The sequence below is a fragment of the Falco cherrug genome, chromosome 10 (assembly GCF_023634085.1).
Source record: "Falco cherrug isolate bFalChe1 chromosome 10, bFalChe1.pri, whole genome shotgun sequence".
In the NCBI taxonomy this organism is placed as follows: Eukaryota; Metazoa; Chordata; class Aves; order Falconiformes; family Falconidae; genus Falco; species Falco cherrug.
In genome coordinates this window covers 5,728,331-5,850,757 of record NC_073706.1, presented here as the reverse complement: position 1 = coordinate 5,850,757, position 122,427 = coordinate 5,728,331, and the positions used below count along the sequence as shown (strand labels likewise).

Below are 122,427 nucleotides of genomic sequence, written 5' to 3'. Positions count from 1 at the left end.
CCCTTTCCAGAGGGAAAGAGCTAAATTAGGGCAGGCGCAAAAGCCTGCTCTCGTGTTTCTCGGGTGGGGGGGGGGGGGCAAAGACTTAATGCTCGGGCTTTCCTTAACACTCTTCCTGGTGGTTTCTGTGCTCGCTGGTGTGTTTGTCCCCCCCAGCCTCCCAACCAGCCCCCCTGGAGGGGGTTGCTGTGGCTGGAGGGGTTTGGGCTTCTCCTTCCATGCCATCGGCTGTTCCTGTGCCGGTGCCATTGGCTGTCCCCATTCCCATGCCATCAGCTTGTCCCCATGCCCATGCCGTTGGCTGTCCCCACGCAGCCTTGCCTCCCCTTGGAGCCAGCTCACGGGGTGGCGGGGTGGGGAAAGCCAAGCCATCAGGGCAGCATCCTCCAAGCAGGAGGAGGGGAGCGGGGACCACCAACCCTGGGATTCCCATCCCTGCAACCCCTGGCTTCCTCCCAGAGCCTCAGGATGTCTGTAGGCACTGCTGATGGGGCCATATCAGCCTGCTGCATACTGGAAATTATTTAATCAACCTCCTTCAGACTCTGGAGCCCTTGGATGCACCCACGGCATCCAGCCTGCTGCAGTAAGGTGACTGCATTGCTGTCCACCTGCGGCAGCAACAGGACAGGCTCTTGGTGTATTATTGCCTGGCCCATGGCTCTGACAGCCTGAAACTTTTCTGGCTTGAAGTTTTACTGAGCCCACTGGGTGCCTAAGCCAGGAAAGATTAATGAACATTTGCTGAACTTGCTGGAGACCTTGGCTTGTGGTTGGACTCTGAAGCTGTATCCAGAAACATGAGAAAATTTGGAGAGTTGTAACACAGTGGTGGCTATTTTTTATGTAGATGGGGCACCTCTGGAGAGGGAGCAGGGAGGTACTGCAACGTAAGGTCAGGCATTTCAGGGCAATGATTTACTATCTGGAGGGCTTCCACGTGCCCAGAAGACATACATTGCTTCCAGCTTGCAGTAACTTGCAGTCTCCCATGTGCTGCATCCCTTCCCCCCACTCTGTCTCTGCCCCAGTTGTTTCACTGTCCTCCAACACACAGGACAAATCCCCAAAATCGAATTCAACAAAGCTAAAGGCCATTGCCAAGCTCATCATTAACCTGCTGGAGCATTTGGGGCCAGGCAGCCCTCTCTGGACCATCCCCAGCAGGGCTAGGAGCCACTGTGGGCAGGGATGCTGTCAGAAGGGCAGGCAACATGGTGTTAGAGGAGAGGTTAATAGCAAGGACTTGTTCGGTTCCCTGCCACCTGGCTTTGGTGCCAGTCAGCCCAGGCACATTTCATTTACTAGTATGGACAAAGCCACAGCAACTAACCATCACACCCAAGCTTGCACAGGCAGCGCAGGATCGCTGCTTGCTTTCTCCACCAGGAGACAGGTGAAGATGGAAACACAAATATAATTGTAATTAAATCTTACAATATTGCAGGTCAAATCATGTGAGTAACAAAGAGTGCAGCCAATCCTTTGACTCTCCACGGGCTTGTGCAGTGCAGACACTTGGCCTGCACTTTGCTTTTGATAGTTGTGCACAGCCATGGCCATGGCCACGGCCATGCAGGGAGCATGTGGTGGCCCTTGACCCCTGCCGGGCATGGCCGGGCAGGACGGAGCAGGGAGGTCCGTCACCTGCCCTTGAGCTGCTCTGGACATGGCGCTGCCTTATAAATTAGTATTTAGTGATGCTACAAGGAGGCCAGGTGGAAATCAGTCTCTCCACGCAATAAGGGGGCCAGGATAAAGGGAGATATGTTTCCCTGAGGCAGCTGACCCTCCATCCTACTTTCATCTCATAGCAAACAACAGGCGAGGGCCTGGCATCGGTGGAGCAGGGGCAGCAAACCTGCCCTGGGGCTCTGCCTCTCCATCAGAGCTGGGGACGGACAGTGGCCACTGTTTAGGGACCTTCAGTCCCTGCCTGGCTGAGACAACACAGCTAGAAATGTCAAGACAAAACGATAAATTGTTGATGTGTTGTCACTACTGTCATTCTGCAGGTGGAAGTGCCCCACTGATTTGAGGCTCTTGGTGGGCACCTGGCTCCCATTGCAGCTCTGCCTCCAGCTGCCTCTGTGCTGGCAGGGGTGTGAGTGCAGAAGCAGTTACAGCTGGAGATTAATGGGGCATGTGCTGAGAGGAAGAGGCTTGGCCGTCTCTGCAAGGATGCTGGCTTTTGGGCTCCCTGCAGGAGGTTTAGGCAGTGCTGGGGGTGGTGAGAGGGGCTCTGGTGCAGAGGGTCTTCAGATCTCAAGGCTCTGAAGGATGTCAGGGGACTCGCTGGCTTCCTCCATCCCATCTCTGTCTCTCCCTCCTGCAGGCATCATCCCTGCATGGGCAGGACACTTCAGTCCAAGGAGGAGGACTTTTAGGGCTGCTGGAGCTGCAGCACCGGTGATCCACCCTGTGGGATGGTGGAGCACTGGGGAGCGGAGAGGCATGCCACCCCAGAGCTGCGGGGTGGCTCTGGGGGCCCAGACTGGCAGGGGACCTGCTCGCCCCCCCCAGGTGCCCTCAGCAGCAGATCAGCCCCGCCGCAGTTCAGGGCTGGTGACTCACTGCCGGCCCCAGGAAGGCTGCAGAGCCGCAGCGGGGGGAGCAAGGGTGTCTAACGGCTCCTTGGCCTCCTGATAGATAGCTATTCCTCTGCTGCTGCATGGAGAATCACTGCTGTCTTCATGTCAGAGCCCAGATTTTGCAATGCCAGCGATGGATTTTTCCCTGCCATACAGCTGGCCTGGCTGCTTGTCACCGTATTTTTGTAGTATTTTTGTAGTTTTGAGGATTTTTTACTAGGAGTCTTTAAGCAAGTGACAGAGGAGCTGCCAGGGATGCAGGGGTAGACCCAAGGACAAGAGCTTGCTGGCTGAGCCTGGCTGGTTGGGGGAGGCACAGGCACTCGCTGCTGCAAAATACACACAGGATCCCACGCTTCACCACCTCCTTCCACCAACACTGCCATATCGGGGGCACCCCTCGCTCTTTCATTGATTTACAGAGTTCAGGGCTGCCTTTTTAGGTAGATTCAGATGCCAAGAGAGGACACATCTACATTCTTTCCGAAGTCTTGGTGTAGTGGAAGAAGCATTTGAATCCCAAGAAAATACCTGCTGGTGGACAGCCCATGCTGGGATGCAGCGTGGCATCCAGGCAGAAGCCCCGTTTGTCTGGGCCCTGAAAGGAGCCTCTCAGTGACATTTCAGAAAAGCATTTTTCTATTTTTAGTGGCCATAGTGCACAGAGCCAGGGAGTCAGTACGTGAGTCCCAAGCACTGACCCAGCCCCGTGCTGGAGACTGGGGCTAATGTGAAAAGCAGTCGTGCATCTCCGAGGATGCTCAGAGCAGCAGCAGGCTGCCCTGGGCTCATTAACGTGACCGAGACACAGGAGCTCCTGAAGCAGAAACCTATTTGGGCAACAGCCCACTGCCTGCTTTTGGTCTCCTCTTGGTCAGGCTCCAATCGTGTTGGGACCAGGGTGTTTCTCTGATTTGCACCATATCTCTGATTTGCACCTTAAAGGTCCAAACCTCTCCATTTGCCTGCCTGTGCAAGAACACGACGCAGCAATCTGCGGTGCTGTGCTACTTTTGCCCATCTCTCCCTGATTAATGTGAAACCCAGCTTCATGAATCATGCATGAAGCTTTATTTAGTTTAATGATTTCTGACATCCAGTGCCTGGGAATAGCATTTTGGGACAGACCGTTTGCGACCGGCAAACTCCAGAAATAATGAGCTGACGCTTATCCCATCTGAACTGGGAACATATAGGATGGGGAGGGAGAGGGGTGAAGCAGCCATGCCTCCTTTGGAGGGAATCACAGGTTGCTCTCTAATTAACCAAATGTGTAAAAGCTAAATATTGACACCGCTTTGCGGTTGCCTGTGTCTTGCAATCACATTGCATGTTATTAACCTACATAGTTGTCGGGGAAAGGAGCATCTGTGTGCGCCTTGGCACAGGCAGGGCTGAAGAGGCAGGAATTCCCCCGTGCGAGTGCGATGCTGCTGGCACTGCTGACAGGGAGCCGGTGCCGGCACCTGAAGGAGCTGGGAAATGGCTTCCCCTCCACAGCTGGAGCTGGGGAGTGGCAGGAGATCGGCTGGGCTGCTCTATAGCATAAATAGCCCACCCTTCTCTTCCACAGTGCTTTGCTATGGGGAGGCACTGGTTTCAGCTGGGAGGGTCTCACTGCAGGTGAGTGGCCCTATTTGGGAGGGGATGTGCGGGTACCCTGGTGCCTGTGCTGGTGGATTTGTGGGGTGATGGTGAGTTTATGATGTTGACCTTGTCCAGAGCATGTGTGTGGGCTGTGAGTTGGGATCTGTGCTGCAGTTTGGTGCGTGAGCAGGGGCTGTTGCAGGGCAGGTGCCTATGGGAGATGCTGTGCTTGCTGCTGGTGCTTGCTGCTCTGCAAACTGCTTTGTGTGAGCCTGCAAGTGCTTTGCTAGCCTTTGTTAGAGCTGTTATTTGTGTGACACCCCAGCTGCTTGGCTGAATGCAGGCATCAGCTTGTTGGAGGGACTGTGAGTCTGGCCCTGGAGCTGAGAGCTGGGGCTGCAGAGAGGGCATGGGAGAGGCAGCCCCGCCTGCACTGCTGTCCATCCTCCTGCTGGGCTCTCACACGTGCCTTCATGCAGCGTGGCTTACTGCAGAGGGAAGAGGTTTCTGTCTCTTCTGCTCCCTTTCTGTGTGGGGACAAGGGACTGCTGACATGCAGGGATCCCCTGCAGCTACGGGGTGCTGCCAGTGCCTCGGGTTTTTGCTTACCTTTCCTCTCGGTTCCCTGGCTCAGGGAAGTCCTGCTAGCATCTGACGGGCTTCCTGGGTGTGGAAACTTGTGTGGCTGCAGCAGAGAGCAGCCTGGTGAGGATTCCTGGTGGGATGAAGCATGGGATGGAGCCAAGCAGCTCAGCAGAGCTCTGCTGCCTCTTGGCCGTTGCGGGGCATGCAGACCTGCTTCTGTGCCAGATCGAAGGCTTCGTCACAAGCAGCTTGTGAGGCTTGGCAGCACTTTAGGCAGGCGAGAAATCACAGCAGGCTGCTCTGGCATCCCTCAGCTGTGGTCCCATCCCCTGCCAGACCCTGCTGCTCTGGGGCTCCCCAGCACGCAGGGGGCTGGGTGTAGTGCACGGCTGGGGTGGTGTGCTGGAGCCAGGCAGCAAGGACAGCTTCCACCCTGGCTGGCTCCAAGGCTTCCTGGTGGCAGATACAGCCTCCCTCCACCTGCGATCCAGGACGTGGCTCCCCCCACCCTCCCTGGCACAGCAGCAGCTGGTGCCCTGTGTTCCCCCTTGCTGTGTTTGTGGAGGGTGGGAGGGCACTGGGAAGGATTACTGCTGCATTTGGCCAGGCAAGCCAAGGCATGGTCATGAGTAAGACTCCCAAGTGGGGAAAGCGGCATCCCTGTGTCTTCAGAAAGAAAATGCTGCAGGGCATCAGGTGGTGTGAGGCAGCTCTGGCCCTGACCACCTTCTCCCTGTGGCTGGAGGGTGACTTGGTCCAGGTGAGGAACTGAGTTTATAGAAATCATGCTACAGAAGAAAGCACAGAGTGAATTCATACATCTGCTGACATTCGGCAGTGTGAGGATGGTTTATTTTTCTGCAGAGGTGTATATATATTTCTCTTATGGTGTGGACCATAACGGTATTGACTCCTTTTCCTACCTGAAATACTGCTGCTTCTCTGCAGAGGGGATGAGGGCTGTGCACAGCACCCGGCCATGGGCAGAGCTGCTGCCAAGTGGATCTGCTCAGCCTGGGGTATTTTCTCCTCTGGATTTGATGCAATTGCTGCATCCTGCTGGGACTACACTTTCCCCCTCCTGGGCCAGGCTAGCTAAATAATCCTCCATTTTCAAAGGTTTTCAAAGCCATAGTAATGCTTATTAGTCTGGTTTGAATCATCTCTTGAAAAGGTCTCGCATCACTCTTGAGCACTGAACTGTTCTGTATTCAAACTCTGACCACCCAGGCTCCTGAGCCAGAGCATAAAATATGCAGGGAGAAGGCTCCAAGAAAATATTAAAAAGATGTTCAGGTGTGCTGGGGGTGAGACCTTACTTCTCCATCCTTTGCCCTGTCTCCATCTTGGAGGGGACCAAAGTACATTTCTGTGTGGACCAAGGCTGTGTCAGTGATGCAGATGGTGCCCCAGGGAGCCACTCTGGATCCCACCCTGGGATGTCAGGGAGTGTTGGATATTTCCTTTGGGATTGGTCCAAGAGTGACTGTCCCCAAAACCCCTGTTTTAAGGGAAGATGGAATAAGCCAGACCTGCTGCATGCAAAAGGAGCCCAACGGCTCCCTGCCCTGCAGTGGTGCTGCTGCTGTGGGATGCCACAATGGATGTTTCTAACTCAAAGCCAGGTTCTTCAGTGCAGCCTTTGTCCATGCTTCTGGCACCGGACCTGTTGAAGGGGAAGGTGACCAGAAGAAGGTCCCACAGCAGTGAGTCCTGAGCTGTGGTAAGCCCCCAGGCAGAGAAAACTATCTCCTCCCTCCCCAGGCTGCTCTAGCCCTGTGGAAGCAGATAACGTGGGAAGAAGCAGCATGGAAATATCTCCTTTCTGGCCCAGGACACGCTGCTTTTCCTGCTGTCTTGCTGGCACGTACCTAGGATGAAGAGGGGAATTCCCTTTTTCCCCAGAGACCTGGATCCAAAGGATTTTCAGTCAAAGCATGCTGCCAGGAGCTTACCACAGTCGGTGATCCTGCCCTGTGCATGTTTTGGTGCACTGCCCAGCTCCTCCCAGGCAGGTGCTGACTGCATGGGGGGTACAAGTGAGTGTAATCCACGATGATGTGAGCTCCCCAGGATAGCTGCAGTGGTGAGCTGGGTGCTGCTGGAAATGCTGTGCACGGGGGTAGGGACCTGGGCCTGGGGAGAGGAGGGCAGAGGATTTGCTGACGTAGCTGCAGGTGGGTGTACGCAGTTGGTGCATCGCCTCCGGGATTTCTAACTTGCAGTGCTCCCAAACAGAAGGCAGCAGGACTGAAGCAGACCAGATGTCCCCATAGCATCCTCTGGCCCCAAAGCCATCTCCTCCTGCCTGCCTGGGCCAGCAGCTGGGTGACAGCAGTGACATGGGCAAAGCTGGCTCTGTCTTGGGGCAGGAGGAGGGACCTCTCCAGGCCATCGCATGGAGATGTGGGGGCCCCAGGCAGCAGTTCTTGGGAGGATGAACCCCTCGTGGGCTGCTGCCTTACCCTCGTCTCTGCAGAGGAGCTGCTGTGCGGGGCCACCAGTGCTACCAGCTGAGGCACCCCATGCCTAAAGCTCTGTGCTTAATTAAACCAATTAGCAATTTAATCTTGTTAACAAACCAAGATAATTGCAGTATTAACAAATTAGCCAGCTGTATGGAAATGCCTGCTTAACAGCTGATAATAGCTGGTCCTGATGGAGGAGGGAGGGCTGTGATCTGTGACTAATGACTGATGGAAGGTGTAATCGGGCTCCTCTGCCCTTGGCTCCAGCACCAGCCTGGGCTGCCTTGGTGGGGGGATGGCTGGGGGAGTGCTGGGGCTCTGCCCCTGTCACCCCATGGCTTGTGTGGCACAGTGCTTCCTGCTCAGGGGTGGGTTGCTCTGAGGGTGGTGGGGATATTTTTCCCCCAGCAGGACACTGCACTGGTCAGACTGCAATGTCTGATTTTATACTGAATTTGGCTGATGAGCTCCCAGCCCTTGTCTGGCCTATCCCTGGTGTCTCCAGCCTCCCCTGGCGCTGCAGGAGCTCTCCAGTTGTCTGTACCGGAGCTAAACAGAGAGGTGGCCTTTCACCATGGGACTTCTCCCTTCTCAGTCACTGAATAATTTCTGAGTCTTTGCCTCCCTCCCTCCAGTTCCTCCATGGGGGTGACTGGAAGGACTCGCTCCAGCATATGCTTTCCCCAGCCTTGGCCAGGGAGCTTCCAGTGTCTGCCTTGGGCCATGTGCGATGTCGATCCCACAGCCAGAGGTTTCATCCTGTTGTATTTGTGGGCGGTTTAAATATCCGGCCAGTTAATTGTAGAATGGTCAGGGTTGGAAGGGACCTCTGGAGATGATCTAGCCCAACCCGCTGCTAAAGCAGGTTCTCCCAGAGCTTCTTGGTGCTGCTCTCCAGATTGCCTGGCTTGTGCCTGGCAAAGGGGACCATTAGCTCAGCCCTTATGCAGCAGCAGCTCCTGCACCAGGTGCCTTCAGGCAGTGCGTGGTGGGTGCCCCTGCCAGGCAGGGTGGGCTGAGGGGCTGCCAGCTGGGCTGTTTGGGGGGTCTGCAGGTCAGTGAGGTGGAGGCAAACTGCCTCCTCCCAGCTATCCATCCCAACACTCCTTTCCCCCGTTGCTCAGCACTCGCTCGTTTTCCTCTCTGCTCTCTAGTGTATGCAGACAGACCAGGCTCCTCTCCCAGTTTGGGCTGGCTCTGCTTGTCGAGAATGTGACTATGGGATGTGCAAGCCTGGCATCAGCCATGGGGGTGTGGAGGGCCTGGCAGGCAGCTTGCTGGGATTAGCACAGGCTGGGTGACGCTCTGTCCCTGCAGCACATGGTGGCAGTGCCTGGCTCTGCTATTGCACTGGGCAGATGCCAGGCAGGTCCCTCAGGCTGCTCACAGTCTCTCCTGCTGATGTTTTGCGGCATCTCCTGAATTTCTGGTTCCAGCATTCAGCCATACAAAAGCCACAAGAACCTTGCAGAGCTGTGTTTTTGTGCCCTGCCTTGAGGCTTTCCCAGGGAATTTTCTTCAGCTGAATTTTCCCCAGCAGCTGAAATTCAGTGAGGGGCTCGGCACCACTTGGGGTTTGGCTCTATGTAGCCCTCCTCTGCCCTCCAGATGTGCTTCAAGAGGGGTACCCACAGGGAGGCTGTGCCTCCTGCATCCCCCCAGGCAGACAGGGTCAGTCCCCTTCCACGGCCCTGTCCAGCTTAGGGTGCGCCTGGAGGGATGTGCTCCTCTCCAGGACCCCCTGCAGCCTGCCAGGAGTGTCCCCTAAAGCGTCCAGTCATGTTTTGCTCCAGCCCCTTCCCTTTCCTTCTCTTTCTAGGGTTTGTATGCCTCTGGATGGATTTGCTTCCCTCAAGCCAGCCCCCAGCCACACTCCAGGTGCACAGCCAGATCGGTTTTGTTTTCTTCTCCAGGCAGAAATTGTGAGGTGAGAGCAGCGGAGGCCTGGGGAGAGGCAAGAGGAGGTGGGGAAAGGAGTTGCACATCACAAGCTTCCCTGGGATAAGCTCTTTTATTTGTTAAAACATCCATGGGGAAGCAGAGGGAGAAGGCAAGCAGGCAGCATGTGGCACTGTGTCAGCCGTCGGCAGGGTGGTCTCTGAGCGTGGGCTGGTGGCTGTCCCCGTTGTCCTGGGAGCTGGCACTGGGCAGGACAAGCCTTCGCAGAGGTGTGGGTGGCTGGTGCCAGAGGTGACATGGGGGTGCTGAGGCGGCCTTCAGCCTGCCCTGGGAGTGGGAGCTTACGCTGGGGAAAGGAAGAGAAAACAGCAGGTTGGGGCTGATGCTCCAGTAACCCCAGCCCGTGTGTTTGGCCATCAGCCACCCCACCAGCCTGACAGCAGGGAGCTCTGGCAGCTGGACCCAGCTGCCTACCCAGAGCCACTGTCACTCTGCTGCCTGGGGACGGGGTGTCCTGAGACCCTACCATAGCTGATGGGGATGGAAGATGGGCGCGATATGCATCTCCTCCCGCAGAAGCCCCTGCAGCACTTCTTGTAGCGCGGACACTGCCTGTCTAAGTAGCACTTATTTGGTGGGTTGTGCATCGCGCAGGTGATGTGGACAGGCGGACAGGACCAGGTGCTGCCTGCAAGAGGAGGGAGTTGTTAGCTCCAGGCCACCAGCAGCTGAGGGACCCTGGGGAGGAGGTCCCCAGAAAATGCCCCACTCCCCTCCCACAGGATCCCTGCAAACACGGCTCCTTCCCAGCCCTGTGCCCTTCTTCCTTGTACCTAATCTTAGGGTATCTCATACCTGTTGGCAGGTCTGTCCAGAGGATGAGCATCCCCACCAGGAGAAGGGCGGCCACTGACTTCATGCTGCCGTGTCTCTGAGAGGTGTGAGTATGAAGAGCTGGGGGATGCTGACATTTAAACCCTTGAGGAGGGTGGGGGTGGGGATGGGGCTGGGCATGTGCCAATGCTTGTATCTCTTTGCTTCTGCTGTTGCGTTGTGTTTTCTGGAAGATTTTTGCGCAAGATACCAATGGGATTGCTGAAAAAGTAGCTATTCCATTGCACAACTGTTGCCTGCAGCCAGACCTGGGGCTGAAGGACAAACTGAGGGGAGGTGGTCCAGGGCATCATCCCCCAAGCAGGCTGAAGGTGGTGGAGCTTGCTTCCTCCTGGGCAGGTATGCTTCTCCAGGAGAAACCATTGTGGTGACCACACTGTGTTCCCTTCTGGGTGTCTGTTATGTGAGTTTCCCTCTGTACCTTGCTTCCACATGGACCGGCAAACCAAACCCTACAGCATGATCCAGGTGAGCGTGGGGCTGCCTGTGCCTTCCCAGGGATGATCCCTAAGGTTTTTTCCTGCCTCCTGTCCCACTAGTGGTGTAAGCTAGTGTGAGGAAAGCGGCTTTGGCTTAGCGAAGGGTGAGTCTTTCCTAAGCTCTGTGGGGGTCACCTGAATCTCTGCATCTTTTCTGGGTGGCCAATGCCAGTGCTAGAAGAAAGTGGCTGGCCTCACCAGGGTAGGGTAACGGGCTGATGACAAGGCTGCATGTAGCTAAAAGTCCCCATGCAGCACAAGGACAGCACGACTGAGCCCTAGCTCTTGGTGGCTGTAGGGATTAGGGGCTGTAGCCCTTGCTTGGATGGCAAAGATCTCGCTGCCCTTCAGAGCTCCATCTGCTCCTCCCTGCCAAGGGCATTGTACCTCTGTCCTGGGCAAAGCTGTTTCCATCAGGTGCTCTTGGGCAATGGGAAATTACCCCATTTCCTACCGATGGGTCAATGTCCCCCTTGCCTTGTGTAACAACTTCCTGGAACCTTTACTTGGGATTTCTAAGGCTGGCAGGAATCCAGGCTGCGCTGTAAAGAGGCGTTGGGAATGTCCTGGGAGGGGTGGGCACCCTGCAGCCAAACACCCCATGCTCTTGCAAAGGGCAGGCTGGGGCAGGCCCTTATTTTGCAGTTGGGTAGGGCAAGGAGTAGCAAAAGCCCAGATGTAACCCCTTTGTGGTCCATGCAGCTCCTGAGCCCCCACCATTGCTCTGCCCCAGCGCCTGGAGCCCCTGCTTTCCATCCAGGGCACGGTGAGCATCTCCCTGTGCTCTTTCTGCTCAGACTTCCCTTCTCACGTCTTAATGTGCCACTTCAACTTGACCTTAATTTACTGGATATCTGGTAATTATTGTCCAGTTTCCCTAATGATTCTGTGGCTGCATTCTCTGTAAAGCAATTTAATAAATAACCAGGAGAGTATTTAGCCAACCCAAATAGACTTTCTGGGCCATGCACCAACAATTTAGCGCTTTTAATAAGAAATACAAGCTTTAGATTAATTTTTAAGCAAACCTTTGGTGTTCAGCTGCTGTGAGGGCTGGACAGTACAGTGCTATGCTCCCAGCTGATGCCAGGATCTGGCTGAGGTGGTACTTGGGGCCGCATCTCCAGGAGAGGAGAAAACACCAAGGAGTAAGGCTTGGATTCAGCTGCAGAGAAGCTGGGGGGAAAGTCCATCTGAAGGACTTTTGACAGTGCTTCATCCATAGGAGAAAAGTCTAAAATAATTTTCTATTGCAAACTTCCCACAGAATAACACAGACAATGGCATTTCTGTGCGTAGGATGGCCAGCATTTCCCAGTGTTGCACTCTGCCACGTGAGCAACACTCATTGCCCCAGGGTCCTGCAGAGCTGTCTCCATCCTACACTGCTCATACTGTCCTCCATGAAAAGCACTTTGTGAGCCTCCTCCCAAAGCAAGGCCTGAGCTGTGCGATGCTAAGGATGCTGCCAGCTGATGCTGCATTTTCCAGCCATGCCAGGGCTCTCCAGTTTGTATTTCCTGGGGATGGTAAGGAGGGGGGCCGGCAGCCCCTGGTCCCCCAGCCAGGATGCACAAAGCACAGGAGGAACAGCTTGCACCCTGCAAAGCAGCCTGTTTTCCCTCGCAGGTGATGCGATGCCTCCAGCCTGACATCGAGCTCCATCCATCCCCAGCTCATGGCTGAGGATGCTCCGGGTCCGCTGCCTGGGGGTGCCCCCGGCCCAGTGCACCCGCGTTAGCGCTGGTGTCTGGTGCCACCTAGTGAAAAGCCATTAATGAGGCTCTGCAGGACCACACAGACATGGCCCCGCTCCCGGATGCGATCCCACAGCCTGTCCTGGGGCAACTTTCCCCAAAATCCCGCCTCAGCTGATGCCCAGCTCTTGCTGCTCTTCCCCGTGTCTCCCCCCTCCCCTCTCACACCTCATCACCGGTGCTTTGCCATCCCCGAGGCCACGCTGTGCTGCCAGCTCTCCTCAAGCCCCCTGGTCTCGCTGCCAGCCCAGCTCTGCTTTGTCTACCGCTTCCCTTAGTATTTGCCAAAATTACGCTGGGCCAACTGAAGCTTAATCATGCCCTCAGGGCACGCACCTATCTGCTCTAATGCAACCTGTTTTTAAATGCCAAATGCAGCTAATTCCTTCCCTCCCTCCTTTTTTTTTTTCTTCTTTTTTTTTTTTTCCCTCTGCAATTACTGTGGGTTTTTTTAGGGAGCTGCACACAAAGCAGGGAAGCCCCAGCCTCCAGGTTTGGGGTTGCAGAACGCTGCTGTGGCTTGGTGGTACCTGTCTTCTACAGCACCAGGATCTGGCTTGGATACAGCTTTTGGCCATCAGTGCCTTCCCAACCTGCCACCTCCGGCTGTCTGCTGGGCTGCAAGGTAGGTGGGAGGGATGGGGGCTGGTGGGGGAGTGCATGGGTGGGATACAGGGCTGAAAGGAGGGCCACAGGACTGTCAGCTGGCATAGGCACAGAGCTAATCGGCAGTGCTTCGTTTGCTGGCCCAGCAAACAGATATAATGAGGCTATAAATGCCCCGGTCCATGCTGACTGGGAGAGAGCCCTGCTCACAAGCCATCACCCCCACCCCCAAAATGGGGAGCCACTGCTTTCAATTGCATGTGGAAAAACTACTCCTTGCTTTGTAAAACAAATACCTGTGCACTTCCCAGCTCCTCTCCCCAGAGCTGTCCCAGCAAGCCCCACAGTCCAGCCCAGGATCTGCTTTCAGCCTCCTGCTCCTTGGCTCCAAATCACAGCCTCAAGCACACAAAACCTTGCCACATCTCAGCTCTAACACCCTAGGATGAGTTCCATGGAGCAAACTGCTCCTGGAAGCAGGACCAGCAGGATGTGCCCCTCAGCCACCCCTGAAAGTGCCCTATACACCCACCAGGAATATTCATGGTGGTGGAAACACCCAGGCTCTGTAAAGCTAACTGGCCAAGGTGGGTGCTGGAGCCACTAACAGCATCCCTGGGGAGAAGGAGCTGTGCTGAAGCAGTGTGAGCCCAGGGCTGTAACCCTCCTCCTCCCCCCACCAGCCTGGGGTTGCACAGCCCCATGAGCCCCCCCAGGCACGTGAATGCCTCCAGCACAAACTGCTAGCTCAGAATGAACAGCTCCTCTTGGTCCTGCTTTGCTCGCACCTTCTGGGTGCAGGACCAGTAAGAAGGTGGGTACATGAAGGATCCCTCCAAAAATCTGTCCTTATCCAGCAGCCTCTGCCTGCGTGCAACAGACAGGACCAAGCGGAGCCCTCCTTCCCCCCGGTGTGGGGCACAGGGGCTACATCAAGGGGAGCTTCTGTGGTTAAAAAGCCACCTCTGCCCCATGCATCTGCTGGAGATGGGTCCCTGGCTGCCTCTGCATCCCTCCCGTGCAGCCAGCCAGGGAGCCCTGGTGGCTCTCCTGCCCCAAGCAAACAGGTCCGAGCACCAGGGCCATGTCCCCCATGAGTGTAAGTGGCCCTGCACCACTGCCTTGGCACACTTACACCCCCCAAAAGCAGGTGTGGAGCTCCCCATGCTCCAACAAGCACAGGCTCCAAAGCAAACACTGGGAATGGTGACACAGCATCTGTGCCACACCAGTTCCCTCCAGCTGAGGCCAGGTTTGCAGCACGCTGGGGTGTCCACAGAGGAAAGATTTATTTATTTCCCCCCCCCCCCCCAAAGATATTTTTGGAGCCGATGGATGGGGGCCTTTGCAAAAGCCAGAGGCCCCTGTTCTGATACAGAGATGCCTCTGTGACCCCTGCAGCCCAGCCAAAAGGAGAGGGACACGTCATACAAACCTTCAGGGTGTTTATTAGCAGGATAGAAATTTCTTTATATAAAAGAAGTGTTTAAAAATAGCACTACCCTGCTCTCAAAATGAAATATATATATACACACGCATAGATGTTTATAGAAAGAATTATTACCGTTTTGCTATGTGATAAAAAAACCAAACAAGATAATGACCAACTCCCAAACAATTCTGCCAAAATGGGGGCAAGGGAATCTGACAATTCCTGCTGCCCACTCACCCCTGGGTGCACAGCCGGGTGCTGTGCTGGGAGCTGGCCTGGCAGCATGCGTCCCCATGCACTGGCCACAGTGCCCGGCTCTCCCTGCCCCACTACAGGGCAGCAGATGCTGAGGCAGCAGAAGCTCTCAAGGTGTGATCACAGTAGATAATTTTTTTTTCCCCCTTGCAAAGCAGCTTGCTGGGGGGCCATGGGGGGCTGCGCAGGGGCTGGTTCATCCCAGTTGCTCTGGAAAAAGGCTGGGTGTTCCATCTCCTCATCCAAAGCCCAGCCTGCCCTTGCAGTCATCCCAGACCTGCCAATTCAGCAGAACAAGGCAACAGTGATGGCTGAAACCCTTGGTTTTGCAGCAGTTTTGCTCAAGGGTGGGGGCTTTTTTTTTAGGATTTTTGTTTTTTTTTAAATACAGTGTGCATCCCCCTGGGGCTTTTGGGATACAAGAACAAACACTGATGCTTTACAACAACCTAGCAATAACAATGCCATATAGCTACTGTACATCCCCCTGTCCCATCCAAGCGCTGCAGCCCTCTGCAAGGATCACTTCTTGTTGGTGATCTGCTTTTCCAAGTCTTCGAGTCTGGCTGTCATCTGAGCAAGTGAACGTGCTAAGGAAACGGTGGGCCAAGGGCTTCTTCCCCTTGAAGGAGCCTGAAATTTTTCCTGCTCCTCATTTACCCATCCCTCCCTTCCCCGTGTGCAGTCTGTCCCCAGGCTGCCCTGCACCCCAGCAAACCCAGGTATCACCCCAAAGGATATTTTTCTCAGTCAGGCTCTGCAGGATGGCCACAGTGTTTGTCTGGAACTGCACCAGTGCCTCGCACTCGCATGGGCTGCGGATCTCCGTCTTCCCTTTGCCCTCCTCTGTGACCATGGGGGTTTGGGTGCAGTCAGAGTCATGGCCCCACAGTGCCTGGCTCTCCCCTGCTCCCACACAGCGCGAGTCCCTTATCCCTACAGCCACCCAACAGGGCTGTACCTGAGCCTCGGGGCTATCCCCCCTCTGATTTTCCTCTATTTTTCCAGCCTCACTCCTTTTTTGCCAGGCTGCATCAGTGCTAGCCCAGCAAGCTCACTGCCAGGCATCCCACAGGGCTGCCACACTCATGGTCACAGTGTGCCAAGGACAGCCAGTGCTGAGCTTCACTTTGCCTTCAGCCCAGGGTGGCAGGGAGCATGCTGACCCCATGTCTGCAGCCTTGCAGGGGTCCCAAGGGCACTGGGGAACCCCAGCCTGCCCCAGGGCAGGGATATCACAGTAACCCACCCTGGTCCTCCTGCACCCGGCAGCAGCAGAAGCACAGGTCTGCACAAAGAGACAGGCCATCTTCGGAGCTGGGGCAGCATCCCTCAAGGCAGAGTGCAACCTCTGCCCATGCAACAGCACTGGGGTGGCTGCTCACATTAATACTTTTGTATTAAAAGTCCCAGCTCCACTTTCTCCTTTTCCAAATCCTTCCCTGAGACCCACCTCTATACCCACACAGGCTGGTGAGATGCAGAGGCAACCTAGGCTCATGCCAGCTCACCCCAGCCCTGGGGTACATGACGCAGGACAACAGACACACAAACCACCCCACTGGCTCTGTGGGGAGAGGGCTCCCCCAGGCTTGGGGGTGAGCCCACCCACTGTGGCCAGGGGCACCCACCTGGGCAGATGTTCAGCTTGAAGTTCTCCACGAGGTGGGTCATGGTGGTGAAGTCTGCTGAGTAAGAGAAATGCTGCTCCACTGGCTCAGAGGCGATTGCTCTCAGCTCCTCTTCCACAGCCTTGCCAACACCCACAGCAAACATGATGATCCCTGTGTGGCAAGGATAGATCCTGAGCACTGTGCTGGCCACCCTGCATCAAGCAGCCCCAAGCCCAGAGGGAGCAAGGCTGGGGATGCAGGATTTCCCCTGGGCTTCCCAAATACACGGCAGGAATTTGGGAAGGACGGGCAGGAGGACGGCAGCACCACTGCAGTGCAGGCTGCTGCACAAAGGATGCTACCTGGAGCACCCTGCAACCACGGCAGAGGCAGGTCTGCCTCTGTGGACCAGGCGATGCAGCATCCCAAGGCTGGATGCTGCAGCCTCCCCCAGAGCAGCCACCCTGAGGAACCACCCTGGGATGCCCAAAGCACTGCAAGTCGGGGTTCCCCAGCCCCCCGCACCTGACTCCTTTGCTCTCCTGGCCCACTCGGAGATGTCGTCCTGGGAGCGCCCATCCGTGAAGACAAGCCCGATTCTGGGGATGTTGTGGGAGAGAGGCCTGGCACCTTCCAGCTCGGAGAAGCTGTGCTCTACCATGTGCTTGAGGGCAAGGCCTGTCATGGTGCCTTTCTCCATGTATTCCACCTCCATCACCGCCTTCTTGATCTCATCTGCGCTGTGGTACTTGTTGAGGGGGAACTCAGTGCGGACGCGGCTGGAGTACTGCACCAGCCCCACCCGCGTGCCGTGGGGGGACACCTCCAGCAGGTCCACGATGCGGTTCACAAACTGCTTCACCAGCTCAAAGTTTTGGGGCCGAACACTCTTGGAGCCGTCAATCACCATCACCAGGTCGATGTGCCCAGCCCCACACTCTGCAGGCACAGGGGGAAGGTGAGAAGGGACCAGCCTGGCCGTGGGCACCATCGGAGTGAAGACGCCCAGGGCTGGGGCAGAGCTGTGGGCTTCAGGACACCATGTGGACCCCCTGGAACTGCAGCCAGGCTGAGGCTGGGAAGCAGGGCTAAGCACACCCAGGGGTCTGAGCCCAAAACCCTCCACTGCCACTGCAGTGTCCCCTGAAAGTCTTTCCTAGGTCTCCCTTTTCCTGAACCCTTCCTCAAAGTTCCTGTGACTTCTTCTGGGCCATGTCACAGAGGACATGAGCGCACGCCCATCCCCACAGCATCCAGGGTGCTCCCCCAAGCCCGGCCAGCTCTCCATCCTCCTCCAACCCAGCTCCAAGTCCCACTTAGACCCCCTGCCTAGTTTCAGGTAAGCCCTTGCCAGACAGCGAGGATGCCATGAGCCGTGTCCGGTACTCACTGCTGCACGCCCTGCCATCAGCCTGGAGCTGCTGGCCCTCGGGGCACACGCAGCGGTAGGAGCCCTCCGTGCTCACACACTTGAACTCGCAGCCATGATCCACCCCGTTGCAGAGGTCAGTGGCTGGAAGACAAGCCAAGGGCACAGGGTTATCCCCACTCAGGTGGGGTGGTCCGGGAACAGCCCCTCCCCTGGGGACTGGGCAGGACATACAGGTATCTGCCATACACTGCAGCCTGTGCCGTGCCACCGTGCCAGGACGTACCCTTGCAGGACCTGCTGTCGGGCTGCAGCGTGAACCCACTGCGGCAGCGGCAGTAGTGCCCGTTGGGGATGCTCACGCACTCGTGCTGGCAGCTGTGGTTTCCGAAGCTGCAGTAATCGATCACTGGTGAGAGAAGGAGAGGGGTGGGCAGACAGGGAAAGACAAGAGGAGAGGGGAAAAGAAGCAAATGAAGAAGGGACAGCAAGGGAGATGGCCACTTACTAGAGCAGCTCCTCTTGTTCTGGCTGAGGTAGTAACCCGCACGGCACTGGCACAGGTATGACCCACGAGTGCTGACACACTGGTGTTGACAGCCATGTCTCCCGTCTGCGCATGCATCGATGGCTGCAGTGGAACAGGACACCCATCACCCTCCTGTCCCAGCCTCCCTGGGGCAGCCGAGCAGACCGCTCCAGGGCTTCAAAGCAGCTCCCAGCGCCATTAGGCAAGAAGGAGAAGTCCTGGGTTGGTGGCCAGACCAATTAATACAGCTTTGCACTCAACATACAGGGCCAAAACACCATGTACTTCGGTGGCTGGGATGTGCACCCTCTGGTACCCACTGCCCAAAGCCCCCTCAAGCGACAGGCAGCTGGTTGTGCCCACAAGAGCCCCAAGTGTCCCACCCCTGAAAGGTGACCAGGATGCAGCAATGCCATGTGTCCGCAGTCAGTACAGACCCGCCAGGCGGTGAGCCCAGTGAACAGAGCACCGAGGCTGCTGCTGGCCTCAGTGGGTCCTCTGCTGCTTTTCAGCTTCCCTCTGTGACACCTGCAACCACAAGCCTTCTACAAGAGTTAGGATTAAAAAAGGGGGCTTACGGGAACAGGTCTTTCCATCAACGTTGAGCCTGTAGCCTGGGTTGCATTCACAGTAGAAGGAGCCGGGGGTGCTGATGCAGCTGTGCTGGCAGCCATGCTCCTGCTCCATGCACACGTCCACCCCTGCAAGACAGAACGGGCATCAAAGCAGCCCACAGGCACGCTGGATGCACAGGGACCGCAGCTCCAGCATGTGCCACGTCCCTGTAGCCGAAGCCTCTGGGATGACCCACAGCGCCACAGCCCTTCCAGCCCCAGCGCTCACCCACTGATTTCCAGTGCACAGACATGAATGTTGTGCGGGGCAGGCTTCTGAACCGCTTTGGCTTTCTGGTCTACCCAAGTGCTAAATCAAAGCTCGGTATTAATTGGTACTGTCGACAGCTTGAGCTGAGTAAGCAAAAGCTTGAGCTCGTCAGGAACGTGCTACAGGAGCCAGGTCTGTGTCCGTGCAGCCAGGAGCCTGCAGAGCCGGCTGGGAAGGGGGCACCGGGGCAGGCAGGCGGCGGGCAGGGTGCTGTAAGCGAAGGCACCAAGTGCAGGAGCACTTGTCCCCAGGGGACAACATTTGCTCAGCCCTGCGCCCCAGCAAGCAGAGAATCTCCAAGGCAGCCCTGCAGGCACCCAGGAGCCCCCGGCTAGCAAACGCTGCCTAAATGAGGCTGGCAGCTGCCTTCTGCCCTTCAGCAGATGCTGAAGCACGTAAGCAAAGCCTTGCCAGTCTGCTGCAGTGCCAGGTCTCTGGCAAAGCCTGCCAGCATGACGAAGGACAGACAGGTCCCAGCCTGCAAGCTCCCGACCTGTGCCAGCACAGCCACGGTGCGAACCAGCCTCCTGGCTCCTGGCCGAGACCGGCTGGACACTGCACAGCAGCCCCATGTGCCCAGCGTGTTATTAAACACAAATGTGCATGCAGCAGATGCCACGCATGTGTCTGCACGGGAGGAGACGCTGCTAGAGCCACGTCGAAAGGCATACAGGGCTCTGGGACGTGTCACCTGGCCCTGTCACACCCAGGAAAACCAGCTCCACATTTCCTGCTCTTTAATACTCCCATCATCTCCTGGCTTGGGGCAGAGCTACCAGGCACGGGTGAAGAAGAGCGCCCACTGGCAAATGCTTTCAAAGCTTTCCTGATCTCGCTCCAGGAAAGGTGAACAGCCACCTGTCCCAGCACCTCACCAGGGAGGTTGCTTCCCTGTCCACGCTGCTCCTAGCAAGAGCAGCCACCCCAAAACACCCCTCTGAAGGTCACCTTCTAGCCCAGCTGAGGAGCACCAGCGCTGCCCTTGCCAACCCACATCCGCAGCTCTCACCCACCGCAGAGCTTGTCCTGGAACTGCTTCCCAAACTGCTGGATGAGTTCGAAGGACTCCACCAGGAAGACATGCTCCTCCAGCGGCGGCGAGGCCATGGCTCGCAGCGAGTTCATGTCAGCCCGCTGGATGCCCACAGCATAGATCTCAATGCCAGCATTCCGGGCCTGGGTGGCCACCTCAGTGACACGGTCCTGGGGTCGTCCGTCCGTCACGATGATGGCAATGCGGGGGATCTTCTTGTGCAGAGGGCGCGCGCCCTCCTGCGTGGTGAAGGCCACGTTCATGGCATACTGGATGGCCAGCCCCGTCATGGTGCCCTGGGCCAGCGGGACGATGCTGTTGATGGCCTTCTCCATGTCCGCCCGCGTGAAGAAGGTCTTGAGGGAGAAGATGTTCTGCACCTGGCTGGAGTACTGGATCACCCCCACCCGTGTGGCGTTGGGGCCCACGTCCAGGCTGCCGATGATGTCTATCATGAACCGCCGCATGGTCTCGAACTCAAAGGGGCGCACGCTGCGGGAGCTGTCGATCACAAACACGATGTCCAGGGGACCCGTCCTGCACTTCAGGGCTGGAAGGGGACAAAGAGACAGTTCAGCCTCACAGCCACCTGTGGGAAGCAGGGCTGGGAGCAGAGACATCCCTGTTGAGTGGCTTGAGGATGCTCAGTGGGGGAAAGAGAGGGTATGTCCAGGCAGCCCTCACAGACCAGCACCCTCCCACTGCCAGATAAATCCATGGAGGGTGCTAGCAGAGCGGGAGCAGGGATGACAGGCTGGGGAGACACGCCCTGGCCATGAGGCTGTGGGGAGATGGCAGTGTCCCCTTCCTCCCCAGTAGTGTCCCTGCAGCCAGACCCAGCTCCAGCTCCCTGTATTTCTACAGCCGACAGCCCCAGGGGCTGCAGAAATGCCTCTCTGCCTGTTGGTATCTACCCTGGCAAGGCTGAGGCACAGGTTTAGGCAGCAGCGTCTTGATCTCTACAACAAATCAGAGCATTAAAGTGTAAAACAGCCCAATGCCTCGGGCTGTCCTCTGCAAGCCGCAGCTCCTGCTCCAGACCTCTGTGCCATGCAGGAAAATATTGCTTTGGGCAGCTCTTCTGTTCCCCCCGCAGCTCCAGCCTCCCCTAGTTTTTACTGCATTTTACCAGTTTCTGCCTAAAACCAGGGCTTGCTTTGTTGTTTTGGTTTTTTTAAGGGCAGAAAATGAGACGGTGAAAAGCACAGCTAAGGGCGTGCATGTGGCAGGGATCGAGCCAAAGAGCCTCTCTTGGACATATGGGTGCTACTTCCAGTGCAAACCAGGAAAGTGTTTAGCAAGTGAAACACCAATAAACATATTTTGCTTGGCTTGTGCATACCCAAGCCTGGGAGAATTTGGCCCTAACGGTAAGCAAACATTCTGAGTCCCTTTGGGATGATGCCCAGACCCCAGCTGTCATCTCAACTGCTCTGAAGGTCTCCGAGACATACCTGCTTCTTTCTCCGTCCAGCGCCTTCACTGTTTTTAAACTGGAATTGGTTTAGCTCCCTCTGCCCTGGGAGGAGAGAGGCTGGTACCCCGGGGTTTGCTTTGTCCCCCCTGTCAGAAGACCCATACATGGAGGGGGTTATCCCTCACAGCTGTGCCTCCTGCCAAGGCGGGAGCCCCCGCGCAGGAGGGTGACAAGCCCTGAGCTGGGCTCTGTCAAAGCTGAGGACGTGCCTGGAGCAAGTGGCATGAGACCCACCGTGCTGGGGCCAGGCTTGGGCTCACACTCCCCTGGGCAGTGCTGGGAATTTTGGGTCACCATGTGGGGGGATCCTCCATCCTCCTAGGGATGCCTCCAAGTAAGAGGCATCAGGTCCACCCACCCCAAGCAGCAACCAGTCCTCCAAGGGCTTCACTGCCCTGACGCTCTCACTTCTCTCTCCTCCAAGCAATCCCCACCAGCCAGAGCTCACCTGCAGGTTTTGGTCTGGCTTCCAGTGTCGTCAGGAGAAGTAGGAGGAGAGGGGCAACGGGCAGGAGCTTCATCATGGCTCTGTGATACCACACAATTCCAGGCCTGGTAGGACTCGCTGTAGGGAGAAGACAATGTGCAATCAGTGCTGAGGATGGGCTGAGCCACAGGGTGACAGTCACCTGCGGTGGGTGTCCCCAGGCAGTGCCAAAAACCCTCAGCAGCAGCAGTTCTGACAGATCCATCCCCAAACGTCTCTGAACCCACGTGGAACTTTTCCCATTCAAGGACTGGCAGTCTCAGCACAGCTAAATTTCATTACAGTAGCAGCGATCTGCCAAAGGGTCTGATTTTCTGCTCTGGGTGGAGCTGGCCATCGGACAAGCCTTATTTTCACTTGCACACCAGGCGGAGGGGATGTTCAGCCAAATGCTTTTTCACTGGCGATGCAGCTGCTCCCCACAGCCAGCCAGAATGGGAAAGCTGCACCCAGGGATGCAGAGCACCAGCCCTCCCGACACTCCCCCCACATGGCAAGAGAAGCCCCCAGACAAAACCTGCTCAGAAGTCTCCCAAAGTCATTGGCAAAGATCATTTTTCCAAGAACCCGCATACATTTCTTTTCTGCCTTTTTCCAAGCTACCCTGGGAGACCAGAAGCCTCTGCTGGCACAGATGGGCACCCGCTGCCCCCGGCGCGGCCAGCCTGCTGCTTGCCTTCTCCACACCACCGGGAACCTCATCACTCTGTCACCAGCGCTTTGCAGCTCTCCCCATCCTGCTGGCTTCTCTGAAGGATGCTCTGCCCCCCACCAGTTTTTTTCCTGCATTTGAGGCGGGATAGTTAGGGGAAAAGATATTTAGACCAGTTACCCAAAATCTCAGCTTGCCACTTGTCTCCCTCCCTGCCCACCTCTGTGTTACCTTGCCTTGCCTTTCCCTGCCCTTGCCTGGCTCCTGCAGGGACATGGATTTATTTGGTTTATTTTTATTCCAGCTCTGGTTGGAAAGCCAAGGTGCTGGGGGGGGGGGGGGGGGGGGGGGGGGGGCGGGGAAATGCCACAGTTAATGCAGCTTCCCCCAGGAGATGTGCAGCGCCAAGACTGGCCACAAATACTGGAAGGGTGCTTTTTAAAAAAAGCACAGAGAAATTAATTTTATCAGTAGTTATCGGCTGATATTTATTTAGCTTCAGGAGGTCTCAGCTGTAATTCATCACCAGGGTTGCCATTTAATTGCTCAGTGGTTACGTGCAGCCCTGAACCTCATGTATTTGATAGCAGGGACACTGATAATACGTTTCACAGCTGCATCTTAAAATTGTCTCCAGACTCAGTGTTCACACCTGAAAAATGATATTTAAGAATTAGAAGGACAGAAAAGGGCTACAAGAGGAAACTGGGATCCAGAATACCAGTCTCAAAGTGAGAGACATGGTCTTTTCCCGGGGAGCATGAGCAACCCAGCCAGCCCGGGACACAGTGGCTCCGCAGTGGGCATCGGGAGCTCCGGCACAGCCATGCAGTGGAGGGGCCAGCAGGATCGCTCCAGGTTGTGGAGATGAGGGGAGGCTGCAGCCTAGCAGGCATTTTCTAGGAAGCCCCAGGGCTAAGAAAAGCATCACTTTGTGACCAGCAGTGCTCAGGTACCTGTGCCCACTCACAAAAGCACCATGTGCAAGCGGAGGAGCAAAACAGCCTCTCCTACCCCAGCTTCGTTTCCCCATTTATTTAGCAGATTCTTTTTCCAGCAGTGCTTTTTTGGGGAGAAAGTACTCACTAACCACTAAACATTTTGGGGACAGCTATGCCACCTATAACATTTCTGCAGCTCTCCAGACTCCAAGCCTCCCTGCAATGGCAGGCTGGTACGCAGCCTGCGTCTCACAGCATCCATATAGCCTCAAAGCCAGCCAGAGAGAGGAATGAGCTCTCGGGCCAGGAACCAAGGAGGAGAAAACCATTTCACAACTGATCTATTTTTAACAGCATCTCAGCTTTGGATGAAGTCCTGGCACTCTCCACAGCTGGAGGGGCTGATGCTGCCGGGACAGGGCAGGGTCCGCCATACATCCAGCACCGGTCCTGGCAGCAGAGACCCACGCTGTGACAGCACCCCAGACCCTTACTTCAGTATCATGCCCAGCTCTGCCCCAGCCGCAAGGCTGATAGGGACAGGGAAGCAAAGGTGATGGGACAGATGCCCCCAAGTATCGTTCCCACCATGCTGCGCTGGGCAGCTTCCCTGCTACCCACTGCCCTGACTCCCCTGGGGCTGGCAGCACTGGGGCTGACTTGTAGCCCTGTGGAGGGGTTCCCCCCACCCCAAGGGGTCCCACACCCCCACAAGCCCCTTGCTACCGTGCAGGAGCAGGAGGGAGATGGGTGGGAAGTGACCGGCTGGCAGGCAGGTGCTGCGAGGAAAGGCAAACACAGCGCCGGCTGCAACACCAGAGACCTTGAGATAACACTGAGCTATAAAGGAAAAAAGGTCCAGGCGGGGCGAGTGCTGCTGGCTGGACTGGCTCAGCCAAACCCTGCAGCGGCTGAGCTGAGACAGACACTCGGAGCATCTCCTGACTTTTCTGAGCAACGCAAGGGGAAAACCAGCCACTGCTTGTCCCTGTTGAAGGAGATGCTCGGTACATGGCACAAAGAGGGTGACCAAGGGAACAGCCACACATAAGGACAGAAGAGTCAGCCGTGAACCCAGCTTCCACCTGACTCTCCTCGTGATCTCAGACAAGGCGGACACGGAGATGAATCCCCAGAGTCAAACAGGTAAGCCAGCACGCCTTCCCCAGGCACCTCCACCAGCAGTGCCACCCCCCAGGGCATTGCTTCCCTCCCTGCTCCACCACTTGTCCATCGTCTGCTCTCCCTGCCAAGTGCTGAGTCTCGGGGAAAAACAGCCGCTTCGGGTTTCAGTGCAGCCTCCTTGGCAGCTCTCTCCTGGCTACAGGTTAACAGAAATGCTCTGAATATTCCTCTTCTGGTTCATCTGCACAGGTCAGACCTGGGTCCATCCTCCCTTGGGCAAGCCCAAAGGACAGGGCATGGCAGGGAGCAGGGTGAGGGATGCAGCCGGCTCTCTGCCCTCCTCATTGTTACAGGGGTGGGGGCTTTATATATTGAATTGTAGAGGGGATGAAGCAGATGGAGAGAAGAGATGAAAGGTTCAGGAGGTGGCAGTACATTCACAGCCCAGGAAAAGTCCCAAGTGCAGTGTCAGGAGGAGGAAAGCAGGCTGCGGACCATGACTGTGGAGTCATGAGCCAGGTCTCAGGTACAACCACATGCAGGGTTTCATACATCCGGGCACGTCAGCCTTTAGCTGAGATTTCTGTTCATGGCACAAAACACACAACTCCAGCCACCTGCCTGGCCTTGGCAGGCTTTTGGCACGTCACGGGAGCAGCAGCAGCAGCTCTGCCCTGGCTCCAGACCCTGCGAGAAGCCAGGACAAGGGATCACCATGCGTTGCAAGGAGAAGGGAACAGCCTCTGACCAAGCTGTTACCAAACACGTGCAAAGCCGGAGGGCTGTCCCATGCAGCGTGCCCGTGCACAGGAGGAAGCACGCATAGCACACCTGGACATGCATGGCAGGAGTGCATGGCACTGATGCCCCATGGTACCAGCTGATAACACATTTCTGTGCTTGAAACCTTGGCTGATGGTAGAGCAGCCCTAGACACAATGTTCCTGAGACTCACCTGCCTTGCCATGTACCCTGTTTTGCTCTGCAGGGCTTTTCTTTGCAAAGACCCAACCAGGCAGTTTTGGCAGGCCATAATTCAACGCCCGCATCACTGTTACTTGATGAAAGAGTCAAAACCAAAACCCCAAACAGGCTCAGGAGCCTGGATGCAGATTCCCTGCGCTTGTAACACCAGAGTCCTACCAGGGCAACAGCAGAAAGACAGCATGAGCTGGCCTCCAGCTGGCAGCTGGGGAGACAAATCTTCATGACCTCAGCAGGACAGCAAGTCCTCCTTCAGGTCGATGCCCAGGAGACAGGCTGCGCAAAAAGGGCATGTGGGACCAAGAAAGGATGACCAAAGTGTGTCTTGCCCCAGGCACAGGGCACAATAAAGCAACCAGAGCTACCCGAAGAGATGCAGACAACTAACATCAACCTGGAGGCACCTCCTGATGTCAGATTTTGCTGTGGATACTCCAATGGAGTGCTGGCACGTTGTCCACATATTTGCAAGACCCTCAAGCCATGTGAACAGATGAGGCTCGGGGTAGCCCTGGAGCTGGATCCACCCTCTCCTGGAGGGTTGTCCAAAGGTTGGTTTCCCCCAGGAGAATCCACAATCTCAGGGCGCTCCCTGCCCGCAGCTGCACGGCTCTCAGCAGTGCCTCTGCTGCCCAGGAGCACTGAATCCACCCTCAGGACCATTTTACAGGCAATGTTGACCTTGCACTCAACCACAGCTCCAGCAGCTCAATGCTCATCCTCCACAGCAGCTCGATGATGAGCTGCAAATCCCACAAGAGAGCATACCAATGCAGTTTCCAGAGCAAGTAAGAGTCAGGGAGCACAAGCACATGGAGACCAGAGAAATTACATTAATTTCCAGCCCAAAATAGGGGTTTCCCCCCCTTTTTAAGGACTGATGTGTCCTTGTTTCTTCCCAAACATGCATGTGGGAGAACAAGAGCAGACTCTTTCCAGGACATTGCAGTACTCTCTGGTTACAACACTGTGGCAGCTTTACTGGGCCAAACGCCACCTGGAAGGACATGTTGTTTGAAAAACAAGGCTGTATTTCTCAAACAGCACATCATGGCTCCAAACTCAACAGGAGCGAATCAGCAGGAGTGCCGTAACAGGAAGACTTTGCTGGATGTAGAAATTACTTCTTTTTTTCTCTCCGTTTGCTCCCCAAAGAAGCTAATCCCCTGTTTTATGGGGCCCCCCTCCCGCACTCACTATGATTAACACATGCACAGCGAGGGCAGGAGGAAGATGGGTTTCTTGTTCAGGTCCATTTGCAGGCTGAGTGACAGATGTCCTTGCCTCACAGCTCATGGACTTAGCATACACGTCCCAACAGGTTTATATTATTAGATGACATAAGAAGTCCCCTTGCGAGGGAAATGTTGGGCATAGCAATGGACAGAGCATCCCCTTTCAGATGTTCTCCACGGCAGAACATGAGGTCTTTCTCTGCCACCAATCTATCTCTAAAAGACCTCCCAGTGCTCTGCAGCTCAACCAGGAGCAAAGCCTCTTGTCCAGCCAGCCTCTGCACTGAAACACGCTGTACCTGGGCTGCTGTGGCAACAGCTGCCAAGAATAAATGCCGTATTCTCTTGCAAATTAAGCATGGCCTTTCAAAGAACGCGTTAAAGATCTAGCCAAGAGGAAAACATGGTCAGCCAATTCCCCTTGTTCAACTAATCATGTCAACAGGTGGCTCCTATGTCAGGACTGCTGGTTCCTCTGAGTAGGTTCCTCCTACTCTGTTCCTCTCTGTCCCGCTCAAGCCCTCAGGCTGCACTTGTCTCCTGAGCTGCATGACTGACAAACTCAGCCCTGCTCCTAACTGGTATTTTAAGCAAAACTGGAGGGATCTTGGAATACTTTTAGACTTTGATGAAGAGCGATCAACAGGTAAAAGACCCATATTACTGACTCTCTTTAAAAAGCAAATGCTCTTCTGCAAACAGGCCCCTGGGGGACAGCTGAACTGGGCTGAGAGACCAGACTTTGTAGGGAAGGAGGTCTGCGCCATCCAGAAGCTGAGGCAGCAATCCACTGCCCAAGTTCTCATTCCAGGAGGAAGGTGTTAGCATTTTTTTCAGCAGAAATATGCGTGTTCAACCACAAAGGAAAGAGAAATGGCTCAGAGCAGCTCCTGGGCTGGTGCAAAGTCTGGCAGCTGAGCTCCTGATGCAGCACAGCCAGTATCTCTAAGCAATGAGATTGATAGTTACTAGCAGGACATCCGTCTCCCAAATCTGCTGGGACCAATATCCCCAGCTGACCTCCAGCAAGCTTACACGGCACAGACAACCACAGAGAACGCCTGCTATTTCAGCCCCGCAATCATAGATTCATTGCCTGACCTCCTTCTCTAAATCTTTATATCATATTTCTCACTCTGGAGACGTGAGTCAATGTGTTGGCATAAGAAAACACACCAGGAGAATATTCCTGTGCCTCTCCCCTTTATCCTACCCATCCTGCTTATGTGTTTAATTGAAATAACAGAAAGCGAGGAGCATTTGGTGGCTGCAGAAAAGCATGTGGAGACTTTTCATCCCTCCTCAGGACAGACAAGCAAGCCGGTTGATACTTCTCACAGGGAGAACCCCAAAGGTAGCACAGGAAACTGCTCCCACCTAACTTCACAGCCACCACATCCCTCTGACAGCAGAAGACCTGCTGTCCCAGGACTGGGATGCCTTCTCCCCACGGGAGATGCACCAGAGAAGATCTTCAGCGTGGGCAGCAGCCTGTGGCCTTGGTTCTTCCCACACTGAAGAGCAGATGCCTTGGGGACCCTGTGCCTCAGCACCTGCATGTCACCCTGGCCTCCTCAGCACACTCGAATGCTGCATGGAAACCTCCTGTGAGACCTTCCCAGGGGCTCAAAGCAGCATTTGAGGCCATGGCTGAGGAGCACTTGTCCTCAACCTCACCCCTATGTGGGATTAGCCCTTTCTGGTCAACTTGTGAGCAACTGGCTGAAATCACCCAACTCTCTTGCATTGACCAAGTCGTCGCCAAGGTGCCTACAAGGTCTGTGCTTCCAAGAGAGATCAGGGAACAGTCCAAGGTCACTTCACTGAGGCTTTCAGGCCTCAGGAAACTCTCCAAGAAGAGTCCTACATCATGGCATGAGGAACCAGAGACCAGGAGGAGAGTCCAAGCCACTTGCTCAAGGCTGTGGGAAGTCTGTGGCACAGCTGGCTCTCCCACCTGCATCCCAGGATGAGGGCACAGAGCTGGCCAGGGTGAAACAAGGGCGCTCCGGACAGATGAGGGGATGCCCAGCCATGCTTTAGGGAACGTGGGCATGGGGAAGCTGCTCTCAGCCCATCATCTGCTTGACACACAGGTTCAGCAGATGACAGGGAGAGCAAAATGGAGGACCAGCAGTGAGACTGCTACTTGGCATCTGAGCGCAGACCAGCGTGTTTTGTCAGTCTCGTCCTGGCTGGTACTGTTAAAGCCAAAGCAAGATGCTGCAAAAAGAGAAAAAGAACGAGGGGAGTGTCAAATGTGACACTTTGGGGAAGCCATTCAAGTCCAGCTGCAAGTGTAGGAGCTGTGAATACCCAAGGGCAGGGGGGTTCTATCTTTTTCAGCTTGTGGACCCTGCTAATTTTCCAGCCAAGACACAGGCTCTTATATAGTGGGTTACCTCTGCCATCAACAGATCTGCCCCTACTGACTCCTGCCATAGACCACGGACTCCTACGGGTCCAGTGACTATAACTCAAAGACTGCTGAACTTACACGGTGGCAATCGACCACCAAAGCAGCATGACACAGCCCACAGACAGGAAGGCTGAAGAGAAACCAAGTTCCTGCCACCTCTCTGCAAGGGACCACAGCTGATCCCTATAGATTTCCCTGATGGGCACCAGAGGGACCAGGTTAGTGATGGACTCGTGTGTGCAGCCAAGGGCTTGCAAGGCGAGAGAGCAGAAGCCTGCAGACAAAGACACACAGGCAAAGGCAGAAAGTTGCTAGGGAAGATGGATCTGTCCTCCAGTAAAAAATGCCAGGAAGGGCAAGCTGCTTGAGAAGCTGCTTCAGACACAGAGTCAGGCACGGCAGCCCAGGGACACCCTGCGTGGAAACACTCCGTAGCTGTGCTCCAGTCTCTGGGGTCTCCTAAGCACATGCCTATACCCTTCCCTGCTTCAGCAGGGCTGGTTTAAACCCCTTTATATTTAGCCAGGCCTTCTAAGTGCTAAAAATGTTACTCCACACCTAAAGGCACATACGTGCTGCAAGTCCCTAGAGGGGTGACTCTCGCTAGCCCGCAGCAGGTAACAGAAAACGCAGAGGCCAGGTCCCCGCGCCCGGCGGCTCAATGGAGCCCTTATGGCAGCTCCCTTCCAGCACGGAGCCCAGGTGATCAATTTGCTTCTGTTTGGGCCCAAAGTGGAGGAAACACGATTACTGAGAGGCACTGACAAGCGGCAGGAGCCGCTCAGCCTCCTGGCACAGCTGGAGGAGACGTGAGTGACATCTGGCCCAGGAGGGACCCACCGGTTCTGGGGGGAGTAGCTGATTTTTCTAAGTTTCTCTATAAACACCACTCAATCTTTCTTTTTTTTTCTTTTGCGGTGTTTTTTCTGGGTCCCGTTTATTCACTCACAGCGGGGCTTGTCTGTAACTCACATGTGTGTGTAGATACAAACGCTACTTATCTCCCCCTCCACGTCTCAGCCCTATTCATCAAGCGTTTGTAAATGGCATTTTATGAGCGCTGAGTTTTTAACAAGGCAGGCACACTGCTCCAAAAGCGAACAAAGGGGCCCCTATTGGAAACTTTAAAGATGTTTAAACAAAGGCTTCTCTTGAAAACCTTTAACCCCTAATGCCAACCTCAAGGAAAATGCTATGTTATGAGCAATCGGAGCACAAACATCTTCTGTGACCGCAGATTGCCGACAACAGGCTGCCTTGTTGGCTGCGTCTTTTCTGTTTGCTACCGTCGCCAACAAAGGCAGCTCCCAAGCCCATCTTGTACTAATCACGTAAAATTTCTTTAATTCTTCAAGAGAAAAGAAAGTTACAACTTCCAGAAAAATCAACAACAGCTTTTTCCAGTTGGATGCAGCAATATCCCGCCTGCTTTGATGGAAAGTGTCATTTTACTGCAAACACCAAGATCTCTTGCATGCTTTCCAGATGGGAATTTGTATTTCAGATGAGGCCAAATTTATCCATATCCTGGTGGCAAATATCAGGGCTGAGATCTGGGAGGAGATTTCCCCACACACATTTTTTGCTGATATCAGATGCCAATCTAATGAATCCCTGCAGAGATCACAAGAATCTGCTTGTGAAATGCAGTTTCTACTTGTTACTGAGAACCTGCACGCTCACTGCCTGCGATTAATTGCTCCTGTTCTCGGAAAAATAAAAAAAATAATCTTTATTGTCAAGAGACGCTACAGAGGGTCCCACAGGGAGGACTTCACAGTAACTTTATAAATAGTCTGGGCTTCAGTGAAGCAAAAATCCTATGAGTTTGAGCAGAAGAGATGAAGTTGTGTGCCTTCTCTCAGAGCTGGGGTGTGAACAGGCTCCTCTTTTGGAGCCCCCTTTGCCCCGCAGAGCCCCTGCACACACGTGGTGGCTTCCTTCAAAGCGGGACAGTCCCGTTTCCCTGCCAGCCGCCACTGACACCAGCTCCCGCGCTGGAGCCCTGTGTCCTGGCTGGATTTGGGCTCTCTGCACCGCAGCAAAGGCTGCCCTCACCAAACGAGGGGGGAAACCCCAGCAGAGCACATACCACCACATCGTGGATCTGCTCAGCTCCACTTATCTCAGGTGGCTGCGTGTTAGCAGAAATAAGACGACTGCAGAATAATCTGATTTTCCAAACAAATTTTCCCATGTAATTGCTTGGAACAAAAGTGCCCAAAGCTAATTTTCCCCTCTGAAATGGTTGGAATTATAAGCCAAAGGTGGGTGATAGCCTGTGCAAACATATTTATGAGTATGCACAGACCCAATTTTCCAGTCGTGCGGAAACGGTGCATAACAAACTTAGGACGCACTTTTAAGCTTATCTTTTCGCAGGATCTCGATCTCCTATTGCTCAGTACACCTTGCCCAGGTGTACCAGACTTTATTATTCTCTGCTAAAAGAAATCCTCGACTGTATAAGCAAGAACCTGCCCGAAAGCTGGGCGAAAGGTAAGCAGAGCAGGCAGCCTGCAAACTGCGCCATCCCGACAGGGAAGAGTTTACATCCTCCACAGCGCACCGAGGGGCAGAGCGGGGTACCATGCGGGGTACCACGCCTTGCCACTGCCTCTCCAAAGCGTACCCCCTGCCCCGCACACTCGGGGGGGGCAACCACTGGCACGGCTGCCGGGGCCAAGGCCATACAGGTGGGGGCTCTGGGAGCGCCCCAGCCCCTGCCCTGGGGGAACACCCCATTGCAAAGGCTCTGCTCTTCCCCACCCTGCCCCGGCTTTGCTTTCTGCTCTTCAAGCCCAGGACCGCTGCTCCCCTCCCTGCCAGCGCCACGCCGAGGAAAAGCCCCCGCAGCCCCCGCCGCGCACAGCACCGCGGCTCAGCGCCACCTGGCCGGGCCGGGCTCCCCTCACCCTCCTCTCCCTCTCCCTTCCCTTCCGCAGGGGCGGTGGGGCCCGCGGAGCCCCTCACTCACCCGGGCCGGCCGCCGAGCCGCTCCCCGCCGCGCTGCTGGGCCAGGTACGGTGGGCGCGGAGCTGCGCGGGTCGCTGCGCGGGCGCGGTTCGCTGCGCGGCGGCAGCAGCGGTGGGAGGCAGCGGGGCCCCGCGCGGCATTTAACGGGGCGGGGGGGGCGGGGGGGGCGGGGGGGGCGGCGGGGCGGGTACGGCCGCCGCGCCCCGGCCCGGCCCCGGGGCAGCGCTGGAGGGGGGGTCCGGCCGCCTGGCCCGGCTGGGGGGCCCGCGGCACCCCCCGCCCCACGGGCCGTGTCCGTGCAGGTGCCCACGGGCGAGCGGGACCTGCGCGCAGGTGGAAGCGGCGGTGGGCAGCGGCGTGCGGCGGCCCCGGGCTCTGCACCGCTGCGGGCACTCGCCCGGCCCTGCGAGCGGCCAAGGAGGGGCGGCTTCTTTTTTCCCTTTTTCTTTTTTTCCTTCACCCCCCCCTTTTTTTTTTCTTCTTTTTTCTGCTTCACCCCCATTTTTTTCTTTTTCTTTCTGTTTTCGGCCCCTTTTTCTTTTTTGTCCCTTCTTTTTTATTTTTTCCCTTCCCCTCTTTTTCTTTTTTCCCTTTTCTTTTTTCCCTCTTCCCCCCTTTTTTCTTTTCCTCTCGTCTTCCCCAGCTATGGGAGTGCACCTGGGAACTCTATAAACTCAGAAGGTCCTGGAAAAAGGGGACTCCACATTTGCTATCCCTTTGAGTTTAGGAGCCCCTGCAGGTACTGGCTGCAGTGTGGGGAGGTGGGTGCGAACCAGGGGGATGCAGAGCAGAGCTCTGCGGGCTGTAGAGCCTCAGGTTGAGCTTCCAAGAAGGTCAACTGATGTGCCCAACTGTAGCGATGGAGATCATCAACAGAGGCTTCTTAGACACCCTGGAACTGACCTTCCCAGCCCTCCACCTCCTCTCAGCACTCTAGTGGTGGTAGGAACCACCTTGAGTGCTTTGCAGGGCTGTGGTTTAGTGCTTTACCAGCACTTTCCTTTTTGCAGTCACCAACATGAGGAACAGAGAGACGACTTCAGGAAATCACCCACATTCTCTGAATTTTCTAGTAGATGAGCCAATACAGCGTGATCAAACTTGGGTGTTTTGAGGGTGTTAGGGCAGGCACAGGGCAGCTGGGGAGCCCCCCCCCCCCCCCCCAGGGTGCCCACCCCGGCTGGCCCCCGGTCCCCTGCAGAGCTCACCACTGCAGGGCTTTTGTGCTTCCTGCCCTCGGCTGGTGTTTGCCGTTGGTGTGGTCGATAAATCCCCCAAGCCCAGAAAAGGCTGAATTTCACTTGTGTGTGCAGTGAGGAAAATATAGGATTTATAAATACCCATGCATATACAAGGGCTTGTGGGTTGGGTTGGTCTGGATTAAAGGAGGTATTGAAAAATGAGGGAAGCCAGAAACTGCAGGCTTCTCATTTCTGTGATTTCTAATGGCTTTTCCTTTTGCATAAACATTGCATTGACTCCATACCCATTTTCTCCTCTGCTCTGTACAAAATATAACCCAGAGCTCTAAAATGGATATTTTTTATTAGGACATTTGGTTTCCCCAAGCTGAGGAAAGAACAATTGCCCTCTGTGACAGCAGGTCCCCAGTGAGCTGCAGGGCAGCCATGGCCTGAGCGAGGCAAAACGGCAGCTCCTTTGGGGGGGGAAAGCAGCAAATTAAATCTCTGCGCTTGAATTCAGCGTTACCTGTGCTTGGGGACACTGTTACCATGAGTTAAAAGTTCCTGTATAACGAGTTGATTTGAAGACCCAGTTTCTAAACAATAGCTGCCGGGATTGTGTGTTGGTCTCCTGAGTCAGGTACTTTCATTCCCAGAGGACCAAAAAAATCGGATCCTTTTCCCTGCCGCCAGAGCTGCTGTACGCCTGTGAAGTGGAAAGCAGCAGTGCAGAAGGCTGTTTGCTTCTCCCAGTGCCCGTAAAAGTGCTTTTTTCTGCTCTGGCGGTTGCCCAGGGGTGCACATGCAGCATCTTGCGGGCCTGATGTGCCCTCGCAGAGCAGAAGGCGCGGTGGGGACCAGGATTTGTCCCACACCACGAGCCTGGCTGTCTCAGCAGGAATGTGCAACCCAGAGGCAGGGGAGGGCTGAGCGGGGAAGGCCCCTTGGTTGGGTTCTCCCCTGCTGGTGCCAGAGGCAGGAGCCGTGACTGGTGCCGGCGCAGGGCAGCAGCCGAGTGGGAAGGCAGGGTGCACCGAGCTGCAGTGCTCGGCCATCATGATGCACAGCCCTGCCCGATCCCCTGGGACCAAGGAAGGAGCAAATGTGTTTCCCAGCTGGAGGCAGGAAAAAGCGCCGAGTGATGCCCCCCACGCTCACTGCTGAGATGGCGAGGGGTAGTTTTCAGCTGGCGTGTTAAACATCAGCTCTCCTAAACTCGGCGATGTGACCGCGGGGTCTGACCCTACGAAAGCATCTGTGCCTGCCTGGGTTCCCTGCACGCCCACATGAAACAGCCCTTCACAAGACAGTCCAGCTGTGTGCCTCACACACAGGGCACTCCTTTTTCTCCTTCATTTCCCATGGAAGAAGGCACAGCAACACAGCCAGGGCTTGCAAATACCCACGGGTGCCCTGGGTGTCTCCCACCTCCAGCACCAGTGCAGAGCCACCCCAGAGATGCACCTCAAAGCACACTTGTAGCCCTGAGGCACATCCCAACCTAAAGCGAGGGAAAACCTTGGTGGTAAGTGATGCCAGGCTGAGCAGGGAGGGGGAAAGGCTTACAAAAATCGGCGTAGGAGAAAGGTGGTGGTTCCCCCCTTGCTCCCCCCCTGCTTCCACATAATGCCTGGCTGTGTGCGAGAGCAGCCCAGTCCCAGCTGAGACCTCAGGCTCTGAAAAGGAGGCTTTTAGCATGAGCTCCAAGAGCTCGGCCTGTGCAGGGCTGCTAACATGACACTGAACTAACACTGCACTACAATCAAAGCATTTTAATAATTTAATATAATAAATGTCAGAAGGAGTGAATAATTCCCTGTAACCCTGAGGAGGAGGTAGGTGCCAGGAGGAGCCTAGTGGGTATATTGAGCTGCTTTAGCAATAGCCCTTTGACTCTCTGAAGGTAAATTTAAACCAGATGATGGATGCTGGGTGGTCGCCTCCGTGGGCAGAATGGCAAGCACTGTTCAGAAATGCGTCACTGAAACAATTTAGCCCCAAAATTTGGAAGGCAATGGCTGCAGAGAACGGACAAAGAGAAAAAGAACAAGTTTTTAGGTAGACGTTCCCCCAGCTAGAGATCAAATCTGAAGAACTATGCTCTGTTTACCTGCCTTTGGCATGCACATTCCCACTTTAAGTAGTAAATAGTATATAGATAATTATTCCAGAATGCTCTTTAATAAGCTCTGGGCAGTAACCCACGTGCCTCTAGTATTACGTACGGATGGCAGGGAGCAGTGATACCTGCACAAGCCTGGCCCTGCCCGGAGCCAGTGCCGCAGGAGGCTCTGCAGAGCAGGCATTGCTGCTGGCCATGCTGTCAGCACACGTCTTAATCCACAAGTTTTGGCAGTTTGCTCCTGAACACTCCCTGCTGCTGCCTGGCCTCGGTACCAGGCTGTTCCTCACTCTGCCAATGGGTTAATGGGACAGGCTGCTAGCCCAGTAGCTCCATGGGGCTTGGTGCTTCCCAGCAGATCCCAAGCTATATGGATGGGTGCTGATGGACACTTTGGTGCCAGTAAGTGACACAAACAGGGATGGAGCATGTGTCCGCACAGCTGAGACCCAAAGCTATGCTCCTCATTTTGCACTGAATACTGAATGATGAGACTCACCAGGAAAAAATTCACGCACCCAGCCTGGTTCTTCCCTGCTCTGTGCCTGTTGTCTCTGACAAACTGGGGGTGAAATGCTACTGAACAGAGCCAGCAAGGTTCAAAACTCATTTTTCACTGTGTGCATTAGCGCAAAAGAATATCCAAGGTTAGGCTGATGGACAGCCTTTTACTCAATCTGTTTCCACATTTATCCTGATCACAATCAGTAGTTCTGTAAAAAAAACAAAAAACAAAAACAAAAACAAAAAAAAAACCCACCAAAACCAAAGACTTTTGCAAGAGATTCCCAAATGACGCTTTTAGATGAAGGGGAAAATAGCAAAGGTGGATCAAAGCTGAAATCACACTATTGCTTGGCAGCAGAGAGTGAGACAGCTGCAGATTACCATTACAGAAAAAGATTAAATAACTTCCTTACAGGATCTCTTTGGCTGTGCAAAGATACAAACCATTCAGCGGACAGAAAGGCTGGAGTGAAACTTTCCAGCAAGGCTCAGTAACCCACCCAGGAGCGGGCACTGGTGGGGTACCAGCTGGTGAAGCTCAGCTGCAGCATGCTGGAGCAGGAGTCTCCCAGCCCCACGATGGAGGGTCAGAGGGGACAGATCCAGCCTCAGCACGGGAGCTGTCAAGGGTGATCTGAGGGTCTGTCTGGTGAAGAAGCTCCTTCTGCCTCGCCGTGTGCTGGCAGCGTGTGCTCTGCAGTCAGGAGCGGGCTTGCTGTGGCCGTAAAACCTTCATTTCCCAGACACAGCTAGGCAGCTCATGCTGTGGGTGACACTGGCACTGGCTGTAAATCTGATTTTGGCAGAGCTCTGTCGATTTATGCTTGCTAGTGATCCAGATAACACATCTAGGATAAAGACTTGAGAACAAGGAGGGCAGGAGATTGTATCGCCTGGCTGATAACCGAACAGAGCAGCGATGAGAAAATCCATGGAGTGCAAAACATCAGGTCCCCATGGGACTACCCAGAGGAGACGCTGGGTAAATATTTGTGTGTATGGGAGATGTGTTTGTCTTCCACAAACAGGAGAGCACCAGCTTCATCCACAACATGGGAAAGCTGGAAGTGAAGGGATATACATTTAAAGCAAATTGTAACATGGATCCTAGAAGCTATAAAGGGCACAGCATTTTTAAACTACACGTGTTGCACTGGGAAGAACAGAATTGGCAGGTGAACTCTTCTAAAAGGTTGCTTGGGATGTCTGCTTGCTGCTTCTCTCCCTAGGAGCTTGCTCTGGCCACTGAGCCCAGCAAGAGCTCACCATAACCTGCCTTAGGATGCTTGGCAGAACCAGATTTACCTCCCTTCACACATCTGGTTGTTTATGCCCTCAATTATTCCCCATTTCTAGCCTATTTAAGAGGAAGAGAGGCTGTATTTAATGGGGATATTCTGCTGCACACCTCCTGAAAGATTTTCCCTGGGTGGCCATGGCTGATGCCCCGCATCCTCATTGCTTCTCTGAGTCATCCCCAGGTGCTGCCCACAGTCCCTGGCCGCTTTCTCTCATTGACTGTGTTTGCAGCTGCGGTTGGGACTTCACAGCCTTCTCTGGCCACTGCTGTTTGTCTCTGATGGGAGGCCGTTGCTGTGTGGAAAGGTCATGAGTGACCCCCAGGAGCCTTAGGAGGTTCAGGAGCCAGAGCCTGAGACCAGTTTCCATACAGCTTTCTCTCTCCTGAAGATGCTGGATCTGATTTGGGTCTGATGCTCACCCAAGTGGGTCCAAAAACATCCCCTGGGCATGCAAGCAGAAACACAGAGCTGTTGGCAAATACCAGCAGGCATGAACAACCCTTTGCAGCAAGCCAAGGGAGCTCAGCACGTGAAAGAAGTGAGCTCAGGCTTAAGTCAAAACCTTTTCATAACCAACCAGGCTGGGTTCCCCTGGTAGGAGCAATTTCTTGAGCGTTCCCAGCTACCATGCCCTAAACACTGGCAGATGTGCCAAGGAGGGGCTCCTGCCCAGGCAGCACCCCTTCCCTCTCCTCTGGTTTCCTCTTATCCAGATGAAGGTACTCAGGGGGCTTAGGGGCAGGAGCTGGTGTTCTTCAGATGGGTCGTCTCACCTCCTCTGAAAGCACGTCAGCACCACAGAAGTTGTCCCCAGTAGACACCCCATAGCTCCCCCCGTTCTTATCCCCCGGTTCTTGCACACATGTCCCAGGTGGCAGAGCAGAGCACCTCGGACTCAGACCCACCTCATCTCCCTCTAGCCAGCTAACGCCCAGCCTACTAAGCAGAGGTAAATGTCAGGTGTATGGGAACTCCTTCTAGTTAATAGAGCAGAAACAATCAGCAAAACTACCTACTACTTAGATCTTGGAGAAAAATGCAGCTATTTTCACCCAACAGCCCTCGCAGAAGCAGACGAGCAGCTCCTCCTTGCCTGACAGCTCCCCAGCTGCGCTCAGGGCTCCGTAGCATCATTTCCCAACTCACAAAAAAGCCATACAGCAACAAGCACATCAGGTGGATAAAACAAACTGATAAAGAATTAGAGCACTGCCACCACTGCATGGGGCTGGAAATCATAGAAATGTGTGGTGCAGTGCTACCAACGTAGCGCCCTGTGCGTGTTTGATGGAAAACTGATGAAGCAGTTATTCAGTTATCCAAACTTTGTATTTGTCAGCGCCAGCCCTGGTCTTAGAGCGAAGGCTCCAGTGCTTTCCGATGGGAAAGCCTTTCCACCTCCGCCGCCCCATCAGGCTGGACAGGGAGGGAGCTCCAGGCTCCCCACTCGGCATAGGGCCAGGCAAGGAGCTGGCTCTGGTGTTGCAGCGCTGGGGGATCGCTGTCTTGTAGATCCAACCTGTACCAAACCAACCTGCTTCGAGATGGTGTGCGGAGGTACCTGCAGCTGCCAGCAGACCAGACGGTACTGATACTGCACGCCAAAGTCGCACAGAAGTCCTATGGCAATGAAAAAAGGTAGGAGATCGCTCCATCTTCTCCCGTAGCAGCTTCCAAACCCAGCAACCTAAAGCTCGATTTCAGCCATGCTAGATTTCTCTAAGCTAATGAAGCAAATGATTTGACATAGCCCCTCGCCATCCACTCACAGCCTCTTTGCATCCAGGGCCATAATTTAGTCTTCATGAACTGAGTAACACGAGAAAGATATTAACCTCCACCTGCATCCATCCCAGTTAGACACTCCCAGTGGTTAGGTTCCTCCCGTGGAGTGCTGGAGATTGGAAAGATGAAGTAAAGAAGGAAAGAGACTATTCAGATCTTACCCCCCAAGAATGAAATTATAAAGATGAAGAGGAGGAAAGGTTAGTGTTCTAAGTGCTCTGGAAATCTTGTCTTAAAATCTGAACGGCCACAGCAGGGACTGGGGCGTTGCCATCAATGCCCACGGTCTCCAAAAAGCTGCTATTTTTGAAAACCCTTCCCGCACTGCAAAAACACTTTGAGGTTCTGGCTTGAATTTCCAAAATTGCTACTTCTGGGCAGTGATGTCAGACTGTGGCACTGTAATATCATTAATCCTCCATTAATCCTTGTGATATATAAATATTCCTCCCTTATTACCAAGTGTGGAATATCTATGAGGCGACAAACTCTACCTCTAAGGCGTAACCCACCCACACCCCAGCAAAAAAGAGCTCTAGGCTGGGCTGGCTGTGCCTACAAAGTCCTCATTGCAGCCAGTCTCCTGCCAGGGGCTGCTGGTCTGCCGGTAAAAGTTGTATTTCGGGACTGGGTCTTCCAGCCAGGAGGGAAGCCTTCATATCGCTGAGCCTTTGGCACAGCCTCTTTCCCCTGCTGCAGACCCCATGCAAAGGATGAGCATGAAAATCAGATGCCAGGTCTGGAGAGGGAGAGAAAACCAGCACAGAACTCCCAGGTTAAAGTTTAAAGGTGCTGGTCCTGTTTTCCTTCGTGGTGGGAGTCAGGGGCCCGTGCTGTGGATGACTTGTTTAAATAAACCCATGCCCAGGACTTTAGGGCTCTGAAATATCCAGCCCCCTGCACTGGTGGTTTCTCTGCTAGTGCTTTACACAGTACCAATAGCAGATGAATTTGCACCATTCACACAAGTGCAAAGACAGTGGAAACCCAAATAAAACACAGGAAAACAGGTTTCCAAAACCCTGGCTATAGATTTATTTGCGTTGGGCTGTGAACCTGGCTGTGAATGCAAACTCTGTTCCCGACCTGCTGAAACTCCCACATGGCAGGCGGGCAGAGACAGGGGGCCTGATCCCTCCTTGGCTCGGGGCTGGGGGCAGCCAAGGTGCCCAGTCCTCCCCTCCTGGGTATGTCCTGTGGCCAGTGGGCTGATGGCTACCACTGGCACTAACAGATGTGGCAGCTGCCCCGGGCTGGGGCCAGATTCTGCAGCTGGAGGCAGCTGGTGGAGGGCAGAGAGGCTGAGGCAGCTGCTTCAGCAGAGCCCAATTCCTCCGGCCAGCCCTGCCTGCGCCCCCCAGCCTGGGGATCCCCAGCCCCACGTACATCCTGCAGCCCCACATACATCCCAGGTGCAGCGTTGCTGTGGCACCAGTGAGCCCCAGTGAGGGTCCCCACTCTCAGTGCAGCCATCTCGCTGCCCCCAAGCACCTTTTCTGGGTGCTGAAGTGCCATAAGAAAATACCCTCTTGTCTCTGCAGGTTTTTCTGCCCCCCACCTTGCGTTTACCTGAGCGGACCAGGATGGAAGTTAAAGCAAGACCAGATAAAAGGTAAGAACTCGGCAGCAGCCCTGGACCTCTCCTCCTGTGCCACAGAGAGCTGCCCTGCGCCTCTGCAAAGGGGAGAGTGACCCAGTTTAGTTTATCTTTGCCCCTGCCCCAAAGTTTTCTTTCCACCCTTGAGGCTGAGCCCTCCCCGGTCCAGACCCAGCGGGGGCTGGAGCCTGGAGCCTGGGCCACCCACCGCGCCAGGAGGAGCCGAGCCCATGCCTGTGCGGGGGCTGCAGGGTGCTTCTCCCCGTCTCTTCCAGCCAGGGACCTGGGAGAGGCGGGTTTTCGGGTGTGCGGGTACATGGGGCTGGACAGCATGGGCAGCAGCCTGATGGAGACCCAGAAGCTCAGCTTTGAGGAGCAGCCAGACGCAAAGGTAATGCCGCTGCTCCCTGGGGCTGTGAGCCCTCTCACTCAACATCAGGGCTGGGCTGTCCCCAGTGTCACCCCATGCCCCGGGCTGTCACATCATCCCCTTCCTCAGGATGTTGCGGTCCTTCCTTCCTAGCCATCACTGCCCCCGCCTGCTCTGCCACCTTGCTGTGGCACATGCAGCAGCCAGAGCAGCCAGGCAGGCTCCCCTGCCTTGCCAAGAGCCCTGTCTATCTTCGGCACCATCTTTTCAGATCGACGGCCCTGTGGCAGGCAGGCAGGCTGCCAAAATCTGCACAGCTCCCTCAGCCCTAGTACCTTCTCCCGATAACTGCGCTGCTGCTTATTGCAAAATGAAAGCCCAGTCTTTCATTTGCAGATAAACATCAAAAAAACACCCTGATCAATCCCAAAGTTCAAGAGCTTTAGCAGAGCTCTGGCATCTTTGGATAGGGGGAAAAGAAGAAGAAAAAGCATTATCTGGGTCCCCAAAGAGCACGGGGTCTGAGTCGGGCCAGAAATCTTACAAAAAGAGCCTTTGTCTGCAGTGCTTGCATTGCTGCTAAGGCACAGCGTATCAGCCAGGATGGGGGGAGAAACCATAAACCCAGGCCGATTTCTCATGTTATGTGGGATAAATCACATGTGAACATTCATTTCCATGAGGAATTCTCTGCCCCCAGTGTAAATAAAGCCTCTGCCGATCCCCAGGTCTTCATTCCACCTGTAATAACATCTCTGGTCGTTTCCCCCTTTAAATGAACCCGGGGCTCTTTGAAAGGGTACTATTATGTCCTTGTGGGGTGTTGAGGAGGGCGAGGAGGGTGAGGAAGGCTCGTGGGGCTGGGCTGGAGCTGCCAGCAGCTCCTCTCTACCCTTGGCAGGGCTTCGGCTGTGCCAAGGCACTGTACATCTCGGACGCGGACAAGCGCAAACATTTCCGCCTGGTCCTGAAGCTCTTCTTCAGCAATGGGCAGGAGATCGGCACCTTCCACAGCAAGCTGATCAAGGTCATCTCCAAGCCCTCACAGAAGAAGCAGTCGCTGAAGAACACGGACCGTGAGTATGGGGATGGCTCTATGGGGAGGAAGGTGGGTGTGAGCCCAGGGTGGGATGCTGTCCAAGTGCTCATGGCTTGGCTCCAGAGTGGTCCAGGATGGACCCAAAGCCCATGGGCACCCCCAAAAGAGGATGTATCTGGACATATTGATGTCTCAATTCCAAACGGTTCACCCACCACAATGTGGAATGCCCTGATGCCAACATGCTCCCCACACCATGGGCTTCACCTGCACCTTTGAAAAGCCCAGCTGGGCTGGCACGTAGAGAGAAGGGCAGCTGGGAGGGGGCTGGCTCCTGCCCGGCTGGGTAACACCAGTAAACAAGACTTGCCCTCCCTCGGCTTGACAAAGCCATAGTTCAAGCCATGCACAGACCTGGCAAGCGCTAACACAGCCACCTCTCCCCACAGTCTGCATCTCCTCGGGCTCCAAAGTCTCCCTCTTCAACCGCCTGCGCTCCCAGACCGTCAGCACCCGCTACCTCTCTGTTGAGGGGGGAGCCTTCATCGCCAGCGCCAGGCAGTGGGCAGCCTTCACCCTCCACCTGGGTAAGGACCCTCGAGGGGCTGCTGATACCAGCGATGCCCAGGGCTGCCCACCTCCAGCCCTGGCTCTCCCCTCCTGCAAAGCCAGTTCTTGGGGGGAAAAAGGGGTGGGAATTAGCCTGAGGGTGTGGGAACCTAGCTCAGATCTCACGTCTGCCCAGTGTTCCTGGAGCTGATAGCCATTTCCCACTGGCTTTAAGGGTTGGTGTCATATCTTGAGGGCACATGGGCTGTGACCAGGGTAGCAACAGCTGACTTGGTCAGGACGTTCACAAATCCAAGCAAGTAACTTGTCTGGAATAGGCCAAAGCCCAGCAGCATCTCTGCCCACACTACCTCCAGCAGTGTCCCTCCAAGGTACCACATCCCACTTCTGCTCTCCCATGCTGGGCTCCCAGGGAGCAATGGTCTTTCCAAGCAGTGAGCACCTGCAGAGCAGAGAAAGCAATAAAAAAGCACCAGGAGCACAGCCGGAGCTGTGTGTAGCAAGGCAGCCCAGGTTAACCTGCTCCCCGGCTGCTTGGGGCAGTGACTCTGCCTCTCTCCTTCCTGGCAAGCCAACGAGTGCTGCACCCGGAGTGAGTTCCCCCTGCGGGAAGGGTATATCCGCTACGGTTCAGTGGTCCAGCTGGTCTGCACGGCCACCGGCATCACCCTGCCTCCCCTGGTAAGCCTCCATCCCTGCGGGGGTCAGGCACATGGTCCTGGCCGCTCTGTGGCTCAGCAACGGGTACCATCCCTGGGCTGCTGCTGCCCGCAGATCATCCGGAAGGTGATGAAGCAGTACGCCATGCTGGACGTGGATGAGCCCATCTCCCAGCTCCACAAATGTGCCTTCCAGTTCCAGGGCAGCGACCACATGTACCTGTGTCTCTCCACGGAGAAAGTGATCCAGTTCCAGGTATGGTAGCACGAGGAGGGGGTGAGGACACCCAGGGTGCTCCCTGTCCTCTCTCCCAGCTCCTCTGTGTTGGTGCTGGCTGGGGAACATGTCACCGGGAGGGGTCTTCTAGAAAAGAGGGTTTGCATCCAAGTTAAGGTCAGAATCACTGCAAAGCCACCTGCCTCTGTCTTGCCTGCTTCGGTGGGAACATCGTCACCGAGGTCTTTGACATTTATATCCCAGTGAGCAAAGCAGTCTCTTGCTGGAACCGACCAGTCATCCCGACCCTGGTTCCCTGCCATCCCCACTGCAGTGTGCTTGGAGCTGTGATGCTCTCCACAGGCGTCTCCCTGTCCGAAGGAAGCCAACCGGGAGCTGCTGAACGATGGCTCCTGCTGGACCATCATCGGCACTGAGACGGTGGAGTACACCTTCAGCGAGAGCCTGGCCTGCATCCACAAGCCCGTCAGCCCCGTGCCCCTCGTCACTGCCCTGCAGGTAGACACAGCACCGACCACGGGCCACCTCTCCCCCTCTGTCACCTGCCTCTACCATGGCTCCTGCTCCTGAGCCCTTGCACCTGTGTTCAGCATCTCCTGGCTTTGGGATGCTGTGGGAATGCCCAGGTCTGGACTGCTGTGGTGGGGACGGGATGCGCAGGCAGAGCATCCTGCAGGAGAAGGAGTCTGGCGCATTCCACCACATAACACACTGCCACACGCACTGCCTGTCACAGCTCACGGGTGGCGGGGACGTGGCCATGCTGGAGGTGCACGGGGAGTACTTCCATGCACACCTCAAGGTGTGGTTCGGAGACGTGGAAGCAGAGACGATGTACAGGTAATGTGGCCGAGGGGTGGGGAGCAGGCAGGGAACAGCCGCCAGGTTTGGGCTGTGCTGGGCAGCTCTGGGAGGGACGTGGCTGCCAGCCTTGGGGACAGGGGCACTTGCACTGCCCGTCCTGCAGGACCAAGCACGAGCATTGCAACGAGAGGCAGGGATGAGTGTGGCTGGTGGCTGCTCTCTGCCCTGGATGCAGCCTGGGGGTAGTGGTGGGTGGGAGATAACAGAGACCTCAGGGGGCTGCAAACAACCAAGCAGCCCTGGCAGAGAGGAACACAACACCCGGGAGAAGGGGGGAAATAGGCTGGAGGCTTCATGCTGAGCTCCAGGCTGGAGGAGTCATACTGGCACCGCTTCGAGTGTGGGACCCACCTCGGTTAACATTTTCCTCTCCTGCGCCATTCCCAGGAGCCCCAAGTCACTCGTGTGTGTCGTCCCTGACGTCTCTGCCTTTGGCAGTGACTGGAGGTGGCTGCGATACCCCATCGCAGTCCCGCTCCTGCTGATCAGGGATGATGGCCTCATCTACTCCAGCTCGTTCACATTCACCTACACCCCCGAGCAGAGCTTCATTCCAGGGCAGCAGGTCCTCTCGGATGTTCCCCAGGGCTCAGACAAACTGCTTGACAGCATCCATCAGGAATTCACCAGGACCAACTTCCACCTCTTCATGCAGAGCTAGCAAGCTGGCCGGGCAGAAGCTTGGCCTCACCTCCAGCTCCAGAGAAGGGCTGATCCATCCACCCCATCCAGGGCTCAGGGTGATCCTGGCAGAGGGTCCTGCCCACACATCGAACGCCTGCCATGTTACCGTGATTTGCTGACTTGTCTCTTCTTCACGGCAGCATCTCACCCTGCTGAGATCTTACGCGAGAGCATCAATAAATCAGGCTTGAAGGACTCATTACTGATTCAATCGCTTCCTTACTAACCTTCACAATTTACCTCCCATGCTGGCACAGAGCATCACAGCTCCCTTGATATCCTCAGTCCATATATTCAAAGGCCAGGAGGGATAGGGATGATGCATGAATTTGACCTTAAGTGTTATTGACCTATACACCAGGAATCCCTGCATCGCTTCTGCACTTTTCAGTAATGAGGAGCTGATTTCCAGCAGCCAAATACCCGGCACCAGATGTTTTGGTTTTTTATTGGAGGCCCAGACGGGGTCATTTCAAAACGAAAAGGGAAAAAGAGAGTGTGAAACCCAGCTCCTTCCTAGCTGGCGTGGCTCTGCTGAGCTCTGTTGTTTTACACACTTATACACACACAGAAATTGCAGCGCTGGCATCAGCAGGAAACTGCTGATGTAAAGATTCCATAACAAGAAGCCAGGTTTCTTGGAGCCAGACCTGAGTGTTATGCAGAGTGGGTCTTACAGCTTTATTTAGTCTTCAGATCTCTGTGGCATCAAAAGACCTATGGTGTACCTGGAAACCTGCTGGTTTCGAAACAACCCAACTGCCAAACCCACAGAGGTGTTCAACCCACCCTGAACTCGGTGGTGGCAGGGGAGCAGGGGGAGCACGGTGCGCCACAACCCACAGCACCCCAGGCGTGCGGAGCACCCAGACCCACACGCAGGCCTCATCACCCAGCTTACCTGTGTGTTTTGTGTGATCCAGCATGTTTTGGACACCAGCACCACACAGATCGACAGCCCCGGTGTGCATCCCCTGCCACGCTGCACCTCCACATGCTGGACCCGGGGCTGCAGGGCACTGATGGCCTCACCACCCAGTGTGGAGATGCACAGTGATGCCCGGTGTCTTGGCCACCTCCTACAGCTTGTGCATGGCCCTGGATCCTGTGGGAGCACAAGAGCTTTGGGTCTCCAGGGTCCTAACCCAGGGACTTCTCAGAGGGCAGCGCCTACCTAACCTCCACCAGGAGATGGGGCTCCTTCTTGCCCAGAACCTCACAGAGGGTGAAAAGCTGTTAGCAGACACATCTGTGTGCATCTGGAGCTGCAGCTGCTGGAGGAAAAAATCAGGGAGAATATTACAGTGCATGCCAACAGCCAAGGGCTGGCAGAGGAAAGGGCTGGCAGAGGAAAGGGCTGGCAGAGGAAAGGGCTGGCAGAGGAAAGGGCTGGCAGAGGAAAGGGCTGGAGGACAGAGGAAGGGTAACCATGTGAAGACCTGCAGGAGCTTCAAAAGGAAACAAGTCCCTCAAGCAGGAGGCAGGTGTTGGGGGCAGTGGTACAAGACCTTACTGCTCCCATTCCTCGCAAATGCTTGAGCATCTTATACAGGTGCTGAGGGCAGCAGGGGCTTCCCCTTTGCAAGCACCTGCTTGGGCCATGCCATCGGCCCATGCTTACCATCCTCTACACTCACCTCCCCAGCAAATCCACCCTGGCCTTAATGTAACCGAGGATGAGATCGCTTTTAACCAACAAAAGAAAAGCTTTTAACGGAGGATCCCTCGTATCTCCCCCAAAAGCATTTCCTCTCTCATGTCCTTGGGGAAGAGCTGGAGGGCAGTGAAAGGACGGGGCCAAGCCTCTCCGCCTGCATCCCACACAGCAGTGTCTGGAGGCCGTGGGCTTCTCAGCCCACTGCCCTCCCTCAGAGTCCGGGGCATAATTCACTTTTTATGAATGGAAAGCACCCTCAGCTATATTTAGCAGCAGCCTGGTCCTGAAGGGCAGGAGAAGCACTGCTTGTTGACTTCAAGGGCTTGGAACAAGCCTGCCTTGTTATGTTTACGGCGCAGAGCTTTGCTGGAGAGGCCAAGAAAGCACCGAGTGGCTCGTTCTTGAAGCCTGATGGATTAAGCAAATGGCCACAGTAATTCAAGCCACATGGGGAAAGAGAAGAGGCGGCGGCGGGTGGGCTGGGGGCCTTGAGGGGCTCCTGCCTTCCCCCAACCAGCCATGGTTCAATCTGCTTTTCACAGCAGGACCTGCAAATGGAAAATAAGATCTTTGCAGCTCCTGGAGGAGACACTTCCCTGCCATGGGGAACATATGCTCCACGTTGCAGTGGAGGAGCTGGTAGCATCGGCAAAGCTGTTTATTTGCATAATCACCGATTAACACAAACGTCTCGGACAGGCGCCAGCCATCCCGTTGTATGTTCTCGCTCGCTTGCGAGTCGGCAGCGCCTGTCTGCCAAATCCTGCAATAATCCAGCACGTGCCGGGGAAACACGCACGGACCGTCCCGCCAGCTCGGGAGAACTGGGCTGCCTGCTCGGAGCTGGGCTGCCCGGCACAGCCTGTCTGGCAGCTCCTGGCTGTGTCTCTGAATCGTACGTGGAGCTTTTCCCCATCCCCAAAGCAGTCAGAAACACTGGCATAAAATGAAGCATGAAAAAACCTTCACGTCACTTCAAGAGCTGGGGATTTAGGAAAAGCATCAAATGCTTTAGGGATGCTGAGAATAACTTAAGCTATGTGCATCCATGGCAACGCGTGAGCATCCCCAGGCAATGGTGAGGCTTGAAGGCAACGGGGATCCCCCGCTCCCACCGGGCTGGGGTGCAGCTGGGGCTGCCCGGAGCCCCACCACATCGAGGAGCCATTTCAGGTCCCAGAAGTGAGCGTACCTTCAGAAACATCAGGAGGGAATGGGCTTCGCTCCACGGAACGGCATCCCAGAGGAACATGAAGTCCGGGCCCGGTCTGTCCCCCGCTGTGCCTGGGCTGTGCCGCGGGTCGGGCCGTTTGGAAGAAGAGTTGCTGCCATCTAGTGAGCCCAGGCACCGCCGCCCCGCCTGCTGAGCGCCCCCGCACCCACCACGCCGCCTGCCCCCGAGCCGCCCGGAGGCTCGGGCTGGGTGCTGGGGGTCCCCTGGGCATCTCTGGCCGTCCCCTGGGGGACGTTTTCTGCCCAGTTCAGAGGGTTTGGCTGGTTTTTTTCAACAGTCATTGCACTGCATTTTGCCCTAAGCCGTAATACAGCCGGTTTCCTGGTGGGTTGGCTGAGTGTTTTTCAGAGAGCAGGGGGGACAGCCATGGTACACACAGGGTGCAGGAACGTCCCTTCCCTGCTCACCCACCCAAATCCAGCCTGGTCACACTGTTCTGGGCACCAAGGTGACCAGCAGGCTGGCTGTTTGTAGGGCAATTTGCAGCCACACCTGCAGAAAGGCCAGAAAAACTCCAGTTAAAGGAGGTTTTGCACACACACACCCCTGAGCACAAGGGGTGGGCAGAGAGGGGGGAGATGACCAGGGGGCTGTAAGGAATGGGGCTGTTCCGTACCAGCCTTGGCAAGGGCAGCCCAGGGCAGGTCTCTGTGCTGCACCGTGGCTTTGTCACCTCCCCAACATGAACATGGTCAGGGTCCCCTTGGAGGAGCACAGGGCTGTGGGCGAGCATTGCTGGGGACCCCACGTCAGGGTGAGTGGCTGCAGCCAGTGCTGGAGGCAGTGGGCAAGCAGGGCCACCCCCTCTGGAGCAGCGTGTCCCCCCCAGCCCTAAGCCCTTCGCCTGGGGCTGTCCTGTTCCCAGGCAGAGCCTCTGGGCAGTCCGGAGGGCCCACGGCCCACCCTGCTTGGTGTAAACGTCTGTATCACCAGCTCTCGAGAATGGAGGATGTGGGCATGCTGCTCTGCCCACCAGCCAGGGGAAAGGGGCAGAGAAAAACCCCTTTCTTGGAAATGTGGTGCTCCTGCGGCTGGTACAGTGTACAAATGGGACTCAGCCACAAGGGGCCAGTTAGTGCATCATAGCCAAAGAATCCCACTCCCTACCAAGCCCCCACACTGGTCCCAGCCCTATCTGCAGACCCCAGTTGGGGTCCCATTACCCCGAGCATCCCTCCAGTGGCACCCCTGGCCCCAGTGCAGCGCAGCCCTCTGGATGGGGCCATAGGTTTGGGCAGTGCCCAGAAAACCTGTGCTGACTTTACCCTTTTTCTGAGAGAACTATATATAACCCAGCTGGGCAGCTGGATGCAAAACTACTTCAGGGCCAAAATAAGCTGAGCTGGGTTGTGGAGGAATTGCAATTACCTGCTCAAGAAAATCCAAGTGCATCAGGAACTGCCCAGGCATGCAGCTCCACTGGCCAGACTAAAAAAAACACCAAATAGCATTAAGGACAGAGCAAGCTGGAGGTACCCATGGGTGTCTGCATCACCAGGAATGCCAGGAGCAGGTATCATCAGCCCCTGCCCCAAGACGGGGTGTTCAGGGGCAGAGACTGCCAGGCTCCCACACCCACAGCTCCGGGCACTCAGCCCTGCCCATGCAGCCAAAAAGCCTGTGGAAAATTTGGTTTCTTTATTTTTGGTTTTGGGGTTTTTTTCCCTGAAAACAAGCTGAAAACAAGTTCACTCCTGGCAGGCTCTAGACTCCCTGCAGTCCAGGGAAGGGTAAGCCCAGGGACCAGCAGCATCCCGCTGGGATGCAGAGCTAGGCCACTGCCCCAAGGCTGCAGTCGTGGCTCGGTGGCTGGGTTAGGGGTGCGGGGTCAGTGCTGGACACGGCTCCCACAGCCAGCCCCACACCGCAGCGCTGCTGGGGGGGTGGGGAACCCAGCTAGCAGGGGCAGGATAGAGGGAACTGCCAATCTGCTTTGGTCCCGCTCTCAAAAAACCCACACAGTTTTCTCAGCGTTCACTGGGGAGGGAAAGTGGATTTTTAAACAGCTCAAATAAACAACCAGGCTTGAAAAACACAGGCCTGATTTCCATACACCATTGCTGTAATTAGGCATGCAAACCAGGCAGACAGTTACAGATTAGCACTGAGAAACTGGGTGCAGCTCCCTCCTCGTAAGCCCAGCAAGGGCTTGGCATCTGTGGAGCCACCAGCAGAGGAGCTGAGCAGCACCCCTGGGTGCTCATCCACAGCCCCAGGGCTGTCGGGCTTGGTGCTGCCCTGGCGTGGGTGTGCTCAGAGTACCATGCAGTGCCATGCACAGAGCATGCTGGCACCGCAGCTACAAGCACCTGGCCTGGTTTGGGCTAGGACAGCTGGGGGTGAAGCCCCAAACTCCCTCACTGGTGCCCCTCACCTCTGCATCAGGCCTGGCCAGCACAGCTCACTCCAACTGGTCTCTGCGAAGGGACTGACATGTCGAGAAGGGCAGCAGGGTCTGGAAGGAGAAGCAGCAGCTGGAGGGTTTCAGTCCTGCAGGGATGTGTCCTTGCTCCCTGGCCCCAGCCAGCACTGGGATTTCGGGGGGGGTGGGCTGAGCAGTGGCCATGGTCTTAAAAAAAAAAAAAAAAAAAAAAAAAAAAAAAGATAGAGGAAATCTATCGCTACAGCTGTGATGTGTGAGCACAGCTCAGTCCAATGCAAACCCATTCCCAGAGGGAACGGCCAGGCGACGCAGCGCAGGGGAGCAGCACGGGGGCTTTAGCCCTTTGCACACCCACTCTCCACAGTGATGCTCTGCATGGTCCTCACTCACCAGACCCACGTGAGGCTGAGGTGAGGCCCCCAGCACACCGTTAGTGGGGGGCTGTCCATCCCAATGGATGGAGGGGCTGCCAGGAGGTGCCTGTCTGAGCGGGAGCAAAGGGAGAAGCCCCCACTGCTGCCCCCAGCCGAGCCCCAAACCAGCACCCAGCAAAGGAGCTCACAGGGTCTCCCACGCACAGGAGAGGCACCACAGGGCAGAAGAAAAGGCGCTTTATGAAACCCACTCCAGCATGCGGCTAAATTAACAACACAAGCAGGATCAGTGCTGAGAGGCAGGGTGAGACTCGCTCTTTGCTTTCTGCCCTGGGGTGCACAACCAGGAGCATGGCTCCAGGAAAGGAGCCCCCCCACCCCGGCCAGGCTCTTGGGAAAGCTGGGGATGCACCTGGGGTTTGTCCCCATGCCCCTGTTCTGTGTCACCACCCTGGACAGGCTGCCTTTGCGGGTGCACATGGTCACCGTCCCCTTGCACCCCACCAACAGCCGACACGTGTGTGTGCACACAGCCCCCTGGGGCTGTGCTGGGGGGAGCGGGCTGGTTTGAAGGGCTCTTTGTTCCCCCGTGTAATTATACCCAAGCGGGGGAATAGAAACGTGCTGAAAACCCCTTGCTGGACCTTTCTAACAGGAGCTGGGGCATTCAGCTGCACAGTGGCCCCATTGTTCCCTCCCGCGCGGCTGGGGCAGCCAGCCCACCTCCCACCTCCCACACCCCCCACTTCCCTGAAGTAACCAGCCTGCGATTAAAAAACAGGTCTTTTCCCTCTGCAGCATCAATACTGGGCAAAACACCCCAAACTTCCCCGTTGCCCAGGGCCGACAGAGTGACGCTGCAGCAGCAAGGGCAGAGCCCGCAGGTGAGCCGGTGCCTTTTGGCACTGGGAGCATCCCCAGCACCCCCAGCCCTCACACCAGCCCAGCTGGGCAGGGCCATGGGGACATCTGCACTCACATCCATCTCTGCCCATGCCAAACCCCACGGAGATCTGGGGACACCCCATCCTTGCCCTGCCCCATACAGAAACGCTCCCACTCTTGGGACGCAGAGCAGCAATGGACTTGTGGCTGCAGCAAACTGGTTTCCAACAATGAGCTGGTCATTGGTGGTACAGCAGCATGCCAGTCTGACCCTCATGCTGGTCCCGGCGGGTTGCCTTCAAAATTAGGCAGCCCCAAGCTCTGGCTCTGCTTTAGCCTGTGCTTCTTCCCGAGCCTGCTGCAAGGAGACGTGTGTGAAGGGCCCCCAACCATCATCTTCCTGGTAGCCCCAGGAAAGGCTCAAGGGGAGGACCAGGGGTTTGGATCACCTTTGCCAAGGACGGACTTACAAAACAAACCCGCAATGAGCCCAACAGTCTTAGTAGCCTTGGTGGCCAGATCCTGCACAAGCACCACCCAGGCTAAGGACAGGCAGGGACTGGCTGCTGGCAGATGCTCAGCACCCTGCACATCTGGCTGTCTTGGCCACACAGATGAGCATCTGGGACAAGGGGCCACCCATCCCCGCAGCCAAACGGAGATGCCAAGCCAACATTCCTGCCCAGAGATCCCCAGGAGCTGGGGCTCTGCACGGAGCCACCGCCGCCCCGTGCCCCGAGGCTGGGGGTGCCACTGGGAGCCAGGCTGGCTCCACCACACCCTCTGCGATGGATGCTTGGCATGGCCCTCACAGGTCCGGGCATGCCAGTGGCTCCGGGGACACAGCTTCCAGAGCTGTGAACACAGTGGCTCATAACAGCACACTTACCCTGGGCCAAGACTAGCGGGGGGGGGGGGGGGGTGTGCGCACTGAGCAGAGGGTGGGCTTGGAGGAGCAGCTGGGGTGGCCAGCAGGACACCCATGCTGGGTGGTGGTGGGTGCCTCCCTGGAGCAGGCTGTCTGGCACCCCTGGCTGCACCACGCTCGGCACAGCTGTGGGTGGATTTTCCTCAGGTGAGCTTCCAGTGCTGCAGGGTCACGGCAGACATGCAGGAGCTGCTCCCCCAGGGTCCGTTCTCACCACCGAGTTCTGCCTTGTCTCACTGCACCAATCAGATGCTTCTTCACCGAAGTGACCCCATGTTATTAAGTTTAATCTGATCCCAGGACAAATACATCATTACAGCTTTTCCCACCCACGCTTTTCCCAAGCCACCAGTATTTTAGGACAGCAGGAGAAATCCCTGCCTCTTCTGGTTTTTACATGGGGACAGGGGATCTGCATCTCCATCTGCTCTGCTGGGGAAATGGAGAGGGGCAGAGCCCATCCCCGTGGCACTGGGGCAGGAGCAGGGTGCTGGGGAGCTGGGTGCTCTCCCTGCATGGGCTGTGGCATGAGGCACAGCACGATTTGATGATCTCCAGACACCAAACAAAGCGGATCCTTACCTCGGGGGTGAGGTGGGTGCTGTCGGGGAGGCACAGACTTTCCCAGCCCAGCTCACCCACCGCTGCTCAGCGGTGACCCGGGCACAGGGCGAGGGCCCAGGACACAGCCCTGAGCTCCTGAAACGTGCATCCCACACGCGCACGGGGAAAGCCAGGCCAGCACCTCACCGGCCTTTGCTCAGCCTGAGCACATCCTGCCACACAGCCAGTCTGGGGGTCCCCCCTTCCTCACAGCACACCCCCACCTCCCCAGCCACCTACGTGTCTGCTGCATGTGTCCAGCTGCGCACTGCTCCTCCCCACAGTAAAGCCCCACAAAGGCTCTTTCAATGCCTTTTGCAGGGAAATGGTACTTCCCTGGGGGTTGCAGGTGTGGTTCGGAGCCCAGGCCACCTCTGTGAAGCTGCCCACAAGCTTTGGCTGTGATACCTGCCACAAAAAGCACCATAGCTAATGGCTTGCTGATGCTTTCTCTGAATTCTCCCCATTCGGAGCACAAACCTGGGCAAGGGAGCCCCGGGAAGCGCCTGCTGCCACCTGAGGGTTGAGGAGCTGGTGGCACCTCCAGGTGAGAAGCTGTTTCGGTCCCTCTGCATCTGTGCCAAGAGCGCAGGGCCTTTAGCTGCAGCAGTTGAAGCTCTTGCAATGCCCTGGGGAGGGAAAAAAAAAAATGAAGGTGGGAATAAATAAAAAAAGAAATAAAGGGGGGGGGGGGGCGAGACAGAAAAGAAAGAGAGGAGGGGTGAGGGGGGCGAGAAAGCAAAGAAGAAAGGAGGGGGAGGAAGCAAAAAGAAAGGAGCAAAAGGCCAAGCTCTCAGCAGCCGGCCGGACCCCAGACACGACGCGCGCGGCCGGCGCTCGCCCGGGTCCCCGCGGCCGCTCGGGGGCCGGGGCCGCGCTGCGGCGGGCGGGGCAGCCCGGGAGGTGGCGGCAGACACACGGCGAGCGGCGGGGAAGCGCCGCGGCAGCCGGGCTGGCAGCGGGGGGGCTGCTCGGCCGCGGGGCTCCCGGCCGAGGGGGCTGGGGGCGGGCAGGGGGCGGCGCGGACCCCCCCCAACAGCGCTGCTACACCCAGAGGGGCAGCGGCGGGGGCACAACCCCCCCTCCCCACCCACCGGGGTGTCTCCGGCCGGCTCGTGTGGGCAGTGCTGGTGCCGGGGCCGCCAGCATCCCGGCCCTCCTGGGCGGGGGTCTGCGCAAAACACAGCCCTGGGGGAGCCGCGCTGGCGGGGGGTGATGTGCTCAGCCCCCCAGACACCGGAGCGTTGGGACGCAACGTCAGCACGGCAGCTGGCACCGAGCAAGGGGGGACAGAGGAAGGCGAAGGGGCAGCTGAACGGCTTTAGCCCCCCGGAGCGGAACGTCCCCGTAGCAAAAGGTCAGCTGTCCCCGAGGAAGGCAGGCTGTCACCCAGCAGGCCCCAGCCCCGAGGACAACCTACCTCCTGCACAGCCCCTGCTCATCTCTAACTGGGAGCCCAGTGACCCCCCACTGGTGCCCCCCACCCACAGTGGGCTGTACCGGGACCCCCCGCGCTCTCCCTCTCTCCTGCCTGCATCCCGCTCAGCACCCGGGGGCTGCGGGATGCTCAGGGGAAGCACCATGGCTCCGGGGTGCAAGAGTTGTCCCCTCCCATACTGCAGGGTCTCTGCAGGCAGCCGGAGTGCCCTGCACGGAGAGGTGGGTGGCCTGTGCCCCCCTGGAGGGCTAGAGGTGGTTGCACCCCCCTCTGTGACTCATTTTGGCACCTCTCTGGCATACAGCACAGCACCCACCCCAGCCCCATGGCTTACCCTGCAAAACAAGGGACCCAAACACTTGTGAACTTCACCTCAAAATCCTCCTGGAAACCATAAAGTCCAAGGGTTTATGGAAGGTTACACTTCATCTCCCAGCTCCTCCAAGTCCCTCCTGCCAGGGAGGGTTTGGCAAGGCAGAGCTGCCCGCGGCTCCTCCATCACATCAGGACCTGGGAAGGTTCCAGCGATTTTCAAGGCAGGTGAAGCAGGTCCTCAGGGTTTCGGTTTGAAAACCAGAGCAGCGCTAGGAGGAAAAACAACCGAGCGTCACCTCTCAGGTCAGAGCTGAAGACCAGGAATTCACGAGGCCCCAGTGTGAGCTGCCCCCAGCTAACACCAGATGCAGGCAGGCTGGCCAGGGAGGGCAGAAAGGCAGAGGGAATGGTGACAAATCCACTCCAGGAACCACAGCTCTGCAAGGACGGGCAGGCAGCCAGGCTTGCACTCTGGGGATTTGCAGAGTACCCGTCCAGATTGCTTTGCAAAAACAAGGCGCTTTTACGCCGAGGGTGGTTTTGGAAAGTACACGGGATTCTTGCAACTGAGAGATGAGAGAAAGAGGAAGAAAAAAAAAAAAAAAAAAAAGACATAAGTTGTTCCAAGAAGCACGTTCCAAGAACCTGTCACAGCTACACGAGACACAAGAACACGAAGACTGCAGACATACGTCACCGATATACTGACAAACAGCAGCTCCCACGGAGCAAATGTCAGCCCTGGCAGCACATGGCGCTGCTTTCCCAGTACTGGGAGCAGATTCTCAGAGGGCTGCTGAGAGCACACCAACGACAGACCCAGCAACCAGGAGCAGAACAAGCATTTGCTACTCCCTCACCCCTGAAAAACCCTGTGCAGTGATTTTTTTACTCCGTCACTGCTAATCCTAACCACCCAGAGTGGGAGTTCCCACAAGGGAGAAGGGAATTAGATTTTCTCGAGGACGATAATCCATTTAAATACAGCACTTCTTAGGAGACTCGGCACTGTTCCCAGCCAGCAGCCCTGCTCTGCACACAGCCTGCCCTCTCCCATGTGCCCGAGGGGACAGAGACAGGTCCCATCCCTCAAGACCACCAAGCTGTCAGAGCAGACGGGTTTGGAGAAGCAGCACCTTCCACCAGGTCTTGCTTAATAGAAGAGCTGCTTTAGTCCAAAGGAGCATGAAGTCACCTGTGGACTTGCTCCCATAGCAGCTGCAACAGCCCTACCCCCCCTTGAAGGCTCACATCAGATACGCAGGGTTGGCTTGAAACTTGGTTGAGCAAGACCCCGAGCACACTGTCCTCCTACAGCTGAGGGCTCAGGCACACGTTGCTGCCATCAGGGGACATGCACAAGCCCATCTCTACCTCCCTGTCTCTGCTGGCTGCAAGGGGACAGCCCTCCCAAAGTGCCATCACAAAACCAACCACCAGAGAAAGGATGGACTCACCTTACTGTGTCATGCTGCATCTGCTTTACTTGCCTGGAGGAGCCGCAGCACCTCCAGACCCCCAGTGATGCTGGTCCTACGGGAGTCACTGGTGGGTCAGATGCTGAAGGCAGCTCAGGAGCAGCTGACAAAGCCCCTTTGAGCTGCAGGCCACCGCCAAGCCAGATCCCAGCACGCCTCCCCCTTCAGCAAACCAAGAAATGACACAAATACAAGCTCCCTGTTACCCAGCTCCCGAAAGTCATTTCAGACCAGAAACAGTCCAAAAAGCCAATTTTAGAAAGTACCAGTTTATTTGAGGAAAAAAATAAAATATCAGTAACAGTGGAAAATCCCCAAGAGCAATTACATAAGAGAGTCTAAACATCCCAAGAAGCAGAAACTGCTCCTGCCTTCCTGGTAGTGCCGTCCATAGGCAGTGAAGTCCTCTCCTTCCCATTCTACAGTGAGCTCTGTGCAGTTTTTCGAGCCTCCCAGAGCCTTCCATTTCCCCCAACGGACTTGCACTGGGGCCGAGTGCCTAAGTCACCCCAGAGGAGGACCCTTGGGAGAAGTGGTCTCGCAGTGATGCCTCAATACCCGGCTCCCCTGCACTCCCCACTTCGCCTGCCCAGCTCTGAGAAGCAGCTGCCACTGGCTGAAGCTGGACTTGTTCTATCGCCTCTATGAATCTGGCCTCAAGCCTACAACAAAGCCTTGGAGTAAAGAGGCTTCAGGAGTCCATGAGATTTCTAAACAGTCTTCGCAACCGTCTGGTTTTGTGCTGACTACCCAGTTAACTCCGTTTGGGGACCCACACTCAATATTTTTGTCTTAAACCGCACCAGACTTGGAGAGCTACGGGAGGACACAACTTGCGCAAAGTACAGAGGCATCGGACACGCACATTACCTTTTGCTCTCGGAGTGCTGGGGGAATTGGTCTAACTCTCAGTAGAGGTAGGAGCTATGTACACGATATATTAAGAAAGACCCACAGCAGCAGGTTCAGAGCTGGCCGTCTACAAAAGCTCAGCGCTCCCAGCTGGGAGATGCCACCAAGGCAGACTTCCAGCTACCAAAGCCAGCCTTTTGCAAGGGGCGGGCACTTGGCACAGTACCGCAGGGGACTCTGCAGTGCAGCCAGCCCCCAAAACAAAAAGTTGTCTTCTCCATACTGAGCTTCCAACACTTACTTCAAAGAGCAACCCCAGATGGCGACCTCTGCTCCAACTCAGAGGATCAAACCTGACACATCACCGACTGCAGCCTGCTTCCAGGCATGGCCCAGGACACCGGGATGGAGCCCCGGGGCTCAGGCTGCTCCCGGCTGCCTTTCCTAGCACCATCCCACTCACGCTCTAGACAAGACGCCAGACAAACAGCAGTACAAATGAGATCAAGCCTCTTACACACAGTAAGGCTGCTGAAGAATTAACTCCAGTCTCTTTGCTCTTAACTGTGTATTTCTCAGTAAAATATATAATATATAGCTCTATAGGACTGATAATAATATATTACAGGCTAGAAATACTCTCTTCTTTTCCCTACTTCAATCATATTATGAATCCAATATTGCATACAGATTAATCCTAGAAGTTATTGCCTTGAATTTATAATCAAAATTCACAGAGTAAAGCTTAAATAGTTTTCACAGAGACTCATTATATTAGTGTTTTACATAAAAAGGATAAAAGTTACCAAATGAGAAGAGCAGCCATTTCAGAAACTATAAATAATTCCATCAAAAAAAAAAAAACCAAAACAACCCAAAGCCTGAAAAAAAGTTACGGGAAAACCATAAATATCTTTAGAGTCTGCAGTAGCTGCTATAGAACGAGAAGAAACCTGTAACACACTGTAGCTAACTCTGCTTCGGTTCAGAATATGAATATAAAACAACATCTCTAGAGAAATGCCCGGCCAAAGGAAACACAAAGGGATTGAAAAAATAAATCTGAGGAAATTAAAAAAGTAGATTTTTTTTTATTATTTCAAAACAATTTCTACAAACTTTATATAAACATTAGGCTATTTTCTTTAAAATTCTGTTATTAAAAAAATCCTACAAGCAATCCTTAAAAAAAAGGTAAGAGACTGAAGGCAAGGAAAGGGTGTCATCATAGCCAAACTAAACCGGCTGTCCTGATTTCATGGACTAATGACCCTTGCCTGGGGCTGACAGAAGAGACAGAAGTCTCCTGGGGAGGACATTCCCATAGGGCCTTTATAGCATTCAGGGATTTTGAGCCCCTATGGGCCTTCTACTCCCTGATAAGGCAACATTATCTGTAGTGTAAGAGATTCATAAATAGTTCTCCGCAAAAATGCTTCACAACAGCCTGCTGCAAGACATCTACTAGCAAGGTTTATAAAAAAAGCGCCATCTTCTATAGAAGCAGCCAATCTGAGCATGGCACGCTGGATGCAAACACATGGTGGTTTTGCTTCCATACAGTCTGTTTTGTGTTTATATACCCTCTATAAAACCAAGCAGAAAATTTGGCATCTTTATTCTTTTTTACACTACCTTTAGAAAAAAAATACACTGAGGGTTTTTTTTTCAGACTCTTTGTATTTCATTGGGCCCTGGTTAGCTGTACGGGATGGGAAGGGTCATGTAGGAAGTTTGTTTTTTCTCAAAGTTGCTTTGAAATTCAATCCAAAAAGAGCATTTGTTCAGCACATCTCATCTGAGGGCACAGTTTTTCCATACAGTCTGTTTGTCCTTTGATGGGCACAAGGTGCTGCTGAGCTTTAAGCATAGAACTCATTTGTAGGGGCTTTCTTGTAGATCGGTTTCTTCCCAAGGTCGTAACTGCCTTCGTCCTTTTTCTTCATGCGATAGACTAAGAGGAGGATCAGGAAGACAGCAAACAGGAGGCCCACTGCCCCTCCTCCAATGAGAGCTGGGGAGGAAAAAAAGAGCAAGGAGTAAGCCTTGGACAACTCCAAACCATCAGCTACACCTCAACATCTGCCTCAAGAGTAAGCACCAGTCCCCAGAACAGCCTCCAGTGCCAGCATTGTCCATGTGCCTGTCACCATATGTGCTGGCATTTTCAGTGACAGCAGATGTTACTGGAAAAGGCCAGAATTTACTTTCAATCCAACCACAGAATAATCGCATGTTCCACATTAACCAGTTTATGTTAATCTTCCAGTTTAGTGCAAGAAAGAGACTTTGACAAAAAGACTTCCCCTCCCCATGTGGAGACAGAACAAAAACACACCCCCCAAAAAAATCCCACCACAACCCACAAACAGCATCAGCTCCAGGAAAATGCTATAGCTCCGACTCGAACGCTTTGTTAACTACCTGTGTGACCACGCTCTGGGGCCTCTGTATTTCAATTAAACCACAACATCCTGCTACCACCACCACCACCCTCCAAAAAATATCCCAACACCAAAACCCACAAACCTGCAAAAAAACCCACCAAGATTTTCTCTCTGCTCACACCAAGGGAGGCTACAAGACTTCAGTGAAGTTTATCCTTTGCTGTGACACCTACTCATTGCACTGTATCGACTTCTTTATTAGGTGGCTTTGCAACCTACTCTTCCAGTCACTCCTCCGACTGGGAGGATGGCTGCAGATTGGTAAAATGTGCCAAGGTTTGTACTCAGACCATCAGGCCAAGTGCTTGATGAAGCACACCTTTAGACAGGTCTGTCTCACATGCCAAGGGGAAGCCAGCTGTTTGGTTTCGCTCTAGACAGAGGTGCTTCAATTCGTAACAGTTGACTAGGTGTTCAGATCCCTCAGAGGGGTTGTTTGGCTCCCGGCAAGGCTCAGAAAAGGAAGGACTTGGGCAGAGGTTAGAAGGAAAATGCCTGCATTTCATACGAAAGTCTATGATATTGATTCATGACTAGATACGCCTCTTGTTGAGGTAGTTAGTATCTGGGTGCAGAGCAGCTGCCACATGACTTGGGAGGCACTTGAGCCAACAGCCAGCTGGCAGGTGCCAAAACAAGTTGTTTACCCCAGCAAGGCAAGCAGCAGGCTCTGCTGCTGCGTAAGGACCGAAGGCAGAAGTGACCCTGCCACAGCTGATCGCAGAGGTAACGCATCTCACTCCCACAGTCAGCAGAGAACTGCTCCCCAGAGAAACAGGGAACAACAGAAACCATCTTGATTTACAGTATTAATGATTTATCAGGACAAGGCGGATTATTACCTGTTAGGACTTCTGTTCTTTCAAAGATGCTGCTGTTGGCTGTGCTTGCCATGGAGATCTTGTTGGACAGGTTCTCTTCGACAGGTACAGCTTTGTCTGGAATGATTTCATTGTCCACCATTGTGTTTTTCTTCTCACCTTCTATCTTTCTCCCAGTATCTCCAGGGATATAGTTGTCAGATACCTACAGGATATAGACACACCACACCCATCAGTAAGCAGCACCCAGCCCACCTACAACTGAGAATAGGAGGGTGTGCAGGGAAAGGAACGTTTGCTTAGTGCATTATGAGTACAGTGTTCCTGCTCATGCAGGTAGATTCATCTTGATGCCACGTCTTGTGGGGGTAGGGCATTCAGAAAGCTTCACAGACAGACTAGAGTAGCTACGTGTTGCTTAAAACATGCAGAGACAATACTTACCACAGGAGTATCTATGGTGGTCAGATATACGGCATCTTCGGAGTCTGAGTAGTCTGCAGGGGGTGGGAGGTAAAAATAAATAAATAAATAGAAGAGGACACTGAAGCCTTCCTCTCATCTCACACCATTTTTTCCAGAATTTAGACACTTCACACAATACCAGTGACTGTGGATGAACTAGGACTCTTGTTCTCTGCTACTACAATTCCCTTTATCTACTAGTACTTTTCACCATTTAAAGGCTTTAATTGCACAAGACCAGGACATGTAATCTTAAGACCAACACTCACTTCTCACAAGGGAGGGGTCTTCAGCCAGATCCATTGGCTCCTGCTGCAGATTATCAGGAGCAAGGCAGCTCTGCTATAGCTTGCTAAACTCATGCCAATGGAGGGCAACGATGTCACCACCCATCCCTAAAGGATAGTTCACCATCCCTCTAGTTACTGGATCTGCCCAAACATGTCAGGCACCAATTTCAGCACTTGTTCTTTGCCTTTTAGAGAACAAATGTTCACAAAGGGGACACAGAGCTACAGAAACTGGTTTGGGCAGGGAGCTTTGCACATCACAGAGAGTTCACTTGAACATCAGTTAGTTCTTTACGTTGTTTGGCCTCAGCTGAGATACCAACTGTAAGCCTTTTAACACTGCTTCACCAACAGATTATTATTTTTTAAGTTTCTCAGAAGTTCTTTGGAGTTCAACAAGAAAGAGATCCAGCCAGTGCAATGCCTTTTCACTTGCAGTAAGACAAGCTTGGCTGAACTCCATCTGCCCTCCCCAAGTGATTCAACGTCATGGTACAACCACTTTCCCTGCTCTCATCCATGAGTGACTACGATTCACATGGCTTTCTGATCTCCACCTGACACAGTAGTTCCCTCTGGAGCGCCAGCTGTGCACTTAGCCCATCACTCATGGGCTGGTGCTGGAAGAAATTTCACAGCATCAGCTGAGGGAGATCTATTTCCCCCCTTCCCCGCTTACCTCCAGACCCAGATGCCTCATCTATATCTAACTCATCCGAAGTTAAGTGAGGCCTGAACTCGCCAATGTCTTCATCATCTGGCAAGTCTCCAGAGGCAGCATAGCCAAGCCATCGGGCATCCATGGTCTCTGTTTCTCTCACCTGTAAATAGGGGTAAAGAAGCGTTAAGTATCAGGCAACTCCTCAGAAGCACTTTGCAAAAGGTCAGGAGTTCAAAGCCTGTGCTGAACACATCACTTCCATCAGAAGAACATTAAATGCTGAACTTCCTCTCCACCAAAAGCGTTACCTTCATCAGCCTGGAAACAGCTGAATTCCCCTAGAATTTCTCAGAACAGAAGTGCGAGCCAGCCTGGGAGGGGAATTTCCTGAGGGCTATAGATTCAGGAGGTTCACTGGAATGTACAGGGTGCAAATAACACAACAGGATCTTGGTCAGGAGTTTGTGGCAAAAGCATGTGGAAAAACAATACCTTCAGTTTGTGATGAGGAGGGGATTTGGAAGGACTTTCCATTCCCCGAGAGAACACCTGGCACCTATAGGTCAGGTTTTTGCATAGCACCAAAGCCCCACACCAAGGCAATTCATTGCTTCTTATATTAAGAGCAAACATATTTTATCACTCAAGGGTTAAAAACTGGTCTGTCAGTTCAGCTGAACTGCAGTGCAACACGGTGTGAGTTCAAGAGCACTTGTATCAATAATGACTTGCCCAAAGTCATTAACGCCCTGCCTCACCTCTTAAAATGGAAGGAAACAAACAAGTCTGTAAAATGAAATCCTTGATCCTACGGCCAGATGACTGCAGCTACAGACACACACTAGCAAAGCAGCAAGAGAGCCTCCCTGAGAACCAGCTGTTTGGCCACAATGGCAATTTACGCACCAGTGCTCATTTGCACTTGGACCTTCAAGGAGCCACAAGCCCAAACCTCCTGCCCTCACCAAGGTTAGGCAATTACCCAGAACTATTTCTCCTCGCCCCACAGCCCTGGGGCCAGCCCCTGCGAGGGTACCACAGCTATGAGCTCTCGGGTTGCTCAACACCAGCCCACAGATTCCGGCAGCTCCAGATGCTTCCACAGCCATGAAGTCACCCCCGCGGACCCCTTCCTGTACCGCAAGAAGCACGATGCAGATGGACGGGTCCCATAGCTAGGGGCCAAGCTGTTGACATTTTTTCATGCTGTCCCCACAGAAGACTGAGAAGTCTGTCTGAAGGTTTATCTACCCAGGAGAGCATTTTTAAAACATCCCTTTACTCTACAGTCCTGCACATTTGAGGGCTCTTCTTAATGAGCAGGTTTACCACAAGCTACAGCCTCACGGGGGGTGAAGATCAGAAATCCGTGGGACCTGTAGAAATGGGTGGTACCACCCGAGCCCCAGTGCTTGCTGCTTCATTGGGGCAGCAGCAAGACCCCGAGTGGCTGGGATCAGCCTTCCTCCTCTCCCGGCCAGGAGCGGCCCATGCTACAGCCCCCCAGTGACACAGACCGAGGATCTAACACCGGCCATCAATCTCACAAGCAAAGGCCACAATCAGGTGGCCGCAAGCCAGGTGTCAACTTCCTCTGCCCACAGCCCCAGCCCTGCTTCCAGCCCAGATTTCCTTGCCCATTAGCATACTGGTTTTGCCACAAACAAGGCCTCGTGGTCAGGACAAGATGGTTCTCATGTTGCATAAGGAGCAGTGGCTACTAGATGTGCTTTTCATTAGCTTATTGAGGCATCTTTGGTTTCCCCATCAATGCCGCTGGAGGATAACCAAATGAACAGCCTAGAGGGCACGGAAGTGCCGAGGCCAGCTCTCCTCATAGACCCCTGTCTCCACTATGCCCAACCCTGGAACTATGTGACGGGAAGGGGGCTGGGGAGGAAGGCCAGCTGGGGAGGAATTCCCTCCCGGCCTGGAACCAGGCATTCCTAATGTTATGGATCACTCGCTCCAAGGCAAATTCATTTCAAGATATGCGAGACCCAGCCAAAGCCAGACCTGCAATGGAAACTGCTGCCAGCATGCAGTAGCTGTTCCCAGGACAGCTTCTGACCATTTCACCATGGGGCAGGAAGAACCCAATTCCCGTCTGCCCCAGCGAGGGCATCAGAGCTGGGAGCACGTTTGCTGCAGGTCCGCGTAAGCCAGCTGCTGCACCAGGGCAGATCAACGTTGGCAAGTGCCGCACCAAGCCGCACCCCTGTGCCAGCTCACACCGTACTTCATCCTGAATCACGGCCAGCTAATGTCCGAACAAGGGCAGCTCAAGAAAACCCACAATGAAGCCACCGAGCAGCTCGACAGCAGGCTGGCCTTATCAGATCAGCCCAGCCATGAGCAAAGCTGTGGCAAACAGCCACGGTGATTAGTACATGCTGCGGAACGCACCAGGTTTGGCTATCAGAAAACCCTATTTAAATCAGTGTTTACAAGCCAGAGGAACATAAGGAAATTACTGACTCACAAGCGTAAATAAGATTATATGGGAGCGTTCCCTGAACTCACTCTTCATCATCCTCTTGAGCAAGGACAGGGAAGTTCCTGGAAGCCACAAGAGCTTCTCAGACCATATGGGAAACTTTTCTTGTGGGCAGCGAGCCTCAGTTTACAGATTTGTCTGCCAGGGAAGTTAAAGGGCTGCTGGGCACCTCCAGACTTACACTCCAGGTTTCCAGACATTCTCTCCTAGGGAGCAGGCTCCTGCTGGGAGCTGGGGCATGGGCAGCCTGGGAAGAGTTAACACTGCAGTGCTCAAAGGGCATGTCTGGAGCAGGCACATTCCTTGCATACACACCTGCGAGAGGGCACAAGGCACTTTCACAACTTAAAAGCAAGGGCTTTGGGCTTCCCAAGTGCCACAAAGAGCACTGGGGAGTATTGCTTAAAAAATGCAGCCCTTTCCTAGAGGATTCAGCCCTCCCTACAGCTCCACTACCAGGCGAAGAGGCACCACGAAAGTCACCCATGCTTCTCTCTCAGCTGGCAGGCTGCAGCCAAGAGGAAAAACAGGAGACTGCCGTAGCAGGATGGTCAGCCCTTGCCAAGACATCTCTGGCCACATTCAGTTTAACACCTTCTGCAACTGCCAGCTGGAGAAGGGCTCTGGTGCTGCTTGGAGTCTGCTTTCCACCACCTGTTATCCCAGCACTGGAGCCAGGCCAGGGACTTGCTGGGAGAGTCGGACTGGGCGGCTGCACAGCCCCACCTCGCCCCGGCAGCTGAAGTACAGCCCTACTATTAATACACTCCTCTCTAGGAGGGGTCTGTACAGAAATCAACCTTTTCTGCAAGAGTCTAGTTCCAGGATTTCTTCCTCATATTAAGCAGCTTTATCCCCAGTAAGCACCGAGGGAGATTAACCAACGTGCTGGAGAGCAGAAGCTTTTCCTGCCTGCCAGTGGCAAAAAAAAAATAAAAGAGTTTATTCCCTGTCAGGCAACCAGCCCATCAGGCATGTGAGCTATGAGCGTCATTCCTGGAAAAGCTGGGCACAGAGGTCTCATGTTGGAGCCCCAGACAGGCTGCACTACTGGATGAAGCCAGACGCTGTTTGCTCAGTTCAGGCACAGGAGTCACACCCCTGGCACGCCAGGCAGGGGCTCGCAGCCCTGATATGCCCCAGCCCACCCCACTGCACTTCGTGCTCCTGGGGCCTTCATTTACAGCCCCAGCATAGCAGTAGCTTCTTCGCAAAGCAAGAGCATCAATTTACCGAGGCAGCAAGCAAAGTTTCTGTCCCATGTGTGACTTTCCCCAGCCGCTGGCTAGTTCTGGGAAATAACAGACCCAGGCAGCTCGCTTGCCCCAGCCCACATGTCCTCACCGCAGCCTCTGCAAAAACCCGTTCAAAAAAAACCCAAATGATGTTTTGGGGCAGAGACAAAGTCTGGAAGACATGGAACTGCCTTTTACGGCTGGCCCTTTTCTCTGATCAAACACACCAGTGTTCACTAAAAGCTTCTTTGAAGGGTCACAGCCAGCACGCTGCGAAGGGAGTCAGACCCGCAGAGACTCGGGCATCCAAATCCAAAGTGCAAGGAGCTCTTAAGCAAGTTTGTAACTTTGGTATGGAGACCCACCACTTGCTCCTGCGCCTCCATCCCAGAACTGTGTACACAAGTCCAGGAGTAAACAGGAGCAAGGTGAAAGTCAATCTTTCCTCGACAAAAGCACATGGAGTGGGGCCAAGCTGGGAGGTGGCAGAAGAGGGGGCAGACCTGTTAACTCTTTGTAGTCTGCAGGGACAGATACATGTAAGCTGTTCCTGGGGCTTTTCTCAGGTGCCCTGTACTAGGGAACAGTTGTTCAGATCACCTCACTTCAGTGAACAGTACTACACAAAATATCGTTCCCAGAGCTGTGCTGTCACAGACAGTGTCACCTCACACCACCACAATGCACATCTACATCAGCTGAACAAGAAAGGGCTCCTGGACAACGCAAGCAGCTGCCTGCATGGCCCAGCCTCAGAGCCTGGTTATTAAGAGATCGTTCTCACAAAGCCACCACCCTAGCCCTTGTGTTGTCCTGCATCACGAACCAAAGAGCACCGCATCCCACGGAGACTTTCCAGTGCGAGGACACAAATCTCTAAACCACCAAGCCCAACAGAGGGGATTTCCATACAGTTCACTTCCACCAAAGTCTTGCAAACAAACAAGGAAGGTTTTAAGGCTCACACAAAGTGTGCAAAGAAGCAGGGGTTAGGAGTGAGCTCACCCCCTCAAAGCACACCAGCCCCCCGAAAACAGGAAAGCAGAGGAGCCATGCAGTGCTGGGAACAGGGCAGCTCAGAGCAGTGCGTGCCAGCCAAACACGCCAACCTCCAAGGCAGGCAGCGAGGTAACAGGCAAAGACAGCTCTATCCTCCCATTAAATAAGCATTAAAAGAAAGTTATTAGAAGCAACCTGAGCTTCCGGCAACGGCAGCTCCTGCCATATGAGTAAGGGAAGGGTCTATACTTCCTCCCAAAATACCCTTTACTCCCTCCGTGCCCCAGCTCTGTGTACAGAAAAAAAAAATAATATATAAAATACAATAGTTACTTTTGTTCTGAGAGCAAAGCAAATATCAGTATTCTGATCTAGGTTGCACCTAACTCCTTCAACACATCAGCCACAGCAAAAAAAACCCCTAACAAACTCCAATCAAAAAAAACCAGCACTTGTGCCAACTCCTTCTGCCCGTGCTGGGGGGGGTGGGGTGGGGTGTAGCATTTTACCTCATTCCTGGTTAGTCTGTCCCACAGGATTTGCAGCGCAAAAAGCCTGCACCTGGCCTCTGGGCCAAGGGACAGAAGTTAAACAGCTCCCATCCAGGCACATATTTGCATGACAGGCTCACCCCGAGGCTTCCAGACATGGTTAAATACTACTGTGCCTCTGCTCAACACTTTTCAAGCAGTCCTAGAGCAGGACCACAGGCACAGTGGCTTTGCGCAAGGCCAGCCTTACCCATCTCCTCTCCAGCAGTACAGGTGCACTCCCATCACAGTGAGCTGTAAAGGAAAATCCCTAACACTTCTGAGGACCAAGGGGGAAATCAGAGACAGAGGCACAGACCAGGGCTTGCAGGCAGCTCCTGGCTGGCAGCAGGGAATAGCACTGCATCTCCAGTATCCCAGAGCAGTTCTGGCATGCAGTTCCTTTGTACCTCTTAAAAAAAGGGGGAAATCCAAACGTTTTTATTTTTTGAATTGTGCTCAGTAATACAGGCAAGGAGCAAGGTCTTGCTCAATAAGACAGAGCAAGAGCAACATGCAGGTTGATGAACCATGCGGCTGGTAGAAGCGTCACTCATTCAAGGTGACTTAAGAGAAGCATCCCCAGTCCCTGTCCAACCAGGTATTTGTCTCCCTGCAGCCACATAACCAGTCCTGCGTGCTCATACTCAGCAGCCCACGTGCTGGGGGGGGGGGCCAGATGCAGTAACGCACGTCCAGCACTAACACAGCCTCAGCCTGGGTCGCTCCCCTACTTGCCCCCATTCTCTCCGTGATTCTTTAAGCTGTGTTGCCACAAGCAGCTCTCCTGGGGGCTCATGCGGCAGCAGAGGCATAATCCCCGTGACAATCACACTGTAATCCTGGGCTCTGGAGAGCGACCCGCTGTCATGGGTGCCTCCCCTGCAGCAGGGATGAATCCTTCAGGGCTCTGCTTGCTCAAAATAGGCTTCCCTGCACTTAAAAGGTAACTGAGGTTTGGTTTTGTAACTCGCATGCGCTTACTTATTATACATGGCCTGCTCTCTTCAGACCATACCGTACGCACGTGCCCCTCCGGCCATGCCATAGAAGCAAGCAGCAGGAGGAAGGAGAGATTACAAAGGAATGAGTTCTTGTTTAACTGCTCTTGCCTGATTATCAGCCAAGAGCAAAGCCATAAAGACTGAGTCCCTTGCCAGACAGGCACATGCTGGGATCTGTTTACTGCAACAGTGGCAAAATATCTACTCTAAAAAGCAATGCCCAGCTCTAGAGACCTGCAGAGCCTGAGCAGGAAGGAGGTGACTTGCTTCCCCCCTCCAGCTAGGGGAGATAAAGCTCAGCAGGCAGTTGCAGATGGCCGTGTGTCAATCACTTGCCCTGAAGCAAATAAAGATAAGGTTTATAGGAAAACTGCAGGAGGGGAAAGCAGGAGCTCTCATGTGACTGGGAGGAAAACGACTGTGGTAGTCCCTTCACACCCCTGGAAAGTTCTCCAGGTCATGAGCAGCAATACACACCTAGTCCATAAAGACTTTGTGTTTTATGATATTTACAAACCTGATCATAGCTATTTCATACGCTTCGTGGCCCAGGGCTCAGTTCAGAAGTTGGAGAAGGCTATTCAAGGTTAAAAGGAATTCAGTTTTTCTGGCTCTCGACTCATTCTGAGTTGCCCTACTCTATACCAGAAGGCTCCTATTGCATCTTTGGCTGTGAAAGAAAAAAGGGATATACAGGACCCAGCAAAGCAGCTTTTCCATCAAGAATGACTTCTCGTGCTGATATTCAAGGCCTGGGATATTTCATATATTGTATTTCCCCGCCACACCAGGAACAGGCCGGCCCTCACTGCCCTTTCCTAGAATACGCTACACCCCAGTATTTCCCCGGACATGCACACCAGCAGAATATCCACTTGGCAAGAAATGTGTGATGTGAATTTTCAGGATCTTTATGCTCCCTTACACCAGTGTTAGCAAAATTAAGCCAGGCAGACACCCAACTTCAAAGGGTGCCTTTCCTAGCTGGCTCACCATGCAGCTAATCTCAGCTCGTTTGCACAGTCACGATTCCCAATGCTGCACTCCACAAAGGCTTCCCCTCCCACAATCCATTTTAATCTAATCAGAAGTAGTAGCCCAAAGATTTAGGCTAAGCCCAGGTGGCTGAGCTCTGCCAGCACAGTTATGCTATTTAAAGTTTTGCTCTGTTGGCAAAGCTACCCGCAAAAAATTGTAGCAGAGGAAGTTATCAGCATGAAAGCACTCAAGACAGCGTAGCCATTGCACTCCACTATCAGGCTATGCCCGTGTAAGCATTTATACAAACAAACATTTCAACAGCAGGGATTTTCCTAGTTAGCTACAGCAGCAGAGGCTGGGGTTTTCAGTGCATGGTGGCATTGTTTTGTTTTGGTTTGTTTGTTTGTTTTAATAGAGATGTTCCCGACTTGTGCAGAAGTTGGTTTGGCTTGGGCCCAGAAAGCAGCAGACACACAGCATGTGCTATTGGGGATAATGCAGCTGTACTTTGGGAAACCTGTCACTCCTGGGAGCATTTTCCTGTCTCTGAGAAGAGCTCTGGACTCCCAGCCAGGATTCCTCCCTTCTCAGAGCAGGGGTTGGAGCAGCTGGCAGAAGTTTTCCAGCCTTCCCTGACCAGGTCTCTACACCTGCACCGTCGCAGCCAGGAGCCGAGGGACTCCAGCTATTGTTTTGGTCGCTCTTTCCTTGGCTGTGCAAAGCCTGCGCTTGGCTGGACTAGCAAGTCATTTAGTAACCAACGCACAGGATCAGCTCCTCATATTCAGCCTCAGGAAATTTAGAATTAGCGCCAAGAACAGCCTGCACATAAACAGTCTCCTGCAAGATCCTGGCTCCAGACTCTGCTCCACTGCGCACTGTGGATTTGTAATAAATATTTATCTCACTGGGGAACAGAGTCTTCCAATGAAAAACTCCTGACATCAGTAAGGACTATATTTCCATTTGGAGGGACACGTTTCTCTGTTTTTAAAGGGGGACACTAGCTGACAAAAGATGCTTCTGCCACCCCCCTAGCACCACGCTGGCCAGGATCCATCCCTTTATCTACGGGTCCCGCTACCTCTCCAGCGCAGCAGCAGCACCCCACTGCACCAGGCACTGTCCTTGCAGCCACCTCATCTTATGCACCGAGATTTCTGGCTACCCTGCTGCACAAGTCCAAGGCAGGCAATTTCACAGTTGCTAACACATGTTAACATTTATTTTTATTGTTATAGTTTGACCATAACAGCAGCTACAGGGCAGGAGGCAGAGTTAGCCTCGCAGCAAGGTAAACGGGACAAGGCCACACTGCTCTGCATTCAAGTTTTCCAGCAGACAGCAGCACAGTTTTAATTGAATTGCGGTGAAGACACCTTTTCCCTTTTCAGCAGCTGAGGCAGAGCAACATCAGAAGAGAGAAATCTTTCCCATGGCAGGCTTTGCTTTCCCTGACAGGAGGCAATTTGTTTAAGCAAGAAGCAGCCTTAGTTTTGCTTGACATGACGCTAGGTGCTTGGGTAACGGTGCTACAGGTCTCCCAGCCTCCTTCCCACCCCAAGGAGTGTCTCTCTGAGATTTTAATTAACTGCTTTGATTTTTAAGTTATCCCAATAATTTGTCTAACAACAGCCTCTTGGCATTTTATAAGCAAAGTCTGAACCTCAAAGGATTTAAGGATAAAACTGACAAGAGCGCATATTGCCAGCAAAAAAAAAAGACTTCTACAAGAAACCTATTTTTGCAGTCAGCCAGCCTTCAGAAATTGAGAGGGACACAGCTACATCTTGCGTGTTTTCCCCTCCTACGCTGACATTTTCTCCAGATTCAGGATTAAGTATTTAACCCCCTCTTTTGAGACTTTCCACTCTTTTAGCTCAATTCGAACGTTTTCAGTCATTTCAGGTAATACTGCTGCTTTCCTCTCTGCCCCACACAACTCTCATTTCCAACTGTCTCTGTGTGCAGATACACGGGAAGTCAGTGCCTGCTCAAGACAAGACCATTTTCTGATCTGCCTGTGCCAACACCAACTCAACTGCTGGAGCAGTCGTATGTCAGAGCCTGGCAGCTTTTCTGCCCACCACAGCCACAGCCCGAGGCAGACCAGACGAGAGGCAGCAGGGAAGACGCTCAGTGCAGCGGGTAGCACAGACCCGCTGCCAAGCAGCACTGGCTTTGCCTGTCACCCCTTTTCTAACTAACCCCGTACGAAAAGATCCACCTCTGTGCTGCTGCGCCTCGGAAGTCTGAGTCACTGCTTCGGGTGAAGGGCCAGGGCCGTTACTCAGAGGGTGACAGCCGCCTCTGGGAGCTGTGAGGCCAGGGCAAGTGCCAGAAACCCTGAGTCAGAGCATGACTACTGCTGCCAGTCAGGGCTGACAGCGACACACAGCAGAGCTGATCCAGAGGCAGCAGCATTTACTGGGCAACCATTCAGGCACACGCTTAAAGACACACACAAAAAAAGGAAGTCTGAACTAATCTAGAAGTGCAGCCCTAACAGCTCATAAATGTAGGATCTTTTATAGCTCCTCAGAGCTGCAGCTTATTACAAGTTAAACTTTTTAACTAGGCTGCCCTGTCTATTCAGAGCCACCAAGCCCAGTCTCATCACAAGAGTCTCATTCTAGTGCAGATCGTTTGAATCCTTAATCTAAAGCATTTGCATTCCACCGAGTCTCAAACAAACAGCCACACATGCTTCGCAACAGCAGCGCGGAGGTCAGGCGCGCGCAGGGCTTGTCCCCAGCAGTTTTGTAGTGCTTCAACTGCCTTAGCTTCTGGTTTGAGGCTGCAAAAGCAGCACAAACCCTGCTGCTGTTACAGCACAGAAAGGAATAAGCTGTACTGAGTGGAGCGGGAGAATGCAGCTGCAAGGATCTAAGAGCAGGCTGAAGAGGATAAATGTTAACTCAAGAGCAAGGAAGTGTTCTAAGTGTTTTGAAGGATGGACACTCTGTTTTGTCTAGCCAAAGTGACAGCTGGGGAGTTCTGTGGGATCACTGAGCCACAGTAACTCAATCAAGTAATCTTCTGAGTCAACTTAAGTCATTTACATTGCAGACCATAGAGCCAGTTATCACACCTTCTTTATTGGTACAGTTACTATCACTGAATTTAAAACCAATATTATTTTTTTTAAAGATGAAGTCCATCGATCCATTTGAGAGAAAACTACTTAACGTTAATACACACAAAATGCAAAACACCCTAATGTTAACTTATAGCCAAGTGGATTCAAGCAGCCAGCACATTTTCAACAGAGCATTTACCAGCACCACGAGTCAGAGGGGAGGGAAAAGTAGCTGCAGCAGCTGTGCCGAAGTCTGCATGCCAAGCAGCCTGCCAGAGTCCCTCCTCTCCGCCGTCACTCCGAAGGTCAAGTTAGCAGCTTCCAGTGGAAGCGGGACACAAGTGTATCAAGAAAGCAGTAAGCCACCACAGGAAAACCATGGCAAGGTCACATTAGGCCCCACTTCAGGCATTTGAGAGCAGCAAACGGCCTCCCCAGCCCATCCATTCAGACAGCTCAAGTCAGTTAACATTAATAAAGCCATTAACAGAGGTTTGGCGGGGAAGGAAGAGAGGAAGACACATAGGAAAAAAAACATTTTCACTGTTGTTGGAGTGGATACAGGCCTTTACAGGACTCCGAAGTGCCAAGGCCTTGGGAGACAAACACCAGGAGGTGCAGGAAAAGAGAGCAATCATGTTGGCTAACAGCCTTAACTTCCTAGGGAGAAGGAGTCTCTGGTATCATGAGTCTGAAAAGCACCAAGTTCAGCTCCGATTCGCCTCTTGTGTAAACTGTTTGGAAAACTCTGAACCACAAGGAAGTGTTCTCCAGCATGGGAGCTGGCAGGCACTTAGGACAGCAGCAGTGCTGTTTTCCTGACCGTGCCTCAGGCACCGCAGGGGTGACTGCTCCCACCTGTGTGGCTACCTCCACGGTACAGACAAGGTGCTGGGCTGCAGAGGGACCGTGCACCCCTGAACTCCCACCCCATGAGCTATGCACACAGTTTGACAAGGTACTAGAGAGGCTATTTCTTTCTACACATTACAGGCATTTCATCCTACCTCTAGGTTCATTTCATCAGAGCTCTAGGTTTGGCCATCAGAAGTCATAGGCTCCTTCCCTTCAGGACTAAGGGACTTTGCCTTAGAGACCATGATGTTGCTGCTCTGTGTTTTAGGGAGGCTGAAGCAAAGCCAGGATTTGCTCTACACGTTCAGCTGCCCCGTGAGTTTGCCGAGTCAGAAGGTAAAATAAAGTTAAACGTGCAGATAGCAATTTCTTGATTTGATTGGGAGGGACAGATGAGAAACTGGGCAAAGAGCAGAAAGAACAGGCCTCAGGGATCAATGGCAGCAGGACAAGCCAAACCGGTTTTAACATTAATAATGCTGAACTACTTTCCAAACACAGCTATCATCAACAAGACACCAGCTTTGCCAATCAGGAGGCCTCCAAGCATGATTGCTTTAAACCGGCAAACAGAGCCCACAAACAGCACGAAGCCTACCCCCTCTCCCTGAGCAATCCTCTGCCAGCAGCTTCTGGGCTGGATTTCGGCTTGTCTACGCTGCTAGGGATGCACAAACACGATGCAGTGCTACATGGAGACTTTATCTGCATACTTCAAGGCAGGAAAAAGTAGGGCAGCTGCAACAAGCCTGCAGCCCATTAGCACTGCAATGGCCCCCTTGCAGCTCAGATAAACACAGAGCAAAGCCTGCAGCAGACAGGCACCTCTGCTGTGGGAAAATACCCCTAGCTTCCCTCCTGGGCTGCCAGGGGCACTTCTAGATGCTAAAAGCACAGGAAGAGCTCAGCAATGCTACTCTGCTCAAGCAAGGCAGACCGCAAGATCTTCATCAGCTCCACCGATCCCATCTCCTGTGGCTGCACTGGTGGCTTTCTGCCCATCCCCAGCTACTAAAGCATCTTTTGCAGGAACCCCATCCTTGCACAGCACAAGCAAAGGGGAGCAGCTTGCCGACAGCACCTTTGCTTTCTAAAGCACTCAGCTGGAGAGGGCCAGGGGACATCAGGAGGCACCAGGATACAGCTCCAACCACCTCCCCCAACCCATGGGAGCAAGACAATGTTCCCACATAAAACTGATGGGCTGTTGTAACGCAACCCACCCACCGCCTAAGCACCAGCGTCACACTTCCACACTTCAGTAATACTCCCCACCCTCTTACACATCGAAGATTGCTTCACGCAGAGAAATCCCATCAACACCAGAAAGCCATGGAAGAGGAAAGCAGCCAAGACATTTTTGTTTGTACAGGCTTGGGGAAATATTCAAGCACCGAATCACTCTCAAAAGCCATGCTCTTACATAAGCACAAGAAATACAATCCCTGTCTTGTAAAGAAACAGCTACCTGTCTTCACCCTACCCGCACAGAAAAATGAAGAGCCACACACTGTGCAGCTCTGCACGTTTTGGCAGTACTATTAAAAAAAAAAAGTAGCATGGGAGGAGCGCCAGCCAAACTCTCCCAAACAGTGTGTCATCCTGGTCTCCTCCCCAGCAGCCTATAACCCAAACAATTTGTTTGGATTAGGCTTTATAGTAGGCCAGTGTTACTTCTCAAGCATACACTCCATCTTAGGTAGCTTAAAAGATACAAGCAAATACCCCGTACAAGTTCCATATAAGGATTTACTAAATACATCTGTGCAAAATTTGTTGTCTTTGCAGAAATCTGATGCTTGCAGACCACTCAGTTCCCCAGGGACACCAAGTTGCATTTCATACCAAACATGGTCAATGCAACTTCCAGATGCTGTCTGCCCCAAAGGTTTGCCCTACTAGTTTGGGCCAGTTCTCAAAAAAAGAGATTCAAGTGCTTAATAGCAGGGATAAAGACATCAGATTAAAGTGGATTTGGGCTGGTGGGTCTTAGCAGAGACTAGCTGACAATTACTACAGATGCTCTCTGTGGGAGTTTCCTACTCCACAATCAGCACCCCCCCAACCCCCTGTTTCTGTTAGAGGGCAACTGAGCAGCAGAGCCTTATCAGCTCTCATCTGCCCACCCAGCCCTCAGTCCAGAACGAAGCAGTATCGATGATTAACCCTGGTTTTGAGAACCCTCATCTCCTGCAGTTACCTTAATCTCAGCAGCTCTTTCAGATTAGCAGAGGAATCTGCCCTGACTGCACTATCAGCAAGACGGACACACACAAAAACAAACAGCAGGGAAGGCAGAATCCTACATCTCTGCTTCACCATGAAAAATCCCACACGTGCCCTGCTTGAAGCATCGAAAAATGTATAACGAAGGGAAACAGTTAACAGACTCTTAAACCCCCAAGAGTAATGCACCTTTTCTATTCCCGCGTAAAAGGAAGGTTTGATGCATCTAGAAAGGCACCAGCACGACCGAACCCAGGTAAGAATGGAAAGCCCGCCCAGGTGCTGTAATTGTACTGCACATATCTAACCCATCACACATTCACAATGAGAGAGAGATTAAAGGACTTAAAGTCCACGACCAGCAGTTGGAGATCAAAGCCGTAACGGCGAGCAGTTCATTTCTATCACATACCCTTGTACCCTGTTACCGCTCCAATCCCACTAGCCCCGCTACCAGAGCGGCGCGACGAGGCTGAGCAGCGCACAGGAGAGAGAGGGGCAAGTGGGGAGCGGCACGAGGGCCGGGCACTAGGGAAGGGGCGAGAGGGCTCCGGGGGCACGGCTGGGCCAGGGCAGCGCTGCTTCGGCATCAAGCAGAGGAAGCAGCACGCAAGCCAGGAAGGACGCAGGGAACCGGAGGAGGGAACCGGAGCTGCCCCACTGCCGTTAACCCATTCTGGCCGCCCCTCATCAAGAGAGGGGCAGATCCCCCGGCGGGCGGCGGGGGCATTAGCTCTCAGGCTACCGGCAAGCGGGGACCTGCCGCAAGCACGGCCCGGCACGTGGGGAGCAGGCGGGTCACCCACCCCCCGGGGCAGGGAGCACCCTTCCCCACCGGGGCGCGCAGGCGGGGGGCGACCCTGCCCCGTCCTCTCCCCCGGCCCGGCGGGACTCACCGACTCGGCGGCGGCTGGCAGGAGGAGGCCGAGCAGCAGGGCGGCGCGGAGCAGCGGCGGGACGCGGGGCAGCGGCATGGCTGTGCCGGCGGAGCGCTGCGGAGCAGACTGCCACCCTTCGCCGCCGCCGCCGCCGCACTTATAGTGCCGGAGCGGCCCGCGGGGGCGGAGCGCTGCCGCCGCCCGCCCCGCCGGGAATGCCCGCGGCCCCCGCCCCGCGCCCCGGCACCGCGGCGGGATGCCCGGCGGGCTGGACCTGCCCCGCACCGGCGCGGCCCCTTCCCGGGCCCCGGGGACACCGTGCGGTTCGCTGCCGAAGCCTGAAACCGGGAGGGCCCGGCCCCGGCTGTGCGGGTGCGGAGGCTGCTCTGCACGGGGGGTGTGTGTCCCCACTGCCGGCGTGGGGATCGTCCCTAAGGGATGGGGAAAGGCGAGGGGGGGGGGGGGGCGAGAGAAAAAAGGGGGGGGTGAAGGAAAAGGAGCGGGGGAGACAGATAACGCAGCATCCGCTTTTGAAGCATTCCACAAGTGACAGCCTCACATTTACAGAAAACCGAGCAGGACTCTGTGACTCGCAGCGTGTCATCACTTTGGTTATCAGGCAGGGTGTTACATCACAGGGTTGTTGAAGATGGAAAATGAAACCGCTCCGTCTGTTTTCTCTGCAAATGGCAAGTGCAAAAAACCCACACAGAAAAAGGGGAAAATCCCAACAGCACAGTTTAACTATTTCAGTTTTTCTTCTCTCATTAATAACTTTGCCTGACCATGAGAATTTGCTTGAAAGCATCCATTTCAGCCCTTCAACAACCTGAACTACCACACTGGTACATCCTCTGTGTCAGTCCCTCGTTCACGCTCCAGTGATATCAGTTTGTACTTGACCTCTAGTTTGTACAGAATAAAATATTTTCTTAGTGGGGACACAATGCACAGATTACAAAGTGTGTGTGTGTGTGTGTGTGTGTGTGTATGATCCCATCTGCCAGGTATGGACTCAAACTCTGCTAGATCTGTTTCTCAGCCCACTCCAGCACTACAACGCTGTCGTGGGAGAACTTGGAGCCTTCCTCCTTAGTCCCACCTTAGCATGCTAAACCTAAAACCAAAAAGATCCCTAAGGTGAAGCAGCCTTCCCCATTACCTGTTCCTTTGGGAATAAATAGGTACAGAGGCTGAGAGCTGAGGTCAAGAGATCCCTCCTCAATGTTTGTTAGGACCATGCCTGCACACATGCCTGCTGGCAGGATTCCTGCCAGCACCGTGTTGAATTGGCTATGGAACCAACTGGCGTAGTATAAAGTGACAAGAAGCACCGCTCAGAGTTTAAAAAAATGAAGTAAGATCTGAAGGCAGCATACATCCACATAAGGGTAGGAGCCAGCCTGGAGGAGGCTGTGGCTGTGGTGGAGTTTCCCGTAGCACATGATCCTCTGTGCTCAGGACAGCGTGCTAACCTAGTTCACCTCAGCATCCAAGGCCACTAGGGAGGGATCTGCGCTGTGAGCTGTGTTACAACCCTGTCTTACCACCCTCACTTCATCACACGGAGGAGCTGATGAAAGTCACTCCTGGTGTGGGCAAGGAGCCCAGCTCCAGTGAGTCTCCAGCTCAGGACACCCAGCAGAGCTGAGCAGCAGAAGATGGAACGGCATGAGAGCACATGGGCTGGACCAAATGTGCAAAGACTGGTCCATACCATGACATCTGCCAGACAGAGGACAGCCTCAGCAGCACAAGGTGGCCAGAAGCACTCCGCTCCTCCCTAAACCTCTAAATGGCACCGGCATTTGTGTGCATGTGGCCGTGACCCCTCTACGCCTCCTTCCAGGTAAAGCAGCCACCAGCAAGATGTCTTCAAAACCAGCTTTCTGTATTGTGGTTACAAACACTGCTAACTTGCCTGTTAACTTCCTCTTCAAACAAGCACAATACACTGTACTCCTGGTTGTCACAGCCCTCAACACACACACCCTCCACCAAAAAGTCCCCCCTGCGCGGCACACGACAGCATCTTCCCTCCTAGGGAATTCTGCTTTGACAGAATGGGGAGGAGCCAGTCTGCCCACCTGGCCTAGGGACCACGCACATCGTCCATCGAAGTCACACCTGTACACAAGATCCTTCACACAAACTGGCAGAAATCTTGGGCTTCTAGAAACAGAAGAGAAAATCAAACTTGACCTTAACGTATTTTCCAACCTTGAGAACAAATTTACGTAACTTTACTGATGACATTTCCAAAGTGCACTGTGCAGATCCACCTCCCACACACACACACAAACTTTCTGCGACTCTGTCTCCACAGAATTCATATGGGAGGAAATGCAGCCACTAAAATTACAATATGGTTCTGTGAACCCATGACACACAACAGCCTGCTTCATCTTGCCCTTCAGATGCCCCTTCTCAAAATGTTAACATTCTCCTCTCTCTGAAATAACACAGAAAAATCAGATACATGACACTCACTGAGAGTGACAGGACAAATGGGCCCAGAGAGAAAAAATGTACAACTGAAACACACAAAAGTGAAACCTCACCGCAAGTGAGAGAAACAAGAAAAATAAAATACATGTTGAGCCACACGTTTGTTCTGGGCGATGAATTCTCACATTCAAGGCGTGTCAGTTCCCTTCTTGATTTAAAAATTACAGTTGGCAGAGAAATGACATAAGCTGGCCACCATTGTTCCTAACCCAGTGTTCACCAGTGAACAGTTACCTAACTCTTGCATTAAAAATAAACACCTGCCAGTTCCCAACACACAACACAAACATGCTGGAAGTGGAATGGAGCACCCAAATACAATGCACTTGGAGGGCAAGGGGAATCACATTTTTACACGGCAGATAAGAAACATCTAGTTAACCTTGAGAAGGCCACATGCAGAGCCCATCAAACAACTCTAAACCATAAATGCTACTGTACTAACCAGGAAAATACATTCTTCAGCCAAGCTCAGCACAGTTCCTACAGGCAGATTTTAAAATAAGCTTAGAGCAGAATCCTCAAGCACAAAGAAACTTTAAGTGGAGTTTTAAAAAAAATTTCAACTCCCAAAGTTTGTTCACTACGCTGAGCTCTTTGGAAAGACATACCTGCACGCTGCGTGGGTAGGAGAGAAGCGACTGAAAACTCATCCCACATTTTGAACTACTTAATGCCAAGTTATTCTAGAAATGTGCAAACTTAGCCTTACTGTCCCTTTAGCAAAGGTCACCTTAGCACAAATCCTACCTGCCTGGCAAGAGGGAAACAAGCCCTAGCCAAGGTCCGTTCAAATAGCACTGCCCTTTGTATATCAGTTGTTAAAATATGGATCACCTAAATAAACAGCCTTCTGTTTCGTGCAATGATTCCTGAGGAGAAAAATCAATACCATCCTATACAGCTATTTCTTATGGAAAGAATCCCTGGCTAAACAGGGCATTCTTTTTTCACATTCCTGATAAAGAAGTGGCCACGATAGTTGCATGTGATTTGGGTACATTCTCAGGGCATCTGCTATGTCCTGGGCATGTCGCCACTTCTTCCACCTGCTGCTCTTCATGACACGCAGGTGTCACGCATGAAACAGCCAGCTGGTTAAAAAAGGACATTCTAACCAGAAGCAAGGCAAGAAGCAGCAACTCTGACACCCGAGAAAGCACTATCTTTGTGTTTCAACATCCTTTTCCCCTTTAGCACATCTTTCGTTCACAGCTGTCTCTGACTTTCATTTGAACTAGAAAGGAAGAAAAGGGAAGCTGAGAATGACACTTAATTCCCCAATAATGTTTGCTTTCCAGGTCCACTTTAAACCCTTCCTGCAGAGCAGGGGTGTGAGGTGAGGGTCCCTGTGGGGAGAACATCCTCTCTTCCATGAGAAGGACATGGTCCCCTAAGCTGCAGCAGCCTAGAGAGGAGGGAGAGCTGAATTCAGGAGCACAGACAAACTGATGTGACCGTGCAACATGCCACTGTGAAATTAATTCACAAACTGGGTTGCAGCAGACTCGCAGCACAAATATCTTTGTGCCACAGCACTTCACTGCATCCATACTGGTACACTGCCAGCCCAAGGTGGGAGAGCGCCTCAACTTACGTGTCTGATATGACTGCTGCCATGTCTATCAGTTCAATTATAGGGCAGCAACCAAGCAGGGAGGAGCCTCAAATTTGGAAGGAATTCAGATCGGCACCTCCCAAAACACCAGCTCATATCTTGTGACCCCAGGGGACTACTGGATAAATCAGAGTATTGTTGCTGATGACTTTGGCTGTAGAAAGACACCCAGCAATTATACCAACAGTCCTACCTTACATTAGCTTGGAGTTTTAGCTATGACTAAACAATGAAACATTTTAGCTGGCAAAGGAAAGCCAGTTCTATAAAGTTTGAAAAGGAAAGAGGAGAGTGAAAACTAATATCTAAGCAGTGGCTTGCACATGTCAGCCAGCCAGGCACAGCAGATTTCAGGAAAGGAAACCAATTTCTACCAAGAGTTAACAGAGGAAGTGTTGAGTCTCACAATTCATGCTCAGCAACACAGTGGCAGCAGGCAGCCCTGGGATTTTCCCCTGTTCATTTCTGCACTGACTGAGGCTGGTAAGCTCCTGCAAAAATAAATTCTGCAAAGGCACAAGTGACAACTCAGCAGCGGTTGCCCACGTCCACCACGTGCTGCCTCTGCCTTGCACAATCCTTTCTAGGAGCATCAAGGGCAGGAACAGGGAGGAAAATGTGTCAAACTCGCCTCAGCACAGGGACATCCACAGAATGACGAAGGGAAAACACGCAGCAAAGCTGCACAGGGAACTTCCCATACACAGGCATGGAAAAAACATTGTGAGAGAACATCACAGATCCTAACCTGAGTTCCTGCAGCCACAAATACTCCACACTCACAACTGATGTTAGTCTACCACCTTCCGTAAGAGCTGGGCTCCCCTTTTGCCTTCCTCCTCTCTTTTCCAGGTGAAAAGGGCTCTGTGGCAACTCCTCCATCCATCGGAGCAACCCAGAGGTGCTTACTCTCCTTTTTCCAGTGGAGAACTTATCTCCAAAATGCTCCATTGACCCATGCAGCCTTGAGGACTTTGGCATTCAGATAGCAACAATTCTCACGTCTGAAGCCAAGCAAGCAGGACAGTTACTAAGGCTACTAAAATGAGCTCCAGCAGCCAAGAGCAGATCACAGAAGGGGTATGGCCAAGCATGAGAGATGCTGGCACCCAGCTATTTCATGAGGTATATAAAAAAGAAACCACTACCTACCAGAAGACACCTCCCCAAAGGAGTCAGGCCCTACACAGGACCAGCCCTGTAACGGAACAGTGCTGCCGGGGCACACCGGGGCTCACAACATCATCTTGGTGCCCTACGGCCTAAAGCGAAAATGAGCACAGCTGGGCAGCTGCTACCAACAAGCCTTGGTGCCTGCAGGAATTGGCCTAGAGATGAAAGGAAATATCCCAGGACAATCCCTTCTTGTTTGCTTAGTATCTGCATTTTTTAGCAAGGGCTGCTCTGCCGAATTATTGAATCCACTGAAACAAACCCAGCCCGGCACCGCGCAGGAGGCAGGGGCACCCCCCGCATGGGGAACAGCCGGTGCTGAACGGGGGGCAGAGAGTGCACACAATAAATAACACACGCGCGCGTTATTACACATTAAGTGTGTAATAAATCACACACGCGCGCGTTATTACACGATAAAAGTGTAATAAATCACACAGGCGCAGAGGCTGCCCGGCCTCACTCCGGGGCGCTGCCCGAGCCCCTGCCGCAGGCCCAAGCGCTCACCGCAAGGCCCGCCAGGGGCGCCGTAACGGCCGGGTCAGCTCCCCGGGCCCGACCTTGCCCCGGGCGCTTACCTGCCTGGCAGCAGCGCGGCGGAGGGCAGCGGCACCCCCCATCGCGGTGGCCGCCGGCCGCCATGGCGCGGCCAGCGCGGGGGCAAAGGGCGGGGGTCAGGGGTCAGGGGTCAGCGCCGCGCCGCGCCCTCCGCCGCGCTAGGGGGCGCTGTGGCGCGGCGGCGGCCGCCACTTCCGGCGCGCTGTGGCGGGCGGGCGATGGCGGCGCAGTTCCGCAGCTACGTGTGGGATCCGGCGCTGATCGTGGCGCAGATGGTGCTGCTGCAGGCGGGCTACTACAGCTCGCTCGGGCTCTGGCTCGCCCTCCTCGGCACCCTGGGCAGCACCGGGCCCTCCCTCCACCAGGTCTTCAGCGACGAGGTGAGGGCGCGGGCCCGGGCCCGGGCCCGGGGGGCCGCCGTGGGCACAGCGGGGCCTTGCTCGGGGCTCCCCTGAGGGGAGGCGGGCCCTGTGCGGGCATTTCCCAGCGTTACAGGCAGCCCCCCGCCGCGGGTAGCACCCCGGTATAGAGGCAGACCTGCCCACCCCACGGAGCTGCCCCCCAGTGGAAAGACAAGAGCCCTGGCAGTGTGGGTGCCCCTGGTATGGAGGCAGGCCCCTCCCTCCCAATAGCTGGTACCCCGGTATAGAGGCAGCACCTTGCTGTATAGGTGGTACCTCCCGTATAGCAACAGACGCCCTGTATAGGTACCCCCACTATAAAGACAGCTGCCCCCTCCCCCGTATAGGTAACCCCCGTGCAGAGACACACACTGCACACCCTGTTTAAGTGGTACCCCACAGTATAGAAACAGACCTGTCCCTTTTCTATAGGTACCCCCAGACAGACCTCTTAGGACTGCCATAACTGCTCAGGCTCCTCTTATAATCAGCGCAGGGCCATGCCAACGCGGCTGGGCCACGGGAGGAGATTATGTGCTGTGATTTGTGCCACTGTTTCCTACTAACAGTCCCATGTAGATTTTAGGCTTCTCAACCCCACCGGGGAGGCTCTCCATGATGGCTTTCATCCTCAATGCGCTCACCTGGTAAGTTGGCAACTAGCTGGAGCACCTGTGTCTTGTTCTTTCTTAACATTAAACTTTAAGAAAATTCAGCGTGGCGTACTGCCTCTCTCGAAACATCTCCTGAATGCCCTGTGCCTTGCTGAGGGCAGTTGGGAACTGCTGACTCCTGGCTTTATCTAGAGTCTGAGTAAGTCATTTCACTCCACTGCCTCCATGTCCCAGGTGGGAATGAGATTTTCTTGCTTCTGCGAGAGATTTCACTGAAAGTTAGAATTAACAGATCTCTGTGAACACTGATCTGTAAACAAGAATGCATTTTGCCTCTGCCACTGGGCAAAGATTACTGGGGGAGATAGTTTAAAAATTCCTGCCTGGCTTTCTGTGCTAAAAATCATTTCCCTGCCATCTTTTAATTAAAAAGCTGTAAGCATTTAATTCTTGCTGCAGCGGCTGGGAGAGAGGTCAGAAACAACTTACCCTTAAAACAGTTAAGAAGTTTTAAAACAGCTAAATAATCAGCACTGGCAACTGCTGATAGCTCTTGATGTATCCGCTTTTCCACAGGCATGGCACAGTTTATTTATTAATCTCTGTCTTTATTTTGCAGTGCTCTGGGCTTGCTATACTTCATCCGCCGAGGAAAGCAGTGCCTGGATTTCACAGTCACAGTTCACTTCTTCCACCTTTTGGGCTGCTGGATTTATAATTCGCACTTTCCCTCCACCCTGACGTGGTGGCTGGTGCACATTGTGTGCACTGCGCTGATGGCTGCAATCGGGGAGTACCTCTGCATGAGGATAGAACTCAGAGAAATCCCCCTCAATTCTGCCCCCAAATCCAACGTATAGACTCGCTCTGGCAACAACATGCTGCATTGTGTCATTGTTTCCAGCACAAGTGCATCTAACACCTGAGAATCATCACTAAAGAAGCACAGCAGGTCTGTTTGGACTTTTTTTTTTTTTTTTTTGGACCTTGGTGACTGCATGAGTGTGAGCATATGCTCTGGCATCAGCCGACAACAGTGGAGGAACAGATGTTTATTTTGTTAACACAAAGCATTTAATATGACTATATGGCGAGTGTGCTCTTAAACTCTTTGCTCATGAGACTGTTAAAAGCCAGGTAGCAAAACTTTATGCGTGAGGAGCATCTTGAATTTAACAGACATGGGAGCGCCCTGCATGGGTATTGCAATGGTCAGCTCTTCTTGCAGGAGCTGGCACAGTGAGCAGTGGAGCTGGGAGCTGCAGCTTCCAACCTGTAATTGTTTGGGCTTTCGTTGGAAAAAATGTCGAGGAAGCGAATGAATGGGGAGAAGGAGAATAGTTGTACTTACCTGAATCACCAGCTGAGACCCTAAATAACCTATGACATTAGATGGGTTTGTTTGCTGTTTCAGTGTTTAATACATAGAGATGTCAGACAGCAGTTTGCTGAAGAAATCTTTTGTAATAATAAAAATATTATGTTGCTGTGAGTGTGTTACTGTTCTCCTGGGAAGCTGAGCGCCTAAATACCTTGAGTGTCTATATCATGGCAACAGAAAGATGTGGCCAGAGAACATGTGGCAGTGAGATGCCCCCTGTCTAGGGCACATAAAATTTCCTACAATAAATATTTCATACCTCTGCTTTGAAATGAAGGCATCAGTGAGTACTGTCTTGGGAAGTCAGCCAGCATAATCCTCACTTCAGGAGGCATGTCAGCAATCCAGGGTCTCCACATGTTCGGCCTGAGGCTGGAGTGGTCCTGGGGAAGCTTGCAAAGGTGTCCCGGAGCCATGCTGCCTCCCCCATATGTCTCGGTCTTCCTGTCAGGCTTGAGAAGTAGCAACAGATGTGGTCTGGTGGAGGTGATGTTTAGTTAAGTGAGAGACTGCTGCTTGTTTCTCAAAATAACAGGATGTGCCTTTCTTTAGAGGCACTTCACATAAACACCACCTGTGGGCAGGCAGGAGCGACACCTTACTGCTAAGGGGCCAAAGCTGGAGGGTTCCTCCAGGTCCCACAGACCGGTCTCCTGCTTGGTTTCCACGGAGGGATGGCCAATTTGTGCCATCCCAAACAAGGGCAAAGCCAGTTTTAAAGACAGATTTTCCTCCTGTGCAGCTTTTTGCTGCAGTAACTTTCCTTTGTATGTTAATATTTAAGTGTTCATTTGCATAAATTATTTGCTAATTCAGCTTGTTGAAAAGAGGTGGGATGACTTGACATGCAGAAGTTGATATACTCTTTGAAGCTGCTCTTTTGACTTTTGTTACTGGGATAGCTATTATTTCAGTTCCTGTGCTCATATTCAGATGCTATAAATTGAGGCAGGATAATATTCTGATGATTTAAATGTTTGGCAGGTCTGCCACAGAGGAGGATTTTTGGTTACATTTGTTTAGACAGAACTTTTTATATTCTGAGATTTCGCCAGGACCTTTTCCTGACCAAAACCTCCTCTAAGCACAGTTTTAAACAGTAGCAGCCCTTCACAGCAAGGAGTTTACACAAGTATTTCTCTGGGCAGGAGCCAACACTTGCTGGACTGCAACCCCGAGGTCACTTCCCAGGGCTTCCCCTGCCACTCTGTTAAGCAGTCAGCAAGACAAGTTTATCCCTCCTTGAAATCTGCTCGTTTCTTGTATATCGGGATACTTGCCTTTCTTCCAGTCACCTTCTGCCCAGATATAAACTGGTCTTCCAGTAGGTGCCAGTATCTCCTTCAGACAAGCAGAGAGTGTGCGTGCGATGGGGATCAGGGTGCACAGCAGAGGATGCGCTCTGCCTCGGGGCTGACAAACACTGGCTTGGTGTCAGTCATATTTTAAGACTCCCCCAGGGTCATTTTGTCCTCTCCTGCTTTTTGTTGCTGTTCTCGAGAAAGAACAGCCCAGCCCTACACAGGGAAAGTCTGGGGGTTTAATTCAAGGCTTAATACCACACCAAACCCCGGTGTGAACTCCTGTGTTCTTCAAGGGTAGTCTTTGGGCAAGTGGGAGCTAGAAGACTTAATTACAGTGACTGTGAGAGTGAGGAGGGAAAGCCACATTCCTCCCGTTTCTTAAAGGAGAATGGGCAGCTGACGACCGAGTTCCTGTGAGAACACATTGAATTGAAAGAGGTGCTATTTTTATTCCCCGGTAAGAACAGAGACAAAAACTGTGGACCAAGGAACACTTACACCCTTATTTTCTGAATACGTGAGGTATGCTGTAGCTGCTTCAGCAGTCTCCCTTGGGGGGGTGGGGGGTGAGGTCTAGATACAGCTTTGGATCTGGAGAAACTCATAGCAAGGCCACGAGAAGATTCCTTGACAAATGTGGATTTAACACTGAGGCTGTGGGACATCCAACAAGCTGCACTCCATCAGCATGAAGTGCTTTTCAGGATCAGGAATGCTTTCTGGAAGTCTGCTGACTGCTTATGAAGACTAAATCTGTATATGTATATATTTATTTTTTAAAAGGAAATATATCCTAGTCATAGGGGAGGTTCTGTTAAAAAATGAAAAATCAATTGAGAAGGGAACCTCTGAAACTCATCACTCCCATTCTGCAAGACCTAATTTTCACTCACATGCTTTCAGTCAGATTTAGAGGCACCTTTGGCTTTAAAAAAAAATCTGCTGCTCTGTACCAGAATGGTGGCAGATGGTCTTCGTTTCTTAATGAATCTTTGGGTTTTGTGTGCAATAATTGAGAGATTTGCTTCCAGGGAAGATATGCCCCAACACCTGCTCTTCTGAGAGACAGCAGTAGTGTCAGCTAGCCATTTGCATCCATGGGTCTGGAAAAAGAATACTTGGAGACCTCTGCTGCAGCTTTTACATTCCCCTTCCCCAAAGCTGTTTAAAAGTAGAAAATTTTAACAGAGAGGAAGTTAAAAAATCCAAAGAGAAGCTAAGGGTTGTAGGATGGGGGGGGGGGGGGGCTGTGCTTATTTATTTTCCTAAAGGTATTAAAACATCTGTTCTAAACAAAGAGCAGGTAGAGGATTTAGATCCAAAAGACTCCAGCCTTGGCTGTATGCAATACCCACCTGCTTCAGCTTTCCCCAGCTACAAACCACAGGCAGGAGAAGAGCTAACAGGGAGGGGGGGAACAGAAGCAAACAGCATACGCTGCTGTTGGAGCAGAATAAGAAAAAAAACTGAAGCAACTGAGTGATTCACTCCAGGTTTTGCAGTGCTCTGGTTTACCCTTTTTCCACTACTTGCCATAGGGCTTTGCGCCGGAGATGCTTAAGGACTCTGTTGTCTATAGAAAGCCTACGTGCCTTGCGCTGAAGTGTTGTCTGAACACCAGCTGCTCCTCCCTGACTTATTTCTTGGAATTTGCCTCAATTTTTTCCTTCCTGCTGCTGCAGGAGCAGCGTGTTAAGTGGCAGGGAAGGTCAGAGGAAGAACATGTGAATGCCAAAGGAGAGCAGTGTGCCCCAACACCACTTTTGGCAAGAAGATCCTTTGCTGTAGCAGCTTGCCCATGTGCCTGTAATGCATCCAGTGGGATTTCTGGGGCTAGCAGGGCCCCAGATCCCCTGTTCATGCTGTAAAGCACATTTTCACGTTTCAAGACACCATTTCAGAACCTCCTGATCCATTTACAGCTGGTGGTACCTACTGCTGGGCTCACTCCCATGGCAGGCAGCACTCACCATCCCTGCGAGGTTCTTGTTCAACGTTTCTCAGGACCGTGAGGAGCCGTGAGCTTCCCCAGCTCTGCACAGGGCTATCCTTCGCTGTTAGCAGCTGCCTGCCCTACTGAAGACAAAGCAAGTGCCCTGAAAAGGGGCCAAACAGTCTGTGGAAACAGCCAAAGTGATGTGTGACACATCTAGAAAAGGCAGGCTGAAATACCCCGCTAGTTATAGCTCCTATGGCCCTGTGCAGCCAGGCAGGGCACAGAGCTTCATTAGCACCCTTAGAACTGCCCTGTACTGCCCGATAATACTGTGTTTTTCTAACATGCCTGGTAATCACTTGCAAGCACTCTATTGCAAATATTTTCATGCTTGCACTGAAGCTGCAAAACTAACAAAGCTCTGAGCTGCGAAGGAGACAAGAAGAGACAGTGCTGTTGAACAAGAGCCAGGACAAATAACTTCTACCATGCTGTAGGCTCTACAACAAACTTTAATAGTCTGGAATTACACTGCCATCCACGGAGCTGCTTATAGGTAACTTGGGGAAAGCTCTAAAGCAAAAGAGTTGCTATAAATCCTTTTTGTCCTGCTAGCTCAACATTCCCTTTCCCCAAATATATTTTTGCCCTCTGTTTCTTTAGAAAAGGGATTTACACATAACACAGGAGTTACTCAGGAATCCAGATGTGTGCTAAAGATGAAGTCATGCACCTGTGATTATTCTTCAGCAGGGGTTTCACCATGTCCTCAAAGAAAAAAGGCCAGTACAGGGCAGTAAGGTCTCCCTTCTGCCTTTGACAGGACATACACCATACCACTGATTTGTAATGTGCAGGGGAAAAACACCCTTCTTGTTTTCAGAGCCCAAATAAAAAATCTGGAGAGTTGATCTGGTGGAAAGAGTCAGCAAAGTAAACAGTTTTCCTTCCACTAGCCATAGAAGAGTACAAAAGAATCCAGCGTCACAACCAAATCATCATTCCTCCCCAAATCCTCTGCCCCGTTATCTACAAGTTCCCAAACTCTGCAGTCAGCCAGACCTGCACCTGTGTCTTGAGGCAGGAGGGAACAAGCGTTATTCCAAGTTACAGAGAAACAGCAAAACCCAGGAGATGCTGCTGAGCTCTTCCGTGTCTCATAGGTGCAGGATGGAACCGAGCATTTGCTGAGCACCACACAGAGTATTCCTCAAAGGTTTGGAAAAATGACCAGAAAGACGCCACGACACACGCTGCCACCACCTCTGTCACAATACTTACAGAGCTGCAGTTTACAAGTTCAGCCAAGTGACAATGAGGGGGATGCTGAGGATGGAAACGTTGGGAACATGGGTCCAGGTAAAGCTCTGGGTCGTGCTGGGGCTGCAGAGGTCAAACAAGCTGCCTTGAAATTTGATTTTCTGAGACTCCCTTCTCAGCATCTCCCAGATGGTTGCTGCTTCCTTCTGGCACTCCCAGAGCGCTGTCAGGGCACACGTGTGAAATTCATCCCAGTACCTGCAGCCAGGGGAGACACCACACCATCAGTCCCTTTGCATTAGCACAGTGCCAGGATGCCAGGCAGAGCCTTGCTGCTCTGAGCCTGCCCTTCAGGCAGAAACAGCCTCTGTGTTTTATGCAAGTTGCCCAGACTATTGATCCCCTCCATCATCTCCCAGAACATCTTGACTAAAACTCCAAACCTCAAAACACACTGAAGTTATTTCATGGGTTGTTTTTGTTGGGTTCTTTTTCCCCCCCCTTTCTCTGGAAGTCAATAAAATCCATTATTTTCCATCAACAAATGCTTCCCTTCAGCACCGAGCACCCCGAGTATCTAAAACAGGCTGCAAACAAAGGCCCAGCACATTTCATTCATAGCTTCCTCCAAGCTGAGTCAAGGGCGAAACGCAAACACAAAGCAAGGAGAAGGACAACAGCTCCTGCAGACTGTCACAGCTTTATAACTGGGGTGTGGGGGAGTTATTCACTGTGTTCTCATTAGACACAACTCCATTTATCTGCTGGGTATTGCCCTGTGTGAGTAGAAGCTGTTCAATGGAAAGAGGCTCTTGGAGAGCACCAGGGAAAAAACAAGACGGGCAAAGATAACCCATGGTCCTGCGGGAATGAACTGCTCTCTGAAGACCCCCTTGGGCAGCCATCCCCTGGGGCTGGCACTTTGGAATTGTTTTTTTCAGATCCAGAGCTAGAACCAGGCAGGGAAAAACCCTGGAAGAAATGGGGCCAAAACCCACAGCCCCTGAAAAAGACTCTTCCAGGAGGGGCACAGTGGACACCACCCTACCGGTCTGGTACACTGGAGCCAGCGCCATGCAGGATGGCCCTGCTCTGCATTTATCCAGAGCAGCATCCAGCCTGCCAAGGCTTTACCCTCTCCCTGAGCTCCTTCCTTACTCTTGGTGAAGAAGCATGGTGGCTCTGAAGAAGCTGGTTTTGAGCTGTTTCCAGCGAGATCCCTGTGCACCAGTGACAAGCTGAGCAGGGAGGGATGGGCTCCAGCTGTCCAGGGACAAGGACAGCAGGTACCAGGCTGGGCCATGTGTCCCCACACGGTGTGAGGAAGGACCAGAATGGGCACCCCACCCGATTTTTATTTTTATTTTTTTTTTTTTTTGCTGCTGAGTATGGGAGAATTAGACTCAGTACCAGCTCCCTCAAAGGCTGCTGTAGGCACTGCTCTGTGACAAGGAGGGCACCCAAAGCCTGGCAGGTTGCTGAACGCACACCAGCGTGTCCACAAGTCCTGACACAGCTGAATTCACAGGCGAGGTCTCTGTTTTGTAAGTACAAACCCACAAAATAAAACGGCAGGAGCCTGAAAGTCTCAGCAAATGCCACAGACCATCACATCCTCTGGAAGTGGTTCCTCTCCAAAACAAAAACTTCCCCAAGAGACAGAAGAGGCTCTGTGCCACTCTTGCCACTAACCTTCCCCCCATGGATTCTTTCAAACAGGGTTTCTTTTACCTGAAGAGAACTCTGCAAAAGCATTTTTCTATTGCAGCTTCTTTGGAGCAACGTGTCCTGGCACCCGGTGCCAGGGCAAGAGGGACCAGCTGCGGGCAGCACCCCCCGAGTCCTAGCCAGCTCCCCAGCCTCTGCCAGCCCACAGCACCGAGTGATGAGTGACTTGCACCCCGAGGTACCCGATTGCCCTCCCCTCCACCCCAGTTTTGCTGTCCTGTCCCACATTGCTGGGGCTGGGCACCACCTCCAGGCCATAGATTACCTGCAAGCTGGGGACTGCTTAGAGGACAGGAGCAACTGCTCTGCCACCTTCCCCGTGCCCTCCAGGACACCAGGCACACGTGCCACCCCTCGGGAAGGAGATGTAGCCCGGCCAGCTGAGCAGGGACCCTGCACTTGGGAAGGGGACAGCTCAGTTTTGTCCAAATGCCCAGTGCTGGAGATGACACCTTGTGCAGACCCAAGCACTCTGTTTATTTAGTTTTCCTACCAGGGCCTACATCAGAGCGCCAGCTGTGAGGGAGTTCATTAAACTGAGTCACTGTGGCAGAAGAAATGTCCCCAGATAATGAGAAAAGCTGGTGCCAACACAAGTAACCTCCTGTGCTTGCTCCTGAGCTGTGGCAGCAGCAGCAGCAGGCAGCTCTGCCAGGTGAGAGTTAAACCTAGCCTGTGTCTTCAGGCAAAGGATGGCTGGGGGAAGGTGAAGAGGGATGACAGCTCCTGTCTGGTTCTGCTTTCAGCCCGGATGGCAGCTCCCAATGTTTCAGCCTTCACAGCCTCCATCTGCTCAGCCAGGCAGGCTGCTGTCAGACAGCTCGCCCAGGCTGGCTCTGGGGCAGCATCCTGCACATAGGGCCGAGATGCCACCAGCCCCATGCTGGCTCCCAGCTCTGTGTCTGTCCCCCACCCACACTCCCAGAGAGGGGACCACGGCACCAGAAAAGCCAACAGCGGTGGGGAAGGCTGAGAGTTAAGGTCAATAATTCAGAAATACTTCCTGGCAGGAAGCTGGGAAATCAGCTTTTTCCTCCAGCCAGGGCAAGCCCAGCTAGCCATGCACCAGGACCAGCAGGAGAAGCTGGCACGTCACAGAAGGCACAGAGTTTCAGCCCTGCCAGCGGGGAAGACCCCAGGACCTGTTCTGTGATGGTTAGAGCCCCAGAGCCTGTAAAAAAACCTTAACTCACACATTTTGTGCAAGTTTCAGCAAAGGAACTACTCCTCCAGCAATCAACCACGGCACATGCTGGGCTGTAGGCTCAGTTGTTTCCCGATACCAAGAAGCCACATTAAAAAAAAAAAAAAAAAAAAAAAAGCAGCATACATCAATGTTAAGACCCTGCTGAGCGGCAGCTCTGACCCAGCATGGGCAAGGCCAGGAGCGAAGGCAGCCAAGCCCCCACACTTACAAAAGTAGCCCCCAGGGCACATGTGACCAGGAGTGCGGTGACCACGGTGGGCAAACAGGGCATGCTGCCGCAGCTGCCACAAGGCAGGCACGAGAGGCTCCCAGAGGCGAGCTCCAGGAGTGGTCATCACCCTCCCAGAAGAAACCTAGCCATGGTGGCCACTTGGCCAAAAGCCAGCGTCAGAAGGCACCAGGCAACCCAGACAGAGCTCCCAGTGAACATGTGGGTCACAGGGAGAGCCTGAGCCTGTCGGTGCTGCCCAAGGGCAGCAGAACACCAGTGTGAGGGGTGACAGGGTGAATGATCTGCTCAGCCTGGTGGCAGAGCTGGAAGAGGACATAGAAACATTGCCATAAGGGATGAGGAAAAGACTGAAGTATTTAATGCTTTGACTCAGTCTTCACTAGTAAGACCAGTTACCCTCTGGGCGCTCAGCCAGCACAGGGGCAGCGCACCACAGATAACTGCCCCAACCCTCTCTCTTCCAGGGATCAGCCCCAGGGGTGGGACACGCAGGGGGTCCTGGCCTGGGGCCGTACTCACCCACAGACTTGGTGCAGGCCCTGCAGCTCGATGCCATCCGCCTCCTCGTATGTGGCCATGTTTTCCCCCAGCTTGAGGATGCAGTCTGAGAAGCCTTGGTAAACGTTGGCACAGGTGGTGCCCGATGCCAGCAGCCCAGCCAGGTGCCCTGCCAGCCACCCAGGGGGTCAGCATGAGCACCGAGATGCTTGGGAACAGAGACCACCTCCTTCTTGGGGTGACCTGGGCAGCCCTGGGCCACCACAGTGCCAGTGCCACCGAGGCATGGCGAGCTCCCACTTCCATGCAGGACACACGTGAACCACACACCGTCCCTCACCCATGCCCAGCCCTGCCTGTGTTTGCAGAGAGCCTGAAACAGCCGCTCTGCGTGGGTAGGGAGCCGATGCAGGGGAAGCCCCCTGCCCACCCACCCCCAGCACCCACCCCCCGGCCCAGGGAGGGCAGGGACAGGCAGGGGGTGCACAGCCAGCGCAGCACTGGCAGCCAGGACCCACCGACCCAGAGAGGAGGGAGGGGACCGCGCATCGCCCCCACCTTGGGCACCCCAGATGTCACCCGGGAAGTGGCCACGACCCCGGCCCGGCCACCCCCGGCAGCCTTACCCAGGGCGAGGAGCAGCACGGCCGTGCCCCGCCGCTGCCCCATCCCGCCGCCGGCTCCGCCCGGGCTCGGGCTCCAGCCCCGCTGCTGCCGCTGCCGCCGCTAATGCTGCCGCTAATGCTGCCGCTAATGCTGCCGCTAATGCTGCCGCTAATGCTGCCGCCAATGCTGCCGCTAATGCTGCCGCTGCCCGTACCCCCATGGCCGGCAGCGCTCCGCGCCCGCCTCCGCAGGGAGAGCGCCCGGCCCCGGCTGCCGCTAATGAGCAGCTTTGGCCGCGGCTAATTAAGGAGGGGGCTGGACGGCAGCTAACGAGTTGCCAGGGGCAGCCCCGTGCCCGCACCCCGCGGCTCCCTGGATCCTGCACCCCTGGACCTCACAGCATCGCATCCCCTCAGGACTCTGTCAGCACCCACGGCTCCCCCCCCCTGCACCCCACACCCAGGGACTCTGCGCCCATGGGCCCCATGGCACCCCTTGACCGGCACCCTCCATCACCCCGAGTGGGGAAGAGGGGCTGGTGCCCGCTGCCAGAAGCAGGAACGCGGGCAGGACCAGGGTTGCTTTGCTCCAGGTTTAGTCTCTTTAACAGCACAGGGTAAAGCAATGCAGGACGTGAAGCAAAGACCTGAGACCGTGTAGGTTCAAAGCCTTAAATGTCAGCACCTACAAAACCTTCTCCCCTGATCCTGGCACCAGCCGTTCCCAAGGCTGTCACAGCCTTCAGGGCATTCGTTGGGATTTTGCATCGCTATGGCCTGATCCTGGCTTTTGCCTAGTGAGTCCCTTGTCTCTTCCTCCAGCAGGAAGGGGAGCAGAAGGATTCCTGGCTGCTTTGATGGCATTACTGCAGGGGTCGGTCACATCAAAACTCACTCTGCTGGTGACAGCTTTGCTGTTGGGGACATGACTCTCCACTTGCCCATGAACGCCACTGGTGCCCAGTGCCATGACCTCCGTAAGTGGGAGCCCCTCGGTGCACAGGTACCACCTGCACCCAGGGTGGCCGTGCCAGCACCCCAGCCACCTCCAGCACCCAGAACACAGAGCAAGTGAAAATCACAACTCTGCAAACCCTGTGGGTGCCCAAGGAAAATGCAGAGAGAGCTTGGGTCTGAAAAACGTAAATAAATCTATTTACAGAACAACAACTCAACACAAAAAACTACAAACCTTCTTGGAAGCTCCCCCCCAGCTCTGCCAAGGCCTGCATCTCCATCAGCCCGGGAAGAAAAGCAAGCGGCAATCATTTCAGTTAGGCTGCTGGTGGTCCTTGTGTTTGCCGCAATGCTGGGACACATCGTGGCGAGCGGGACTCTGCTGCCAGAGCTAAGCCCTGGCTGGGCATGGGAGCTGGGCACTGCATGGAATGACTTGGGTTGCCTGGCCCAAGGAAAGCGCAGGGCAGTGCAGTGGTGGCAGTTGTGCTGCCAGGACAAGGGGACCGAGTGCTGTGTCCCTGCTGCTGGTGGGCCCGCTCACCCCAGCCCCAGCCCAGCAGCAGGCAACCCACCCTCGCTGAGGGTAGTGGATGTGAAGCACATGTCTGTCCTGCTGCTGGTGGGTCTGTCACCACCTCCTCCACCTCCTCCTCCATCTCCACACCCACTTCCACACTGCTGGCACCCACCTCTGCAGCCTCCAGCATGAGGCAGCATATCCTAAGCCAGAAATCAAGCAGAAAAGTGCATCGGTCCTGCCCTGGCCACCTTAGTGCACCTGTGGAATGGGCGTCTCGGCACCCCTGGCCCCTCTTGCCACCTGGGGGGAACCATGGGGTGATATGGGGCCACTGGGCACATCCCCTGCAGCTCCTGGCTGGAGGCTGGGAGGCTCCTTTGCCACCATCACCTACCACCACTGATGGGCCAGCACCTGCAGCTGGAGGATCCTGTGCTCTGTGTGCTTCACCAGCTTGGGGAGCGGCAAGGTTTTGTGGATCTGCCAGAGGAGGGAGGGCAGGGGTGAGCAGCCCTGTGGCCCCTGAGCACTCCCCTCCCAGGGTGGCTGCAGGACCATGCTGTAGCCGTTTCTGCTCTCACCCCCAAGGGAAACCCTTGTTTTGCCATCTTGCCCTCCATGCCAGGTCAATCCTTGGTCACAATTTCCCACTGCTTAGCAGTTACAATCTGAATTTTGCCTTCAGGGATCAGCTTGGGAGGGTGACACAGCTCGAGGCTCAGCTGGGAGTGGCTGTGCCCCTCCTGAGGCCAGCACCCAGCCCTGCAGTCCCAAAGGGACAGCTCTGGCTCCCTCTTCTCCTGAGCTCCTGGCACCCCCTTGCTAGGCCCAGGGAAGGGGGGCAGGGGACAGCCCAGGACACCGGTGTGGGCAGAGGGGACCTGCCAGCTTGCCATCCACTCCCCACCACTTCACCTTGATGGCAGCCACAGATGCACTGAGCCGGTCCAAGCTGCAGAAGGGCTGGGGCACAGGGCCAGCTCCGCGGGGTGAGGACCATCTCCTTTGCTCTTCCGTTGTCCCACAAGCAGCCAGAGAGCTGACCCAAGCACTGCTGATGCCTCCAGTTCAGATACAGCCACGGGGGTGGAATTCATCCCTCTCAGGTGGATGCAGGTGGCCATAGGACACAGATGCGCTGCCACGTGTCCCAGCTGGGCACGTCATGGGATGAACCCATACAAGAACCTGAGCCCAACACACACCGAAGGCCCTGCTGGGACCTGCCCACAGCCCACACAATGCCTGAGGACACAGGGCTGCCCGATGGCAGGGAGAGCAGGCCCCACGGAGGACAGCTCAGCCTACTTAGCCTGCCCCTGAAGAAGTGGGAGCCGATGGAGGGGAAAACCCTTTTGGGCCCAGGGCTGCCCTGGGCAACCATGCTCTGGCAGCACCATGGCAGCCACGCTCTGCCAGCCCTGCTTGCCCAGGAGGCAGCAGGCAGCTGCTTGGGTGCTGCCCAGGGCTGCCTGGCTCTCGTCCGACTGGGCAAAGCCAGCGGCTCCTGCGGGGATCTGGCAGCTGCAGGTGAGATCCACCCTGCCAGGCTGTGTGGTGGATGCTGACAGCATGGCGGGCACCACCGATGGGGCAGCACCGGGCTGCGGGCAGCCTCCAGGCACAGCTGCTCCTGCGGAAGGGGCTGGGGCATGTCCAACCCCGAGGGCACCCCTAGATTTATCATGGAGCCAGGGGCTGCCTGCACGCCGTGGCCTGGAGGTTGCTCCGCAGGCAGCATGCAGGCAGGCAGGCCAGAGGGCTGGGGACGGTGGTGGCCCTTGCCAGGGCACTGGTCTCCAGCCAGCCCCATGGCACTGGCAGGGGCTGAGCCTGGGGCAGGGGCAGAGCCGGACAGGGACCCCCCCAGCCGCACCACTGCCCGCAGTCTGTATGACGCAGGCATAGGTGTACTGCGGTCTGCCTGCCCCCGGCTTGGCAGTGGCTACAAACGAGCTGGGCAGGGATGGGGCCACCATGCAGGGTGCTAGGGCTGCTCCCACCACGCCGCCTGTGCCCTGCTTGGCAGCCAGTCATCTCCCCCCCAGCCCCTCAGAGCCCCTCAGCCCCTCACCTCTGCCTTCAGCTGGTGCTGACTCTCTGCAGCTCCTGGCATCCTGATGGCTGGGTCGGATTTCTCGAGGCCAGGCTGGCCCCATCCCTTCAGCAGAGGGGGTCAGTGGCTGAGGAAGGTCGAATCAGGCGAAGCCCAGCTCTGCCACTGATGTGCTGCATGGCCTCGGTCGTCTCTCTTGATGCAGGGGGATAAAATGAAGCTGCAGGGCCCAGCGAGGCTGGTGGGTTTCCCAGGGGCAAACACACCACGGCTGAGCATGGCTGGGAAGGAGCCAACCTGCCCAAACTGTGGGCCAAGTAGGTGAGAGTGAACGGCAGGGGGGCTGCCCCCACCCCAGCCTGACACAGGGCCTCTCCTCACTCTGCTTAGCTGTCTGTCGAGCTGCTCCAGGAACACCCCTTCTCCCCCGGGGCCGGGGCCGGGTGTCCTGCTGCCCACACGCGACCTCCCATCTCTACCAGCTCCCGTGCCCGCAGCCAGCCACTGGGGACATCTGCGTGGTGTGGAGCCCAAGGATGGAGGACATGACACCCCCAGGGCTTGGCAGGAGCCTCCTCCAGCACGGCAGCAGGACCACTGGCACAAGGACTGGGCTCCCTTCCCTCTGGGCAGGGCATGGCCAAGGAGCCAGCTGGCTCTGGCACGGAGTGGTGCTGTGAACCCTGGCCAGGCAGCACCTTGGCACAGCCTGGCTCCCCCGCATCGCCCCCCCAGCCCTGCGGAGATGCTCATTTCTCAGCAGCCACTCGAGGGTGTTTATGGCTTTTCTGTCTCCCCGCTGTCCCAGACTAAAATCACCCCTTTTAAGGGAGCCACAGGACCACAGGTTGCTGGAGCCTTGCCTGCTGTGCGCTGCAGGCTGCTCCCTTGCGATGTATCACCTCGTTTACTGGGAAAGCAGCCTTGCCTTATTTTTCTCTTGACTCCACAATTTACTGATCAAGGCAAGCTGCAGCTCACTCGCAGCCCCATCCACGCACGCCTCCTAGAGAATAAGATCTATTTTCACCAGCAAGTGATTCACCTGCCTGGCATGGGTTCACCTTTCCCTTAGCAGCCGACTCCTCCCCAGCTCCATCCTGGCCCCACAGCTCCCTGACTCACCTCCCAAACCTCTAATAGATGGGAGAAACCTGAGCGGGAAGGGCAGGAGGAACAAGTCATGTTACATTTTCTCCTGATGACTGGTGCACTTTGATGCTGGCTTCCCTGGGGACTTCTGGCAGGAGCTGAACTCTGCATCGTGGAAAGAAGAGGCGTCATTCCTACCTGGGCTTGTGACCGGATCTCCAGGGGACACCTCCCAAGGACCTGGGCATTTGCAGTTAGGGTGAGGACTGTTGACACAAGACGCACGGTGCCATCAGCTTGTGCTGGAGGCACAAGGGAAGCAGGGGTGCTGCAGCGGCCAAGGCAGACCCTGCAGGTATCTGGCAAGGCTTATTCCTAGGGCTCCCAACCAGAAGTGGAGACTCTCCACCAACTTCAGTGTCACCTCTGTCCCCTCTCACCTTTTTGCCAGGGGCAGGCACACTTGGCCACAAGCGAAAATATCATTATGTGGAGCTGGCTTGCCTGTGTTGGTTTAATTGGAATAAAATGTGTGCCCCGCTGGGCAGCACGGCTTGTGCTGAAGAGCTGGGATGAGTCAGGCTCCGTGCCGATGATATCACTGCTTTTCCAATCCCCTCCCGGCAAGGCAGGCTGGAGGGGCCACAGCAGCGGGGGACCCGGGTGCGTGTCACTCTGCATGGGCAGCACCCACACATGTCGTCCCTACGGCGGGGACTCAGGCCGTAGTGAGCCCCAGGGAACGCAGGGTGCTGGGGGCACTTGTGTGCACAGAAACGGTCTCCATGCCTGGCAGTAGTAACTGGTGCCAACCAACACAGGCACATAGCAGAGACCTGAGCTCATTCCCTGGCCCGGCCACCTCGCCTCCCCGCTGGCAGGGCAGGGCAGGGCAGGGGGTCAGCGGGGGTGGTGGTGGATGGCTGATGCTGCCCGGAGGCTATGCCAGACCGCACAGAGCTGTGAGCAAGCCAGAGCCGGCAGGTACACAGCAGAGATTTGCTCCTGCGGCTCCTCAGAGACCATAAGCACCCACCCTTGCTACACCAGCCTGCCTCCCCCAGCCCTTCAGGGCTAAGCCACAGGCATACTGTGCTCAGGTGGAAACCATCAGGCAGGACTGAGGGTGCTTTTTGGGTATGGATAAACATTCACATGGACAAAGTTCATCCCCTGTAACCACCACATGAGCCGAAGCCAGCAGCTCTGGGCAAGTGCACAGGATGCACATGGGGTCCCTGGCACAAAGCAGGAGCTCCCAGGAGGCATGGGGTTGGGGGGACAGCAAAGCAACAGTAGCCAAAACAGAGCTGGGACACAAACAATACCCAGTTATCTTTAGTCAACCAGGCAGTGAGAGAAACATGCTGAGAACAGGGCAGGCAGGACACGCCACAGACACTGGAAACTCCCTTTCAGCCCGAGAAAAGGGCAGAATGGATGCCCCCCTGGCCCAGCTTGGCAGTGCCCAGGCTGCGGGCAGAGCTGGCGCTGGCGCTGGGCACGGCGAGGCACTGACTCACCCTGCTGCGATACAGGAAGGGGGCAGGCGGCCAAGGCCGCTTCTCTGCCAAGGAGCAGCCTGATGTGCAGGGCTGAACGTGGGAGAAAACACCCCAGAGCAGGACCTGCTGCAGGATGAGGGTCTCACAAGGCTGGAGGTGAGCTGGGGAGGGAGCCCATGGCCCATTCACGCAGCGTGCCGTTGTCTCTCCCGCGTGAGTTGGGCATTTAAGAAAAGAAAAGCGAAAAAGACAAAGCCTGGACGGTAACTGTGCTCCCTGCCCAGGTACAGCCACCCCTGCCCAGCTCTCACCGGAGCACAGCACCTGCAGCCAGGCGCTGCTGGGGCGGCTGTGGAGGTGGGGGGGGGGGGGGGGGGGGGGGGCGGCTCTGCGCGGACCCTCCTTGGGGCCCAGGGACCCTGCATGGGGACTCTCCACGGGTCCCGGCAGCGCAGAGACCCTCCGCGAGCACCGGGTGCCGTCCACCCTCTCGATGACCCTCCCCGGGGGCCGCAGACCGGCCCCCACCTCCGCAGGACCCCCCCCAGCTGGGGCCGGGCAGCTGCCGGCGGCGCCGCCGCGATGCCGCGGGGATGGGCGCGCTGGCACCGCCCCGCGCCGCGCACAGCACCGCCCCGCAGCGCAGCATGGGCGAGCGGCCGGCGGCGGCGGGGGGGGCGGCCGCCCCCAGCTGAGCCCAGCCGCCCCGGCCCGCTCCAGCCCATCGCAGCAGCCACCCGCCGCATGTCCGGGCCCGGGGCGCAGAGCCGCGGCCGGCGGCTGCCCGGTAAGTGCCCGCCGCGGGAGGGGAGCGGGGCACCGGGCGGGCAGGGCTCGGGCTGCTCGCAGCCCCTCTCATGCTCCCCGCAACACCTGCCCGCCGCCCCTAGCAAAGCAGCGATGCCCCCCCCTCCCCGCCCCCGCATCCCCCCAGCCCCGGACGCCCCCCAGCCCCCGCTGCGCCAACCTGCTGCGCCGGCCCCGCTCCCCGGGCTGCGCTGGGCAGGGGCTGCCCGGGAGGCGCCGCGCCTGGGATGGGGATGCTCGGGGCGGGGAGGGGGGTTTCCTGCCTGGGAAGCGGCAGAGGTCGGGGACCTGTTGGCCCACGGGCTTGTGGCAGAGTGGCATCGGTCCCCCTCGGAGCCCCGAGGCCCCCGGGAGGAGCGGAGCCCCCCGCACCTGTGGGGTTTTGGGAAAGAGGAGGCTGAGCAGAGCAAACGCACCAGCGAGCGCAGCAGGGTGGGCGGCAGCCGGGGTGACGGGGGGCTGGCCGGGGGACAGCCTGCCGCAGGTCCCTGCCGGGTCTCGCACGCCGTGCTGCCCTCCTGGCTTTTTGGTCCTCACGCCGCTTTCTGCATGAATCCAGGCAGGGCCCCGTAAATAGCAGGGTCTTATGACACAGCCTCCGCTGGGGAAGGAGCTCTGGGCAGCAGGGATATTTTTAGTGCCGAGACTCAGGGGATTTGGAGAACGCTCAGAGGAGCGCAGGCGATGAAACCGCGGCACAGACAGGGGTTACAAGGTGCCATGTCCTCCCTCTCTCGTTCACCCACCCCCCTGCTTTCCCCAGCAAGCAGCTCTGCCAAAACCACTGCCTCCCTCACACTTGCCCGGTACATTTCCTCTCGCTGGGGCTATGGTTATTTTTTGCTGTGCTGCACCACGAGGTCAGATGTGCCAATCGAGACAAGACCGTGCAGGGAATTAACACTCAGGCAGCCAGCGTGTTCAGGCATCCCGTCTCCGCACAGCCAGGCCCTGCGTGATTCTTTGGGGCATTCCCAGCTCTCCACACCGGCTGCTTCTCCCAGGGCTGAAGATGCTGAAAGCCCTTGGGATTTACCCTTGCCCCACAGCGGTTTTGCTGGGGCAGGGTGATAGGGAAAGGCTTGCGATCCTGCAGAGCCTCCTGGAAGATGCTGTGGCAGCCAAGGAGCTGCATCTTCCCCCAGCTGATCTCCTCACAGCACTGCATGCAGGGACTGGGCAGCCAAGGCATCGTCCAGCAAGCTGGGCAGCTGTGGGGTGCCCTGAGCCTCTCTGGAGGAGCGGAGCCAGCGGTTCGGGCTCTGGGAAAGCACAGGGAGAAGGGCAAAAGCTGGCTGGGCCAGCCTGCCCCAGCTCTCATTCACCAGGGAACTGGCCCATGCTTGGAGTGACCCCTCACTTAAACTCTGCTCACCTCCCCATCACCCCCTGTCCCTTTCCACAGCCCAGATTATTTTTCAATACCTTTTTTAAATCCCTCTAAATCTCTGCAAGGTATTGCAGAGCCATGGCCTTGAGAACAGGCCGTCCCCATCCTCGCCTGGCCTTCTGCCTCTGCTAACAAGCCTTCTCCCACCCCCAAATACACCCCTCCTATTCACTGGCACAGAGGGGTGGTTGTGCTGGGATCCCACAGACTAAAGAAGAATGAAAAACGCATCCCCTCCCAGTGGAAACATGATTGAAGCAGCCAGATAATTGAACCATGCTCCACTCCCAGCCCAGATGCTGGGTCGGAGAACACCCTGAGCTGGTGCTCTGAGCATTCCCAAAGCCCTGCCTGGCCCTCACCCCATGCTTCTTGCACCCCAGGAATTGCCCCTCCCCCAGCCTGCTTTGGTGAGGGTGTGGATGGGGGAGCTTGCAGCAGTTTGTTTCACAGCCAGCCCCCCCAACGCCTTTCCCCACCACGGTGGTGGCCGTGAGCCCACACCATGCGAGGGCTGGTGCTCTCCCAGAGAAGAGGGACCAGTGGGACCAGCGTCCTTGCCCACAACCCATGCTGTGAGCAGTTGCCCAGGAGCAGATGAGAAGGAAATCCCTGCCTGCACCTCCGAGGGGGGATCCTGCCCTGCCCGCCCAACCTCTGCACCAGCGTTTGGCCCCAGTTCCTCTCCAAGCTGTGCTCGTTAATAGCACGAGAGCCGGAAGGATCTGAAGGCAGCGGGGCACTTGGTGCCTTCGCAGCCGCTCTGGGCGGTTCAGCCAGCGGGGAAGAGCCTGGCTCTGAATGCTGATCAGCCTCCAGCCTCTTGGCTGAGTGGGCTGTAGTAATAACCATGATAATAGTAATAAAAGCCAGGCCACCAGCAGGTACCGACAGATCCCCCACGGTGCACAGGGGCCGCATTGTGTGTGCGAACGTGTCCCGCGGTGGGAACATGCCAGCCGGATGAGACAATCCCCGCGACTGACAGCCGAGTGTGACTGCCCGTCACATGGGGAAGGGCCGCGGCAGGGAACGACGCTCTCCTTTATTTCCCTGGCAAGGGATGCTGAGAGGCAGCTACACTAGCTGGGCTGTTCACCCCCGCCAGGCCCGGAAGAGCCCCGGGAGGAGGGAAGGCTCTGTCCCCGACTCTCACCGCGGTCACGGGTCAGGCAGGGCCAAGCACAGCCCAGCTGCCATCTCCTGCTGCTGGTGTTCCTTACATAATGGGATCTCAGTGCTCGTGCCCGACTCCACGGCGAGAGCTCAAAAACAAGTTCATAAACAGGTCCTGCTAATTTCTCCCACAACAGAAATCCCGGTGCCCACAGGAATGCTGCCACCAGCACCCGTCCTGACTCTCCCCAAGCACTCTTATCCCAAGTTTCGGTCACGTGCCAGGGAGAGATGAGAACATTAATGGCACAGATTAACCACACTCACGGCACTTGGGACAGCACCCACTAGCATTTTGGTTTATTTTGTAAGTGTGCTGCAGGAGGATTTAGAGACTTTCCTCCTTACCTCCACGCTGGAGTCCCTTTGGCAAGATGTTGCACGGAGAGCCGGTCTGTCGCCCTGAAGCTGGGAGCCAAAGCAGCCTCCGCCTTGAGCGCGGCATCCTGAAGCTGGAGCCCGATGGGCTCTCCTCGGTTGCAGAGCTGCCAGAGTTTGCCATGGATTCAGCACAGCTGGGCTGGGGAGTAGAGCTCTGCCTGGGACAGACAGGACAGGGCTGGCTCTAGCTGCTGAAAGGAGCCAGCTCTGTAATCAGTGCCCTGGTCACCCCCTCCTTGTCCTTGGCTCCATTCTCTTTTGCACGTAGCACAGGGGAGAGAGGAGGGTTTTGCCTTACCCCCACGGCACTGAGCTGCTTCACCAGCACGGTGCATCTGCCACCACAGCTGTTAGCCTGGGTGCTGCACAGCGCACCGAATCTCAAGTCTCGGCACCAGAGCAGGCACCCAGTGCTTAGGTCGGACATACCGAGGCAAAAGCCCCTTCAGGCAGCTAGAATCACTGCCCTGGGCATCAGGAAGATGCTGAGCATCCAGAAGAGGACCAGAGCCTCTTCTAGAAACCACATGGTGACTGGCCCTGAGTCACGGTGCATCCCCACACTGTGCTGCAGGCACAACCCAGCCTCCTGGGGCAGGTGCCTGCAGATGATGGGGTTTAGCTGTAGCATGCCCCAAAAACAGGGTGCAGAGGAGCCCTGGAAAGGCTCTCAGGAAGATGTGACATTGATCTCCAGGACATCTCACCAGGCCCACTATCTCTTCCCTGTTTGGGTCCTATGCTGCTACATATTGCTGGCAGCCTGGCCCCTGCTATCCTCACCCCCACTCCTGCCAGACAGGGTGGGGATGCTGCTCCCTCTGCTCCCGCCTCCCCAGCCTGGAGGAGCAGAGGGTTTGGGCCACGCTTAGGCAGAGCAGAGGATGTTTGTTTGGTTTCCTTGGTTACTGCACCGCCTGCTCCAGTAATCACATTTTCCTTGTGCCGGATGGGCCAAGAGGAGCAGAGAGGAAATCTGGAATGGCTGAGGTCAAACACCAGCCTGGGAACAGCCGGGGCCACCAACCGCAGACCCTCTGTGCCATTTGGGTCTTTGCTGTTTGGGTACCCAACTGGAAAGGGTAGTACCAGGCCCAGAGATGCAGCGACAAGCTCCTTCAGCAACAGCCCGAGGGCTCCCATCACTCCCTCCTGTGCAAGCCGAGGACACAGGCACTGACGTTGAACTGCAGGAGGAATTACAGGAATGAAAATGTTTGTGCAGGCAGAAGCCAAGCTGGCTGTGCAAGCCAGGGATGTGAATGGGGGAGCCTGCGAGCGTGGGTGCGGCTGTATTTATAGCGACAATGGCAGCAGGGGTGCGCGTGTGCAGGGGTGACAGGGTTGCTGATGCCTTTTATTCCTTATGCATCCCCTCAGCCCAGAAAGCCTGGAGCACTAATGCCAGTTCTTGTCCCTGGGAGTTTTTCCTGTTGTTAGTGTTCACACACAACCCTCTGTTTTGTAGCAAGGAAACTGAAACTTAAACACGTGCAAACCATGGCTGATCTCATAATAACACCCTTTTCCCTCCTCGACAATTCACTTCAGCAGTTGTGAACACAGCATATGAGCTCCCCACTCCTGGCTATCCTGCATCTCGGAAGCAAGATCTGAAGCTGCAGCACAAGTGCTGGTGACGCTGCCATTCTAGTGCATAACATCTATTCACAGTGAATTAGTCAACTGGTAAAGCAGAGGGGAAGGAAATCATCTACCCTCCAGCACAGCCTTACTGCGTGAGCTGGGACAGGCAGAAGGGCTTGGGCAGTCCTGCCTGGTCTGACCCCCCTCACCTTTCTCCCCAGCTGACATGGAGCAGGCGCAGCGGAGCCTGGATGCAGAGCAGATGCAGCAGCAGCAGCTGAAACTACGGGACCGGCAGAAGTTCTTTGAGGAGGTGTTCCAGCATGATGTGGATTTCTTCTTCCCTATGTCTCACCTGCAGATAGAACATCGAAGACGTAAGCGCTGTGGGCAACAGCACTGACTGGGCTGGGGGTGTTTCAGGGGACAGTGACACAGGCGTTAAGAGATTGGTGAGATATCCCCAGTCTAAGGGCAGCCAGGGACATGTCTTGCACTGAGGCAGGACCACACACACTGCATGTGGGCGTGCTGTGGATTACTCACACCACTTAAATCACTGCACATGGGCACCCAGGCTGGCGCCCTGCATAGTCACTGGCTTCAGACAGGCTCCTCTAGACAGCAGTATGGGGCAGTGACAAGGACTGCAGCGAGACAGCAGGGGCTTCCAGAGGGATGTTTTAAAGAAATGTGATTTTCCTAAGTGCCTCTTACAGCAAGCAGAATCCAGTTCCCCATGGCAAGGCTAGCCTCCCTCCTGGCATCCTGCCTGCACAGGGCTCACGATGACCTTTGCCTGGCGCCAGCACTCACCTTTTCACTGGCCTTTGTCTCTGCAGCCCCCTTAGGCAGCATTTCCTCCATGGAGGTGAATGTGGACATGCTGGAGCAGATGGACATGATGGACCTGTCAGACCATGACACTGTGGACGTGTTTCTGGGCTGTGGGACAGAGGAGAGCAGCGTTGCTGGGCCCCTGCCAGGTAATGTGCAGTTGTGTGCCTTTTGCAGGCCAGGCTGGGAGCCCTTCCTTCCCCCAGTGCCCACGTTGGCTTGTTCCTCAGCCCTGGCCACCCTGCGTGCAGATCCACACATGCTCATACAAAGACAGACACTTGGTGCTGGGGTCTGTGAGGCTGGAGGGACCTTGCCCTGGGCTGGTCCACATCAGTACCCACCTCTGCAGCCCAGAGGTATAGATCCCTGTAAATACCTTATGCTGCAGAAGACAGCCCAGGCACTTTACAGAATCTGTGAAGCAAATTCTCTTGTCCTGCAGCAGCCAGCGTCTTGTCATGATTTCCCAGGTCCCCACCGCACTGCAGAGCTCACTGCACCGAGTGGGAAGGCTGTAGGACCCCTCTATCTCCCAGCCAGACCCCAGGGAGCTAGGCTTGGGTCCCACAGGGAAACCCGGGGTGCCAGCACCTTCTTCCCCACACACACACTGTACTGATTCACTGAGGCCAAGCCAAATGTCTCCTGCCTGCTGCAGCCAACAACTTCACACAGCATAGTTCCAACCCATGCTTCATGCAAGACGCAGAAGGCTCCACTGCCAAAAACGGGGAAGGAATGTGCAGCACTGCCCAGAGCCAAGCCAGGGGCGTGAGGTTAGGAGCAGCCATGGCAGCCATGTGAGGGGCAGCCAGGAAAGCATAGCTTGCCAAGGAATAAGGTGTGTGTGTTGGAGGGACTATCCATGGAGCTTAGGGAACAATAAACCTCCAGAAGCCTTTTTCTTTCTCTTACCACTCTCTCCTCCAGGGGCAGATGCCAGCCAGTGCCCAGAGGAAATCACCCTGCAAGTGCCCAGTGGAGCAGAGAGCAAGTCACGCATTTCTTCCACATCCTCTGTCTCCACGGATCTGAACAGCCTGGACACCAGCGAGGAGGGGGCTGAGACCCCTGTGGTGCAGTCAGATGAGGAGGACCTGCAGGAGGACAGTCCCAAAAAGCAGCTTGCAAAAAGCTAGCAGCCAGCTTTGCCCTGCTCCCAGCCTCCTTTGTATGGACCTGCCAGCCCAGAGGAAGGAAAGCTGCTGGCACTCAGTATACCCCATCCTGGACTGCTGCCCTGCAGGAGGGGAGAGATGATTTTCCCCTCCTCTCCCTTTGCAGGTTCTCCTGGCAGCCAAAGGAGAAGGAAAGGGGTATTGTAGGCTCCCAAAATTAACTCTTCCAGCTTTGCTGCTAACACTCCCTGCTTCACTCCCCCAAAATGCTCAGTGGCCCACAGCTCCGCCATTCCCAGAAAGCCATCCCTTGGGACCCCGGCTCCCCATGCTGCTGACAGAGGTCCTGTCCAGACAAGCGTTTAACGATGGCATACAGAAAAATAACACTCTAATCTAAACAAGAAGTGGGTGTGTGTGTTAATTGGGAGAAAACAGCACTGGGGGTGAGGGTTATTGTGAGGATTGCAGGAGGGAGAGCAGTGTAAAGACAGTGTGCTATGGGCACCATGTAGAAGCAGATGAAGCTGGCTGTTGCACAGCCCAGCTCCAGCGCAGGGGCGGTTCCTGCACCCGGGGTAGGAACAGGCAGCACAGACCTCGGCAGAGAAGGGCTGCTGTTAGTGGAACAGGTCACCCTGCCGAGCAACTTGGTGCTGCCCCCAGGAGCGAGAGAGCCAGCGGCTGCAGTACTGACGTAAGCAGAGCTGCTGGTGACCTGTAACTACCTGCCATGAGTACACTGGGGGATTTCCCACGCAAAATAGCTGAGTGGAGAACATCAGCGCATGGAGCACCAGTAGCAACTGCTCCCCCAGCACAGCATGAGGGCAGCAGCCCTGGCTGGAGGCTGCTTTAGAGGAGCAAAGAAAGAGCCATCAAAACGAAACCATTTTGCAGCCTGCTACACTTGTTCCCTGCAGGATAGGTGAAGAGGAGCCAGGCACAAAGCTAGCCCAAGGCCCGCTGCCACTATCAGTGGCTGCAGGCCAGGAAAGTGCTGTCCCTGCTCAGGCTGCGTCAGCACAACCGTGGTCACCCCCATGAGGAAAGGAGCCTAGGAGATAAGTGACAGGAGACAGGGAACGCTCCTCATCCTGGCTGCTTCCCAGGGGGTGTTCAGGCCTTCCTGCACTCTGTCCTGTGCCAGCCGACGCTTCATCAGACTGGCTGGAGCGCACCAGTTACCTGGGAATGGCCGGCCAGAGCGGGAGGCATGGTGAGCTCCATCGGACCGCTGTCCCCAGCGCTGCCTCGCTGCAGCTCGCTCCCTCCCGGGCCGGGCCCAGGGTGGCCGGGGCTGGCAGCCAGTGGAAGCAGGGTGCTTCCCGACGGCTCTGCGCCCGGAGATAGACGGTGCCCTCCGGAAAGGGGACGTCAAGGAAAGAGGGAGAGAGCGGGAAGAGCTGAGACGAGGAAGTCACCCCGGGGACAAGTACACCCTCTCGGAGCCCTGACGCACGGCAGCGCCTTGCAGCGAACCGGCGCCGCTCAGGCCGCACAAGCGCTTCCCCTGCAGCACCGATCCGAAAAACCAGGGGAGGGAGCCCTCGGGGCGCACCCCACAGCCAGCCGCCCTGGCCGCTAGGCAGGCCCGCCCACCCCCGCCCCGGGCCGGGCAGGCCCCAGGCTCGCTCCCCGGCCCCTGCGGGCGGGAGCCCCGCCGGGCTCTCACCGTGAGGAAGGAGGCGAGGCCGGGCCGGGGCTGCGGCGCCGCGTCTCCATGACGACGCCGGAAGCGGTCGCCATTGGCCGCGCGGCCGGAAGCGGAAGTGAGCAGTGGGGCGGCGGGATGTTGGCGGCGGTGCTGCTGCTGCTGCTGCTTCTGGCGGCGGGGCCAGGGCGGGCGGGCGCGGGGCGGGCGCGGCGGGACGCGCTGCGGGAGGAGCTGCTGCTGAGCCCGCTGCCCGCCGGCGACGTGGCCGCCACCTTCCAGTTCCGTACGCGGTGGGACGCCGACCTGCAGCGCGGCGCAGGTAGGGCGGGGCGGGGCCGGGCCGCTATTGGCTGGGGCGCGGCGCAGGGGGCGGGGCTATTTCGCAGGGGGCGGGGCTGCACTGGGATGATGACGCCAGCGTGTGGAGTGATGTCAGAGCGGGGACGCTGAGGTCAGCAGGAACGGGGCAGAGCGAGGCCGTGGGGGCTGAGGGTTGCGGTGACATTGGCACGAGGGGGCTCGGTGCGGTGATGCAGGCAGGCTGTGAGTGATGGTGTGAGCCGCCAGGGTACGATGTTGTGTCTAGTCGGGCCCTGGTGTGCCATCAGGGGAGGGGGCCGGGGGATGAGATGGGCAGGGGCTAACGCTGCCCGCAGTCTCTCACTACAGGCTCTTCCCGAAGGCGCTGGGGCAGCTGGTGGCGGCGCTGGGTGTGCGGGAGCTCCACCTCGCCCTCACCCAGGGCTTCTGGCGCACCCGGGCCTGGGGGCAGCCACCCCTCCAGGCACCTGCTGGTGCTGAGCTCTGGGTCTGGTTCCAGCCCACCGTCACCGAGTAGGTACCCCGGCTGCGGGTCTGCCCCTCTGGGTCTCCTCTGTGGCCACCACTTCCAGGAACTGTTGCCCTTCTCACATGAGGCAGCCACAGTGTGTGTGGAGGCCTCGCGGGTGGGAAAACTTGTGCTGGAATAAAGTCCCTGCAACCCCTGGAGCAGCTCCAAGGAAAAGCAGAATGTAGCCCCTCTCAGGGCATGGGGCAGAATGTGGTGCTGAGGGCAAACCCTTGTTGACTAAAGGAACAAGTAATTCCTCTGTGGGCTCTGTGATGACAAACCCCTTGCTGCACTGATACAACAGGGTTATATCCTGAGCTGTCATCCATGACTCACTTCCTTTGACTTCCATCCAATACCTGTCTCCCTTAGTACACAGCCCCTCTTCGAGCCACAGCAGCTCTCTGTGGACTCACGGAGCTCTCTCCTCACTACAAGTGGCCCATTCCAGGTCTGCTGGTCAGGTCAGCTTTCAGAGCTGTACCAAAGTGTTGCTTTAGGTCTCACAGCCCCTTCCCCATACACTGCATGTCACCTACCGCGTGCTCCCTGCTCCTCCCAGGCTCTTTCCTCACAGACCAGCTGCACCCACCACTGGGTCCCTGGATGTGTGGAGCCCTGCCAGCCCAGGGGCTGCCCCCATGGTGAACATTCCCCAGGGCTCATGCATTGGAATAAAATACCAAGAGAGCTGGAGAGTGCATGAGCAGCAGCCTCTACGTGCACGCTCCTTACAGCTTCTAAAAGCCAGCATTTTATTTATTTTTGTACAGCCAGGTGTATTTATTGAATGTTACTGACTTAACGCTTGTTCCAAGGATTCGAGCTGCTGAGCAATCTCTGCTATTTGTTCTCACACAGTGTTGACAAAGCCTGGAAAGAACTGAGTAACATTCTCTCAGGAATATTCTGTGCTTCTCTCAACTTCATTGACTCAACCAACACAGTCACTCCAACAGCATCCTTCAAACCCCTGGGCTTAGCCAACGGTAAGCTCAGCCTGCACATGGCTATCCAGCTCTGCTCTCTCATTCTTGCCTCTAGCTTTTGTTTTGCCCCATGCCACTGCAGGCAGTCTGGGTGCAGGTCCTGCAATGACTCGGGGTCCGGGTGTGTACAACAGGGTTTGTTAACCTCCTCCTGGAAGTGTTTCCTGTCCCTACGAATGAGGCTCGGATTTGAACACAGGAAACCCACAAGCAGTATGTGGCAAATGCTCCCAGGCCCTTGTCTGTCTCTCTGAAAAGTATTTTACGAAACAGGACTAGAGGATTTAAGGCACTCATGAAAAAAAATATACTAGAATATACTGTTACCTATTCTTTCCAAACCACTCTGAACTCTGGCACTTCAGGCATTTTGAGGGGGTGGTGGGCTATGGGGTGGAACAACTCCGCTTCTGCTCTCATGCCTGTGGCAGTACCAGCCTGTTGACCCTCCACTTTCCTGCCCAGGGACAGATCACCATCTCCTGCGATACGCCGTCCTGCCCCGGGAGGTTGTCTGCACAGAGAACCTCACACCTTGGAAGAAGCTGCTCCCATGTGGCTCAAAGGTAATGCAAGTCCTGCTGCCTCACTGGGCCACTCCTGACGGCGCTGGGTTCCCAGCAGCAATCCAGGAATGTGCACTGGGAGGTCTCAGCAGGGCCTTTCTCTCAGTGGGAGCAGAGAACAGATCAGGGGCTGAGTTTCTCCTTTTCTCCCTGCAGGCTGGGCTTGCCGTGCTGCTGAAGGCCGAGCGCTTGTTCCACAGCAGCTACCACTCGCAGGCAGTGCACATCCGCCCCATCTGCAGGGTAAGGGCGAGGCTCAGGGCTCCCTACTTTAACACCCCCAAGAGAAAATCCAAGGCCTTCTTGTGACACTGCAAGGTGACACACCGGTTTGCCCAGCTCCCCTGCGGTGGGTTTGCTGTGTCTATCACAGCTGTTGTCCTGCTTCTCTGGTTTCACCTGCGTAGGGATGGGATTCCTGGGAGTCCTGGTGGAGTTCCGGCTGTGTCCTCCCCCTCTAGAAGGTGTGATCAGGGCTGCCTGTCTCTCTTGTCCAGGATGCCTCCTGCCTGGCTGTGTCCTGGGAGCTCAGACAGACCCTTACTGTGGTGTTCGACACCTTTTCCAGTGGCCAAGGAAAGAAAGGTAAGCTTGGCAGCAGTCCGCTGTGGTCCTCGAGTGCCCCCAGCCTGCAGCATTGCACTTTGCCTGCCACTGACTTTGCTTCCCACAGACTGGTCCCTCTTTAAGATGTTCTCTCGCACACTTACTGACGCATGTCCCCTGGCATCACAGAGCAAAGTCTACGTTGACATCTCCCCTAAGAACAAGGTAATGCTCGTGGGCCGGAGAACGGCCCCCTGCTCCCCCAGTTCAGCCACTTTGTGTGGTTCTGAAATGTCCTCGCCTCCACCCCCTGCACGGCCGGGCCCCACCGGAGCCCACTGGGGCTAACAAAGGGAGGTGGTTTCCCTCCTCTGAGCAGGGCTGTGGGGATGTGCGCGGGTGTGTTCGTAAGAGCACCAACAGTGGGGTGGGAGAGCCCAGGGCTAGCCAGAGGGCCTTTGCCCAGTGCTGCCAGCTACTTCGAGGGGCACTTTTCTTCTCATGGTCCATTTGCTTTCTCAGGAGAAGGAGCTACTGGAAGTGACACCCCCTCCAACATCTGTACATGAAGCTATTGTCCAGGGAGACAAGAGAACCTATGCTGTCTATGACCTGCTGAGCCCCTCACTCTTCAATACGTCTCGCAGCCTTAATGTGCAGCTGAAGTGGAAGCGGCCCCAAGACAGCTGTGAGTGACCAGAACTTCACTCCATCTACACCTCCGGTCAGGGCTCCAGGCCTAAAAATCCCATACCGTGCCCCCCCCGTTCCTGTGTCCTTTTATCTTTTCGCAGCCGAACTGCCGACACCCATACTCCATGCTCAGCGCTACGTGAGTGGATACGGGCTGCAGACCGGAGAGATCAGCACTCTCATCTACAACACCCACCCGTACCGGGCCTTCCCCGTGATTCTGCTGGAGACCGTGCCGTGGTATCTGCGGCTCTATGTGCACACTCTGACTATCATCACAAAGGGAAAGGAAAACAAGCCAAGTAAGTAAACCCTCTGGAGAGCACATGCCACCCGATTCCCTTGGCACAAGCGGCTCATTCCAGAGATGGTTTAGTCCCTCCCTTGGGCCCCAGTGATCACTGGGAAACTGGACTGGGAAACAAAAACATCTCAGGATGTTTTTCTAGCCTTCAATTCAATGCTCACAGCAGATGAGACTCTATTAAATCTTATACTAAGTTTTGTAAGAGGCACATGGATGGTGTTTCATAATCCAACAAGGGTCTAAACAAAACTGAATTGATTTTCATAGTAAAGGAGGCTCAATTTAAAACAGATGACTGGGTCTTACTTTGCATTTCTACCTTTCCTTGTGAACACCTGACTTTCATGGGTCATCAGCTCTAAAGATGCCAGATTTAGCCTTAACACATGCTTTTTGCTAGCTGTGCATCTTCACTTGCCCAGAAGACCTCTCCTAGGACAGTGGAAGCAGGAGCACCCACCCCATGGGAGATGTCCAGGCAACGTGAACTTGTCCAAGGTGCCCCCCGCTGCCACTGACGTGTCTCTTTGCGGTTAGGTTACATCCACTACCAGCCAGCCCAGGACCGGAGACGGCCTCACCTCTTGGAAATGCTGATCCAGCTGCCAGCCAACTCTGTAACCAAGATCACAATCCAGTTTGAGAGGGCCTTATTGAAGTGGACAGAGTACACACCTGACCCCAATCATGGCTTTTACGTCAGGTAATGACATAACTTGGCTCCTCATTCCCTTCTGGGCCTCGGGTAGGACTGCCCAGGTTTCTGGGGATGTGAAAAACTCTTGTCATCTCTTTGCTGGCAGAACTGACACTAGCACATCCTTTGTCTCCTTAGCTCATCTGTGCTTAGTGCTCTGGTGCCCAGCGTCATTGCGATGAAGGACGTGGATGTGGAGCAGAGCCCTCTCTTCACCTCACTGTGAGTGTGAGTGTGCCTGTGCTGGGGAGCGGGGCCATACAGCAGTGCCTGCATGCTGCCGCTGTCATCCCATCTGGTGAGCATGAAGCAGCGGTCCTGTGCGGGCTGACACTCCCTTTCCTGATTCCACTCTCCAGGTTTCCTTCCTCTGATGGCTCCAGCTATTTTGTGCGCCTGTACACTGAGCCACTGCTGGTGAACTTGCCAACGCCAGACTTCAGCATGCCCTATAACGTCATCTGCCTGACCTGCACTGTGGTGGCAGTGTGCTACGGCTCCTTCTACAACCTGCTGACTAGAACATTTCACGTGGAAGAGCCAAGCCGGGGTGGGCTGGCCAAGCGGCTGGCCAACGTCATCCGCAAATTCAGGGGTGTGCCCCCCCTCTGAGAGAAACCAGGGCAGCTGGCGCTGGCCACGGAGACCCAGGGAGCAGAGTGCTGCTGCCTCTCGTCTTTGCTGGAAGCAGCCTGCTCCATTTTGCTGCCTGAGTCTCTCTTCGGGATCCAACAAGCTGAGAGATTGCTAACATGGGAAGATGCTCTAAACCCACTGACTACTGAACTGCACTGCTACAGGATTAGGAAAGGTATAAGACTTCTGTTTGAGAAGGGGGTAACTTCTGTGCTGGGAACGATGCTGGAAGTAAACTTGAGCTGTTTTGTACAGTTTTGCTGCTCCTGGTTGGTTTTACTTTCTCAGCCCCACAGGCAGAGTTGACCCTGTAAGATTCTGCAGGCTGCTAAGTCTCTGGCACGCTACCCGAGTCAGCTGGGAGGAGAGGCAGACATGGCAAGGGGAAGGGGTGTGATCTGCAGCAGACAGATGGGTTCATCAGCTCTACCATCTCACCTTCTACAACTGCCACATTTCACAACTCCCTCCTGCCACACTTCACCACATCTGAGCCAGTTTGCAAGTTAATTGTTGGACATGGTGTAAGTCTGTCCCCTCAGCCATGGCAAGGATTTATTTACTTTCTCAGGAAAAAGCATCTTTTGCTCCCAGCTTCTATTTGCAGTGTTTTGAAACCCACCCACCAGCTCATTCCTCTGCTGCAGCACAAGATCCTCCTCTGCCTCCTCAGTATAAATTCCACACATCTGCCTGACAGCTCCCCTGCACCCACAGGGTCCCCAAAGTTTCGGAGAGCCTCCGGGCTCTGCACACCCCATGTGCTGAGCTGCAGCCAGTTGAGCTCTGCTGGTGGGTGGCAGCCTCAGCCCTCGCAGAGCCCTGGGCTGGGAATACAGGAACACTGGCACCACTCTGCTCTTCAGATATTTTCATAAAATACAAGGTACCGCCTTGCTGCAGTTCACACAGAGCAGTGAGAGGACTCTGTGGTGCTGCTCGGCCTCCAACAGTGCTGTTCCCAGGGGTATGTCCTTTGCATCTCGGATGTGGCTTTTGTGATAGGAACAGACACCTGCCTACAAGCAGCTAAACAAAGCACAAGGAAATCATTAGAAGAAATATTCCCCAGAATCAATGCGAAACACAGCCAGGGGTCCTTTAAAAGCTTCCGCTTGAACAGAAAGACCACAAAACCCCTGTTGCCTCCTGTCCTGCACAGAACAGTCTGTTCCCACTGGCCTGGAATTACCTTTATCTTCCCTACTGGAGGTGCCCTTCTCTGCAGTTCTTTATAGATCTGCTCCATTGGATGGCTCCATGCAGCCTGCAGAGCTGCTGAAGTAGGGGAGCTTGAGATGGGACAATCCTGGGAGCTCACACTGCTTCCAGCCACAGGACTGCTACTACAGCTCTGCTAGCCAGGGTTCCAGTGCAAAACGGAATTTCTTTCTAGAAAGCTAGAACTACAACCAAACAAAACCCAAGCGAGCATGCAGCTCCCACAATAGCACAGAGGCAGGGGCTTGCAGCCAGGAGTCTCAGGCAGGAGGGTCCACGTTGCAGTTGGCAAAAGGATTTGGAGAGCTCAAGTTGTTTCAGGTTGGGTCCGGTATAAATCCCACAGACTGCAACCATCAGCATGTGCCAGAGCAGCTCAGAGCAGCCGAGGTCCCCCCAGCCCGGCTCCCTGGGTGAAGCATGCATGCTCTGTGTGTTAGGTGGGATCTGGCAAAGCCCCCCTGAGCACCGAGGCCAGCATCCATGGATGCTGCTGGCACCGCGAGCCAAACCAATCAAAAATAGCGCAAAAACCACAGCACTGCTGCAAACTCAGCTGTCACTCCTGCAGGAAAAAAGGTCTCTGTGCTGAGGACGATGAGGGCAGCCTGTGCCGGGGCCAGCCGGGAGCGACCACCGGCAAAGGGTGCCAGAGCTGGCATCAGCCAAAGGCTTCGGGGCCATTCCCATGCAATACCATAAATCAGGAATTTAAACAGCCCATAAAGAGGCCAGCCCAGGGTAATAGCAGAGCAGCGGGGAAACTGTCCCTGGCCAGATTCACACCTGACAGGCCATGGAGGGAGCGGGTCTTATCACACCCGTCAAACGCATGGGCCAGCCAAGTGGAAAACCCTGCGGGAAATGTGGGTGGCCCTGCAATCACAGCTAGGTGGCTTTTAAACAGCTGGGAAAAAGTGTTTGGGGTGTTTGTCCTGGAATGTTTCTCTCCCTTTGCTCCATGGCCCTTTTGGGAACGTAGCCGGAGCTGGGCATGGCTGAGCTGTGCTCGGTAACATGCTGCTGGGTGTCCTCAGCAAGAGGGGCTGGAGCTGGAGCGCTCGTGGCAGCCCAGGCTTTGCTGCCAGCCCCCTGGCACTCGGCTGGAGGGCTGCCAGCAACCTGGGGTTCAGGGAAGCATCGAAGGGGAGAAGCCGCAGAGCAGTGTCTGCTCTACCAATCTCTGAGACATTGCGCCAGGAAGGGTGCAGGTGCCCACGCACCTGCAGCATCAAAAACTGGGGCCAACTGGGGCTGGATGGGGCCAAGTCAACAACAAAAGCACATTGCCATGCATGACAAGGAAGCAGCATGTAAGCAAGCCTAAAAATAGTATGCAGTGCAGTGCAAGAAAGCATGGACTTGGCATGCCACACAGTGCCAGCTCTGCGAGCACACGAACAGCATGCAATGGTGTGCAAGGACACATGCCAACTGCATGCAAAGCAAAGCCTGCAAACAGCATACAACCACATGTAAGCAAGCATACAAAACACAGCCTGCCCTCCACGGAATCATGAAAGTTGCTTGCGAAAACGCAGTGCCCTTCGCTGTACAAGCGAGCAGGCAAACAGCATGCAAAGAGCATGCGAAAATCTGAGTGAACGGCGCGCCATAAGCACGGTGCGAGCATGCACAGCACAAACCCCGCCATGTGCATGCAAACCCCGCGCAAGGCAGGCCGGCGAGGAGCGTGCCACGGGGTGCAAAGAAGCGTACAAACGGTACTTTACGTAAAAAAAATAATTATATATATATATACCTATACATATATATGTAAATACGTCTGCATTTTGAAGAAGCAAGGGACCGCTCACGCTCCACCACGCGAGGCCGCGCGCGCCGCGCTGCCCCCCGCCCCCCGCGCATGCGCAGTGCCCGTCGCGCCGGGCTGCCCTCGGCGCTGCCTGCCGGAGCGGCGCCCCCACCGCCGGCCGCCGCCGGAGCTGCTGCGCGGCGGGGCCGGGCCGGGCCCCGGGACAGGCGGGCGGGGCCCCGGTGGGACGGCGGCGCCCTGCCGGGGCGGGCGGGGGACGTCCCCCGGGCGGCGCGGCCTCTCCCTTCCCTCCTCAGGGTGCGGCGCGGGCCCGGCACGGCGGCGTGAGGCGGCGGCACCGCGCCGTGAGTACGGGGGGCAGCGGGCGGGGCGGGGGGGTGCCCGGGGCGGGGGGTGCCGCCGGGGCCCAGCCTGCCCCCGGGCCGGCGGCGGGGGGAGAGGAGCCCGCTGGAAGCGGCCCGGCTGCCAGCGCAGGCCTGCCGCGGGCGGCCGTGGCCGCTGGGGCCCGGCGGGGCCCGGCGCGGGGGCGGCGGGGCAGCCGCTGCTGCGGAGATGCGGTTTCAGGCTCCCGAGGGCAGCCGAGGGTCTTGGCGACCCGACGTGGCATTTCAGGACGGCACTGCATGCCCCCCCCCCCCGCCCCGTACCTCTGGCCTCAGCAGGACCATCCCGTAGCTCGCTGTGGCACCTTCCCACAGCGGAGGCAGGCCCGTGTCCCCCCAGGGCAAGGCGACCCTGCGACATCCTTTTGTCTGGCAGAGCGCACGGCCCTCCGCAGCGCTGCTCTGCCCGGCCGGGCGCCCTCCCTGCAACCCCGCGGATGCTTCGGGCTGGTGACGACAAGGCAAATTTGCAAGCTGTTCTGTTGTATAAACGCTGCTGATTCCATCCCAAACACAGAAGTTCAAGAGAAGATTTAAAAACGAAGCTGTTGAACGCAGCCCACAGCTCTCTGAACTCTACTATGCTTCATTACCCCGTACTGAAACATTACAGTGATCTTGTAAATGCTGTCGTAGCAGAGTAACTTTTGCCTTTCCAAGCTATGCATCATAACTACCTAGAACATGTTGCCAGTACTGCGTTTTTGCCTCTCTTTACTGGAGACACAGAAAACTGGCCTTTATCAGGCTGTATTCAGACTTCTGAAGCCTGTTGAAGGCACAAAAAGTAGAAAAGAGATCCAGATTAAAACTAAAAATAACTTGTGTTTTTCTGGGGCCTTGGAATGGACCTGGAATTCATGATATTCAGCAGCTAAACAAAGGCAGAGGGCAGGAGTGAGGATCACGGAGAATTAACAGGTTAGCGCAAATGAAAGTGGCAGTACTTCAGATGACAGCTGTCAATGTTGACATCTCTTATAACCACAGAGCTGGCTGACTTACGGTTCTGCTGTGATTTACTGTGCAGAGAAACAGGGATCACACTGCTGCCTTCCCACTCGCAGGCTTTGCTCACCCTGGTGCTGAGTGTGCTTCGGTCCAAAGGGAGTGGACTCTGGACTACCTGTGGAGACTGGCTAATCAATCTTCCAAACAGTAATGAAGCTCGGAGAGCAGCAGTGGAGTGGCTCAACAGAGAGCTTCTGCTCTTCATGAAATGGGTTGCCGTGGCATGTCTCTAGCTTGAGAAATCTGAACACTTCATAACCCCGAGGCTTGGTTAGTCAAGGATTTGCTGCTATTTTGGAAACTTTGCAATTGTGTTGCACCATTTCTTAGTCTACATCAAGTGTTCAAGGCATGAACTTATCAAAGGCTGGGATAAGGCCTTTGCCAAAAATTGAAGACTCACTTTTTCCAGCTGAGTCATAGCAGCATATAAGGCTTTAAAAACTTGAAAAAATAGCAGCAAGGCCAGAAAAAATCCTGAAGAAGTTAAATACCTGATACTGCAAATGGGTCATAAAAGTTTGAACAGTTACGGTTCTTGGCATTTTGGGGAGAGAGGGTTGGCATCTAGAAAACTGGTTTCCTGTTGCTTTTTTTTAACTGAACTCCTCAAACTCATTACTTGTTGTCTCTTTCACCCTTTCCCCTGCCCCCCAGCAATGCTTTGGATATTGTGTATTGTTTAGCAGCTGTTTTGGGTGCTACCTGGTATTTGAGAGTTGGTTTTGAACACAAGCTGGCAGCATGAAGGACTGCCTACACACATCAGTTCAAGTTACCTTGCTGCGACAGGGTTTTTGATTTAAACAATTTTAAGCAAACTGTGCTACAGGTGAGCCTTGTAGGTAAGAAGCTCAGTGCAAGTCCCTCTTAAGTTTATATAACTGGAGTGATTTTTATTTAGACAATGCAGCTTTTCATTCCCAGGCAGAAACTCTGGCTTCTGGGAAAGGGGAAGATTGGTGCCACCACCACCCTGCCCTCAATAAAAATGTTGCTTGGTCTTTTATTGCAGACCTTTCAGCTGCCAGCCTGGGTGACTATTTCTGTAGCATCAGCTGGGGAAGTTCCTTGCAGACAGTGCTGTTTTAATAGCTGCTTTAGTAAGGTCTGAACAAGCTTACCTTTTAAGTGCTTAGTGAAAGCCGGCTGATTATTCTCCCCTGTCAGGGTAAATGGACTGTTAAGGAATTAAGACATTCTTGAGAAAGGTACAGACTTGGTGTTGGCATACTGATGTATAAAATCTATGGTACAGGAGCACCTCTTGGCCTCTTAATTGCTGAATTAGCTTGTAGAATGCTAAGGAACAGCTTGCTAGCTCCTCAGATGGATTTATTCTAAAGTGTGACTGATCCATTGCAAAGTACTATAGACTTGTGCTGTGCTACTCGCTTTTGACTTGTAACTCAAGTTTTGTTTCTGGCTGGGAAAGGCGTGCAGCTACCCTCGCACTGGAATTTGAAAATCCTCCCCACAAACATGTGCCAGTAGGAGCTGGTTTGGAATGGTCTTGGGAGGGAAGATGACAGAAAGAAGGGATGCGAGCATGATTGTAAGCTGGTTAATAAGCATGTGGAAAAGTATTTTGTGTTTGCTTACTGGTGAGGTGTGCAGGGAACCTCCCCAGGCTGTTCCTCTCCCTGCAGGAGGCTCTGGCAGCACATGGAGATCAGTGGAGCCACCGAGGGCTGACTGTGGGCAGAGCAGCAGGAGCATCACCTGCTCTCTGCTGCTGAGGAATCTGAAACAAGTTCAAGTGGCTCTCAGAGCCGTGGAGGAGCGAGAGGAGGCACTGGCGGTGCGATGAAAAGGAGCCATCTGCTAAACAAGAGTGGGTGCCAGGTCAGATGACTTGAGCAGGAGCACGAGAGCAGTCTTGAGGAGAGCAGGACACCAGGCTGGCTAAGGAGGGATGAGTCAGGCAGGGGAGAACAAGAGCAACTGGTTGAGGAAAAGCAGGATGTGGTTGTGAAACAGAGAGGTGGTAGAATTACTGTTGGGTGACAGGTTATTATTTGCTCTGGGAGATGGTAATCTTTAGCTTGGATCATCAGGAGGGGACAAAGACAACAAGGTAGGAATTTTTCATTTGCAAGTTTCATCTTGTTTGAGAATCTAGGCAAAACTGAATATTGGTATGCCTTTGAGATGGGACTGCCCATCCTGGGCACCAAGGAGAGTTACAGTTCCCAACTCACTAAAGAGCTGGTGGTAGCAGGAGATGTTGTTTCTCTTTGGTCAGTAGCATGGAAAGAGAACTTTGTCTCATTGCCAGCTGTATAAAGGAATCTCTGGTGAAGAGCTAGGACAGTGTGTAACTAGTAGCACTAGTGGAAAGTCCCTTGAGGAAGACAGAGCTGCAGAAGTCTCTAGTAAGTAGAGGTACCTTTGTAGGATCAGCTGTGGGATACAGCAAAGGGTCTTGAGCCTTTAACTGGTGGATTGCAAAGGGGTGCAAGAAGATTGAAGCAAACTGACTAGAGATACAAGACTAACTGTTCTAATGACTGCATTTGTTAGAAGTCCAAGAGGTTTGCAGATTGAAGGGCACTGACAGTGAAACTTCGTTAGTAAAAATAACTGCTGTTAAGTCATTCTTTATTCTGCGGAGTAGTTGCATTGATTGCTACAAGCCACTGGCTCTTGCAGGAAATAACAGTGATTTACAAGTGGGTAACTTGTTCTAAGATGAATTTATTTTTGTAGGAAGTGTTTAGGCAACACTTACATGCTTAGAATCAACTTGCTCTTTAGAGCATTATCGCTTAAGTCTTTGCTGTGGTGAGGAGGCCAGACAATGGAGTGGAATGCAGCTGTGTCACATAGTATGATTATACTGGAACTGTAGTCAGTTGTAAAGTTCAGAGGCTAAAGGTTCAATAGCAACACGTGGCCATATGAAAGCTGAGAGATTTATGACATTAGTCCTGGAAGATTTTAGAGCTTTGTTCCAGCCTTGTGCTCTTCTAACAGACACACTGTCTTAGGTTGGCTTTTATCCATTTTTTTATTATAGAGACAGAAAGCCCAAAGCAATTGCCTGTAGGCACCTTAAACTAAAGCTTCAAGAACGGGCCACACATGTCCAGTTACAGAAGTCCAGCTGATGTGACTTCAGGGCTGGATCTCGTGAAAGTATGATGTGATATTTATGCAGTGATTTGTACTGCTCAATGTTTGGAGCACTTCAGAAAGAAAGACTGTAAGAAACTTCAAGGAAGGAACATTTCAGGAGGATTAAGGCAGTTGCAGAGCATTGATTTGGTACAGCTTTGTTGTATTCAGTGCAGTCTGAACTAAAAAGTTGGGTGGTGGGGTTTAATTACCTTTCTGATCAAGTATTTGTTGTTAAACCTTTTCCCTCCGTTCTTCCCCTTGGAAAAAAGTTACCTAATGCTTCAGCAGTACTTTTACTCCAGAAACATCTACGTGGTTCACAAAGGCTAGCAGACATCATGTTTTTTTATGAAATAAATAATCCTTATTGCCAGTTTATAGATGGGGGAATAGGCTTGGGACTAGACTTGCCCTTAAAGGTACAACTGACCCGCATAAAACAGGACTAATGTTGGGAGTTTTATTCCTTTGACTTTAATTTATCCATACTGCAATGTAAAATAACTTCTTCCTTACTCTTCGGTTGCCTAACTGCAGCTTAGTTTTACTAACTGAACCCCAGCTGCCCTCTCTCTGCTGGAGAACACTTTCTTGCAGGAGTGACAGCACAATATACTTTCCCCAAAATACTCTTTTCTGTTTGCCCTGGTGGAGATTTTGGCCTGCATTCTCTCTTGCTAACATTAAATTAGATCCTGCTGCTAAGAACATGCAAAGTGGATGGCAGCGTGCTTCCCGTTCCTGACAACGGAGCAGGGTGGTACCTGCGAGCTTGCAGAGCTGTAAGACAAGTCTGACCTTAGTGTTTTTTTGGAAGAGAACTGCGCGTGGTTTTCTCTTGGCTTTTCTGTGCAATCCCTCATTCTCTCTCCATTCTCCAGGAAATCCCTTCTCCTGCCAACAGGAGCCAGTGGAATGTGCTGTTTGTTTACCTTCTCACTCCTTCATCCTACTAACCTTCCCACCCCCCATTTGTAATCCCTAGCAGGCTGGGCCCAGGCCTTCTTCCTTCTGACAGAGCACTGCTCAGTTGAGTATTTTCAGATAAAAGGATTGCTGCGAGAAGCTGTACTGACCAGGGTCTGCTTAGTGGGGGTGAGGCTGTGGCACTCTGCAAGGCTGGAGCTGTCCTCCTGCCTGTCTTTCTGTGCCCTGGCTGGCAGCTGCTTCGTTCAGTGTTGCTGCATATCATCATGATGTCCTGCAGGATGGCAGGGAACCGCG

The 122,427-nt window shown here is 54.6% G+C and overlaps 9 protein-coding genes and 3 long non-coding RNA genes across 21 annotated transcripts in view; 5 read left to right on the top strand and 7 right to left on the bottom strand.

Annotated features, from left to right (window-relative positions):
• Positions 1-9,223: 9,223 nt before the first annotated feature.
• On the bottom strand, positions 9,224-10,141 carry PI3 (peptidase inhibitor 3). The gene is made up of 3 exons (XM_014279810.3): positions 9,986-10,141; positions 9,657-9,818; positions 9,224-9,476 (listed from the first exon to the last, which is right to left on the bottom strand). Exons 1-3 carry the CDS (start codon positions 10,047-10,049, stop codon positions 9,472-9,474), a joined length of 231 nt encoding a protein of 76 aa, XP_014135285.1. The 5' UTR covers positions 10,050-10,141; the 3' UTR covers positions 9,224-9,471.
• Positions 10,142-14,296: 4,155 nt separating this feature from the next.
• MATN4 (matrilin 4) lies at positions 14,297-32,397 on the bottom strand. Of its 2 annotated transcripts, XM_055722903.1 has the most exons (11): positions 32,280-32,397; positions 21,908-22,024; positions 19,963-20,532; positions 18,643-18,765; positions 18,044-18,166; positions 17,822-17,944; positions 17,557-17,679; positions 16,692-17,105; positions 16,185-16,337; positions 15,295-15,399; positions 14,297-15,134 (listed from the first exon to the last, which is right to left on the bottom strand). In XM_055722903.1, the coding sequence occupies exons 2-11, from the start codon at positions 21,981-21,983 to the stop codon at positions 15,076-15,078; spliced, it is 1,869 nt and encodes a 622-aa protein (XP_055578878.1). In that variant the 5' UTR covers positions 21,984-22,024; positions 32,280-32,397; the 3' UTR covers positions 14,297-15,075. The 2 variants fall into 2 exon arrangements, with proteins under 2 accessions (XP_055578878.1, XP_055578877.1); XM_055722902.1 differs by lacking the exon at positions 18,044-18,166 and having other exon boundaries at positions 32,280-32,376.
• Positions 26,022-46,531, top strand: RBPJL (recombination signal binding protein for immunoglobulin kappa J region like). The gene is made up of 12 exons (XM_055722546.1): positions 26,022-26,199; positions 31,685-31,801; positions 32,248-32,323; positions 38,905-39,030; positions 40,719-40,789; positions 41,050-41,165; positions 42,046-42,220; positions 42,633-42,770; positions 43,325-43,668; positions 43,993-44,148; positions 44,387-44,490; positions 44,902-46,531. Exons 1-12 carry the CDS (start codon positions 26,022-26,024, stop codon positions 45,173-45,175), a joined length of 1,875 nt encoding a protein of 624 aa, XP_055578521.1. The 3' UTR covers positions 45,176-46,531.
• A 57-nt stretch (positions 46,532-46,588) lies between these two features.
• Positions 46,589-55,560, bottom strand: LOC114015799 (uncharacterized). 4 transcript variants are annotated; one of them, XR_008734284.1, is made up of 5 exons: positions 55,073-55,560; positions 53,743-53,891; positions 50,464-50,658; positions 48,048-49,517; positions 46,589-47,403 (listed from the first exon to the last, which is right to left on the bottom strand). It is a non-coding gene; the product is annotated as an uncharacterized LOC114015799 (long non-coding RNA). The 4 variants fall into 4 exon arrangements; XR_003559925.2 differs by having other exon boundaries at positions 46,589-48,581; positions 49,458-49,517; XR_008734283.1 differs by having other exon boundaries at positions 46,589-49,517; positions 55,035-55,560.
• Positions 55,561-56,746: 1,186 nt separating this feature from the next.
• SDC4 (syndecan 4) lies at positions 56,747-82,254 on the bottom strand. The gene is made up of 6 exons (XM_055722544.1): positions 82,191-82,254; positions 76,332-76,744; positions 62,048-62,189; positions 61,058-61,110; positions 60,635-60,818; positions 56,747-59,359 (listed from the first exon to the last, which is right to left on the bottom strand). The coding sequence occupies exons 1-6, from the start codon at positions 82,252-82,254 to the stop codon at positions 59,208-59,210; spliced, it is 1,008 nt and encodes a 335-aa protein (XP_055578519.1). The 3' UTR covers positions 56,747-59,207.
• Positions 82,255-82,357: 103 nt separating this feature from the next.
• SYS1 (SYS1 golgi trafficking protein) lies at positions 82,358-84,677 on the top strand. Its single transcript, XM_055722926.1, has 3 exons — positions 82,358-82,550; positions 83,151-83,218; positions 83,805-84,677. Exons 1-3 carry the CDS (start codon positions 82,389-82,391, stop codon positions 84,043-84,045), a joined length of 471 nt encoding a protein of 156 aa, XP_055578901.1. The 5' UTR covers positions 82,358-82,388; the 3' UTR covers positions 84,046-84,677.
• A 3,995-nt stretch (positions 84,678-88,672) lies between these two features.
• On the bottom strand, positions 88,673-93,453 carry LOC102055939 (neuritin-like). The gene is made up of 3 exons (XM_055722689.1): positions 93,358-93,453; positions 92,753-92,900; positions 88,673-89,324 (listed from the first exon to the last, which is right to left on the bottom strand). The coding sequence occupies exons 1-3, from the start codon at positions 93,398-93,400 to the stop codon at positions 89,099-89,101; spliced, it is 417 nt and encodes a 138-aa protein (XP_055578664.1). The 5' UTR covers positions 93,401-93,453; the 3' UTR covers positions 88,673-89,098.
• A 423-nt stretch (positions 93,454-93,876) lies between these two features.
• On the bottom strand, positions 93,877-99,610 carry LOC114015796 (uncharacterized). Of its 2 annotated transcripts, none has more exons than XR_003559918.2 (4): positions 99,488-99,610; positions 96,891-98,129; positions 95,732-96,004; positions 93,877-95,296 (listed from the first exon to the last, which is right to left on the bottom strand). It is a non-coding gene; the product is annotated as an uncharacterized LOC114015796 (long non-coding RNA). The 2 variants fall into 2 exon arrangements; XR_008734144.1 differs by having other exon boundaries at positions 96,891-98,230; positions 99,488-99,594.
• A 426-nt stretch (positions 99,611-100,036) lies between these two features.
• On the top strand, positions 100,037-107,175 carry DBNDD2 (dysbindin domain containing 2). Of its 2 annotated transcripts, none has more exons than XM_055722147.1 (4): positions 100,037-100,256; positions 105,032-105,187; positions 105,653-105,796; positions 106,587-107,175. In XM_055722147.1, exons 1-4 carry the CDS (start codon positions 100,052-100,054, stop codon positions 106,787-106,789), a joined length of 708 nt encoding a protein of 235 aa, XP_055578122.1. In that variant the 5' UTR covers positions 100,037-100,051; the 3' UTR covers positions 106,790-107,175. The 2 variants fall into 2 exon arrangements, with proteins under 2 accessions (XP_055578122.1, XP_055578120.1); XM_055722145.1 differs by having other exon boundaries at positions 106,581-107,175.
• Positions 103,128-108,541, bottom strand: LOC114015797 (uncharacterized). Of its 3 annotated transcripts, none has more exons than XR_008734143.1 (5): positions 108,444-108,541; positions 106,566-106,747; positions 105,627-105,755; positions 105,020-105,165; positions 103,128-104,410 (listed from the first exon to the last, which is right to left on the bottom strand). It is a non-coding gene; the product is annotated as an uncharacterized LOC114015797 (long non-coding RNA). The 3 variants fall into 3 exon arrangements; XR_003559919.2 differs by lacking the exon at positions 108,444-108,541 and adding an exon at positions 107,957-108,437; XR_003559920.2 differs by lacking the exon at positions 108,444-108,541 and adding an exon at positions 107,957-108,437 and having other exon boundaries at positions 103,128-103,381.
• PIGT (phosphatidylinositol glycan anchor biosynthesis class T) lies at positions 108,537-113,945 on the top strand. The gene is made up of 12 exons (XM_055722144.1): positions 108,537-108,744; positions 109,082-109,259; positions 110,119-110,246; positions 110,712-110,812; positions 110,969-111,055; positions 111,310-111,397; positions 111,486-111,583; positions 111,881-112,046; positions 112,153-112,353; positions 112,896-113,061; positions 113,194-113,277; positions 113,415-113,945. Exons 1-12 carry the CDS (start codon positions 108,561-108,563, stop codon positions 113,665-113,667), a joined length of 1,734 nt encoding a protein of 577 aa, XP_055578119.1. The 5' UTR covers positions 108,537-108,560; the 3' UTR covers positions 113,668-113,945.
• Positions 113,946-116,788: 2,843 nt separating this feature from the next.
• Positions 116,789-122,427, top strand: part of BLCAP (BLCAP apoptosis inducing factor) — an 8,496-nt gene continuing 2,857 nt past the window's right edge. The window contains exon 1 of one of the 2 annotated variants that reach the window (XM_055722148.1): positions 116,789-117,033. The gene's annotated coding sequence lies outside the window, so the exon portion shown is untranslated. Of the gene's footprint in view, positions 117,034-117,361; positions 118,354-122,427 lie in introns of those variants that run through there. The other variant, XM_055722149.1, reaches the window with a different exon arrangement.

What these genes read in the sequence shown, in the direction of transcription:
- DBNDD2 (XM_055722145.1), top strand. Translation starts at nt 100,052, where the DNA reads ATGCCGCGGGGATGGGCGCGCTGGCACCGCCCCGCGCCGCGCACAGCA. An exon ending in CCGCGGCCGGCGGCTGCCCG is followed by an intron (nt 100,257 to 105,031) that starts GTAAGTGCCCGC and finishes CTTTCTCCCCAG; the next exon opens with CTGACATGGAGCAGGCGCAG. An exon ending in CGTTGCTGGGCCCCTGCCAG is followed by an intron (nt 105,797 to 106,580) that starts GTAATGTGCAGT and finishes TCTCTCCTCCAG; the next exon opens with GGGCAGATGCCAGCCAGTGC.
- SDC4 (XM_055722544.1), bottom strand. Translation starts at nt 82,254, where the DNA reads ATGGCGGCCGGCGGCCACCGCGATGGGGGGTGCCGCTGCCCTCCGCCG. An exon ending in GCCGCGCTGCTGCCAGGCAG is followed by an intron (nt 76,745 to 82,190) that starts GTAAGCGCCCGG and finishes CCCATCCCTTAG; the next exon opens with GGACGATCCCCACGCCGGCA. An exon ending in TGAGGCATCTGGGTCTGGAG is followed by an intron (nt 61,111 to 62,047) that starts GTAAGCGGGGAA and finishes CACCCCCTGCAG; the next exon opens with ACTACTCAGACTCCGAAGAT.
- SYS1 (XM_055722926.1), top strand. Translation starts at nt 82,389, where the DNA reads ATGGCGGCGCAGTTCCGCAGCTACGTGTGGGATCCGGCGCTGATCGTG. An exon ending in ACCAGGTCTTCAGCGACGAG is followed by an intron (nt 82,551 to 83,150) that starts GTGAGGGCGCGG and finishes AGTCCCATGTAG; the next exon opens with ATTTTAGGCTTCTCAACCCC. An exon ending in ATCCTCAATGCGCTCACCTG is followed by an intron (nt 83,219 to 83,804) that starts GTAAGTTGGCAA and finishes TTTATTTTGCAG; the next exon opens with TGCTCTGGGCTTGCTATACT.
- RBPJL (XM_055722546.1), top strand. Translation starts at nt 26,022, where the DNA reads ATGCAGACAACTAACATCAACCTGGAGGCACCTCCTGATGTCAGATTT. An exon ending in GCCCGAAAGCTGGGCGAAAG is followed by an intron (nt 31,802 to 32,247) that starts GTAAGCAGAGCA and finishes TCCCTTCCGCAG; the next exon opens with GGGCGGTGGGGCCCGCGGAG. An exon ending in AAAGCAAGACCAGATAAAAG is followed by an intron (nt 40,790 to 41,049) that starts GTAAGAACTCGG and finishes CGTCTCTTCCAG; the next exon opens with CCAGGGACCTGGGAGAGGCG.
- MATN4 (XM_055722903.1), bottom strand. Translation starts at nt 21,983, where the DNA reads ATGATGAAGCTCCTGCCCGTTGCCCCTCTCCTCCTACTTCTCCTGACG. An exon ending in CGACAGCAGGTCCTGCAAGG is followed by an intron (nt 17,680 to 17,821) that starts GTACGTCCTGGC and finishes CTTGTCTTCCAG; the next exon opens with CCACTGACCTCTGCAACGGG. An exon ending in CAAGCTGAACATCTGCCCAG is followed by an intron (nt 15,400 to 16,184) that starts GTGGGTGCCCCT and finishes CCATGGTCACAG; the next exon opens with AGGAGGGCAAAGGGAAGACG.
- PIGT (XM_055722144.1), top strand. Translation starts at nt 108,561, where the DNA reads ATGTTGGCGGCGGTGCTGCTGCTGCTGCTGCTTCTGGCGGCGGGGCCA. An exon ending in TGCTCCCATGTGGCTCAAAG is followed by an intron (nt 110,813 to 110,968) that starts GTAATGCAAGTC and finishes TTCTCCCTGCAG; the next exon opens with GCTGGGCTTGCCGTGCTGCT. An exon ending in AATCATGGCTTTTACGTCAG is followed by an intron (nt 113,062 to 113,193) that starts GTAATGACATAA and finishes TTGTCTCCTTAG; the next exon opens with CTCATCTGTGCTTAGTGCTC.
- LOC102055939 (XM_055722689.1), bottom strand. Translation starts at nt 93,400, where the DNA reads ATGGGGCAGCGGCGGGGCACGGCCGTGCTGCTCCTCGCCCTGG. An exon ending in CGTGCTGCTCCTCGCCCTGG is followed by an intron (nt 92,901 to 93,357) that starts GTAAGGCTGCCG and finishes GGTGGCTGGCAG; the next exon opens with GGCACCTGGCTGGGCTGCTG. An exon ending in GGCCTGCACCAAGTCTGTGG is followed by an intron (nt 89,325 to 92,752) that starts GTGAGTACGGCC and finishes CCCTGGCTGCAG; the next exon opens with GTACTGGGATGAATTTCACA.
- PI3 (XM_014279810.3), bottom strand. Translation starts at nt 10,049, where the DNA reads ATGAAGTCAGTGGCCGCCCTTCTCCTGGTGGGGATGCTCATCCTCTGG. An exon ending in CTGGACAGACCTGCCAACAG is followed by an intron (nt 9,819 to 9,985) that starts GTATGAGATACC and finishes CTCCTCTTGCAG; the next exon opens with GCAGCACCTGGTCCTGTCCG.